The following is a 144,179-nucleotide window of genomic DNA, read 5'->3' as shown; positions in this document are numbered from 1 at the left end:
TCAAAATACTCGTCGACTTTCACTTCACGTTTCTTTCGTTTCTTTTGAGTTGACTTGGTGTGCGCCCTATGTCTACACCGCAGTTACAGGCCTCGTCCGCGTTTCATATCAGCCCACCCCCATTCACACATTCACATTCTAACAAGCTGCAACGATTTTTGGAGATTAGCCCCATCATCGGCTCGCTTTTAACACAGATCGATATTGAAAAATCCCCATGCCCCTGAACTCCCATATGCAATAATCCGATATGAAACACATACTATCCCATACAAAAACCCGTTTTTCCTATATGTCATATGATGTTGTTGGTTATAGGAGTTATGCGGAATACGATTTTCCTTCGTAGGGATGATGTGCTGAATGTGTGAATGGCCTCAAGCGCTGCCGGAAACTGCCGCCTCCGATGTGACGGCCAGAACGGAGAACGCCGTCTCGCGATGGCGCTGACGTGCCCCCAAATGACATCTAACTGCTGTGTTTTCAGGGACGAACTAATTGCGTGCAATTTTTTCAGACTGGCGAACAAACCTCACGAAAAATGAAAAACACCACTTGGCTGCGCTCCTACCCGCTTCACAAAGCAGCGCCCTCAAATAAGCTGATTGAAAGCAACTGCATTGCCTGTCGCAAACACGAAGAGACAGCGCATTACCTTGATAATGGTATGGAAGGAGCACCAACAGCAGGTTTCACGGCTTTTCAGCTGTTCCTTCCTCTATACGTCGCACTTATTATCCGTCTCTCAAGGCCGACTGATCACATCGATAACAAAAGCCCCTTGACAACGCGGCTGAAGCGCCGCTCTGACTACGCACGAAACACGAAAAGCAATGTAATAGGCATAGCATGTTTCAATATCCCGGCTTTGCTCGCACCGCATAGACAGAGTGCGCGCGCAGCTATATTTCGTGCCATAAGCTTGCTTCGGACAAAAGCCAAATTTAAGTGACGGATTTAGTTTTCGTGAGAGTGTATACGTGCAGCAAAAACAGGTTCGTGGCATAAAATCACAGCGAAATGAACAAACCGCGAAGCGACCCACGTGTTGGGAAAAGGCAGAACCGACGCGTTCAGAAAAGTAAGTAACCACTTCTAAATCAGCCGAATTGGCAATCTGGATGCCTGCACAAAAGAGAAACAAAAAAAAAAAACACATCCGATTTCAGTGTGCCCTTACTATCTATGAATTCATAAGCGCCGTTGAACACCAGCTGCTTCGTATTCGAATAAGTCTCCTTCTGCAGCTACACAGTACTGAGTCCGCTTTATCAATCTTCAGTGGCTTTCTTGATGACCGACGCCAGAATTATACGGCAGACATGTAACTGTTATCCTGGCCTTGAATTATACTGACGTCCATCTAGATCATGTAAGCACGATCTTTCACATAACCCCAGCGAAAGAAATCGAATGGAGAGAGGTCAGGTGACCTAGCCGGCCAATTTACAGGCCCGTGCCTTCCAATCTGTTGCGCATGAAAAGTCGCATCCAGCCGGTTTCGTGCTCGTCTGCTGCTGTGTGCTGGTGCTCGATCTTGCTGATGCCACAGAAGTGCAAGACGGGACAGCGGGACTTCGCTGAGAAACTTCTCCACCACTCCTTCAAGGATTTCGTCCACGTGAGGCTGTCCAGTCAGTGTGTGATCGAAGAAGATGGGAGTGATTATAGCACCGGCGTAAATTCGGAACCGCACATTGAACGACCACTGGTACTGGTGCCGACTGTGATTTACCCAGTGTGAATTATAGTCAGTGCGCTTCTGTGAACATTGGCTTCATTTGTGCACATGATGTTGCTCATCGCGGACAAAATGTCATAGAGTACCCACTTCAGTGAGACGATCAAATCCTTATTGTCCGTAACGTCGAGGTGTAAGGTAAATGTGAAGATATTTAAATACATATAAAACAATTTGGCTCACAGGAGGCTGAAAACCGTAAATATTTGAGGAATGGTTACCCTGTGGCATGCGCAGTAGGGCCATTAGTCTAATGGGAATCTTGCCACACGAATCGTTACAAATACTTGTGTGCAAGTACTGCTTATGGGAAAAATGGAAATACCTAACGGCGTCCCGCAGATAACTATACATTTTCCTGTTTACATTAATGACGTCACAAGAAATACCATATTGCCCATGTATCTTTTGCTGCAATAACGAAAAGCATTTTTCCTGTATCATTAAATATCTGCCTCGAATACCTTTCAATACGATTACAGATGGTAGAGCGACTAACCCGGAAAGGCGTTGGTCGCGGGTTCGAATCCCGGACCAGGATGAATTTTTCCTCAACTGCGAATCCTTCTTTCTGAGAAATCCATGTGAGTTTCCTTTGTAGTCTCGCCACCTCATTAGAAATAACAGTTTTCTCTCTCTTTCTCTCTCCTTTGTAGTCTCATGCTACATTCGGGTGAATGACATTTTTTTCCTTTCGTGATACTTCCTCCACCTTGCGGGATTCCACAGAACTGATTTGCCATACACCCTGATAATACACCTAATACTGTATATATATTGGTGTCAATGTTTGTTGTCTTCCTGTGATGCGCTTAAAAAAAATTGGGCCCCTCGGTTAACCCGATTTCTTCTTGTTTATTACATAACGAAGGTCTCGAATCCGGCAACACTGGTGCCTTCAGGCAGCAGGCGTGGGTTTGCCTTCACCCAAAAAGATCACGTACTCGTGACGCCTGCGGTAGAACGGATGTTCAACATCTGCCGCCAAGGTTTGTGAGTGGTGGCGCTGGCTAACACTCCCAGAGTTCTAGTAGGAAACATAAATACCCAGGAAAGTGGATGGGGAAACGGCGCCATGATAGCTCAATTGGTAGAGCATCGCAAGCGTTGTTTTTTCATCCACTTTCATTTCCATTAATTCATCTTTTCTTTAATATGCTTAGTAAGCACAAGTAATTTTTCTTATGTTGTCCTTGGTGTCAGTGTTTGTTGGCTTCCAGTGATATGCTTAATAAAAATCGGGACCCTCGGTTAACCCCCGATCTTCTCCTGTATATGTATTAATCGCATATTGGTGGTTGAATACACGTAAAAAGAAGTGTAGTTCTGTTTAACTACAGAACCAAATGAGGCGGGCCTAGAAGTTATGACGTTTGCGAGGGGCATAACAAATTTTGAATCAACTTGCGGAAATTATATTAGGTGTGAACCCAAAGGAGTACGGCATTACGAATGCGCGCCGAAGCCTTCGCATTTACGCAAAAAGCTTTTTAAAATTTATTTGTCAAGAGCGACGAAAAGTGTGTCGGCGATACATATATAAACAGGGTGAAACCTTCAATACAAAATCATCATCATCATCATCATCATCATCATCATTATCATCATCCTATTTTATGTCCACTGCAGGACGAAGGCCTCACCCCACTATCTCCAATTACCCCTGTCTGGCGCCTACTGATTCCAACTAGCACTCGCAAATTTCCTCATTTCATCTCTCCGCCTAGTCTTCTGTCGTCCTCGATTGCGTTTTCCTTCTCGTAGTACCCATTCTGTAACTATAATGGTCCACCGGTTATCTAACCTACGTATTACATGACCTGCCCAGCTACATTTTTTTCTCTTAATGCAAATGAGAATAACGGGTATACCCGTTTGCTCTCTGATCCAAACCGCTCTCTTTCTGTCTCTTAACGCGATGCCTAGCATTCTTTGTTCAAATCGCTCTTTGCGCAGTGCTTAACTTGTTCTAAAGCTTCTTTGTCGGTCTCCGGGTTTCTGCCCCATATGTCAGCACCGGTGAAATGCACTGATTGTATACCTTCCTTTTCAAAGATAATGGTAAGCTTCCAGTCAGGAGCTGAAAATGTCTGGCGTATGTGCTCCAACCCATATTTATTCTTCTGTGAATTTGCTTCTCATGATCAGCGTTCCCTGTGAGTAATTAACATAACGTACTCCTTCACAGACTCTAGAGGTTGACTGTCGATCCTGAACTCTTGGTGCGTTGCTCGGCTATTTATCATTATCTTTGTCTTGTGCATATAATATTTAACCGTGCTCTTGCACTCTCTTAGTTAAGGTCATTAATCATTTGTTGTAACTCGTCTCCGGTGTTTCTGAACAGGAAAACGTAATCTGAACTGACGGTTGCAGAGATATTCGCCGTTGATCCTTACTCCTAAGCCTTCCCATTAATAGCTTGAATACTTCTTCCAATCACGCAGTGAATAGCATTGAAGAGATTGTGTCTCCTTGCCTGATCCCTTTCCTTATAGGTATCTTCCTATTTTTCTTTTGTAGAATTAAGGCAGCTGTTTGATCTGTGTAGATATTTTCCACGATATTTACGTAAGCGGCCTGTACTCCTTAATTACGTAATGCCTCTAAGACTGCTGGTATCTCTACTGAATCAAATGCCTTTTCGTAATCTATGAAAGCCATATAGAGAAGCTGATTGTACTCTGCGGATTTCTCGATTACCTTAATAATGACTAGGATAGGTGAAGATAAAAATAGAGCTGCAAATGAGGTGCAGGCATTTGAATGAAATGACCGATCCTCTTGCCTTAGAGTCCGTCAATGATCCTGCATTTGTCATTTTGCCGACTTCGGTTCACAATGCACGCAGTGTTATCTGTTTCTTACTGTCAGCATCTGCATTTCCCCTTGAGTAATCAATGGTCTCCCACACGTCAATAGTGTTTTACATTTACATGACTGCGACGCCCCATTTCCTCTGTTAAATTATTTGAAAAGGCATGGACTGATGCAGTCTCCCTGTATGTCATTTTCACCACGACCCTGAAATTACTGAACATTTCTTTTCATTGTCCCGTAGATTTGTGATGCACAGAAAAAGACTTATCTAAACCTCGTCTTTAATTTAAATTTTTTAACTTCGATTTCCTCACTCTACTAGTAATCCTTGCTATCTTGAGGGCCGTGCTGGCTTAGCGGCTGTGGTGTAAGACGGCTAAGTACAAGGTCACGTGATAAAATCGCCCACCGTGGCGGCCAAATTTCGATGGGGGCGAAATGGAAAAACGCCCTTGTCACCAGAAATGAGTGCGCATTAAAGATCTCCAGATGGTCAGAATTAATCCGCGCTCCCCTACTACGGCGTGCCTCATAATCAGATCGTGATTTTGGCGCGCAAAACCAGATAATTTTTATTTCATTTGATACATACGTCGGCACCACGCGGTCGCCGACTCAAAGAATAATAATGCCGCGTAGCGAATATCTCAGCCAATCAAATTAGCGTGTACACGTCTGGAATCTACGGATTCTGTCACGTGAGTACCGTCACCAGATCCTATCCGTGATACAGTCACACGGCTGCTGACCACAAAGTCGGCAGCGGTGCTTTTTTCCCGGTGAAGAAACATACCGCATCAGGTGAGCTACCTGCTGCCGGCACTCTGCTATCAAAACCACTTTCACGCGACGCAGCAAGATATGCCGTCTACCCAGCCACCAGGCTACGCAGTCGCCAGCGGCATAGCTGCGCTTGTTCGCCGATGAACTTCATCGCATCGAGGCGAAACAGCAATGAGCTAAGAAAAGTTCAGCAGAACCCATTTCGCGATTATGTCGACGGAAATGCGTTTACCCGCCGTGGTTGCTCGTGGCTATGGTGTTAGGCTGCTGAGCACGACGTCGCGGGATCGAATCCCGGCCACGGCGGTCGCATTTCGGTGGGGGCGAAATGCGAAAACACCCGTGTACTTAGATTTAGGTGCACGTTAAAGAACCCCAGGTGGTCGAAATTTCCGGAGTCCTTTACTATGGCGTGCCTCATAATAAGAAAGTGGTTTTGGCACGTAAAACCCCATAATTTTTTAAATGCGTTTACCATCGAAGTAATATATGGACGCAGAATATTGCCACCGTCGTAATGCGTTATGTATGAGGCGTATGAGGCGTGCACTACAGCAGGACTCGTCGTGCTTCAGTTCGAACTTCTTCACGGGATACTTACCTGCTCCGAAATCCCCAAGAAGCAAGTCACCAGGGATCCTACTGGCATGCAGCACCCCACAAAATAATCAGGTGAGCTGGGCGCAAGTCGCATCTCCCACTGCCAATGCTAAGCATATACCTACACCAATCACACAAAACCCAGAGTACAAGAAAATAGTAGAAGAAAACAAAATACTTCGAAACAGTTTAGCCGAGCTACGAGCCGAGTTTGAAGCTTTTAAGCGCACGGCAAACAACAGCACATCACAGCAACCCATACAAATTGCGGACCACACTTCCAAATCACCACCACAAACATCACTGCAACAAAGTACCGCCTCCAGCGCTCATTCGTTAACGCTGGGACAGTTAGCACAAAACATGCAACTAATGTTCGCAGAGCTACACAAACCCAAACGAATGGTAGAGAATGTGGAAACAAAAGGCGCAGCCGTCCCCCGAAAGAGGGTCAGTCAAAGTCCGGGAGCTCCTACCAGGACACCGAAAGCTATAGAGCACACTGATAGCGACAGTAATATCCATGGATAATATGGCAAACAACACAAAGACCGGAGACATTGAAATCTGGCAATGGAATTGCTGCACGCTACGCACTAAATTGGCTAATTTCACGCACTACATAGAATCGGCGCCAATCCCTCCCGACGTTATCTGTATTCAGGAAATAGGGAAACAAAATAGGAAATAGGAAAACAAAACACCCGTGTACTTAGACTTAGGTGGACGTTAAAGAACCCCAGGTGATGGAAATTTCCGGAGTCCTCTACTACGGCGTGCCTCATAATAAGAAAGTGGTTTTGGCACGTAAAACCCCATAATTTTTTAAATGCGTTTACCATCGAAGCAATATATGGACACAAAGTATTGCCACCATCGTAATGCGCCATGTATGAGGCGTATGAGGCGTGCACTACAGCAGGACTCGTCGTGCTTCAGTTCGAACTTCTTCACGGGATACTTACCTGCTCCGAAATCCCCAATTGTATGGTATTTCGTATTCCGTCGAAGATCACCAGAGTAGATAGACCTTTCCATGTTCCTGCCTGTCATCGCCAACACTCAAGCGTCCATGGAATACTGAGGCTTTGTAACGGTTATTTTTTTATCATCTCGGTATTTTCATAACATGCTGACATTGTTCATCTCCGAGCTTTGCGTTGTTGTTTCATCAGTTTTACACACTGTCCAACTGCCTTGCTCTCTCTCTGTCTGTGCGGAGGGTGGGGGGGGGGCTAGGGGGTAGGCGGGATCAGGCGAACAAAGCTCGAAACCAAACGTTGGGTCAACTTAGGTCTCTGAGTGTGTGGCCAATGTGTTATGTACTCTTAACGAACCTCTTTCGCGCCACTATGGGTTACTGTAGATGCGGGACTGGGCAGCTGCCGCTGTTCGAAGAAATTATTTATATGTTGCACTTCCTCTACCTTTCGGGATTCCAGAAAACTGATTAGCAATATTGGGATGTATTAGGTATTCGAATCGTTTCTTGCACTTTTTCATGCTCATTCAATTCGCTTCCGGTACTATTAGATTCTTATTGGGTTCGGTCTCAAAAGCTGCTATTACCACACTCCTAACGAAGCGAGTGCTATAAAATGACCTACTCTATTCCACATAGAGCACAGATGACAATGTAGGTGCGAATTATTTTTCTTTCGCATCATTATTTATCCACAAGATATAAACTGGTATTTCCGAAAACAAATTCGAGGGGTTTCTCAACATACACGTAACTGAACTTGCAAGAATTGTACAAAAATATGTTGCATGCATGAGCGAAAAGATGTATAGACTGCATGTATTTACTGTTATTGTAATTCTCGTCAATTTTGTGGATAGATGGATGGATTCTGGTGTTTTACGTGCCATAACCAGGATTTGATCAAGAGGCGCGCCGTAGTGGGGCAGTCCGGATTCATTTGTACGACCAGGGGACCTTAACGCGCCCGCATTGCATGGGACACGTGCGCTTTTGCTTTTCGCCCCCACCGAAATGCGGCCGCCGCTGCCCGGATTTGATACCGCGACCTCGTGCTCAGCAGCGCAAGATCATAGCCGCTAAGCCAGCAGGGCGGGGGCGGTAATTTCGGCCAGGCGCATTTACTTCAATACAGTTAAACTGATACGTCGGTCTGGACTCCACGCAAAGCAGCGCAAGCAGCTCTCCAAGTGGCTCGAATCTCCATCACTCCTCGCCGACACTCGTTTCTCCCTCTCCTGAATTTCCCTCCACGCACACTCGGTTCTTCCCATCTCTGCGTGAATTCACACGCGTGCTCCCACTGAAGCCGCATCGCTCCATATAATAGCTACTACCAGCTGCTCGTATAGCTTGAAGCACTGTCTATGGACGCCCTTAACACGACTTGCGCAGTCCCGCGTTCCGCTGAAAAAAAAAAGAAGAAAAAGAACAAGAACAAGAACAAAAAGACAAGGGTGCAGTTTTGTCCATTCAATGAATGTGACAAAGGGAGGTTGCGCGAATGGACAGCCTGTATTTATATATTTTACAAAAGCGTCGGTGAAGCCGGCACCTGGATGCCGTGATGTTTTGTGGCCGTTGGGCTCACGCAACGCGATGCGTGGCGGTGACGTCGAATTCAGCCGATTTGCAACCAGACTTCTGGAGCCTGGTTGGTTACGCATTAGAGTGTGCGCCAACTGCGACCGCCGCGTCGGCCGTGGCCACGGGAGCGGCCCAGTTGGCCAACGCGACGTTGTCGCGGCAGCATGGCGAGCGCACTCATGGGGGCCATGCCGCAGGTCGGTCCGCACGGAAGGCCCCAGGATGCAGCCGTCAGAACAAACGGACCACACTGAAGACCCCAGAATGTAGCCGGTGGATCCCACGAACCCCACGGTAGGCCCCAAGATGCATCCGTCGGAACCCACATACCGGACGGGGGAACCGAAGATGTAGCCATCGGAACCCAGAGACCACTCGGGAGGCCCCACGGTGCAGGCGTCGGAGCCCATGGATAGCACGGGAGGCCCCAGTTTGCAGCCGTTGCAACCCACGCACCGCACGGGGGGCCCCAGGATGCAGCCATTGAAATGAACGGACCACTCCCGGTTGTGATTGTGGCGGCGCTGTCGTAGTCGAGTGCTTCCTGGTCCACTTCCGGCGTGCGGAGCGCTGGCCAGCTCCAGGCCATCTGTAGCGAAAGCGCCGGTCCTCCTCGACGAACTGGCGATCGGCAAGGCATTCCGTCGCCTCCGCCCGACGTCCTTGCCTCGTCGCTGTCTGCGTTGAGCCGAGGCGACACGCTGGTGTTCCGCGTCGAGCTTGGTCGTTGACCTAACGTTGACATGCTAGCTTTCTTGTGGTTCTGGTTACACAGCGGCTTCGAACGCACGTTCGCAGCGCATGGCGAGATGATGATGATGATCTTTTTTTTATTATGGGCTTATTTGATTATTTACCCTCAGGGCCTTTGGGGCATTACAGGGGATGACTACATGGTTGTACAAGAACAGAATCTAAAGTTGCGGATGAAATCAAGAAAAAAAGAAACAACAAAGAACAAAAGAAAAAACAAGAAATAACTCCCAACGGGGAATTAGACAAGAAGCGGACAATACATATAAAATAATTAAGGCGAAACGAAGAAATACAAGGAAATACAGGTCTGAAGAATAAAAAGAGAAGAGGAATCGTACAGGATTGATTAAAGGTAGGTGAAATAAAACTCTAAATTTGCATTCGAGACTTTCAGAAATGGGAAGAAGGGCAATATTAAATTATCGCGGCACTATTTTTCTGCTACCGATCAAATTGCATATGGCAAGACAAACATCCCTCTAGATGAAGCCCAGAGCTCAGACGGTGAAGTGCTGGCTTGCTTCTTACGTATACCATGGCGCTTACCCACTACAGGGAATTGGCCAAGAAGCCTGCCCTACCGTTTGCAACCCTGGTCGGTACTGACATCTAGGATTGAAAACTGGGATGAACGCTAACAATGTAAGAGAATGTCTGTTTTTTGTATAACGCTCGAACAGATCAATTTTGACAAGATAGGATTATTTGACGTGCACATATATTCAAGTAGACGAGAGTTTTTGTATTTCGTCCGTATAGGCTTGAGGCTGCTTTAGGCGCGAGTCGAACCCCTCATTCATGCTGAGCAGCAAGGGGCCGTAGCGCGTAGCGTCTCCAGTTCCTCGTACCTACTCCTTCATACCTCCTTCCACGTGAAGACGCATCGCTCATCCAACAAGCACAGACTCTCACTCTGCGCGATGCCATCATAATTAATTAGGGGGTTTTACGTGCCAAAACCACTTTCTGATTATGAGGCACGCCGTAGTGGAGGACTCCGGAAATTTCGACCACCTGGGGTTCTTTAACGTGCACCTAAATCTAAGTACACGGGTGTTTTCGCATTTCGCCCCCATCGAAATGCGGCCGCCGTAGCCAGGATTCGATCCCGCGACCTCTTGCTCAGCAGCCTAACACCATAGCCACTGAGCAACCACGGCGGGTTCGACGCCATCATACAAATGTACTTCGTTCATTTGATCTGCATCAAATAGTTTGCAAGCCAACACGTGGAAACTCAATTCTAAATCTAACAACCGAACCGGAAAATATGCTTGTTCACGTCCTTAAATGTATTAGCGACCGCAATGTAGTACACTGTGAATATCTCTTACAAAGTAGTAAACCAGAAAAAGCAAAGAAATCTATTTCCAATTACTCCCGTGCAAATATCGACGCGATTCTTACAGAGCTGTCGTCTTTTTCTGTGTGGTTCTTGGAAACCATTGCTTATCGCAATACATATGATGATAACTGGCTCGCTATCCGGAGAAAGCTTACTGAACTGAAACAAATGCGTGTTCCCAAAATTGTAATCATCTCATCAACACAGAGCACATGGTTCACGCCCCAAGTGAAGAGAGCAATCAATAAAAAGAAACACCTTTACTCTAAAGCTAAGTTGTCCGACTCGGATGGTGATTGGCAGCGATGCCGAGAACAATCAAATAAATGTAAAGCGGAAATTGAAGCATCTAAAGACAAGTTTTTTAGCCGTGAGATCGTCAGCATGTTAATTAACAAGCCCAAAAAGTTTTGGAAAGTAATTAACCCTAAACACTCTTCTCAATTCACTATACCAATCGTTAATAACGGCGTGCTACTCTCAACATCTGAAGCTGCGACTGAATTAAACTAGTTTTTCAGCTCTGTATTCACAAACGAAAACCCAATACCACCTGATCTCACGTTTCCTTCAATTAACTCATCTATGAATGACCTTATGATTACATTGAAGGGAATAGAATCGGCCATCGATCGACTTTCGAATAACTCAGCGCCAGGTCCAGACGGCATCTGCACAAGGATGCCTAAAATGATTAAACCTATAATATCTCCCGTGTTAGCCGCCCTTTTCGAGCAATCAATAGATGCAGGAATTGTAGCAAATGACTGGAAGATCGGTCGTATCACTCCCATTTACAAATCAGGTGACCGATCAGAGCCTTCAAACTATAGACCTATATGCTTGACTAGTATTCTAGGTAAATTACTTGAGCATATCATATCTTCCGCAGTTATGAAATATTTATCTGAACATACCTTTTTTTTCCCTAATAATCCGCATGGATTTCAGCAAGTACGCTCTTGTGAAACACAACTACTTGAACTTATAACTGATCTTCATCAAGCTGTTCACGATTCCATAAAAATCGATGCCATATTTATCGACTTCAAGAAAGCATTCGATAAAGTTCCCCATTCTCGCTTAATGATGAAACTTAGCAGGCTTAACATTCATAATAAAATTGTTAATTGGATCTCAAGTTTTTTAACCATTCTCTACCAATTTGTTTCCGTAAATGATCAGTTTTCCGCTTTAGCACAAGTTAAATCTGGCGTTCCTCAGGGCTCCGTACTTGGACCAAACTTATTCTTAATTTACATTAATGACATCAGTGACAACCTGATCTCAACAGTTCGGTTGTTTGCAGATGACTGCGTTCTTTACCGACAAATTATCACCTCTGAAGATACTAATATTTTACAGGCCGACCTAAACAAAATTTCACTTTGGTGCGAGCAATGGCAAATGGAAATTAATGTTTCTAAAACAAAAACAATGACATTTACCACAGACAGTAACGTTCACTTAAGTTCATGTTTTATGAACAACGTATGCATAGAGAATGTGTCTACATTATAATACTTGGGCGTTCATTTAACTTCAAACCTTACATGGAATGATCACATTGAGGAAATAATATCGAAAGCAATAAAAACACTTGGATTCATCACACGAAATTTGTATTTAGCAAATCACCAAACTAAATTATTAGCTTACACAGCTCTAGTTCGCTCAAAGATTGAATACGCTTCCATAATATGGAATCCAAATCAGACATACCTAATAAACAAGCTTGAATCTTTACAAAATAAAGCAGCACGTTTCATTACTAAAACCTACTCTAGAACATTCAGCATCACGGCTATCAAAGAGGCCCCTCAATTACCCTCTCTAGAAAAACGACGACTGTTAGCACTTCTTTCCCACTTCCACAGATTGTATCATACCCCGTCATCCTTTACAGCATCTTATATCAAACCCCCGCAAAAAATTTTCCCCCGCCTCGACCATCCCTTCAGAGTGCATCCCATGTTTGCACGTACGAATCTCCTTCGACAATCACCGCTCTTTCTTGCTATTTATCACTGGAACAAGCTGCGAAAAGAAATTGCTTCTATACATGATCATGACTTATGTATAAGTCATTTGAAGCGCAGTTTTCCGTATGTTCAGTAAAAAGAGAATTTTGTTAATTTTGTGCTTCTGACTCATTGTAAGTGCATCTACATGCTTTGTACCGAGTGTTTTTTTTTCATCGTGTGTGCATTTCTAAATTTTTTTAAATTTTTTCTTGTTGTTGTGTTCGGTGATCTTTACCACGGTGTTCTATATCGCCTTTCCCCCTAATTGTGTTTGAAATATCTTGTTGTTAGCCTCCCCCCCCTCCCCTCTATGTAATGCCCGTAAGGGCATTTAGGGTATCTGAAAAAAAAAATGAGCCATTGACCACGCCACCACATTTGTCAGATATGCGAGCAGTATTTAGGGGTGTGCGAATATTCCATGCTTTCGAATCACAAAAAGAATATTGGCGTATTTATTTTCTTTAACCGAAAGAAATTGTCGCTATTTATATATACGAACATTTTTCGAATAGCTTTCAGATACTTTTAATCGCCAACCGTAGGAGAAATATAATGCAGTTGCTCATCCATAAACCTTAAGAAGTTGCGTATTCGAACACGCTATTTGTCAAGCAGGGAACCAGAATTTTCATGTTAAAGCGATTTCATCCTCACTTACCAACGAGTCCTGCGTAAGCTAATAAATTGCTTGTTCCCTCTTAATGCTCCATTGGTGCTTTTAATAAACAACGCTGGATACGTGCAATGCATGCCCAGGAACTTGCTAACGTGAAAATATTAGGATGTGAAGATCGGTGGTGAGGACGGCAGTTCATTATTCGAAAACTATTGAAAAGTTAAGCGATATTCCATTCGACTGGCTTCTGGTACTACTCGATTCGTATTCGATTCGGTCCCAAAAATTACTGTTCACGCACCCATAGGCAGCATCTGAACATCGTACACACGTACTGGTAACGTCCCCGCACTCTCTCGTAACCCAATATTATCACGCTCGCCAACACTCCACCACCCACCCTAGCCCAATCCTCCCCATTCACGGAGTACACCTGGGCGAGCTGGGCCGCACCACCCGAAGACCTGCGCCAAACTCTGTGGCGGCTCCTGGTTTGCCCTATCCTCCACATCCAGTCAGCGATGGCACCCGTCGCCAATTCACAACCGAAGAGCGCCACCTTCAAAATTGAGGACGGCTTGGTCTACAGGGTCGCCATACAATAAAGTTCGCTTCTTCTCCATCTACTTACTCCGTGTTTTCTGCGTCATCTTAAAACTGGAAGACATGTGACATATGCTCACGAGCAGCAGTTTCAAGACCAATGGTGCCGCGAAAACGCAGCGTGGGTATGTCATGCGAAATAATGTGGTACAACCTACGTGTGCATGTTCGACCGAAGCAATTTCAAGTTGCGGAGCTGGGTTAATTTTTTTACTGCGATTGCAATCGTATGGACACTCCAGGCGCATTTTTGTCGTCGGCGTCACCGTGATGTTCCGTATAAAGTCCAAGGGCGATAACAGCGTCGCCGCGCGTCGTATGCTGTATGTGCGATTGAACGCACGCGAGGGAAGCCGACGATCGCGGCTCAATCGAACAGAGAGCAAACGCTCCGTTTGCCGTCGCGCGAAAAGACATGGGTTAATGGGATGGTGGGGGGGGGGGGGGGGGCGTTGTGGAGGCGTAGTCGCAGTCGAGGGCTTCCTGGGCTGCTCCCGGCGTCCGGAGGACTGGCCAGTCCCAGGCCAGGTGCAGGGAATACACCGGCCCTCCTCGGCAAACCGGTGGTCGGAAAGGCATTTGATGCTCGGAGGTCGACCTGCCGTAGGCATGCTGACTTGCTTCTTCTTCCGATTCCTCAGCCGCTTGAGAGCACTGTCTCGTGCACTGACTCGCGGCGCGTGAACTGTGACCGCCGCGTCGAGTCTTCGCCATCCTTTATCCTGGTCCATTCCCTACTTTCATAAGGTTTACCACAACCTAAAAAAGTTTGGGCAACGTTCTGAGGTAAATGTTTTTACAGCACCTAACAAACTCTTGAGGTTGAGTGTGTTGAGCTTTCCCATAAGGAAACGAAAGCCTGGTTGCGCTACCGCGCACAAGAATCGTTTTGTTACATGCACTCGCAACGTGGTGTATAAGATTCCACTTTCGTGTGGGAAGTACTACGTGGGCCAGACGGGCAGATGTTTAAATGTGCGTCTGGTGGAGCATAGTAATGAAGGGGAGAACATCGCAATAGATGGGCATCTGGCTGTCCATTGTAGAAAATGTGACGCGAAGGCACCATGCTTCCCTCTCTTAAAGCACACTGTTGTCTATCTCCACAGGAATTAGATTACGAGGGAAATTGTCGAAGCAGCCGAGACAGCCAGAGCAGGTGACGATTGCGTTAGCACGTCGTCTATTCTTTTATCAAGAAAGAGCTTGAATTTTTGGACATAGTAGTCACATGACTGCTTTTCCTCCTTCCCTTCAGTGTGTCTGTTGCAGTGGCGTCCCAGTGAGTATATATATGTTCACCAGCGGCAATAAATCAATTGTTGAAAGTTAGCGCTCGTCCCGTGTTCATGCTTGTCCCTGTGTCATTCTTGCACTATGTATCCTAGTTTGTATGCTTCCGGAGAGGTTGCGCTCGTCCGAACGCGTTGGAATCCGTCGAGTCCCCGCAGTAGGGTTGCCAGGTCTTCGGAAGAAAAAGTAGCCGAAAAATTTTGAAAAGTAGCCAAAAAAGTTCCCAACTAAGGCAAAAGCTTTAATTAGTAGCCAAAAATCTAACCAAGGTGCGACAAACGAACATTTGCCCATTTTTAACGCGAAAATAAAGAACAAACGAGAAAGACATGTAGCTTCCTGCTGCGCTGAGGACAAACAAAAATAACAGAAGAAAACATTAGTTATCACATAATATTGTATCGTAATTTACCATGATGTATGACCAACTGATGTTCTTTGATAATTTCTGCCACACACTTGCGTGCTTTCTCATAGCCGAAGTGGTATCGCCAGTTTCAGTAGAATAAACTTGCTGAACGCAGTCCTTGCACAGATGGTTATATTAACTCTATGCCACTATGACTTCTCTTGAAACGTTCCTGTGCTAACTTTATGACGTCACACACGTTCTCCGCTCCCTGGTACGCAGTCGCATATAGCCACGTAGACATTGGCACCTGTAATGTCATGGCTGCCATGATGTGTTTTTGGTTGTTGCAGTTGTTTCTGACTCGAAGAACCACGGTCTTCGAGATTCTCTATAGAGGTAACCGTCGCTGGGGTGATATTAGGACATCACTTAATTGCTTCCGTCCTTCGAAGGACGCAAAATCATTGCCTATAAGATTGGTTGATTCCTGTTACTCGGAGGGAGCTGCTTGGGCCTGTTCAATTATCCGTCAATGAAAGTCCCGAAATGTCCGAGGCGTTGATTTCAGCCAATGAGCGTTGCACATGAAGCATCTCGGGCAGTCCTGGGCAACCCAGGGTGATAAGGCGAAGAGGCCCAGTGAGCATGTGGTGGCTATATATTTTCAGCTCCTGAATTTGCTTCCAGAGCTTGCAAGACACAAAAGCGTGGTCTTGAAGATCTGAGGTTTGGGGTTGTTGCTTCGAGGGGCCGTCGGGGTGGGGGGGGGGTGATTCGGCCATTATCTATACTGTATCGGACACGTGTAGTGATTATATCAGCACGAATGCGCATCGGTGATGCACAGTGTGTACAGCACGCTGCATCATGTCTTTATACGCCACGATCTCAAAAAACCTGTTTTTTTCCTGCACTGGCTATGCTGCTGTAAGCGTCGTCTCCGTTGGCACGTTACATGGTGTCAGAAGTTGCTCCGCTGCCCGTCGACGCCGGAGGGGAATCGTTTCCGCGAAGTCTGCATTATGGATCTGCTGAAGGCACCACAGCCATTGTGGCTGACTGGTAACGTCACGGGAAACTGGAAGTGTTATAAGCAGAAATTTGAGTTATTTCTGCATGCAACGGCGGCGAAGGACCAGCCGAAAACGGAAGCATCGAAGGCAGCCGTCCTGCTTAGCATGGCGGGTGACGATGCGCTGGACGTCTTCAACAACTTACAGTTCGCGCCGGATGCAGACAAGAACGACTATAGTACCATGGTGAGAAAGTTTGATGCCTATTGCGCCGAAGTGAGCAATGAAGTGCACGAGAGATATATATTCCGTACAAGAAAGCAAGCGGAGGGAGAACCATTTGAAAAATTTGTTCGTGACCTGAAAAAGCAAGCAGCGCAGTGTGATTTTGGCGTTCCGTAAGAATCCATGATAAGGGACCAGATCGTATTTGGCACGCACCATCCTAGACTACGCCAGAAAATGCTTCGTGACAGCCAACTGGCTTTGCAAAAAGCAGAGGAAATGTGCAAATCAGCGGAGACGGCAGCACAGCGAAACGAAGTATGGCGTAGCGGGGAAGACAGAATCGATGCCATGTCGAGGCGCTCGGCGCCACCCTCAAGAGAGCGGAAGCAAGGAAAAGAACAATTTCACTGTCGTAAGTGCAACCGCTGGCATAAACCGAAGCAATGCCCAGCGTTTGGAACGAGGTGTCGTTTGTGCCACAAGCTGAACCACTTTGCAAGTGGTTGCGCGTCAGCGGTAGTAAGCGAAGTAAAAGAACAACAATACATATCGTCGTGATCTCGACATTCTCGAGATCACGACAGCTAGTCACGAAAGGGATTGGACGGTTAAAGCCCAAGTTCGCAATCGCGAGATAAGCTTTAAAGTCGCAGGCAAGCCTGTTTCCCATGTCAATTTAGCGCCAACTGAGGGGAGTTGAAGCCATCGAATTTCGTGCTGAGGGCCTATAACGGTACCATATCGTGCTTTGGAACGTCTACGCAGGAAGTAAGGATTGATATTACTTCTGCTACAATCAATTTGTTGTTGTGAAAAATGGCCGGCAGGCCTTACTTGGACTTAGTGATGCTTTGGGGCTCACTTACTTAGTGAGGCTTTGGCGCTGATCCAGAGTAAAGTAGGTGCCGTAGACAAGACTCCCAACGATGGACTTCTCAAGAACTTCAGGTATGTCTTCGAGGGCCTCGGTTGTTTGCAGCAGGCTTACAGCATGGTCCTGAAACCTGAAGCGGTGCCAGTCGTGTAACCAGCTCGACGGATTTCTTTGGCGCTGGAAGAGCCTCTAAAGAAGGAACTTTAAATAATGGTACGTGCTGGCATAATTGTTAAAGCGAACATGCCTACCAACTGGGCCAGTCCTTCAGTTCTGGCAAAGAATAAAGATGGCACGCTAATGGTGTGCATGGACCCCAGAGTTTACAAGTACATAAAGCGGCAGCATTTCCCGCTTCCGAGGCGGGAGGATTTGGAAGTTTGTTTAACCAATGCAGAGTACTTCAGCTGTCTCGACGCGAACTGCGGCTATCATCAGATATCGCTTGACGAGCGGACATCTAAGATCTGTACTTTCTCTTCACCGTTTGGGAGATATTGTTTTCTGCGTCTGCCCTTCGACATTTCATCCGCACCGGAGGTATTTTAACAAACCATGAGTCAAGCATTCGATGGCCTACCTGGTGTGCAAGTATACAATGACGACATTTTAGTTTGGGGTTCCAGTAAGCAGGAACACGATGAACGGTTGCGTCGTAAGTAACGCTAACAGAATGCTAGGTTACTTACGACGCAACTTTTCCGAGGCACCTTCTTCCTTAAGATTAATCCTCTATAAAACACTAATACGACCTAAACTTGAGTATGCGGCTTCAATCTGGGATCCAGGTCAAATAAACCTAATGCACTCACTGGAAATGGTTCAGAATAACTCAACTCGCTTCATTCTTTCTAACTATAATAGAACCGCGAGTATCAGTGCCATGAAATCTAGCCTTAACCTAACGTCCTTGTCATCACGTCGAAAATTGTTCCGTTTGTGCCTTTTTCATAAATTATTTCATCACCCGCTGCTATGCAACAAACTTATTTCTCCGTCTCCGTATGTATCACCCAGACTAGACCACATTCATAAGGTCGGCATTTCATTTTGCAGATCCAACGCTTTTTTTTCAGTCATTTGTACCACGCACTCCCAATGAGTGGAATCACCTCCCCGCCTCGATAGCCACTATCGCAGATCACCTATTATTCAAGAATGCCCTAGCTAGCACTGTATAACTAGGAACCTTGTTTCATATTGTTCAACCTGTACTCACAAACGACTTAGCTAACATTGTATATCTAGGTGCCATTTGTTAAATAGTTTTGTTTATACATATTTATATACATAATTTTCTGCACTAGTAACTCCTGTTTGTTGAATTTACCCGTTTTGCTTGTAACCACTCCCCTCTATAATGCCGTAATGGCCCTGAGGGTATGATAAATAAATAAATAAACGGTTGACAGAAGTACTTAAACCTGCCGAGAAAGCAGGATTGACTTTCAACGCACAGAAATGCAAGTTCGGTGTGAAATCAAATTCCTTGGTGACGTCATGCGCCGAGCGGGCATATTGCCTGACCCAAAGCTTATCGAAAGTGTGGCGAAAATGGCGACACCAAAGTCCAAGACTGACGTCCAGCGTATGCTGGGAGTGCTTAAAGGCAAGCTGAAAGGTTTTCCAGAAACAATGAGTGAACATCTGTACATAATGGTTTTCAACCCTCCGAATTCGAATATCGTATCGAAATTGAGCGAAAGAAAGCGCAAATGTATTTTATTTCGACGAAAAGTGCAGCAGCGGACACGCCCAGCTCGCGCGTCTCGTTTCCGCCTGTGATTGGTCGGGCGCCTCGTGACGTCAACACTAGTGTTCGTCCGAACCGACCACTGCCGCTACACATGAAGCGCGGTGCCAGGTAGTTTGGTGCTGTTTTTCTGAGACGGTAATGGAAAATTTAGAGAGACTGCGTTTTTCTGAGGAGTTCGGCGTTACTCCCTACATGTACGAGCCGATTGCGAAGAGCCGGCCTCTCGAAGAAGCAAACGATGCTGGTGCGAGCAGTGCTTTCGACGCGAACAAAAGCAAAGTCCTGGGATCTCCTCGTGTTGGAACTGCTCTTTGGTGAGTATGTTTTTTGCAAAGCGATCTAGTGATCACGCCGATCTTTCGCCGATCTAGCGAGCTCGTTTCCGGTCAAACAACTGTAGTGTTGTGTTCCTGCATGCCTCCTCGTGGAACGTAAGCGGGGATGCGATCGTCGGCATTTGTGCGCTGTCCAAAGCTGTCGGCAATCTACAAAGACGGTTTAAACGCATGAAAAGCTTCCCGGCTCATGTAGTACGTGTAGTGACCTTCATCTGTGCGCCATCCGCACACTACTCGTAACCGAAGTCGTAAAGGCGGCGAATTCCGTCGGCTACGTGAGACGGTCGGTTTCTCGCTGTGAGCGAGAGAAGGGGGGAGCGTAGCGTCCTGGCGTGCGCCGGCTTTCCAGCACATGCAAACTCTACATTTGCACTGCGTTATGGTAGCTGCATGCAGGCTGTTTTACAACACACGTGCAAATAGAAAATTCGCGGCGCTTTGCGACGAAACCTGCGTCAAGGGCGGGAGATAAACATGCACCTTCCGTTCAGCGTGCTAACACGAAGGAGCTCGCAGTAAATCAAAATCCAGGTTTGGGCGAGTTCGTGTATTCATAAAGCCTTCCAACACCAGTTATCATCAGTCAGTCCGCACTCGTGCCGTCTTTGTTTTCGTTGCTCCGATCTTTTCGCGCTGCGTTTAGAAAGCCTGCTAGTGGCAAGTAGTCCTCTCTCATTCTGTGGCCATATACAGCAACTGCGCAGGCCGAATTACAGGGCTGGCCGTATACTACCACTCTACATACACGCAGACGCACCAACAAAAGAATGCAGGGTCGATCGAAGCAGATTACGATGGCACGCACGCAGAAACAAGCACGGTCAGGCACGGTCGCGGAGGCTGCGAAGGAACGGAACACTAGTGTTGACGTCACAACACAGCGGTTTCCGGTCTCCGCTCGCATCGTCAGCGTCAGCAGCAGCGCGCGGCATTCGACGGGGGGCGGAGCTACAGCGCAATTTTAACCGACGATAACGTCGCTCCTACTTGAACCCCCCCCCCCCCCCCCCCAAATTTTACTTACATGGTTTATAAGGTTCCCGCATCCGTATGTGAGCGTCTTATTGACTTCGACAGACTCTTCAGCTTCCCTTTAACTATTTCAGTAAATTCGTGCCACGGTTGTCCGAGCGAACGACGCTTTTACGAGAGCTTATCAAGTCGCGCGCAGAGTTCCAATGAACAGCAAACCACGCGCAAGAGTGGAAAATGATAACGGAAGTTTTGACTACCGCCCCCCTGCTTGCAATCTTTGATCCGCAACGAGGAACTAAGATAACGTGCGACGCATCAAAGGAAGGTGTCGGTGCATCATTATTGCAAGGCTACAATGGTGAATGGCGACCATAGCATATGCATCTCGTGTATTAACCCGAGCCGAGAAAAGCTATGCGCAAGTTGAAAAGGAGGCACTCGCAATTTATTTTGGCTGTGAAAGGTTTCACGAGTTTGTGTACGGAAGAAAAGTGCTTATCGAAACAGACCATAAGCCGCTTGTAGCGATCGCGCACAAGGAAATCGCCGACATGCCACCGCAAGTGCAAATATTCTTTTTGCTGCTGCTAAAATACAAATTAGACTTGCAGGACATTCCAGGAAAGCAGCTGGTTCTCGCTAACATGTTGTCACGCTCAACGGCTGACCAGGGCGAATACCAAGTTGGCACCACTTCTGGTACCACAGACGACGTGGAGATCCATGCGGTGCAGGCCTTGGGCTACATGGTCACTCCCCAAACGCAGTGGTTACTGCAGCAAGAAACGTCGCGTGACGTATACCTACAGGCCGTGAGGAAGAGCTTGGCAAGCGGGCAGCCGGTAAAAGGGGAACTCAAGCCATTTGTCAGTCTGTCAGTCGTTAATGGAATAGTGCTGAAGTGCTCGAAAGTTGTAATACCGAAGAGTATGCGACCAAGGATCCTGAAAAGAATACATGCTCGCCACCTCGGGTTCCAAAAGTGCAAATAGAGGGCCCGAACTGTTGTATTTTGGCCGGTCTGAGCGGCGAAATCGCTGCGATTGTAGAAAGCTGCGCAACATGCAGAAAGTTCGCTTACAGCCAACCACATGAACCACTTCTAATGCAGCCAGTTTCAAAATGTGCTTAGTATAGGGTCGGCGTAGACTACTTTTCTTATGCGGCAAATTTGTACATGGTTGCTTACGACGCCTTTTCAAATTTCCCTGAGGTTGAGAAACTTGAAGACACAACTGCAGCAACTACGATCGCAGCCCTTAGCGCCATGTTCACCAGGTACGGCGTAACTGTAGAAGTTTGCGCGGATAACGGACCCCAGTTTTCAAGCCATGAATTTGCCAGATTTCCCAAAACATACGACTTCAACCATGTAACCTCCAGCCCCCGTTAACCGCAGTCGAACGGCTTGGCTGAAAAAGGTGTGCAAATCGTAAAGCGCATCCTGAAAAGGACTCTAGAGGCGAGGGAGGACTTCTGGCTGGGTTTACTAGCCTACCGCTCAACACCACTGGAAGATGGGCATTCTCCGGGTGAGCTTCTGCAAAGAAGGTGACTTCGTTCTAACCTTCCTCACTTCGGCAAGGTGTCCCGGACCCCTGTGAGGAAGCACCACTAAGCCAAAGCTGGGAAACCTTTGCAAATACTGCGCAGAAGCACGAAGGTGAGGCTTCAGGATGCGACTGGGTGGTCCCCAAAAGCGAAGGTCGTTGGTGAAACTGCTCCACGTTTCTATTTCGTACGAACTCGCCGTGTATTTGGCACGAGCTCGCCGTGTATTGGGTACGAATCGCCGTGTGCTGCGGTGCGACCACCGACATCTCCTTAGAACGGGTGAACAGTAAAGCCGTGAAAGTGATAATGACTGCCAGGAAAGTCCACCATGTGGAAACTCCCGTGCGCCGGCGCCTGCTGCACCAGCTGAACCAAGAGCGCAAGCCTCCGAGACGTCATCTCTAGCAACAGCCATAGGATGAATGCTACCAGCAAGTGACAGCGATCCTTCGCCTGGCATCCAACCGATGCACGCTACTAGAAGGTCGATTCGTGCCGACCGGCCTCCCCAAATGTGTATATCTATCTGTCTCTTTTGTTTGTTACCCGAGGGAGGATGTATCCGACAAGTGTAGTGATTATATAAGCGCGAATGCGCATCGGTGATGCGCAGTATGTACAGGGCGCTGCATCATGTCTTTATAAGGCACGCTCTCAAGAAACCTGGGTTCATTTTCCCGTACTGGCTTTCTGCTGTAAGCGCCGTCTCCTTTGGCACGTTACATATACCAATTACCACTTACAAAAGTAGCCATAAAGATAGCAAAGTCGCCTAACGCGATTTTTGGTTTCACCCAAAAAGATCCCGTACTCGTGACGCCTGCTGCAGAAAGGATGTTATACATCCAGCGCCAACGTTTGTGAGTGGTGGCGCTGACTAACAATCCCAGGGTTAGTTCTAGTAGTAACACATAAATACCCCAGAAAGCGTATGTGAGAACGGCTCACATTCGGCTCAATTGGTAGATCATCGCAAGCGTAATGCGAAGACGTGGGATCGTTCCCCACGTGCGGCAAGTTGTTTTTTCATCCACTTTCATTTCGCGTAATTATTCATTTCTTTAATTCAATTAGCAAGTACAAGTAATTTCCATTGTGTTGTCTTTGGTGTCTTTGTTGGCTTCTTATGCTACGAGACAACCATAGTCGCATGACTTCTGCTGCTCCTAAGGAAATTGTAAATTGCGACAAAACAACCCTGTGTCTATATCACACCGAAGACTCCCCAATAGAGGGAATGGCTGGCGAAGTAAGCGATAACTCAAATTGTTGCATTGAAAATCGGCGGCAAGAGAGAAAGAAATGCTCGATAGATTCAGGTACATCACAAAAGTTACATAGAGCGGGCAAAGAGCTAGCAACCTGCTTACGCAAAATTTAACTGCAGTTTTGTAAAGGAAACATCAAATTGTCTTGAGGGGCCTCAGTTATTATTTCATGAAAAACACAGATGATGGAAGTGAGGGGACGATGTTAGAATGCATTTTGCGGAAGGTTGAAATACGGAAAAATTTCTTCATCTAGCCGCGCCTACACAATTCGAAGTTGGCAGAACAGAGATGGGAAGGATATCGCGGATATTGCGAGGGAATCTCCCACTTCATTCAAGCACAAAAGAATGGTGGCCCGGTACCAAAATCAAACGAAATGCCCGTAAGTGCGGACGAATCGCTCCGCATTCTCGCAGAATTCTCAATTCTCGAATTTCAGGATGCAGTAAGTGCTCTGCACAAAGAAAAGGAGCTAGTCACCATGACTGCTAACGAGGCATTTGGGAAAGTTTTAGTAATGCTAAGGCCTCAGAAAGGCTGGTCAACGTTTCGATGGGAGGACCTATCTTCGTCCTGCTGTCGAAAGGTTGGCCAGGCGCTCTGAGGCACCTTATTCCTGCTTCGAACTTTGATGTGTCAGCGTACTACTTCATCTGTCGGCCATCTTCTTGATATTGAATTTAATCGCCAGTAATTCTGCCGGAAGTGTGGGTGTGAAGTCGGGCAGGAGAACAGAGTAAGGCCAATCGAAGAGATTCAGAGACAATTCCCACTCTTGCCTTCTCATTGCATAAAGAAGCGCCAGTAGCTTTATGTCGTCAGTATTCAGCTGGCTTAGGTTGTTTTCTGATATATTAATTAGCAGGCAATGCTTAGCGTGATTTGGAAACACGCCCTCGAGCTTAATTTTGAGGTCTGGTAAGCCATCATTAAAAGCGCGAACTTATCTTATGCACTCATTCAAGGGTGTCAGCTGCTACCTAAGGGCTATTTAATCGGGACCACGATACGTCTAAATATGCGGGCGGTTGAATGATAACTACATATTTTGTAGGTCTCATCAAAAAAAATTATAAGATGTCTGAATCATGAGGATGCGGCATCTGCAATCTTGGGTAGGTATATCAGCTTTCTCATGCAAGACCGTGTTGGCAGACAATATAGGTAGCACATGGTACATGCACAGAGCTTCTCTTCCTAAAAGCGCACGAGATGTAATTTTATAGACGAGGCCCCCGCAGAATAATAAGCAACTGAATTCCAATATGGGCTAAACATACATCCGATGTACTATAATCAGTAAAGTACCCGGGCATACTCCAGAGTGACGGCAACTCTTCCGTCGCACCATATCAACGGCACGCTCTGCTTTAGTTGTAATATATGCAATAGGATTACGCCAGTCGAGCTAGCCTTCTTATGACCTGGATTTGGAGCACTGAAAATGAAGACGCGATACAGTAACAATAATTTACCTTCTTTCCTAAACCAGTCCGAATCTTGACCATTCTCCTGAAGGATGTGCGGTACCATACATCCTTCTAATTCTTCGATGGACGTCCGTCGAACAATTAAAACCAAACGAAACGAAAATTGCATCGCGCTTCTTAACACTTATATTGTCCTTTGCTTCTTAATATAATCTTATTTCAATTTAATTGCACCACCCACTTCTTGACCAATCCTCCGAGGTGGGTATGTGCCATGTGAAGGAAATCATTATCATCAGCTTCATGCGCCACGAGCCTGCGCGAGAGGCGATGCGTTCTAACGAGAGGAATTGATTCAGCGAAGAACACCACCATGTCTGCCTCTCAGCGTCTAAGCTCAGCACGGAACAGCAGCGCTCCTACCGACGTCGAGACTGCCCGGGACAAGGCAATGACGTCGCGCAGAGGCGGCAGGCGCCCTCGTTCGTAGCGGGTGCGAAGAGGAGCACAGTTGGCATCCTAGAACTCGCCAGTCATGCCGACGCCCGGAGCGCACCGGGAAAGCCGTGGCTGCGATTATGTAGCTAAAGAGGCCACCGAGTGCAGTCCGAGGCTTCTGACGGCGGCATTCTCGGAGCAACGGTCTTGGAACTGGTCAATACCCCAGTCGCCGGGAGTGCACCAGGAAGGCCTCAGTTGCGACTACAGCGCTGTAGAGACCACTGCGTGCACACTGAGGCTATTGACAGCTCCATCCTGGGAACTGCGGTCTTCGAACTGGCCAGTCCTCCGGGCGCGGGGAGCACGCTACGACGGCCTCGACTGCGATTACACCGCCGCCGTGACCACCGCATGCAGTCCCGAGCTTCTGACAGCTGAACAATGGGAGCTCCCGTCCTTGAAGTGGCCAGCCCTCCCGACGCCTGAAGCGCGCCAGCAAGGCCTCGGCTACGACTACACCGGTGGAAAGACTGCCGCGTGCAGTCCGCGGCTTCCGTCTTCGAATTGGCCAGTCCTCCCAACGCCTGAAGCGTGCCAGCAAGGCCTCGGCTACGACTACGCCGGTGGAAAGACTGCCGCCTACAGTCCGCGGCTTCCGTCTTCGAACTGGCCAGTCCTCCCAACGCCTGAAGTGCGCCAGCAAGGCTTCGGCTACGACTATGCCGGTGGAAAGACTGCCGCGTGCAGACCATGGCTTCCGTCTTACAACTGGCCAGTCCTCCCGACGCCTGAAGCGCGCCAGGAAGGCCTCGGCGGCGACTACGCCGGTGGAAAGACTGCCGCGTGCAGTTCGCTGCTTCCGTCTTCGAATTGGCCAGTCCTCCCGAGGTCTGAAGCGCGCCTGCAAGACGTCGGCTACGACTACGCCAGTGGAAGGACTGCCGCGTGCAGTCCGCGGCTTCCGTCTTCGAATTGGCCAGCCCTCCCAACGCCTGAAGCGTGCCAGCAAGGCCTCGGCTACGACTACGCCGGTGGAAAGACTGCCGCGTGCAGTTCGCCGCTTCCGTCTTCGAATTGGCCAGTCCTCCCGAGGTCTGAAGCGTGCATGCAAGACCTCGGCTACGACTACGCCGGTGGAAGGACTGCCGCGTGCAGTCCGCAGCTTCCGTCTTCGAATTGGCCAGTCCTCCCAACGCCTGAAGCGTGCCAGCAAGGCTTCGGCTACGACTACGCCGGTGGAAAGACTGCCGCCTACAGTCCGCGGCTTCCGTCTTCGAATTGGCCAGTCCTCCCGACGTCTGAAGCGCGCATGCAAGACCTCGGCTACGACTACGCCGGTGGAAGGACTGCCTCGTGCAGTTCGCAGCTTCCGTCTTCGAATTGGCCAGTCCTCCCAACGCCTGAAGCGTGCCAGCAAGGCCTCGGCTACGACTACGCCGATGGAAAGACTGCCGCCTACAGTCCGCGGCTTCCGTCTTTGAACTGGCCAGTCATCCCAACGCCTGAAGTGCGCCAGCAAGGCTTCGGCTACCACTATGCCGGTGGAAAGACTGCCGCTTGCAGACCATGGCTTCCGTCTTACCACTGGCCAGTCCTCCCGACGCCTAAAGCGCGCCAGGAAGGCCTCGGCGGCGACTACGCCGGTGGAAAGACTGCCGCGTGCAGTTCGCCGCTTCCGTCTTCGAATTGGCCAGTCCTCCCGAGGTCTGAAGCGCGCCTGCAAGACGTCGGCTACGACTACGCCAGTGGAAGGACTGCCGCGTGCAGTCCGCGGCTTCCGTCTTCGAATTGGCCAGCCCTCCCAACGCCTGAAGCGTGCCAGCAAGGCCTCGGCTACGACTACGCCGGTGGAAAGACTGCCGCGTGCAGTTCGCCGCTTCCGTCTTCGAATTGGCCAGTCCTCCCAACGCCTGAAGCGTGCCAGCAAGGCCTCGGCTACGACTACGCCAGTGGAAAGACTGCCGCCTACAGTCCGCGGCTTCCGTCTTCGAATTGGCCAGTCCTCCCGAGGTCTGAAGCGCGCATGCAAGACCTCGGCTACGACTACACCGGTGGAAGGACTGCCTCGTGCAGTTCGCAGCTTCCGTCTCCGAATTGGCCAGTCCTCCCAACGCCTGAAGCGTGCCAGCAAGGCCTCGGCTACGACTACGACGGTGGAAAGACTGTCGCCTACAGTCCTCGGCTTCCGTGTTTGAACTGGCCAGTCCTCCCAACGCCTGAAGCGCGCCAGCAAGGCTTCGGTTACGACTATGCCGGTGGAAAGACTGCCGCGTGCAGACCATGGCTTGCGTCTTACAACTGGCCAGTCCTCCCGACGCCTGAAGCGCGCCAGGAAAGCCTCGGCTGCGACTACGCCGGTGGAAAGACTGCCGCGTGCAGTTCGCCGCTTCCATCTTCGAACTGGCCAGTCCTCCCAACGCCTGAAGCGCGCCAGCAAGGCTTCGGCTACGACTACGCCGGTGGAAAGACGGCCGTGTGTAGACCATGCCTTCCGTCTTGCACCTGGCCAGCCCTCCCAACGCCTGAAGCGTGCCAGCAAGGCCTCGGCTACGACTACGCCGGTGGAAAGACTGCCGCGTGCAGTTCGCCGCTTCCGTCTTCGAATTGGCCAGTCCTCCCGAGGTCTGAAGCGCGCATGCAAGACCTCGGCTACGACTACGCCGGTGGAAGGACTGCCGCGTGCAGTCCGCAGCTTCCGTCTTCGAATTGGCCAGTCCTCCCAACGCCTGAAGCGTGCCAGCAAGGCTTCGGCTACGACTACGCCGGTGGAAAGACTGCCGCCTACAGTCCGCGGCTTCCGTCTTCGAATTGGCCAGTCCTCCCGACGTCTGAAGCGCGCATGCAAGACCTCGGCTACGACTACGCCGGTGGAAGGACTGCCTCGTGCAGTTCGCAGCTTCCGTCTTCGAATTGGCCAGTCCTCCCAGCGCCTGAAGCGTGCCAGCAAGGCCTCGGCTACGACTACGCCGATGGAAAGACTGCCGCCTACAGTCCGCGGCTTTCGTCTTCGAACTGGCCAGTCCTCCCAACGCCTGAAGTGCGCCAGCAAGGCCTCGGCTACGACTACGCCAGTGGAAAGACTGCCGCCTACAGTCCGCGGCTTCCGTCTTCGAATTGGCCAGTCCTCCCGAGGTCTGAAGCGCGCATGCAAGACCTCGGCTACGACTACACCGGTGGAAGGACTGCCTCGTGCAGTTCGCAGCTTCCGTCTCCGAATTGGCCAGTCCTCCCAACGCCTGAAGCGTGCCAGCAAGGCCTCGGCTACGACTACGACGGTGGAAAGACTGCCGCCTACAGTCCTCGGCTTCCGTGTTTGAACTGGCCAGTCCTCCCAACGCCTGAAGCGCGCCAGCAAGGCTTCGGTTACGACTATGCCGGTGGAAAGACTGCCGCGTGCAGACCATGGCTTGCGTCTTACAACTGGCCAGTCCTCCCGACGCCTGAAGCGCGCCAGCAAGGCCGCGTCTACGACTACGCCGGTGTAAAGACTGCCGCGTACAGTCCGCGGCTTCCGTCTTCGAACTAGCCAGTCCTCCCAACGCCTGAAGCGCGCCAGCAAGGCTTCGGCTACGACTACGCCGGTGGAAAGACGGCCGTGCGTAGACCATGCCTTCCGTCTTGCACCTGGCCAGCCCTCCCAACGCCTGAAGCGTGCCAGCAAGGCCTCGGCTACGACTACGCCGGTGGAAAGACTGCCGCGTGCAGTTCGCCGCTTCCGTCTTCGAATTGGCCAGTCCTCCCGAGGTCTGAAGCGCGCATGCAAGACCTCGGCTACGACTACGCCGGTGGAAGGACTGCCGCGTGCAGTCCGCAGCTTCCGTCTTCGAATTGGCCAGTCCACCCAACGCCTGAAGCGTGCCAGCAAGGCTTCAGCTACGACTACGCCGGTGGAAAGACTGCCGCCTACAGTCCGCGGCTTCCGTCTTCGAATTGGCCAGTCCTCCCGACGTCTGAAGCGCGCATGCAAGACCTCGGCTACGACTACGCCGGTGGTAGGACTGCCTCGTGCAGTTCGCAGCTTCCGTCTTCGAATTGGCCAGTCCTCCCAGCGCCTGAAGCGTGCCAGCAAGGCCTCGGCTACGACTACGCCGATGGAAAGACTGCCGCCTACAGTCCGCGGCTTCCGTCTTTGAACTGGCCAGTCCTCCCAACGCCTGAAGTGCGCCAGCAAGGCTTCGGCTACTACTATGCCGGTGGAAAGACTGCCGCCTACAGTCCTCGGCTTCCGTCTTTGAACTGGCCAGTCCTCCCAACGCCTGAAGCGCGCCAGCAAGGCTTCGGCTACGACTATGCCGGTGGAAAGACTGCCGCGTGCAGACCATGGCTTCCGTCTTACAACTGGCCAGTCCTCCCGACGCCTGAAGCGCGCCAGGAAAGCCTCGGCTGCGACTACGCCGGTGGAAAGACAGCCGCGTGCAGTTCGCCGCTTCCGTCTTCGAATTGGGTGGTCCTCCCAACGCCTGAAGCGCGCCAGCAAGGCCGCGTCTACGACTACGCCGGTGTAAAGACTGCCGCGTACAGTCCGCGGCTTCCGTCTTCGAACTGGCCAGTCCTCCCAACGCCTGAAGCGCGCCAGCACGGCCTCGGCTACGACTACACCGGTGGAAAGACTGCCGCCTACAGTTCGCCGCTTTCGTCTTCGAATTGGGTGGTGCTCCCAACGCCTGAAGCGCGCCAGCAAGGCCGCGTCTACGACTACGCTGGTGTAAAGACTGCCGCGTACACTCCGCGGCTTCCGTCGTCGAACTGGCCAGTCCTCCCAACGCCTGAAGCGCGCCAGCAAGGCTTCGGCTACGACTACGCCGGTGGAAAGACTGCCGCGGGCAGTCAGCGGCTTCCATCTTCGAATTGGCCAGTCCTCCCGGGGCCTGAAGCGCGCCAGCAAGACCTCGGCTACGACTACACCAGTGGAAAGACTGCCGCTTGCAGTCCGCGGCTTCCGTCTTCAAATTGGCCAGTCCTCCGAACGCCTGAAGCGCGCCAGCAAGGCTTCGGCTACGGCTATGCCGGTGGAGAGACTGCCGCGTGCAGATCATGGCTTCCGTCTTACAACTGGCCAGTCCTCCCGAGGCCTGAAGTGCGCCTGCAAGACTTCGGCTACGACTACGCCGGTGGAAGGACTGCCGCGTGCAGTCCGCGGCTTCCGGCTTTGAATTGGCCAGTCTTCCCGACGCCTGAAGCGCGCCAGGAAGGCCTCGGCTGTGACTACGCCGGTGGAAAGACTGCCGCGTGCAGTTCGCGGCTTCCGTCTTCAAATTGGCCAGTCCTCCCGCGGCCTGAAGCACGCCGGCAAGGCCTCGGCTACGGATACGCTGGTGGAAAGACTGCCGCGTGCAGTCAGCGGCTTCCGTCTTCGAACTGGCCAGTCCTCCCGACGCCTGAAGCACGCCATGAAGGCCTCGGCTGCGACTACGCCGGTGGAAAGACTGCCGCGTGCAGTTCGCGGCTTCCGTCTTCAAATTGGCCAGTTCTCCCAACGGCTGAAGCATGCCAGCAAGGCCTCCGCTACGACTACGCCGGTGGAAAGACTGCCGCTTACAGTCCGCGGCTTCCATCTTCGAACTGGCCAGTCCTCCCAACGCCTGAAGCGCGCCAACAAGGCTTCGGCTACGACTACGCAGGTGGAAAGACTGCCGCGTGCAGACCATGGCTTCCGTCTTGCAACTGGCCAGTCCTACCGACGCCTGCAGCGCACCAGGAAGGCTTCGGCTGCGACTACGCCGGTGGAAAGACTGCCGCGTGCAGCCCGCGACTTCCGTCTTGGAACTGTCCAGTCCTCCCTACGCCTAAAGCGCCAGCAGGGCCTTTGCCGCGACCGTTCCGCCACAATGACCACCGCATGTAGTTTGTGGCTCCTGACTGCTAGATCCCGAAATCTCCTTTGTGAACCGACGTGTACTTGGTAGGCTCGGAGTCCGCAGGGCTCTGGCCATGATGAGACTACAATTGGGCTATGCCAAACATAACATGTGCCCATGCCCTTGGACAACGCCACGGGCAATCTTCACGGACGCTTAAGTTCTTAACAATGGAGACCTGAGCACTGCGTTTGCGGACCAGCAAGATACAAGACCTCGCCTAAATTGCGACTATTAGGAAACTGTTATAAATATGTCAATATAGGTTGTTCATGTGACTCGGTTGGCCTCGTCTCACTCACCTCCTAATTTTAGAAAATCGGTGTGCGAACGGCCACAAAGGCTCCAAGCCTGGTGCTGTGCCAGGTACCAGGCGAGAGGAAAATCCGGAGACACGCGAAAATGAATTTGATGCGAATTATTTACTTGTTGAAGATTCCGAAAAAAGAAGCCTGCGCAAGCGTCATGCTCTGCGCATCAATAACATCTTCGTTCTCCAGATCTCGCAGGCTTTCTGGAGTTACCTTTGATAGCATTAACTATCAGGAGCAGCAGCAGTGCCAGAGAAGCTCATTTTAACTCTTTCCGTGGTTGGGTCATGCAGTTGACCTGTGGTAAAGGCTGCATTATTCTCCATCAGTAGTAGGGCCACAGCGATACCCTTGAGGCCTTCCAATTGTCCATTCGGGTGCTGACTGTCCTAGCAGCTGAGAAGTCGAACAGGTGTTGAGACGAACGCCATTAAGCAGCACACTCGCTTATGCATCTTTGTTGAGAAGGGAGCGCCAGGCATAACACTGCCAAAGGTTACGTATACGACATTTCAAACTATGGCAGTATACTGGCTTCTTCGCTTAAAAGGCGCGGTTACTCCTCTAAAATTCGAGCGTGGAGCACTGCTCATTGCTCTGGAGGAAGAAGTCCTCGTCTTACCAGAAAACAGTTGAGGTTGCAGACGTTGAGCGCAGCAAGTCCGCGTATGGCGTCATGGGGGTTGAAAACGCGCAGACGATGGGGTGAACCTAAACAAAAATTTAATATGCGGATCCCATCCACTGTGGGAATCGATGCAAAAGCAGCAGTCATGTTGACGGCGAATGTTTAATTTCTTGAACGTTGAGTCCAACACGAGAGTGTCAGTTGATTTTGAACGTTACCTTGCCTGCACCACTGCTCTTTGTTTGCGTATTGCACAGATCACGTGCTGGTGGGCGAGTTGGTTATACATGATTGCAACGAAGGCGCCAAATAAAACAACGGACGAAGGAAGGCGGCACGGGACCGACGTATCCCGTGTTTTCCCCTGGTGTAGCACATCGCACTGTAGGAGAAGTATTAAACATTAATTGAATTATGGTGCTGTACGTGCCTAAGCCTCAATCGGATTATGAGGCAGGCCGTATTGGTGGACTCCGGATTAATTTTTACACCACGATGTTCTTTATTGTGTCTCCAAATCTAAGTTAGGAGCGTTTTTTCTTTCACCCTCGTCGAAATGCGGCTGCTGCGGTCTGTATCACATGCGCGACCTCGAGCAATGCCATAGCCGCAAAGCTACCGCGGCGGGCACAGAAATATTGATTTGGCGAGTGACCACTTCCGTAGTGTTGCCTAGACCCTACAGTGTGCTTTATGCCGCTTTGTTTCCGCTTGCCCTGAGTAAGTTGTCCGCTTAACAAATTTGCGTGGTGTTTATTTTCAGAAATAGCAGAAACGTACCGTACCTTCCCTTGAACTTCAATTTGTCTCGTTTCTTCGCAACCACTGCGTGTCTAGTAGTAGCGTTTCGTTGTCTTGTCACGTCACCCTTCCCCCTTGTATGGAAACTGAGCGAAGAGTGACAAGGCTGGGGAGTTATTCACTCGTTTTCCGATGGTTCTACCCACTCTCTTTGTCCTCTGCCCCCTCTTCTCTAACATTGTATTTAGTTTCCCCCTGGACTTGCACCTTAGTAGCAAGGTAAACGCTGCAGTTTCTGCAATGCTTTTGCTGGGCGGTCACGGATAATTACAACCGTCAAGAGGATATTGTGAGGGCCTTGTGCACATTCGACGTGGTGCAAGGGTTCAAAGGAGGTTCTCGCGTCGTCTTTCGCCTCTGCCGCGCTCCTATCACGTATAAACACGCTCTGAACCACCCCACGACGCGGTGTGCCAGACAGCAGCAGCAGCAGTAGTGGGAAAGTAGAAGGAAGAGGCAAGGAATGCTTTGCTTTGAAAATCATCAGCCACTCCCCTTTGTGAAGGTGGATGACCAGCGAAGCTGTTTAGCACACGACACGGAGGTGACATAGAATTTAGGACAAAGGACGACAAATGAAATTCTACGTTGTAATGATGAGCGCAACGGAGCCAGCTGTGGAAGACGACGATGCTCGAGCCATTGCTGATGATAATAGTTGCTTATTATTATGATTATGATGATGATGATAGTTTCCTCTTGACGATGAATGGCTCATGCCCCCTTAAGCAATGAGCGGCAACGGAGCTAGCTGTGGAAGGAGACGACGACGATGACGAACGCGTGAGCTGTGCCTGCGCGTTCGTGTGGTAACCTGTAACAATAGACACTTTAAATCCCATTTGCAAGATATTTTTTTCGCTATAACTTATTAAAAAATGCTAACGGTTCCTTCACCTCCCGATTAATAGCCGATCCCCCAGAGCTGGTTGCACCATTTCACTAGGGAACAAGAAAAAAAAAAGTTCGTGCGGTTGCGCCGAGGCGCCAACTAGCTAGTTCGCGAGTTGTTCGCGGACGACGGGTGACGGAAATTTCCCAGCCATATGCAGCTTCGCTGTGAAAAATGCTACTGCTTGAGTGGGGAAATGGGAGTCTGTTTTGACATGATAAAAACGAAAGAAGAATGTAAGTCGATATGGTATGGTAGGATGTACATGAAGGCGCCCTAGAATAAATAAAGTAAACGTCGGCATCACGTACCCAGCCTAAACGCCGAGGTAAAGCGCACACCTCAAAGGTGAAGTAGCGTAGTAGAGAAGCCAGAGAATTGTTTTGTGTAGAGTGAAGATCACTTTTTCTTGGAAGAAGCTTTACATATGTAGGCGAAACACATCAGTTCTATATAATGCGAAGCATATTCTTGGCGAATTCAACTCGATTTTCTTCAACTGCTTTTCGTGCAGCCATTTTCGTGATCCGATCTCGAAAATGAGACGGAGACGTCTACACTGAGAGGCACAGACATGTATTTCATGATATCACAGACATATATTTTAATGACGCACTTGTCACAAGCATGGCAGATATTATGACGGAATTTCAAAGATATTCTGCAAAGCTTTCCAGCTCCACTCACACGCCAGATTTGATGTTCTGGCACATTTTGTCTCCCTAGTAAATGCTTTCTCAAAGGATGATTGTTCTCTTATTATTGGACCATTTACCCAGCAAGAAAGGGAACTTGCCATTGATAAGATCAGTTACCGCTTTCCAGAACACCAGGTCCTGATGGAACATCAGGAGTATATTATAGAGCTTCTAAGTCTATATTAAGCCTGATTTTGCTTAAAGTTCTTGCTGCTGGCTTTGATGAAAATTGCTTGAGCATTTACCGAAAGCCATATTATCTTAAAGGTAGTGACAGAAAAGTTACGGCCTGTAGAATGATAGAGATTCATTACACTGATGAATGTAGACGGCGAAATTTATGCAAAATTCTGGTCTATTCGACTAGAGTATGCAATGACATTACTTATTGGACCTTGGACCTCACCGCAAGTGCCGATTGAACGGCTGTTCCATAGAAACCAACTTACGCCTAGTTGGGACAGCTCTTCTGTATTGCTCCTCCCACGATTATTTTAACCAAGAACGGAAGTTTGAACTTCACAGAAGCTGCAGGCATTGGTTTATCCCTATTGAAACAACATGGAATGAGCTTACATTTTACGCGTGAACTGCTTGGGTAATTTATTACAGATTTTAGATCTTAACATAGAGTTTGAACAGATTGGCTACGCTGGGCTTACGCTCATGCTGCAAAGAAAAGGCTTCCGCCATGTGACTCCCCTCATTCAAAAACAAGTAAAAAGAAGAATAGCTTCTCTTTGCCTTGAATCGGCGCTCAAGAAATCATGTATTCACAAGATGAAGTCCAGTTTCGAAAACCAATTGACCAGGCTGACTACAGCTGGGTTCTCTGGTTCGCTTGTGAATGGGGTCGACGAAAGCGAAAATGAAAAGAATTGCAGTGCGAGCTGGGGCAGAGGTCCACCGAGAAGAGGCGAGACCAGTGGCCGTGCCGTATGTGCAGAAGTTAGGCCACAATTTGGAGGAGGCTGCGAGTCGGCCTGGTATATATAGCCTGTCTTCTCAGCCCATAGGAAGCTCGGAGGCCTTTGCTCTCGGATAGAAGAAGAAAAGGAACAACAAAAAGAAAGAGGCTGCGGGACTAAGCATGGGCGACCTTTCACGAGATGTGCCGAAGGGGTAGTTGATGAAATTCCCTTCTCCTGCGGTCATTTCTCTCTCTCTCGTTATATATATATATATATATATAATCAAGAAGAAGAGTACGACGTACGTTCAATAAGCACAGCATATTTGACTGACGTTTCGGCTAGTGGACCAGCCTTAGTCAAAGTAACATGTACATGCATTTGGGCCTCCTTATAAACCCGCGATACATCAGATAAAGTTGTGCGCAATAACAACAAGAAAAACAACATAAATATAGCGATACCGCTGGCGATAGCGATACGACACACGTGGCGCACAGTGCAGATATGAATTGTTCGTTTACTCAATATTACAATGCAAACCACTTGAAATTAACAATAAGTAAAAAAATATAGTACAATAAAAAGAAACATGGAGACAATAAGGCACCGCGCGATAGTACATTCAGGGTGCGGGTGAAGCGCACTGCTCAGTAGTCTTCATAGCGAGCAGGATGAATGACCAGGGCTTTTATTGGCATGCGTACGGTGGAATACAGTGTCGTGTGCGGACTATGGAGATTACGTGACACAGAATTGACGCAACAGCGAAAAAAAGACAATAATAATAGAGGGTTCTTGAAAGAAAGCTGCGTCTCATGGCATATATAAGGCGTCACGGCTAATGTCAAGGATGCTTAGTAGGCACGCTGGTTAGTGTGCCTGTGCTTTCGTTAGTGCCAGATGACAAGGTGTTAAACTTATAGGTAAGACTCGCGGACTTCGCGATCGTGATAGGAATGAAAGGCTGATTCAAGTATAGTGGCCCTGAGTTTTTCGCAAGAATGGCCTGGTAAGCGAATATGTCTTCATACTGGTAGGTTAAGAAGTGTATTAGCATGCGATCTGTGGTTATTAAAGCGAATTCGAAACGAGGTTTCTGTTTGGCCGATATACTGTTTTCTGCAGACTGTGCACGCAAGCATGTATACAACATTCGAGGTATCGCAATTGAAAGATCCGCGAAGTTTTAGGGTGAAGTCTGAGGACGTACTGATCACTCTCTCAGTGGTTTGCATGCGCACACACACCTTGCAACGCGCTTTGTTGCATGGGCCGCAGCCAGACGTCTTATTGTGGTCATTTAATTTTGAGGATACCCGCCGTGGTTGCTCAGTGGCTATGGTGTTGGGCTGCTGAGCACGAGGTCGCGGGATCGAATCCCGGCCACGGCGGCCGCATTTCGCTGGGGGCGAAATGCGAAAACACCCGTGTGCTTAGATTTAGGTGCACGTTAAAGAACCCCAGGTGGTCAAAATTTCCGGAGTCCTCCACTACGGCGTGCCTCATAATCAGAAAGTGGTTTTGGCACGTAAAGCCCCAAATATTATTATTATTATTATTAATTTTGAGGATGTTAACATATCGCCGAGGTTCTTACACCGTCGGTACACGACGCGAGGCGGTTCAGGGAAAAAAAGAGAATATATATATATATATATATATATATATATATATATATATATATATATATATATATATATATAGGACAAACCGGGCGCCATGATGTAAATGACTGGATTAGGGAACACGAACGAAACGTTGCGCAATATAAGGAAGGCCCAAATTTACCCAAGCATATTGGAAACTGTCCCTACGGGTCTTGTGCGCCATACGTTTCTGACGTGCGAATTTTGCCCAGAAGTAAAGACATGAAAGCCAGGGAATTGATGGAAGTATTCTATATCAACAAGAAAGGTAGTTTCTGCGTGAGTGAAACGTTCATATCATTGTATAAGGGCAAGAAATTTTTTTGAACATTCCTTATCATACCGCACTTAATGCTTGAAATGTGTTTATTGCGCAGGCGCTGATTGAGGGTGTATATGCACGTGTTTTTTTATAAAAAACCAGTTCCATGTTGGTGCTCTGTCCTGTTGAGTTTTCTTGTATGCTGTGTATTATTTGGCGCGTTTAAATAGTTATAATCAGTACATATCAAATAGTCCAACAAGTTCTCTCAAGCTGTATTGCCTTACGCATATGATCTTGCCTTTTTCTGCTCACACAAACCGCAAATTGACAGATTTCTGTCACTGAGTGAAAATTTTGGTATGGCTTCTGATGCCCAGATAAATTGTTCAAAAAGCTTGTCTTTGGTTTTGTTTTGGGGGAAGTAAGGGAGGGGTGACTCATATGCTGCTATAGAATGGACAAGCGTACCACGTAAACACATTTGCGTTCCTTTTGATGCACACATTTTGATGCACATTACCGGCGAGTACGTGTACCGGCACTCCCGCACCACGGGGATACTTTTACTCCACACCCGCCTTTCTATACTTGGTAGGGTCGCCGCTTGTAACTTAATCCTAGCTACAAACCTATTTTACGTAGTGCAGATTCTTCATTGTGCAAGGACTTTCATTCAACTTTTTCTCAGAATATTCGCAACTTTTTCATGGTCTTCTACCTATGCGCCTATGAGGCGAGATAATATATTTAGACCCGTATGTGCTTGCGGACTAGGTCACGTGCATCTATTTGTGCGACATACTGTTTGTCGTTTCTTCTTCTTTCGTCACATTTTTCGTGATAGGCGGAAAGGTGGTACCAGTCGACGGCATTCCGTTGTATGAATGAGTGAAAGTAGTAGTTGGAGTTCATGGATTCTCCTACTATCCGACTTTCTGGCTTGGAACCTTCTTGTGGATTCTCATATTACGTTCTTGAAGCAGATTTTTAAGCGTCGGGTCGTCCTATATAGCAAAGATGATCCTGGTTTGGCATTTTATTTGTAACATTCGATACTTCTAAGAACACTTAAAGATAAATCTGCTTACAATATTGACACGTGTACTTATCTTTATCGGGCAACCACGTTTCGCCGCCTAACAAATGTAATCGCACAGCGTGGGACGCTCCTGCATGTATCCGAAGTTTCTGGAAAGTTATCGATGCTTCTATCCGCTGTCTGTTGTCGCCGAACCTTATGTTATCTGATTTCATCACCTGACGCGAATGGTGGAGAACTTTGTGGAAGGCACGCGGGTCCGAACGATTAGACTGGAACATTCGACGACTGCTGTATAAAAGCGGACGCGCTTGACCCGCTGAGCAGATTTTCGACGATCGCCGACCGTGTTCGCCGCTATCGTTGTGCTATAAGTGTAGCCTATTTTTGTGGGCACAGGTTCGCCCAATAAACGTTAGTTTTGTCTTTCACAGTATTACTACTGTGTTCTTCAACGTCACCCCCACGTGACAATATTACAAAATACGTTACATGTAGTGGGTTTTACTTACTGAACACACTTTCGATGTGACGACACGCATGACCGGAACTCTCATAATTTATTTGTTGTTCTTAACGAAGGTGATTAAATGACCTAATTTGGAACATAAAACACTCAACTGATATGCGGAAATGTATTGAAGTTAGCACGTAACACAAGTGAGCCTAATAAAGAAGCAAACAATTAAACAACCTGCCATGATCGTTCCCCACAAACCCGTTACAGCTTCTACACAAATCCAAGTACGTTCTACCCGTGACTTGTGTATGGGCTGTGATATCACAGCACCAAATTACCTCTCTAATAAGCTTAGTATTACATATTCTAGTTGTAAGAGTCGGAAGTAAACTTAGGTTGTAGTAATACCCACCTACCAGGTGTCTCTGAGCGTGAGAGAAATAATAAACTTATTGGACCGAGACGGCAGCATGACCTGCGTGAGGAGAAAGGAGCGATGGGGCCAAAGGCCGTCGCACTATCAAGACCTCGCATGCGAAGTTTCACAGTCCATCGTGAACCAGTGAGAGCCATTTAAGAAACTCACATGATGATGTCCATGAGAAGCGAAGCTTTAAAGAAGTGGTTAATTAAATGCTACACAGCTGAGGCAGGCCGTACAATTGTTTATTTTCATTCTATGCGATGCGCGATCGTGATGCAAACGTCCAATCAGCCGGATGCACAGTGGGAGAGGTAGGCGCAGCCGCGCCACGTGGATAAAGGCGACGTAAGATGCCTGTGAACGGAATAATGCTGAGGAGATGTGTATGGGGGGCTACAGAAACGTACGACAGGTGTCAAACAATATTAAGGCGTAAGCCTTTGGTATGTCATGAGTGTCCGGGCGCAGTCCGTGGTGGACGCAGGAAAGCGGTGATCACCGGCGAGGGGAGCAAGGAGAGGAGGCGCCATGCCAATAGCGCTGTGCAAGCGGGCGCGTGGGGTTGCGTGTTCATCGGCGACAAACCTTGCAGCCATATGGCTGTGATTGCATCCCATGCTAGCGGCCATGGCGGCGTCAGAACAGTTCAGACAGCAGCAACAGAGGCAGTCATAGATAGGCTTTCGCATATTGCAGTTTATCTCAGCAAAGTCCCATAGATTTTTTAGCGATTATTTAATTCTTGTGGAAGCCTTACCTAAGGGCCAACTCCGATTTCATTATTCAAATAAATTTAAAAGGCAGAAATACTTTCATTTTTACAACCAATGAAGTTATTCGTATGAAATTTGTTGCGTTTAAGAGAAAGAAATGGCAAAAGACAACGACAACAATAACAACTTTCGCTTACGAGGTCGAAGGCGGTGGAACACGACGTAGCTTGGAACAGGGACATACAGAGCTCGAGGTACTTCTCCTTTGAAGGAAATAAAACATGGTACTTAACTTAATTAAACCAATAAAAGATGCCCACCTCTCTCTTACACTACCATGGTGATGCACTAGGACAAAAGTTGAAGAGGAATACATTGTTCCGCCAGAAAACAAAATAACCGACCATAGTCCTTAACACAAAGGCGTTTCTTGCCTGGATCGCCCAGAAAATTCGGGTCTATAGCATATAAAAAGTATATGAAGAAAATTAGTTGTTAGTTGAGTCTCCATCCCAGCAAAGTACAGACTTTGGCATCGTTGCCGCCACGCAGACAAGAGTTTCCCGTGAACGATTTCAGCGTGTTCCTCTCTCTTCTAATGTTATGACTATTGATGTCATCCCAAGCAAGTTGCATATGCGCAACAAGGAGTTGACTTTAAAAAGGACGCTATAATAAATAAATAAATAAATAAATAAATAAATAAATAAATAAAAGGTGTTTATTAACGTGCCCAGGAACAACCTCAAAGGTCTGGTGCTGGCGCACTCGGCAAAACAATGCACAGGAAGAACAAGTCAAGCTCACACACACATGCACACATGCACACATACACACATACACACGCGCGCACACATAAAAGAAAAGAATTATAATTTCGCGAATACAGATTTTAACAGAGCATAAAATGTGTACAAGAGGAGAATACAAAGCAAAAATGGAGAAACAGAAGAAAGGACTACGGAATGACGGAACACACGACAGATATGAGAGTTTTTGTTCACTTATTGAATTACCTCTACAACTACTTTCAGGAAAATATTAAATTTAGGCAAGAAGATATCCAGGCACTCTGAATTGGCGTTATATGTCACCTGCACTCTAGATGGTCACAAAATTTTGAAGGCTGAAAGGCGCGCTGTTTCCTCGTGCCTTTCTGCGGAATGTAAAAGCACACATTAGGAAGGAAGCGCGAGCAGCTATGTATTCGGCACCTCTTCAAGTTAGGTTTAGGCCGCTGCCATCAGTCAAAAAGACTGCATACTTTTTTTGAATGACTTGTAAAAAGAAAAAGAAAACATCACGTCGGCACAATATCGCAAATTTGAAGCGGGTACAGAGGGCTGAAGACAACATAAGTGAAGAAGAAGCCCAAGCTGTCCTTGTTAAACATATTTTAAATATACTTTTCGATGGGTACATGGGACCTTGCTAGCATTACAGCTTCGTGCGACTTCTTAACAGGTGAAACGTTTATTTATTTATTTATTTATTTATTTATTTATTTATTTATTTATTTATTTATTTATTTCAACACCTTCAAGGCACAGTGGGACGTTACAGAAAGGAGTGGAAAAGAAAGGATTTAGTAATAATACAGCCAAAAGAAAGCATTATGAAAAACAGCAATTAAAAGCACAAATTTCCGCGAAACGCAAGAACACAACAGGCAACCAGGCAGGTTATTCAAATACATAGTTTTACACAACGGTTTTAAACAAACAAGTGTCAGAAATATCGGCAACAGAGGTGGGCAGGCGGTTACAATCGCTGGCCGTCTTCGGTATAAATGAGTAGAAATACGGATTCGCACGGTAGTATGGAATGTGTACCTTATGGCGATGATCTGTGCGAGGTGATATGAATGATGGCTCAGAAAGAAGAGCACTTTTTAGTTAGTGATTATGGTAATAAGTCTTGTGAAAAAGTAGAAATCGGGACAGTTTTCTACGAAGGGAAAGACTAGGAAGGGTTCAAGGTACTTTTCATTGCACTTACGCTAGCAGTGCGAGTGAAGTCAGAGAATATAAAACGGGCGCTGCGATTCTGTACCGATTCTAATTGATTAATAAGTGTTTCAAGGCCCAGGTCTCGTACCAAGCTTGTGTATCCTAATTTAGATCACACTAGGGTTTTGTAAAGTAGTAGCTTTATTGAAGATGGAGCCATAAAAAAGTTACGGCGCAAGTAACCAAGCATGCGGTTAGCATTGTTAACAATATGATCGACGTGAAGTTGCTATGAAAGATTATCAGTTATGTGAACCCCTAAATATTTATACGTTATTACTTGTTCAAGTATAGAGCCTGGAATACGGTACACACTAAGATTCACGTTAGCAGACCTGTGTGAAACACGCATAAATTTACATTTGTTAGAATTCAGTTTCATCAGCCAAGTGTTACACCATGTTACGTTTCGCCTACGACGCGCGGTTTAGCCGGCGCGACTGCAACTAAGCGGCAGACATTTTGGCCCGTTCGGCGTCGCCGCTACGCTCCCCGCCAAGCGCGTCCAGGCATGTTCCGATGCCACGTGTCTTCATGTGCGTGTGTGAGTGTATGTGCCATTGTGCCCGACCAGAGGCGCTACGAGAGTAGAAGTCACCTTCTCCTCCCAGTCATTGTGCCCGACCAGAGGCGCTACGAGAGTAGAAGTTACCTTCTCCTCCCAGTCATTGTGCCCGACCAGAGGCGCTGCGAGAGTAGAAGTTACCTTCTCCTCCCAGTCATTGTGCCCGACCAGAGGCGCTACGAGAGTAGAAGTTACCTTCTCCTCCCAGTCATTGTGCCCGACCAGAGGCGCTACGAGAGCAGAAGTCACCTTCTCCTTCCAGCCATTGTGCCCGACCAGAGGCGCTACGAGAGTAGAAGTTACCTTCTCCTCCCAGTCTTTGTGCCCGACCAGCGGCGCTACGACAGTATGCGTCACCTTATCCCATTGTACAATCACGTGCTCGTCTATTGAGGGGTTCCTTCTTGCCCTCAACTGCGAGAGTATAAAAACAGCTGCCCCCGGACGCCAAAAGGAGGGCTCCGATTTCTTCTGTTGAGTAAAGTGCTCTCCCGTCTCTCTACTTCGGTCAACCTGACCACCAACTCTTTGCGATGTTAAAATAAACAAGTTGTTTTGTTGTTACCAGTCGACTCATGCTTTGCCGGGACCTTCGGATGCTTCCAGTTGTACCCCAGGCCGCCAGGCCAACGCTACCCTTGGGGCTTGCGACCCAGGTGCAACCACGGGCGTCAGCGCCGAGTTCCCAACCGATCGCACCAGCGGTGCGACCACAACAACTCGCGCCAGCGGTGCGATCCAAACAACTGTCTGCCAGCGGTGAGATCGCGACAACGGAGGCCAGCAGCGAAGAGATGCAGTTGACTGTATGCTGAGCAGCTCAACAACGTTCCGGGAGCAGTGCAACGAGCCCTGTGTGATGACTGGTTGCCTGCAGCGGAACGACTGCGCTGAACTCTTGACTGCGAGGTTTGGTGAGTGCGGGACTTTCTTCTTCTGAGCTTTGCCAGGCTTTTGTTAGTGTTAGAAACAGAGCTGGTAATTGTGGTTGTCGTTGCTGCCGGGTTAGTTTGCGGCAAGACAATAGTAAGCAGTAGAGAAAGCAGCATTCAGAGCAGCCATGGATTTGAAGTCGTTGCGCAAACCGAAATTGTTGGAGCTTGCAAGAGAGTTGAGTCTGGATGTCTCAGACAAACTCAGAAAACCTGAACTGCTAAAGGCTATTCTTGAGTTAGAAGCTGAGGATGACGAGCTGTCGGAATGCCTTGAGACCATTGAGGAAAGGGAGACTGCAAAAAGACAGGAGCGCGAACTTAAAGAACAGAAAGAAAAAGAAGAGCGCGAAAGTAAAGAACAGAAAGAGCGAGAGCAACAAGAGAAAAAAGAAGAGCGTGACCGTCAACACGCTTTGGAAATGAAGCGTCTCGAGATAGAGATGGAACGCGCTCGTAATGGAAGTCAGGCACACGGTGCAGGAGAACGCGTATTGTTCAAAATGACTGACCTGATGCGGCCGTTTAAGCTTGGAGAGGACATTGGTTTGTTCCTGGTTAACTTTGAGCGAACGTGCGAGAAGCAGGGGTTCTCTCGGGAAACGTGGCCACAGCGCTTGCTCACTTTGTTACCCGGCGAGGCGGCCGACGTAGTCGCTCGCTTGGATAGAGAGGAGGCAGAGGATTTCGACAAAGTGAAATCGAGTCTGCTAAAAAAGTACAGGCTGTCAGCGGAGGCGTTCCGTCGGAAGTTTCGGGAAAATGAGAAAGGCAAAAGTGAGTCATATACAGAGTTTGCGTATAGGCTTATGTCAAACATGCAGGAGTGGCTCAAAGAAGAGAAAGCGTTTGGTGACCACGATAAAGTTCTGCAGTGTTTTGGGCTAGAACAGTTTTATAGTCGGTTACCTGAGAACGTGCGGTACTGGGTCTTGGATAGGCCAGACGTTTGTACGGTGGCTAAAGCCGCTGAGCTAGCCGAGGAGTTTGTGACGCGTCGGGCTCGCGGAGCTAAGGACGGTCAAAAGGGTGAATTTGGATCGAAGTTTGAGAGGCCGAAGTTCACACCCATGAGAGCAAAGGGGAACACACGTAGTGCGGATGCGAGTGGAAGCAGTGCGACCGAACCTAAGGAGACGGCGGCAGCCGAAGCCGAACGCAGAAAGCGGTTCGAGATGAGGCAAGCGCGCGTTTGTTATACGTGCCAGAAGCCGGGTCACTTTTCGGCGCAGTGTCCGGAAACAACACCAAAAGTCGTGTTTTTTTCATTATGCAGCACTGACGAGAACATGAAGCTTCTCGAGCCTTACATGCGAGACCTCCTCGTGAACGGGAAAGAGTGCCGAGTACTTCGCGATTCCGCAGCTACGATGGATGTAGTTCACCCGTCTTACGTAGAACCCCATATGTTCACGGGCGAGTGCGCATGGATCAAGCAAGCCGTGGAAGCTCATAGCGTGTGTCTGCCGGTAGCAAAATTGCTTATTGAAGGACCTTTCGGAGCACTTGAAACGGAGGCGGCAGTGTCATCTATGCTGCCCCCCCAGTAGCCGTACCTATTTTCAAACAGGTCCGATCACCTCCTGCGCGAGAAGGGGCTTTTGTTTGGTGAGGCTAGCGTTCAGGCCTTAACCAGGTCGAAGGTTCGGGAGCTCGCTGCAAAGGCGGTAGTTGCGGGGCCGACGTTATCGAACAATGAAAAAGGGTCAGAGGTGCAGGAAGCTGACGAACTGAATAAAATTGAGCCTGTAGCGTTGAAGGCGCCAGATACTGGAGAGGAAACGCCCTACACGGGAAAGTTAGAAGAGCTATCTACTGATTTGCTCATCGCGCCTACGTCAGACGGACTTGATAGGTTGCTAAAAGTCAGCCGGTCGGCTTTGATAGCCGAGCAAAAGAAGGATGGTAGCCTAGAAAACATACGCTGCAATGTCAAGGAAGGTATCGCCAGGAAAAATGCGCGTTTTGTGGAACGAGGTGGAGTCCTGTACCGGAAGTATCTAGACCGCAGAGGAGTGGAGTTCGATCAGCTGATCGTTCCTCAATGCTATCGTCAGGATCTGTTGCGCTTGTCGCACGGTGGTTCGTGGTCCGGACACCTAGGAGTTAAGAAAACTAAGGACCGTCTCTTGCAAGAGTACTATTGGCCAGGGTGTTTTCGGGACGCAGACCACTTCGTGAGGTCATGTGACACCTGTCAGCGGGTCGGCAAACCAGGGGACAAATCAAGGGCGCCGTTGAAATTGGTACCTATCATTACGGAGCCTTTTAGACGGCTCGTTATTGATACAGTGGGACCTCTGCCGGTAACAGCCACGGGGTACAGACACATTTTGACTGTGATCTGCCCAGCGACAAAGTTCCCTGAAGCAGTGCCGCTTAAAGAACTCAGCTCAGTTGAGATAGTTAATGCACTACTGTCCATATTTGCGCGAGTTGGTTTCCCTGCGGAAATCCAATCAGATCAGGGCACAGTGTTTACTAGCGCTTTGACGACAACTTTTCTCGAAAGGTGTGGGGTAAAGCTGTTACACAGCTCAGTGTACCACCCACAGTCGAATTCCGTTGAGAAACTCCACTCCGTCATGAAGCGCGTGTTGAGAGCATTGTGTTTTGAACGTCGAACTGACTGGGAGCTGTGTCTGCCTGGGGTGATGTTTGCATTAAGGACCGCGCCGCATGCAGCTACGGGGTTTTCGCCAGCTGAGCTGGTGTACGGTCGCTCGCTTCGGTCTCCGCTTCGCATGCTTCGAGAATCGTGGGAAGGCAGGGGCGACGACCCAGTCGTGGTGGAGTACGTGCTTAAGCTCCTCGAACCCTTAAGAAGGGCACAGGAAGTTCAGGTGAAGCAATGGCAAAGGCCCAGCAGAGGGCCAAGGTTTATTATGATCGGACAGCCAGGGCCCGTCGTTTTGAGGTGGGCGATGAGGTCATGATATTGCGCACATCGCTAAACAACAAACTAGACGTGCAGTGGGAGGGCCCAGCACGAATTGTTCAGAAACTGTCGGACGTTAACTACGTGGTGAGTCTGCCAGGAAAGCGGAAAGCACAGCAAGTTTACCACTGTAATCTGCTCAAACCCTATAAACAACGCGAAGCAGTGGTGTGCATGATGGTAAACGTTCCTGAAGAGCTTCCGGTCGAGCTTCCGGGACTAGGCTCAGTGACGAACAGGGAAGACACCGGTCAAGACATTAGTGACCTTATCAGTAAAGCACCGCTGTCGCCTGAGCAGAAAACCGAACTACACCAGCTATTACAAGAGTTTCAAGGTCTGTTCTCTGAGAGGCCTGGTAGGACTTCTGTACTTACTCATGATATAGAAATTACCTCCCCAGAGCCAGTACTATCCAAGGCGTACCGGGTGTCACCCCGCCAGAGCGATATTATGGAGGCTGAGGTAAAGAAAATGCTACAGCTCGGTGTTATTGAGGCAGGTGAGAGTGATTATACCTCCCCTTTGATTTTAGTTGAGGTACCGGGCAAGGAACCTCGTCCTTGCGTCGACTACCGCAGGCTTAATTCCATCACTAAGGATCAAATTTATCCGATCCCTAACATCGAGGAGTGCCTTGAGAAAGTTAGTAGCGCTCAGTTTATTTCCACCCTAGATCTTGTCAGGGGTTATTGGCAGGTTCCACTTACAGAAGAGGCTAGTAGGTATGCGGCGTTCATTTCCCCAATGGGAACATTCCGTCCTAAAGTGTTGAGTTTTGGTTTGAAGAACGCGCCATACTGTTTTTCAAGCCTCATGGATAAAGTGTTGCTGGGACAGCAAGAATTCGCTTTACCGTATCTAGACGACGTAGCGATATTCTCCGCATCCTGGTCTGAGCATATGGCACACTTGCGGGCAGTGCTAACCCGCCTGCGCGAAGCGGGCTTGACAGTCAAGGCTCCTAAGTGCCAGTTAGCACAGGCCGAGGTTGTCTACCTCGGTCACGTGATTGGTCAGGGTCGTCGCCGCCCCTCTGAAATAAAGGTGGCCGCTGTGCGAGACTTCCCGCAACCGCGCACGAAGACCGATATTCGGTCGTTCTTAGGTGTCGCCGGCTACTATCAGAGGTACATCCCCAGGTACTCTGATATCGCGGCTCCCCTGACGGATGCTCTAAGAAAGACAGAGCCTCAAACAGTCGTCTGGGACGAGACAAAGGAAAGAGCTTTTAGCGCCCTAAAGAGTGCCCTAACAAGCCAGCCTGTGCTACGATCGCCAGACTATACAAAAGGGTTCATTGTTCAGTGCGATGCTAGTGAGCGAGGCATGGGCGTTGTACTGTGCCAACGGGAAAATGAAGAAGTAGAACACCCCGTCCTGTATGCTAGTCGTAAGCTGACCAGTCGTGAGCAGGCGTATAGCGCCACCGAGAAAGAGTGTGCATGTCTCGTGTGGGCCGTTCAGAAATTGTCATGCTATCTAGCCGGCTCGAGGTTTATCATTGAGACGGATCACTGCCCTCTCCAATGGCTGCAGACCATCTCTCCCAAAAATGGCCGCCTCCTGCGCTGGAGCCTCGCTTTGCAACAATATTCCTTTGAGGTGCGTTACAAAAAGGGGAGTCTCAATGGTAACGCCGATGGCTTAAGTCGAAGCCCCTAACGTAGGAATCAGCCTCAAAATTGTTTGTTACTGATGTTTTTCTTCCTGAGGCAGGATTTTTTTTAACATATTGCTTTTGTTTAGTGTTTCAAAGTGATGATATGCTTTCTAGTGCAATTTTCCAATTTGTGGACGCGTTCTGAGTGATGCTAGACTACTGTAAGGAACTAGGCAGTGGTATAAAAGGGGAAAGAGCCTGGCAGGGCTTAGTGAGGGTTGTGCCGTGCTTGCTGACTGAGCGCTTGAGTTTCAGCGTAATTCTAACGCTTGCCGGGAACGAGAACAAGAATGTGAACTCTCCCGAAGTCACTTTGCAGTGTCCTGTGCGAACCTGAACGAGAGAACGAGGCCTTCTCTGTGCGCTGCGCTCAAGAAACGTCGAGGGACGCCCGACTTCGGTTATGAGCATCATCGAGCGACATCCCTCCGGACAGCGGATGCAGTCCCCTGTCCATCGGGATCTCCTTCCCCCGGCGGGGCGGTCTGTTACGTTTCGCCTACGACGCGCGGTTTAGCCGGCGGGACTGCAACAAAGCGGCAGACATTTTGGCCCGTTCGGCGTCGCCGCTACGCTCCCCGCCAAGCGCGTCCAGGCATGTTCCGATGCCACGTGTCTTCATGTGCGTGTGTGAGTGTATGTGCCATTGTGCCCGACCAGAGGCGCTACGAGAGTAGAAGTCACCTTCTCCTCCCAGTCATTGTGCCCGACCAGAGGCGCTACGAGAGTAGAAGTTACCTTCTCCTCCCAGTCATTGTGCCCGACCAGAGGCGCTACGAGAGTAGAAGTTACCTTCTCCTCCCAGTCATTGTGCCCGACCAGAGGCGCTACGAGAGTAGAAGTTACCTTCTCCTCCCAGTCATTGTGCCCGACCAGAGGCGCTACGAGAGCAGAAGTCACCTTCTCCTTCCAGCCATTGTGCCCGACCAGAGGCGCTACGAGAGTAGAAGTTACCTTCTCCTCCCAGTCTTTGTGCCCGACCAGCGGCGCTACGACAGTATGCGTCACCTTATCCCATTGTACAATCACGTGCTCGTCTATTGAGGGGTTCCTTCTTGCCCTCAACTGCGAGAGTATAAAAACAGCTGCCCCCGGACGCCAAAAGGAGGGCTCCGATTTCTTCTGTTGAGTAAAGTGCTCTCCCGTCTCTCTACTTCGGTCAACCTGACCACCAACTCTTTGCGATGTTAAAATAAACAAGTTGTTTTGTTGTTACCAGTCGACTCATGCTTTGCCGGGACCTTCGGATGCTTCCAGTTGTACCCCAGGCCGCCAGGCCAACGCTACCCTTGGGGCTTGCGACCCAGGTGCAACCACGGGCGTCAGCGCCGAGTTCCCAACCGATCGCACCAGCGGTGCGACCACAACAACTCGCGCCAGCGGTGCGATCCAAACAACCAATTACAAGTCACATTGTGGTATGGACGGGTCTGAAACGGTAGAGATTACGCGGTAAATAACGCAGTAATCGGCAATAAGTCTGATTGTGGAGTTAATAGAGTTTGGTAGATCATTAATATACAGGTTGTCCCACATAACTTGAGCCAAAGGTTTAAAAATGAAAGGCAGTTTTGACGTGAGTTGCACCGAATGCATAATGTTGGCACTGGCATAGAGTTACTTAGGCAATCTTTTTATTTTTCCTTAGCTAACGGATTAATTGTGTTTAATTAATCAACTTTTCTAAGAGTTGGCTGCAGACCCCAAGTGTGATACGCAAATTTGTAGAGCAACTTGAGAGACCTCTCAATAAATTGTTTCCAACACGATATATCTCACGTGGTCCTTTTTTCCGCGTTCCAAAGAAGGCACGCGAAATACGAAAAATATACCACGTGATGGGGCGCTTGCGCACTGTTATTGTGCTGCTCTGAAGCGTGCGATGGATGAACAAGGTCGGCTGCAGTGAGACTGGCCCGCGACAAGGCATTTGCACCGTCATGCGATAAGAGCCGCATGCCCAGATACCTACACCAGGCATAAGAATCACAGCTTCCCGGATCTTGAAAACTTCACAATGACAGGACGGCATTTATGGGATGGAAATTTACCTTGCCGATACGCACGAGCCAGTGGCGTAGCAACAGGGGGGGCCGGGGGGCCGTGGGCCCAGGGTGCAATGGGCCAGTGGGGGGGGGGGTGTTATTTACGCCTGAATGCACCCCTCTTTCCGCCGGCTTGATTGGGCGCAAATTGCAAAGAATGCTCCGGTATCCAGTAGCCCGAGCTCAGGCACCCGATGAGTTGCGCCGCAGAATTGTCGACTGCAGCTCTATCAACACCCTACGAAATAATTGCACGAATGTGCGGGCTAACAAATTTAATTCGCGAAATGGTCGCTAAACTACTCACCGTAGCGGAACGTTTCATGTGGGTGCGCTCGAGCTGTGCGTTCCTGCTGGGAGCAGGAGTCGCGAAACATACAGTGAGGCGTTGTAAGGAGTTGGGGCTCTTGGGTCCCTCTTCCGTTCAGAACGCGCAGCGAAGACGAACAAAGACCAGCAAGAAAGCGTTCAACCAGCACGCCCAGCGCTCGCGTTTACGGCGAAGCGTTCGTTGAGAGCGACGTTGCATAAGTGGGGCCGTCAAAAGTCGCGAATGGGATTCTCTGGATCGTCTTCAGACTCGGTTCGGCCGAAGAGTTTGGCGGCGTATGACTCGACAGGCTGTAGTCGCGGGCCCGCCGCGATGTCCGGCTCGTTTTTTCTGCCCCTCTCCCGCTCTCTCCGAGAAGCCGTTGCGATACCTGCCGTTATGTTTCACGCTTTCCTTCTTACCCTCGAAAGTTTCAGAAAACTGTTGTTGTGTGACTTCATGTCAGAAGTACAGTGTCTGTATCAGCCGCACAGAATTTTATAAAAAAAAGAAAGGTGAATTTTGTAAGGATATTTCCCAATCGAAATTCTATGAAGTTATGTCTTTTTGTGATTACTAGGAACTCGGTAGCGCGAAATATATGGCAGATAAGCAATAACCATATCCTTAATAATCCCGTAATTAGTACTTATAGAAGAAGCACTTCAATTCGAGAACTGAGGACTCAAAGTCATATTATTAACTCAATAAAAACTTCTTAAACAAAATCGTTTTGGTTGTACCTACAGTACTTTGACACTGCGGGCGGCGCCCAGTATGAAACCCGGAAATTGTCGATATCCTCGCCTTCCTCGACTGCATCGGGGGGGGGGGGGGGGTTGACAGAAGACCTATGGGCCCCGGGTGCCAGACGACCGAGCTACGCCACTGGCACGAGCTATAGCCTCGTTTTGTAGCTGAAGGCTCACTGCAGCATTTCACGCACAAACTGTTCTGATTCAGCCCATATCTCGTTTTGCGAGTAAGGTAAGCCGTGAAAAATCAAATTATCGCCTCCTGACCTGTCTTCGAGGTCGTCCAGTCGTCTATGAAGCGTCTCTGCTTCATTCTGCGCAGTCTCGGACACTTCCCGGGCAATGTCGACGGTATTGGGTGCCTGGGAAGCGGCTACTTGTTCTTCGACGGCAACAAGCCTATCGTTCATGCTGGTCATCTGATGCTCAAGCTTTGATTGTGTTTGGTGGAATCGCACTGACAATGTAAAGTGCGGGACCTGTCACTACTCAATAAGTCTGTTCATGCATGTATACAGTTCAACGCCTTCATAGTGCTTCAAGTGCTTAGGGCCTTTGAAATAATTCGGCATACAGACCACTTGGTTGTAAAAGTTGCGCACCACCCAGCTAACAATATAACCGAGACGGAATGATTCCATCGTAATACAGGTCAATTTGTTGTGAAGAATTCGTTGTAGAAGAGATGCGAAAACCACTTTCTGATTATGAAGCACGCCGCAGTGGAGGACTCCGGAAATTTCTACCACCTGGGCTTCTTTAACGTGCACCTAAATTTAAGCACACGGGTGTTTTCGCATTTCGTCCCCATCGCAATGCGGCTGCCGTGGCTGGGATTCGATCCCACGACCTCGTGCTCAGCAGCCCAACACCATAGCCACTGGGCAACCACGGCGGGTACTATTTGTCTTTGTTTTCCAGAAGGCCCACTTCGGCAGAATCATGTATTTAGAGTTAATAACGTTTGTTATCCGGGCCCCATATATAATTCGGCTACACTGTGTGTTTTATTACCATAAATGACAATGCTGACATATACATATACCTGTCTTTTAAGATACAGTACTGAATTATTCATCTCGCTTAAATTTACTTTGGTCGTGATCTTTTCGTATTTTGTTTCCTTATTGCGCACTAATTTAGAAGGCGTGCACTCTGTTTTTGGGCACATTACTAAATAAGTCGATGAAATATAATTTTCCAGTGCAATTCGTTTTCGCTGTTGCCAAAACACTGCTCGACTTTCATTTATCGCTTGTTTCGTTTGAGGTGGCTTGGTGTACACCCTATGTCTGCAAAGCAATTGCAGGCTCCGTCCTCGTTTCATATAAGCGCACCCCCATATACACATTCACATTACACCAAGCTGCGACGCTTTTTAGAGGTTAGACCCATCACCTGCTCGCTTTTAACAGACATGCTACGCTGAATGTCTGTAAAGCCTCAAGCGCTGCCTGGAACGGCCACCTCTGATGTTACGACCACAACGGGGAGCGCCGGGTCTCGTGATGGTGCTGACGGGACTGATAGCGTTGCAATAAGCTGCATTGGAGCGGTTGTTGGTTTTGATGCCAGACGAAAACAGCAACCACAGTTTCTATGCTCAATTCCTGCGACCGTACTTTAAAATGTGGTATACGTCGTGCCTCGTCTAAAGAGTGAAGAAAACTAGGCGGCGTCTCATATGTCCAACCTGTATTTACATAATTTACAAACAGCGTCGCTGTCACCAGTGTTATAATGCCGCGATCATTTGCCGCAATGGGAATCGACGCAACGCGATATGTAACCGCGGCGTCAGATCTGTCGGGGCAGTAGCCACTCAACTGGGGTCCGGTTGGTTACTTGACTTGAGTGTCCGTGCCAAGCGTCCGCACCCACGAATGCTCAGTCAGAGGGCAAGGCCGTCGCTATGCTCGCCGTGGCGCAGTCATTGCCACAGCATGGTCCGTGTCCGAACACCAGGGTTGCGTCGTGCGTTGGTCCGCACGGGAGCTCGAAGGTTTCTGCAGCCGTCGGAACCCCCACATCGCCCGCGGGGGTCGTTGAAGCCGCGTAGTCGCAACCGAGGGCTTCCTGGTCCGCCCCCGGCGTCTGGGAGACAGGCACGCTGCACGACGGCTGCGGTAAGGACGACGCCCCGTCTCCTCGGTGCACCGGCGACGATCGGCGGCCCCCGCCATCTATCCGTGACGTCATCGCCTTATCTCGGACAGTCACGACGGGAGGCGATGCGCAGGTCTTCCACGCTGAGCTGAGAGGCTGTGTTGCAATGGACATGGCTGCTTTATTCTTCTTCTGATTCTGGGTCTTCTTGGAACGCACGGGCACGGGCGCTGCCTCGCGGCGCGTGAAAGGCGACAATGATGACGATGATCACGATGACCTCATACTATTGCTCGTACCCACACCGGAGGATTGGCCGAGAATTGTGTTCTTGAACTTTTACTTAACGTTTTGAAGTAGTCGATTCATATTCGAGTTAAAAAACAATCAAAAAGTTATTAGTTTTGTTGATTGTATGAAACCCCATATGACATCGAAGAGCATGGTGTTCCATGTATCTTTTCGGTGTTGGCAACTATGGTCGGTGCTAACATCTGTGACAGCGAAATTTGACCAACAGTGAAAATGTGCCAGAATACTCACTTCTGTGAGACGATCAAACGCTTAGCGGCCGTAACTTGAATATGTAAAGTAAATGTGAAGATATTTAAATAAATAGAAAACAAGTTGCTCACAGGGGGCTGAAAACCATAAATAATTTAGGAACGGTTACTCTATGGCAAGCGTTGTAAGGCATTAGTCCTGATGGAATCATACCCCACGACCCGTTACAAATAGTTATATGCAAACACTGTGACAAAATGAAAATTCTTCACAGCGCCCCACAGAGAACTATACCTTTTCCTTTTTACATTAATGACATCGCGAAAAATACCATATTGCCCATATATTTCTCGCAGCAACAACGAAATGTAGGTTTCTTGTATCAGCAAATTTGCGCCTCGAATAACTTTCAATACGCTTACTAATGCATCATTTATCGCATAACACAAACAAACGAAGTATTAATAACACATCACTCTCCCATAAAGTAATCTTTGAAGCGACATTGTGACTGAAGCACCCGACGGTCCTTAACGTCCAAAAGTGACAGAAATATCCCTAAGAGACCCCGTAGCGTGTGGACTCTAGTTTGGGTGTAACCTCCCTGTGTTCCTTAACACTCACGTGCGTAGTGGTGTAACCCACAAATTTTGAATACGAAATCATTATATGCCCTATGAGACAGAAAAGCTAGTGTTGTCCGCAATGAGTGATAACAAACACCATCATCATCATCGGGGACGTCATCATGTCTTGTATGATGTCAGTAGTAATACAGATATAAAGTTAGAACATGTCAGGGTAAGCTGACTTAAGGTGAAGTAAAACGAGTTAAGTTGAAATACAGTGAATGAATAAAGTGAATGAATGAAGTGGGGGGAGTGAAGTTAAGATGAATAAAGTGAAAAATGGATTAAGGTGGACTGAAGTTGACTAAGGTGGAGTAAAGCGAATTTAGGTGGACTAAGGTTGGTACAGATTAGAGTAAGGTTGATTAAGATGGATAAAAGCGGGTTAAGATGATTGAAGGTTGATGAAAATTAGAATAGGATGGATTAAGATGCATTAAGGTGGATTAAGGTAGAGTTGCGAAGGACAAGTGGCAATGTGTGACGTCACGTATCATGGACGTAATCAATTAAGTAGAGAAGTCGTTGTACTTTCGCATCCAAAGTAAATAATATTTAAATGACTGTCAATTTCTTTTGCATTCCGCCGAATGAGGCTGCCGTGAACGTAAACGGAAACCCTGGCCTCGCGCTTAGCACCAGAACACCATGGACAGCGTTGCGCGCATCGATATGAGGGAACGAAAAGCGCGAGGGGAACGGGACTCCTCCGTAGAATACGCCTTCTGCCTTCATTACGAGGCGCCGTGCATTGAACTCGCATGGAATAGAAATGTCTAGCGATTGCAGCAGACGATGTAAGTGACGCGACTGCTGCGAAGACGATAAACTGCGCGTGCAGCCAGCTTGATGGCTAAGACAAGAATCAGAAATGAAGTACCAGCGTAAATTCATCCTCGTTCTCTATATAAGATGCGTGCTGAACAATAAAACCAATAGAATAAATTTATAATGCAATATTAAACACTTTAGTGAACTACTTATCACAGGAAATTTAGCGATAGCCTAGATAATATACATCTTATGTAACATTCCGTTTAATCAGGCATAATTGACCTGGCCCGCTCCTTCTCTTTTCTTGGCCTTTCCTGCGGGCTTCTTTCTTCTCTTTCACGAGCGTTACACCGGCCTTTCCACTGTCGTCTGCCTTCCTTGGTTGATACGGTACCACGTTGTTCCCAGACGTCGCCTCAATAACATCTTGCGGTCCACTGTAGCAGATAGTCTTTAAAATGCGTAGCTGATGGGTGGTCTTCACAACCTAATAGTGTTCTGTAAAAGGAGCCTTTGATCCTTGCAGACCCTTCCGAACAAGAACGTAGTCTCCCACTTGTATTTCCGGTGATGTCATTGAATGTCGCTGGCCGTAATTTCTTTTCATGGCGGTATTGTACCTTGCACATTGTTCGTCAGATTTCCTTCGTTCTTGCAGCACCAACGGGTTCGCGATTCCCAGCAGGTGGTCTGTGGGAAGCCGTTCCACTATGCCATGGTATGCGAAGTACGGTGTGCATGCTAAACTAGCCGTGTGTGAATGATTGTGGTGGTCCACAGCCGCTTCAAGGGAACATTTCCAACCGCCTGTAAATCCCGGGTAAAGCGCGACGAACTGTTTGACATCTCGTATCTCTCTCTCGGCTAGTCCATTTGCTTCTGGATCGTACAGTGCAGCGAAACGAAGCTCTATGTTCTTCTCGTCAGCCCACCGTTTCAAGCGATCACTTCTAAAAGCTGGAGCGCTGTCAGCGATTATTACTTTTGTGTGTTTGAGCATATCTCGGTTAAGCAGTGAGATAACGCTGCTGGAATCTTCTTTTCCGGACTTCTCATCAGTGGTTAGTAGAAAAGCTTGCGTAGTTCGTATTCCCTCTCCCTTTTTTTCTGAGCTCAGCGAAGTCAATGTGTATAGTCTAAAATGGCTTTTCTGAGTGTTTTGAGATAACCATGGTGCTTCCACAGAATCTGAACTTAGCTTTGCAGAGCTGGTGTTGATGGCACGTCTTAAAATATTCTGAAACATCCTGTTTCATCGCGCTCCAGTGAAATATCTGTTTAAACTTCGAGTACTTCCTCCAAAGACCGTCGGGACCACCGGATTCCGGAGAATCATAAGACAGTCCTGAAATTTTTTCCACGCTCGTTGTAGGCATGTGCAGCCTACCATTTTTTTGAGAATCATCTTTCAGTGCTGTCCCGCAACATATGTGTGACATATTTGTCATCATCTTGGTTCCTAATTAGACGTCTTGACAAGGCGTCTGCATCTGGCAATTTTTCTCCTAGCCTGTGCGCGACATCGAAGGCAAACTGCTATATTTCGCTCACCCCCTGGCTAGCCACCCTTCAGGTCGCGAGAGATTAAGAATGTATGTCAGTGCTTGGTTGTCGGTGAATTGACTGAAGTGCTCGCCTTCCAGGTACGTCCTGAAATAACGAAAGGCAATTACAACTGCCAATGCCTCCTTTTCCGTCGTTGCGTAGTTAACTTCTGCCTTGGTGAATGTGTATGAGTAATCGCCGATCACTTTGAGCTGTCTCTTCGGATGCTCACTCTCGTCCCACTGATATAGTACAGCGACCGTACCATAATGGCAAGCGTCGGTGTTTAGCTCGAAGGGCTGGGAGGAATCAGGTATTAGATCGAAGCTGTATACCTCTACCATCTAAGGAAATTTTCGTGTCGTTGTGGTAAGGAAAAAACTCCCAATAAGTGGGCCGATCCCGGAGATAGTGCAATGCCGGACCGACCCGCGGTGGAGTTGAAGCAGGCGTTAAGCACTCCCCATACGTAGGCCGATCTCGAAGATAGTGCAATGCCGCTATCTAGTTCGCTATTAAGGGACCCACATACACAGCTTCGCGGGTCATCCTTCGTCACAGAGTGGAAGGGCACTGAGATTTTTTTTTGAGCATAGGGTCAAATGCAGAAGAACTGTATTCAAAGGTCCGACGAGTTATTCGGGGATTGGGCGAATATCCCCGCCTAGGCGTCGGCCACGAGCTCTTGAGCTCTGGCGGCTTTTTCGGCCCGCTGGACGGCCCGAAGTTGGTCTTCGAGGGCGGATCTGAGCAGCGTAGTCTCCCACCGCGTTCGGTTCGAGGCTGCGTCAGCGACCGGAACACACCATTGTTCGCACTCCCATAAAATGTGTTCCAGGGTTGCCCTGGCCTCGCAAAACTTGCATTGGTTTGACGAATAAGGCTCTGGAAACAGAGATTCAAGATCACCGGGCTGAGAAACGTTTCTGTTTGCAGTTGTCGCCAAGCGACCGTTTGCCTCTTATTCGTTTTCTTGTGTGGTGGCGGAAATTTGCACTTCAGTCTGTATTGTTGTGCGATTTTTCTGTAACTCGTCGGGCGAACCTCCCACTCCGACCCCTCGCCAAACGTCGCGGCCGAGGCGGCGGCGGTGGTATAATGACGGTGGCGGCTCGGAGCCCTCAAGCCGCCCCATGCGGCGCCTCGTTTCCGGTGAGCGAGGTGGTATGGGCGTCCATACGATGTAAACTTCCTTGTTCTCGGTTGATATAATTTTTACAAGCTGGTGATACGTCTCTTTGCATTGATTAGTCCACACAAATGAAGTATCTTTTTGTGTCATCAATGTTAGGCATTTGGTCTTTAGCGTAGTCTTTTATAAGAGCCCTAAAATGTCCAGCGGGACCCAGAAACACTCGAAGAGAACGCACATGATACGGTTTGGTTAGCTGGAATATGCGCTTGACGAAGTCTTCTTTTGTGCCTTTTGTTTGTCTGTCAAATACTCTCCCTAAGAAGACCAACGGTGTTCTTAAATAATACACTCGGTTTTAAGTTAATCTTTAGTCCAGCTTCGCTGAGTGCCTCAAGTAACCGGGACAGATGCGAGCAGTGGTCATCACGAGCCTTCGAATAAATGATCATGTCACCCACATACAGGCTGCAGAAAATCCCGGCAAATTCGCTAATCACGCTGTTCATGATCTTCTGAAACCATGCACCGGCATTTTTCAAACTGAAAAGGAGTTGGTTGTATTCGAAAATGTTGAGAGGAGTAACAAACGCCGGGAATTGCTTGTGGTCTTCTTGCAACAGAATCTGCCAATGCCCTTTGCAAAGGTTGATGCGGGAAAACCAGGTACATTCGCCTGTCTCGTCAACGATATCGTCGATTCTTTACATAGGGTATGGGAATAAATCAGTTTAACGGTTTATAAGTCTATAATGAGTGCACATCCTGAAAGTTTCATCACCTTTGGGCACAGTTCTTATCGGAGATGCACAGGTAGATGTTGATGGTCGAATAATTTCAGCACCTACCAATACTTATAACTCTACTTTTAGATACTTTTTTCATAGGACATCCCATAGGGCTTTCTGTTAACAGGTGATATGTCGCTGAGATTGAATGGAACCTCACTTACTTTCGCTGCAGGAGGGTGTACTCCGATGCATATCAGCTTCGGGAACTGTGTCAGTACATCTGAACTCTCTCTGGCCAACTTAACACGTGTTTGAAGGTCTTCACAGCCATTCTACTGGATGTCTCGACCGGAATGTCTACGACGACTTCATCGAGCCATTAGATAGTTATCTGTAATTTCTTCATGTCCGGGCGTGCCAGTATAAAATTAAATGCAGCGTCATGAACGAGTAGTTCTACAGTTGTCATGTTTGTTTGAAGTTCCACACAAACGAGTGCCCACTATCTAACACTTGAGAACTTCCATCGTAACTGCACAGTTTGACAACTTTGCCACTAAGTGTTTGATCCTACGGAATCATTAGAGAATTAACTATGCTAACTGATGCTCTAATGTTAATACTTCAATGACGTTTCCGATGACGCTCACCTGTGCGTACAGTAGGCCTGCCGCAGGCTTCGATAAGTAGACATTTTCTTTTGGTGTCTCCAAAGAGAATGAAAAGTCCGGGCTTACCGGCTCGTTTGCTTGCCCCGGCAGTCGAGTCGTCTCTTTGGTTTAGTGAATGTCAACACTGCTAAGTGCCTGGTCTTCCGGGAATCCAATGGCATAGCTTTAGCTACTGGTGTTGGTCTCTTGCTCATTGGCAAGTAGGAAGTCGTCAAGAACGTCTTTCAGTGACTGTAGGAGTTCATCCAATGTCGCAGATTGTTTTATCGTGATTTGATGCTGATAATCCTTTGTTATTTCAATTATAACCAGTGCCACGATTGATGATTCCCGCAAGTTCCGGTCGGCAGTTTGCAAAAACAAATGTTTCTCGTAGAAGTAGTTGATGACAGATCTTTCTTGGTGCTTGAATACAATGGCCTTTTCCCAGCATTCGATGGGATTCAAAGCGAAGGCTTGAAGAACGCTAGCTGTGAGCCATGTAAAAGCTGTCTTGATCGGTATGCACAACTCGAACCACTTCTTCGCATTACCTAAAAGGAATCGGCGCATAATATAGATACATCTGCAGGCTGCGAGTGACGCCTGACACCGACAAAAGATGCCAAGAGCGAGTTGGGCTATACTAATGCAGATACAACCAAATTAGGAAGCCCACTAAGCTTCAACAAAGACACTCCCTCACCAGATCAGGAATTGGCCTCCCTCGTGCAGTATTCGGCCACTGCCTCCTGAATGATTCCTACAATTAACCCACAGCCCTCAGTCCCCCGCAGCTGCGGAGCATCTGGCCAAGGCGGTGGTAAGCCCTGTAACGCAGCAAAGGGTGCTGAGGACCTCTGGGTCCGGACAGGCAAGCAGTGGAAACTGACCCTGTCAACCTTTAATTGCCGAACTCTTTCGAGGGAGGCTAGCTTAGTCGGTCTCTTTGAGGAGCTATGAGAAATTGTTTGGGATATCGGCTTTAGTGAGATTAGAAGAACTGGTGAGGCTTATACATTGGTGAATAACGGACATGTCCTCTGCTATAGAGGTCTCCCAGATAAAAAGCAATACGGGGTAGGATTCCTTATCCATAAGGGCGTAGCGGGCAACACTGACGAATTAATGAGTGGGTAGCTGTAGTCGTAACCAAACTTAATGAGAGGTATAACTTAAAGGTAGTAAAAGCCTAGGCTCCAACATCCAGTGACGATGATGATGGAGTAGATCAATTTTATGGAGATGTTGAATTAGCATTGATAAAAGTGCCAACTCAGTATACTGTAGTAATGGGCGACTTCAATGTTAAAGTGGGAAAAAAGCAGGCTGGTGAACATGCAATTGGCAACTACGGCGTCGATTATGGAAACGCTAGATAAGAGATGCTGGTAGAATTCGCTGAGAGGAATAAGCTGATAATAATGAACACCTTTTTCAGGAAGCGTAGCTACAGAAAGGGGACCTCGAAAAGCCCTAATGGTGAAACAAGAAATGAAATTGACGTCATACTTTCTGCTGATCCCAGCATAGTGCAGGATGTAGAAGTGATAGGTAGGGTAAAGTGGGCAGTGATCATAGGTTAGTGAGGGCTAGGATTCACCTCAATTTCAAGAGAGAAAGAGTAAAATTTGTCAAGAAGAAAAGGGTCAACCAATAGGCATTAAGGGTAAAAGCAGATAAATTCAAACTGGTACTTGGAAACAAATATACAGCCCCAGAACAGAGACATGAAGATGACATAGAGATAATGAATGAAACCTAACTAGGCTGGCTTCAGAGGCAGCAATTGAAGTGGGGGGCAAGGCACCGAGGCAAGCTCTCGAATACCCTTGTTACACGGGCGACCTAAACCGCAGTTAACGTAACCGCGGTTAGCGCGGTTACACGGCAGGCGAAACTGCGGTTAGGCTGCTAAGCGCGGTTCACTGCCAACCGAGCTTGGTAACCTCGGTTTAGTGTAACCGACGTTTCGGAAATGCGCAAAATTGCGGACGGTACTTCTTCCAAGTGCAGCGCTGGCGCTTCCCAGATCTCTTCCAAAAAGCGTATCATTTGGCCTCACGGGACAACTGAGGCACTGATACGGATTTGTTAAGATAATCAGGCCGCTCTTCGCTCAAGCAATCGAAACGCGCGCCTCTACACAGATATGACGGCTACGCAGAAATTTAAAAATTTAAGGACAGCGCAATCAAATTGAACAAGTGAGACACACACACACGCTGTTTGTTTGTGTGCGTCTCACTTTCTCGTCCAGTTTGATGGCACTGCTTTTAACGTTATAACTTCAATACTTTTAACAGGTACTTTCTTTGCGATAATTTGTGCAATGTGAAACCGCAAAGTACCTACATTAACACCCTAAAGCACTGCCTTTTGTTCCCTCTTTATTCTTTCTTTTGTAGGTGCGAGCGCTTAGTTCCGAAGTGCATTCGCGTAAAGTTGCGCTCCCTTTAATTATGTAACCAATGTTTTTTAGTAGAAAGATTCATTTGTTTATTAGGAATTTTTTTACCTTTTGGTTCAGTGGACTAAACTTTATTTTATATTTACCCATTTGTGACCCTTAATTCTGACTTTCTTATATATTTGTATGCCCACCAAGCATGCTCAAAACTGAGAGTAGGAGTATCAAAACTAAATAACCTACACGTGCAAAACGCAGTCTTACTCATTAAAATTCTCAAATATGACAATTGTTTTGCTGAAAAACAACATATTTATACCACTGTAATCAAATGTCCAAGAAAAGTTATTCAAAATGAAGCCTTTACGCAACAGATCACTTGACGCGTCATCAGACCATTAACCGTGATCGGGGTAGCCCGCGTAACTCTGGCGGACAAGGTTCGCGTTAACCACGGTTGAGCGAGTTAACCACGGTTAAGCTGCCCGTGTAACGAGGGTATAAGTAACAAAGGACCTAATACAGAAACGACAAAGAATTAAAGTGTCCAACTCAAGAGATAAGATAGAATACGTGGAACCGTCAAAACGTTCTGGTAGCTGCATTCGCTGCATTCTCACAATAAACCTTTTCATCAGAAGTTAGCGTGCCCTGCTTTTACTGCTTCACACTATACATTCTTGCAACATTGCCCAAATAACAGATTTTATAAGGTACACAGAAGCATCATAAGGGCCCTTAATGCAACTTGTTACAGTCTAAAAAAATAAAGAATAGCTTGGCTGTAAATAGCAGAAGAGAACAAATAGGACGAACAAGAAAACTGAAATCATTTAACAGCAGAATGTTTAATGTACATGGCGAGTATATGTTGGCTGACAAGCAATAGATCGAACATACACTAAAAGGGGAAGCAAAAATTAGTGTGTTTCCTGACAGGAAATACATCCATCTCTAACGAAGGCCATGCCGACAAGATGTTGCCAGCGTTTTTAGATCTACAGCTTTCATAATTTCTCTAGACAGCCGATCTGCACAGAATGATAGCTCCTTCCTTTACAATGCACGCTCAGAAGTTGAGGATGCATTGTAGAGAAAGAAGCTAGCATTCTGTGCAGATCGGCTGCCTAGATAAATTATGGAAGCTGTAGATGTAATGACACTGGCAGAATCTTGTGTCAGCATGACCTCTGTTACACTTTCAGAGATGGATGCGTTTCCTGTTGGGATCTGTATAGGCACACGTCAGTTCTTGCTTCTCCTTTTTGTGTATCTCTCCTTTTGTATATATAATATCTTGCAGCAGCGCACAATATTAGATATTCGATTCAATTTGATTCGTTTCTTGCACTTTTTGATTCTTATTCGATTCGCATGTGGAACTATTCACTTTGCAGTTGATTCAGTCTCAAAAGGTGTTATGGGAGCACTCCTAAGAAAGTTCTATAAAATGTCATACAGTGTTATGTATAGAGCACGGTGGCAATGTGGCTAAAAATAAATTCTATTTCCCGTTATTATTAACAAAGATAATATGAACTGCCACTTTCGTAAACATGTTTTTGTAACAAATTTGCGTAAACCTAAATTTCCAAGAATTCTAACAAAATTTTGCATACAAATGCAAAAGATATGCGGACTGCAAGTATTTAACTGTTGTTATAATTCTCGGCAATTTTGGCTATGTGCACTTGCTTCAATATCGTTAAGCCGATGTGTGGATCTGTACTCAACTCAACGAAGCGCAAGCATCTCGTCAGGTGGCTCGAATATCCATCCCTCCTCGCCGACACTCGTTTCTCTCTCTCCTGAGGTGCCCTCCATGCACACTGGTTCTTCCAATTTCTGAGCGAATTCACTCGCCCACTCCCACTGAAGCCGCATCACTTTCTATAATAACCCGCCGCGGTTGCTCAGTGGCTATGGTGCTGGGCTGCTGAGCACGAGGTCGCGGGATCGAATCCCGGCCACGGCGGCCGCATTTCGATGGGGGTGGAATGCGAAAACGCCCGTGTGCTTAGATTTAGGTGCACGTTAAAGAACCTCAGGTGGTCAAAATTTCCGGAGTCCTCCACTACGGCGTGCCTCATAATCAGAAAGTGGATTTGGCACGTAAAACCCCAAATATTATTATTATTTCTATAATAGACACGACCGACTGCTTGCATAGATGGAAGCAGTGTCTCGTGACGCCGCTAACACGACTGACGGTGTCCCACGTTCCTTAAGGGGAAAAAAAAGGACTACTAAGTGAATGTGGCAAGGCAACCTTGCGCGAATGTACAGTCTGTGTTTACATATTTTGCAAGAGCGGCGGTGTAGCCGGCACTTGGATGTCGTGACAATATGTGGCCGTGGAGCTCACGCAACGCAGTGCGTGGCGGTGGCGTCGAATTCAGCGGTTCCGCAACCAGACTTCCGGATCTGGTTGGCTACGGATTTGAAGGTTTGCCAACTGCAGCCGCTGCGATGGCCATGGCCACAAGAGTCGCCTAGTTGGCCAAGGCGACATTGTCGCGGCAACGTGGCCAGTGCACTCATGGCGCCGAGGCCACGTCGTACGCCTGTCTGCACGGAAGACCCCAGGATGCAGCTGTCAAAACCAACGGACCACACCGAAGACCCCAGAATGATGCCGTCGGAACCCAGGAACCGCAGCCGTGTCCCGAGGATCTAGCCGTCTGGTCCCACGGACAACACGGGAGGCCCCATGATGCATCCGTCGGGACCCACGTACCACACGGGAGGCTGCAGCATGTAGCCATCGGAACCAATAGGCGACACTGGAGGCACCACGGTGCAGCCATGAAAATCAACGGGCCGTACGGGAGACCCCAGGGTGCAGCCATCGAAACCCACGGACTGCACGCGGTTGTCGTAGTGGCGGCAAAGTCGTAGTCAACGGCTTCCTGGGCCACTTCCGGCGTGCGAAGCGCTGACCAGCTCAATGTCAACAGCAGGAGAAACACCAGTCCTCCTCGACGAACAGGCGATCGGCAAGGTGTTCCGTTGCCTCCGTTAGAGCGCGCGCGCGCGCGAGAGAGAGAGAGAGAGAGAGAGAGAGAGAGAGAGAGAGAGAGAGAGAGAGAGAGAGGCTCTTTATTAGAAAAAGAGTGAATTTTGCCGGCGCCTATATAACCGCTGGCATGCTACTCTGTGTAGGGATGGGGAATGGGATTAAAAGATTCCTGAGGAGAGTGGGAGAAAAAGAGGATAAAAATAAATATACAATGTCCGAGTGGACCTGATACTAATATTTACAGGTGACATGGCGGGTAAATTTAGGCTTTTGTATTTGAAGTGCGCAATCTTTAAAGCTTTCCTATTAGACCAATTTCTGATAGGTATTTGAGCAATAAATCCAAAACCCGTCGCTGTTTTGAAGGGCCGGGCATTGGACTTAAGATGCGCGGTAACGTTAACGGTTCGTGGCAAATCAAGTCCATTTGTTGCTCAAAAAATTGTCTCTCGTCGCGGTACGCGGGACATTTTAGTAATATGTGCTCCATTGTCTCTAAGTTGCGACAGTTATCACAGTACGGGTTAGTGGTGAGCCCTATGCGTTACAGATAATTGTTCGTGTATGCCACGTTCAGTCGAAGACGATGGTACAATGTCTCTAAGTGTCGAGCAAGTGGTCGTGGTATTTTCGGTCTCATTTCTGGGTCAATGTAACGCAGGCAGTTATCTTGGTGAAGCGGCAGATTCCAGATGCGGTCTTTTTCTTGGTAAGCATATATTTTTGCATTGCTTGAAGGGTTGGCGTTTGTAAAAAAATGTTCTTTTGAACTTGCCCTATTGGAGTCCTTTTCTGGCAGCTTCATCCGCTCTTTCATTTCCCGAAATGCCGGCATAGCCAGGTATCCACTGGAACTTTATGCAATGCCCAGCAATCTTAGCCCTGTGGGGAAGAAAAGCAATGTCAAATGCTGCAGGTTGATTATTGCAATTCTTGTGCCTGTTCCACATACTTTGTAGGGCTGCTTTTGAATCCGTGAATATCACCCATGTCTTTGGCGACGGCTGTCGAAGTACATACACAAGGGCCTCCTTAATGCCATATAGCTCCGCTGAAGTAGATGATGTCGCTCGCTCAAGACGAAACGAAAATCGTTGTCCTGTAGAGGGAACAAAAATCCGCTACACGTCCTTGCCTGGTCGCTGGCTGTGTTGAGCCGAGGCTGGTGTTCCGCGTCGAGCTTGGACGATGACCTGCCGTTGACATACTGACTCTCTTCTGGCGGTGGCTTTTCTTGTCTTGTCTGTGTCCCAGACAGTGGCGCATACCTACTATGGGGGATTTACCAAGAAGCAGGCGGTTTTCCGTATGGTTAGAAATAGAGAGAAACTAGATTTGTATCGTGGAGCGTGGGAAGATAGTACTGTAATTTAGAAGTGGCTTGCCATGCGTGAAGCGATGATGATGACGATGATGATGATGAGCTCTTTATCTTTAATATGACATTATACTCACCACGGGTAGTTAGCCAAGAAGTGGGCGGTACACATAAAACAAAATACGATTATAGGAAGAGACAGAAGGTAATACCAGTGTTGAGGAATAAAAATAGGAGACGAATCGAACAGGATTGATTAAACGTCGCAGAAATTAAACTCGGAATTTGGATGAGAAACTTTCCTAAAGAGGAAGAAGGTTAATATTAAATTATCCCACCACTATTTTTCTGTTACTGATGAAATTGCTTATGCGCGGAGCTGAGGTGGGGGAAGTGCTTGCTTGCTTGCCTGCTTGCTTATTACGTATACCACGGCACTTACCCACTAAAGGGCATTGGACAAGAAGCCACCCCTGCCGTTGGCAACCCTGTTTGCTGCTGACATCTAGGACCATGAAGTAAGATGAATGCTGAGATTGTAAGAAAACGTCCGTTCTTGTGTAACATTCGAGCAGATCAATTTGGACAATAAAGGGTTCTTTGATGTGGACATAAGTTTAAGTACACGAGCGTTTATGCATTTCGTCGCCATAGGTATGAGGCTGCTTTAGGCGTGGGTCGAACCCCTCACCTGGTGCTAAGCAGTAAGACACCGCGGCACGCCGCGTCTCGAGTTCCTCCTACCCACTCCTTCATACCTCTTTCCACGTGCAGCCGCATCTCTCATAAGACAAGCACAGTCTCTCACTCTGAGCCGTACCATCATTCATCACAATGAGCGTTGACCACCCCCCCCACATTTGTCAGATCGGCGGGCAGCATTTAGGGATGTGCGAATAGTGGAAGCTTTCCAACAACAAATCGAATATTGCCGTATTCGGGTCTATATCCGAATCGAATAGTCACGTTTCGTAAATAGGAACATTTTTGGAATAGCTTTCAGATACTTTAATCGCCAAGTGTGCGAGAAATTTTATCCCCGCGCTCATAGCAGGGATAAACTCTGAGAAGCTACTAGGGTGGTTGCTTGGGCTAGTTGGTAATTCATGACAAAAAATGACATACAGCGCGAAGGACAAGGACTACGAGAGATGACAGCGCTGTGTATGTCACCTCTCGCAGTCCTTGTCCTTCGCGCTGTCATTTTTTGAGAAGCTACGTATTGGAACACGCTATGTGTCAGCCAGGGAACCAGACATTTCCAGCTAAACCGCTATCATCCTCACTGACCAATGAGTCCTGTACAAGCTAATAAATTGCCAGTTCGCTCCTAATGCTCCATTTGTGCTTTTAACAAACGACGCTTGATAACGTGAAGTGTACATGCACAGAAACTTGCTAACTCAAGTACTATTGCACAACAAAAAAAGACACGGACGTAAGAGAACACACACCAAGCGCAAAATTTCAGCTAAATTTATTGGGCCACTGAATCGGTTTATACATGTGAAGCAGTATAGATTGCGCATGCGCTTACATGAAGAAAACGAACTGCACATTCGTGTAACATAGTTATGAGTCATGTGCTGCCGCTTCCAAGAAACTTAGTTCTTTTTCTGTGAGAGCCCGGGAAGGGAAATTAACCAACTTATCCCCCAAATTTGCAATCATCTGCGCTTCAGTTATTTCACGGATGAGCTGCGTCCTGACACGGGACACAATCGTGCAATCATCCTCGATAGGTTTGCAGCCATGATCGCGACAATGAATCGCCAAGAATCCACTGGTGCAATTTTTTACGTTGTTGCGGTGTTCCAGATCCGATCATTGAGGCAACGCCCTGTTTACCCGATATATTACTTCCCACATGAAAGCGGTAGGTTGTAAACCACCCGGTGGACACACTCGACGAACTTTTTGCGGTGATGCTTAGTGCACTTATCGGATGGGACGGCATTTGGATCCGCCAACTTGCAAAGCTTGCCGAGCTTGTTGGGAGCAGAAAATACGGTTCTTCCATTTGCCCTTTGGGCCATCTTTTTCAAGTTATGGGATATCCAGTGCATGTAAGGTCGAACACTTACTTTAGGCCGTTTGCCGGGAGGGACATCGGCAACTTACGACTGCGTGCTGGAGCGCGCTACTCTTAAAATGCGTTCCGCTACTGACACCTGCACCACCTTAGAATACAAAGCGACCTTGCATGTTAAGTACAACTATTATTTACATTATGTTACTAGAACGTGGCGTAGCCGGCGCTCGAATGCCGTAGAGCTACACGGCCATGGAGCTCGAGCATCGCGATACCTTTCGGCGGGGCCGAATTTTGACGCTCTGTAGGCAGAGTTCCGGAGTGTGGTTGGTCACGTATTTGAGCGTCCGCCAACTACGGCCGCCGCGTCGACCGTGGCCAAGTTGTAGCGGCATTATGGCTCGTGCCCCCTTGTAGCCAGGGCCGCGTCGTAGACTGGTCCGTACGGGAGGTACCAGGATGCAGCCGTCCGGAGGATTGACCAGCAGCAGGCAGGCTGCGGGAAGGAGGCCTTCCCGTCTTCTCGTGTTAGCGAAGACGGGATAAGCGCCCTTCCGGCTCCGCGCGACGTCCTCACCTCGTCCGTGGCCGTCCTGGCCAAAGGTGACGCACCAGTGTGCCGCGTTGAGCAGGCGAAGTCATCTGCCGTCGACAACCTAATTTTCTCCAGCTTCCGATTCGACTGCTCTGATTGCACGGACTGGCCCGCTGGACTGCTGTGAGGGAACTGCCATCGCGGCTTAGAGTATTCGTCTTAAGAGGTCATACGCTATTGCCTCTGGATCATTGTGGAGTATGGAGCTCCTCCTTCCCACCCCTCCCCCATACTCCTCGAGTTGCCGTCTCGTTTCAATAGATCTCACCCTCCCTCCCTCGGACTCAGACATTTGGATGCTTCATGTACATTCTCTACTCTTAAATAGAGAGAGTGTAAGCGTTTTAGAAGAAAACGTGGCCTTGTAACCTTTCAGACATATTATGTTCTGCCATCGATTCTAGGCAAAAAGAAAAAGAGTTCTCGAAGCTCTATTTCAGTAACTTAGACCTGCATTAACCTCCCCAGTTATCCTTTCTATCTAGAACTCGGCTCTGCGATTTTGCCACAGGAACGTTAGCCTTACAACGTGCAATTTCATTTGCAGTACTTGCAGATTGCTCGTTAGTTTGATATTATCCTTCTACTTCTTGGAAATTATCATGCGAATCCCGAGTTTTTTTCTTAGTCGCGTTCAAGTAATCCTGCATGATTTCATTTCTTTTTATTCTTCAACTTTTCGTTGCCTTGTTTTTTATTAATGTAGTCTTATTTACGTTTCAATCACGAACACTATACTTGGCCAATCCCTTTATCTGGCACGATTTAAAATTCATCATCATCATCATTTTCAACAAGATAATTATCATCACCATGTGAATTCGCTTCATCAGTTTTCATTTTCTTACATCCGGTAAGGGAATTAGGGCTACAATAAATTTATATTATAACAATATTGTCAGCGGATAATTAAATTTCCAGAATTTATATCAAGCGTGACGCTATCATATGGTTCTGTAACACCCACAATGAAGAATGCTGTAAGCACATATACGCCTCCTGTGTTTTCAGACAATGTAATAAAAGAAATTAGAAGCTTAATCAGAGGTTATTGTTATGTACACCAAACCAGCAGTGAAAACCGAACTTTACGAAGATATAAGAATCAACGGGATGGTACCATGCCAGAAGGCCGGAATCCATGACGAGCAGCGTACTTGAACCGTTGGCGAATAGTTATCTCTACCAAATTACATGCTGTAAACCCTCATTGTTTTATTCAACGTTAATGTTTTGTCAGTTCGAAGGCCACTTCGATGGCTTCAGCCAGTCAGCAGATATGTATTCCGCACTTATTCATGTTGGCCTTAGGTCCCAGACATCAATTTTTGAAAGACTTCAGATAACAGGCTGCAGTCTGTCAATGAATTGTAAAACATCTTGTGAATGTACTTTTCGATAGGTACACCGGACTTTCCTGGTGTTGCAGTTTCATGTGGGTTCTTAACAGGTGAGATCTGGGAACTGACGCCGTAAAGCGCGGGACTTCTTATTATTGCATAGGCGTGTTCACGGGTATACAATCCAAAATATTAATAAAGAACTTCTTGAGGCCTCTGAGATTATTTGTTATAGAGGTAACTTCGTTTTAAAAGTCACGCACCGCATATCTAACATTCGAAGAAGCAGAGAATTATTCCTTCGTGATACAGGTGACTTCGATGTGAGGCGTTGTTTGCAAGGCGCTCCACTGTATTGCACGCCTGCCTTAGCTTCCCTCTATTTGTCTTTTCTTTAATTATGGAGCTTTAAGTGCCAAATAACGATCTCACCATGAGGCACGCCATAGTGGGGGACTCCATAATAATTAGAACCACCTGAGGTTCTTTAACGTGCACATAAATCAAAGTACGCGGGTGTTTTTGCATTTTGGCTCCATCGAAATCCGGCCGCCGAGGCCGGGATACGGTCCCGCGACGTCGTGCTTAGCAGCCCAAGCCAACGAGCAACCACAGTGGGTGCATTGCTCTTTGATTTCAAGAATGGCGATTTTGGTGGAATCTGGAATTTAGAGTTGATAAGCTTTGTAATCGGGCTTCGTAAATGAGATTGCAACCTATGTTTATTGCCGTGATTGAAAATGAGAATGAAATGAAATTTTCATATAATATACCTGTTTTAAGATAAAGTACTGAATTACTCATCTCTGTTAAACTACTTTCGTCTTGGTCTTCTTACTGTGTTTCTTTCTTAATCATTTTTCACTAAATTAAAAGGTGCCCACGCTGTTTTAGGGCACCTTGCTAAAGAATTCAAACAAAGTTATTTTCCAAGTTCACGTAGTGTTTGCCGTTCGCCAAAACACTCGTCCAGTTTCACTTCACGTTTCTTTCATTTCTTCTGAGGCGACTTAGTGTACGCCCTATGTATACACCACAGTAAGAGGCTTCGACCTAGTTTCATATCGGCGCACCTCGATTTACACATTCACATTCTACCAAGCTGCAACGCTTTTTACAGATTAGCCTCATCATGTGCTCGCTTTTAACACACATCCCTATCCAAAAATTTCTATGCCGTATAACTCGCACATAGAATAATACGATATGGAACATATACACTATTCCGTACAAAACCCCGTTTTTGCCTATATATCATTTGACGCTATTGGCTATAGTAGCTATGGAGAATACGAGTTTTTTTTTCACTAGGGATGCTAGCTGCGGTGAATGTCTGTATCGCCTCAAGCGCCGCCTGAAACGGCCACCTGTGATGTTACGACCAGAACGGAGAGCGCCGTCTCGCGATGGCGCTGACGTGACTGATAGCATGGCAAGCTGCATTGGCGCGGTTGTTGGTTTGAGACTAAAGCAGCAACCGCGGCTTTCATGCGGCCAACTCAGTGCTAATTCCGAACACCGTACTTTGAAATGTGGCATACGGTTTTCCTCGCCTAAAGAGTGAAGAAAACGAGGCGGCGTCTCGTATGTTCAACATATATTTACGTAATTTACAAGGAGAATGGGTGCAGCCGGCGTTATATAGCCGTATCACCGCGATGATCAGCCGCAATGGGAATCAACGGATCGCATTGCGTGACAACGGCGTCACATATGTCGAGGCAGTTGTCACGCAGCTCGAGTGTCAAGGCCAAGCGTCCGCAGCCACCGCGTCGTCCTAGGGCGGGGTCGTGGCCATGCCCGCTGAGGCGCAGTCACTGCCACAGCATGGTCCGTGCCCCAACACCAGGGTTGCGTAGTACGTTGGTCTGCGCGGGAGCTTCGAGCTTTCTGTAGCCGTAGGAACCCGACGTAACCCGGGGGTGTCGCTGCAGCACCGTGGTCGCAACCGAGGGCTTCCTGGTCCGCCCCCGGCTTCTGGAAGACAGGCCTACTCCACGACGGCTGCGGTAAGGAGTTCACCCAGTCTCCTCGGTGCACCGGCGACGATCGGCGGCCGCCGCCCCCTATCCGCGACGATCTCTCCTCATTTCGGACAGTCTCGGCGGGAAGCGACGACCAGGCCTTCCACGCTGAGCTGAGAGGCTGTTCTGCAGTGGGCATGGTCGCGTTGTTCTCCTTCTGAATCTGTGTCTTCTTGGAACGCACGGGTGCTGCCTGGCGGCGCGTGAAAGGCGACGATGATGACGACGATGATGATGGACTCATATTATAGCTCGTACCCACGCTGAGTGATTGTCCAAAAAGATTGTGCTTTAACTTTCGCTTAACGCTTTGAAGTATTACTTATCGGATAAAAAAATGCTTTCAAAAACAACTTCGTTCATTTGATTGTATGAAAGCACAAATGGCATCAAAGAAAGTGGTGCTCCATAATCCTGTTCGGTGTTGGCAACTATAGTCACTGCTGACATCTCGGAAAGCGAAATTCAACCGACGAGGAAATTGTGCGAGAACACTCACTTTTGTGGGGCAATCAAACGCTTAGTGCCGGTAACTTCAATCCGTAAGGTAAATTTGAAGCTATTTAAACAAATAGAAAACAAGTAGCTCGCAGCGGGCTCAAAGCCGTAAATAAATGAGGAACGGTTACCCTGAGGCATGCGCAGAAAGGCATTACCTATCAGCTATACATCTTTCTCTTTACATTAATGACATCGCAATAATACCATATTGCCCGTGTATTTCTCGTTGCGACAACGAAGTGTATTTTTCCTGCATCAGCGAATATTTGTCTCGAATGCATTTCAATACTATTAAATATGCAACATTTATCGCTAAACACAACTATAATGAAGTATTGATGACAAGTGACTCCCCTATCAAGTAATGTGTGACGCGGCATTGCCGAAAACGACCGAAACGGCTCTGAGAGACGCCGTTAGGTGTTGGCTCTAGATTAGCTGAGACCTTTATGTATTCTTTAACTGTATCCTAACTGTATCCTGTATCCTAACTTCTCTACGGCGCAAGATTTTTTATAATTGTGCAATACCTTTTCGCTGACCCAAATCGTTATGGAACCAACAAGAATAACCACGTAAGTTTCCAATACACTTGACCTTGTTTTTACTACCCGACCCGATTTTATTTCTGACATAACATGCCTGCCAGGTATGAGTGATCATTGTATGCCTTCATTTAAAGTTCGCCTCGAGCGACCTAAACCGATTAAAAAGATCATGACATTAAGAAATTATACAAGGCTGACTTTCTTTCAATTAATAATGAACTCGCAGTGTTCGTTGATGAATACCTGCGTGAATCTGAATGCCGTAATGTTCAGTCAAACTGAAGTATCCTTTTTAATAAATGGACTGAATTACCAGATAGGCACATCCCTGTTTACGTTATCCCCTATCATAAAGAAAAGAAACAAAATATAATCGTCTGCTAAATCGCTTGCCTAATAAGAAAAGCGCCTGTTTAAATCAGCTAAACTTAGCCGTGCCAATGCTTGTTGGTCAGCCTACAAACAGAGTCTCGATGAGTACGCACATATCCTAACAGACACCAAAGATAACTTCCTAAACTAACCCTAAACAATTTTGGCGCATGGTTTATATTAAAGACAATAATATAATAGCGCTTAGTGACCCTAATGGTGAGGCTATACCGGCCAACCAGTGTCCCGGAGTACTAAATGAAGTTTTCGCTAAACATTTTTCTTTACCCAGCAATTCCACTCCGCCACACCTAAGATCATATGACCATGATGTAATGTTCCTCTCATTATCAGCTGTGATGGTGTCGCAAGCATCATTAGGTCACTAAAACTATCCTCTGCGCAGGGTAGTGATCAGATTATTCTGAAATTCCTTCAACTCACAGTTTACTACACACCAATCACCTTAACTAAAATTTCCAAGCCATCATTGCACGATGGTTTTCTTCCATCCGAGTGGAAAGTGAGGAAGGTAATTCCAATCCATAAATCAGGCAATAAGCAGTCCCCTCTAAATTACAGACCCAGTTCGCTCGCAAGTATACCTTGTAAGATACTACAGCATATCTTGGCTTCTCACCTAGCTACTTTCTTGGAGTCGCATTCATATTTCGCACCATCGCAGCATAGATTAAACAAATCATACTCGTGTGAAACTCAACTAATACTTTTTGTACACAAACTGATCACCATTCTTGGCAATAGGTCCTTGGCTGACTGCATTTTTCTTGACTTTTCCAAAGCCTTTGACAAAGTGTGTAACAAACTGCTCATTTATAATCTACCACAACTTAAGCTCGATCGCTTCATTTTAATCTGGATTGAAGGTTTTCTTGCTAACCGTTCTCAGTTTTTTTCAGCTAATGGCTCGAATTCGGAAGAATACACAGTCAATTCTGGTGTACCGCAGGGCTCAGACCGCGATCGTCTTTCTTTCCTCATTTATATTCCCGATTTCCCACCTTGCGTTTCCTCATCCATTCAATTGTTTGCCGATGATTGCGTACTATTCCAAGAAATAACAGGTCCGAACGACGCCGCTCCTCTTCAATCTGACATTTACGCAGTCTTTGAGGGGTGTAATACATGGCTTATGGAACTAAACATTAAAAAATACAAATTCATGCGAGTGTCTAGAAAGATTACTAGTTTGTCCATTTATCACTTAAATAATGAACTACTTGACAGCGTATCTTCATATAAGTACCTCGGAGTTCACATCTGTAGCAATCTAATATGGGATGCTCACATCTCTCATGTTGTCTGCAATGCTAATCGCATGCTCGGATATCTTCGTCGTAAATTTGCAAAATAGTCTTCGTCTCTCAAACTAATGCTATTTAAAACAGTCATTCACCCTAAGTTAGAATATGCCGCTTCGGTTTGGGATCCGCATTATAGTAATTTAGTACATTCGCTTGAAATCGTGCAAAATAATTCGCTCCGTTTTATACTTTCTAATTACAATCCAATCGCGAGCATCACGGTAATGAAAGCTAACCTTAATCTACCTACGCTTGCTTCTCGACGGGCGATGCTTCGCTTAAGCTTTCTTCACAAACTGTATCATCATCCCTACCTGCGCGATTTACTGCACTTCCTCCCCATTACATTTCGCACCGTCTGGATCATGCTCATAAAGTTGGCATTCCGTTTTGTAAAACAGAATCATTCCTACAGTCCTACATACCACGCGCCTCAAATTATTGGAGTTGCCTTCCAAAATTGGTAGTAATAATTTCAGATCATGAAAAATTTGTGACTTCATTAACCAATGCTCTGTAGCATCTTGTTGTATTCTGGCTCTTTATAGCTATTATTGTGTAATTAGAAACACTGGACTGCTTCTTTGTATATATAGTTTTTTAACGTGTATTCTGCCTCTTCATAACTATTAGCGCATAATTAGAAACATTGTGCTGCTTCTTGTGGTTAAAAGTTTGTCGTTCTTCTGTATTTTATACCACTCCCCTGTGTAATGTCTATTGACCCTGAGGGCATTATAAATAAATAAATAAATAAATAATTAAATAAATAAATAAAAATAAATAAATAAATAAATAAATGTCGACAGCATAGTGCATATTGTTATGAGGGAAAGTGTTAAGCAATGACAATATCTGTAAGCTTCTTTATGGTATTTCTTCATGAACAACAGTGCCATAAAACGTTTTACCTGTGCAAGTTTCAGAATGCAAAGACTATAAAATTTTTGACGAGATCACAGTAAATTGATAAGGTATAGACAAGTGTGCCTAAGTATATACAAGACCGACTGAAGAAACTTGAGTGGTTTAGTAACCGGTTGCAGTGTGGAACAGCGACCGTAGCTGCTATCTCGAGGTGAGTGCTAAGTTCCACGTGAGTTTCTCCTGCAGCCCATGGACCCGGCAAGCGGCATCGTCATGTGTGATGTCATTGCAGTGCTTGCCCTCGCCTATCTTGTTTTTTTGGATAAGTGGCGGCCAACTGGGCGGGAGCTCAATTTCGTTTGTACATGTATTTAGCATTCGTCTGCATCTTATTAAGCTCACCTTCGTATCATATTCTCATTGTTGTACTTTAAGTGATGTAAGCGTTTTTTTTAATATATTCCACCACAGTCACTTATTCAGCTTAGTGTTGAAATGTGTTAAAAATGGCCACCAAGAAGCAAAATTGCCATCATAGTCAGCACCATCGGCCAAAGTATAATGCAGATCCAATGCACTTGTTGATATCGACATGAGGGCAAGCTTTCACGCAATGTTCAATTAACTTCGATAAAACTAAGTGCAATGTGTACAATTATCTTAATTTTCATGCGATAGAACAAGGACTCCCATGCAATGTTTGCTTGTGCATTATAGTTAGCCAATATGGCATGGAATGTATACATAGCTCGCTAAACTCACGTAAATGTCACCTTACTAAAACTTGGAGCGGCCCGTAAGGCTGAGTTCTTATGAGCCTGGATGAGTACAACTTCGGCGAATATGAGTCGGAGCCAATGCATCTGAGTAGAAATCTGGTGAACATGAGTCGTAATGAATCCTAAAATACAGGGCAATATCCGTAACAGCTTGCTTGCTGTGTGGTTGTTTGTACTTCTTCCTCTCTTTCTTTCTTTCTTTCTTTCTTTCTTTCTTTCTTTCTTTCTTTTGTTTCCTTATTTGTTTCTTTCTTTCTTTCTTTCTTTCTTTCTTTCTTTATTGATACTGCCAGCCCTTTCTTTAGGGCCATTACAGGAGTGGAGAAAAAAAGAAAACTAGCAATGTCAACACATCTGATTCAGGCAGGGCGTACAATATATCTGAATACAGCATACAAAAAAGAAGTTGCAGTGCATGTACGCTGTAATAAAGCAGGCAGAAAAACCAATCAATATCCCTTGAGGCATGTGAAATAAGAACAACATACACAGATAAGAACAAAATAATGAAATGAGATGATTCACCAAGTCAGATGATTAACGCATCGCGCTCTCGGAATAATTAACGGCATGCAAATTACTCAGAAAATAATTGAAATAGCCAGACTGAACGACGAAATCGGTTCTGGAACAAAACAGGGCGACTTCTGGCCTTCAACGGGAGCAGGTGTTTGCTTGACCACAGCTTCTCCTTGCGAGCGTGGCCGCTTGTGAAAATGTAGAAAGGAAGTTGGTCGTATTGCGTTCACTGCCGTGATAAGAAACTATGCGTTTGTGGCATGCAGCGAGTGGCTTCAGATTTAACGCTATCATACCTGACGAACAGTTACCAGTACCCCTGTTCAAAGAAGTGCCCCATGCCGTAAAATAAAGAAAATGAACTTTATGTGGATCATCAGAGTTCAATTTTAGAATGGTGCTCGCTCGTTTGTTTACATACATAACACGGGACATGTATCTTAAAAAGGGCACCAACATTCCGGACGCATTTTATTTTGCAACTACATAGGAAATCGTATAAATACAGGGAAATATCTCGCTTTGAACGACTATGAAAGGGGTTAGAGATGAATACTTTATGCATTAACAATAACATTATAAAAAAAATTATAGCAATTTGAAAACCAGTAATCAAGAAAGAGGACTGTCATAGTAACATAACGTTTGAAGTCGCATTGATTCAAGTTAATGAAAAGAAAAAGAGAAGTGCGTGGTTTGCGTACGAATTTTCTCGGGTTAATTTCACTTATTATAGGTGAATAACCCAACTTGCCCAAGCAGCTGGACCTCCATAGAAAGTAGTAGCTTATTACCCAATTGACTAAAGCACATTCTAGGCTATTCATCTTTCTATTCGGACTTACCTGTTATTAACGTTTAGCTTAGCTGTAAAGTGATTGGCACAAAGGCATCACACGAAGAACCCCGATGCGGCGTAAACATTTTGTTGTGAACGGGAGTGACAGGCAGGTTTTCTGTTTACGCCACATCTGCGTTCTTCGTGTGATGCCTTGTTGTGACAAGCTGCTCGCACATAACAGAGCTCAAAGTGTTGTCTCATGACTCGGCTGACGCTACCGACGGTGTACCACGTTCCGGTGGAAAAAGTAAAAAAAAGATAAGGAACGCTTGACCTGACGTTAGCGTGCTGGCTTCGTTCTGGTTCCGATTCCTCAGCCGCTTGAGAGCACGGTTCCGCGCACTGGCTCGCAGCACGTGAAGGTCGGCGGCCGCGTGGCGTCTTCGCTGTTCTGTTATCCTGCCAGGGGCCCTATAACGTAAAGCTATTCCAATATGTTTTTATTCCAATCTCCTGAGTAGAATTTGTGTAACCGCCGACGCAAGCATCGGGCGGTCGCCCGCACGGTTGTTTGAACAGACCAATCGAACACTCTCCTCGTTCATAGGACGCCATTTTCTTTTGCTTGAAAAACGAATAACATTGTCTTCACTCAGCGGCTTGTCTTATATAATTTGCTGACAAGAGGAGAGCAGCACGCTCAGGTGGAGAGGGATTCGATGGGGCCGAGCCACTGCACTGAAAATCGATAACCTGATCAAGAGGGTGGCTCCGGCGCGTGTGATTGGTCCGCTTTCCCTTACTGAGCTTGCGGTGGCTGGTCGAAAATAGCGGCGGAATGCAACGGAAGCTTCAGAATGACTCTGAAACGAATGCTCAGCAAAGAGTTGGCAAAACGAGGTCGTACACACGCCGAATGTGCTCGAAAACGTTACACGGCCAAGCAAAAAGGTTTATTACACGCAAATAAACCCATGCTCTCCGGCAGGAGCGAGTAGCCAGTGCCTAAGACATCGGCGGCAGCCATCTTTTATTCCTTTCGGAACAGGGCTGCCTGCGGCTATTCAGAAGAAAATTCAGTTTTGTTCGGCATATTAATGCATCTTTAACGCGTGCGCGTCACTTTGATGCGGTGAGTCTTCGCGGTTTTATGACGTCGCGTGACAGGCAGGTGAAGTGGGTGCAGCCCGAAAACTTTTGACCAATAACCGAGGGCTAATGGCGAAAAGGGGTTGGATCAGAAATGACTATTTTTCTTTTGTTTGGTCAAGTCATGCATAATCAGTGTGTACACGTCATATCAGATGGGGAGCTATCGTGGTTTTTGTGACGTCGCGTGACAGACAGGTGAAGTAGGTGTTGTTCAAAACAAGTTTTTGACCAATCGCAGAGGCTAGTTGCAGAATTGGAATAGAAAAGCGTGGAATAGTTTTACGTTATAGCGCCCCTCGACTGCTGGAAGAAATAAAAGTGAGAAGGAAAAAAAATGAAGAAAAAAGAACAAAGGATGAGATTATGGCCTTGGAAATGTGGAAGAAGCCGTGGAACTAAGCTAAATAAACCCTTTTTCCTTCATTTTCTTCAACCTGAGGTCGTAGTCGATGGGCTTGCTGAATTCCTCGCCCTCAACGCTACCCTAGTTGCAGTAGTACGATAAGTGTCTGTCACTCCTGTCGTAAGACGACTAGAAGAGTGGTCCGCGTAGCTGACAGTTCGGAAATGAGTTTCGCTTCTCTGCTTGAGATGGTTAACGTTTCTCTTAATTTGTGGATCGCAGCTTTGACTTCAACATTTTTTGTAATTGATAAATCCAGCAAAACGAACCACTTTGCACCAGTCACGTAAGCGGATCGATGATGGAGTGTTATTGCATTGTTCGTCTATGGTCGAGAAGTGGACGTAGCCATACATTAGTTTCGAGGGGCACTGAATGAAATGTGCTTTTGTTGCTCTCAAACGGCGTATCAACCCTCGTAAGAAGGCACACTACTCTGCAATACACATAGATTGAGCATATGCGCCCAGGAAGCATCTACTTAGCTGTTCAGCATGATTATGCAGGACGTATATCCACGTAATGGATGCCAAAGCCAACGAGATGGTCAGACGTACCTGTTTTAAGTCTTGCGTTTAACGTGCCTGTAAAAAAAGTTGAAAGGGGCCGTGGCACCCTTTCAACTTATCCAAAGCCTAAGTCTTTTCATTTAATTGAAAGAAGTCATGCTCAAAAGACATGTTCTATATTCGCCGTCACTAAAGGAATGATATAATAAAGCAGACCGTAGATCATCACACGCGTCATGCGAAAGATGGTTCGGCGCCAACCGGTGGCAACGTGTCTATTCTTCAACTTTTAGCGATAGTCTGGTAGTTTAGTCTATTATCAGGACGCTAGAACAACACGTTTGTAATATGATAAGGCCGAAATGATCTTGTTCGACTCGTTGGATTCGTTGCTGCCCGCCTTGGCACTTCTTATCTTAAATACCGTAGCCGCAAACATTATCTCTCTGATTACTGCGCTCGTCAGTCAAGCAGCGCCATATTGTAGATGCATCCTACTACCTGCTCGCATCGCAGAGTATATATGGCGCCACGGAATATTTCTGAAACCACATAAGGTTTCTGGACGAAATACGTCCAATGATGCCTCAGAACGGGATGCAGTATCTTGTAATGAACGTGTCGTGACTGGCGACGTTCCATGTTCTGCTGTCAACGTTGCGGCCACATATATTTATACGCATGGCGCACCAAAGCTATGATTTCTTGACTGAATTCCGTCTATCGCAGTTTTTAAAATAGAAAACCTGTTGATTATTTCCTTAGTGAGAGCGACAAGGCGGCTTTGCGCGTACGTACAACCTCTGTTTAAATAATACAAGAGCTTCGCAGTAGCCGGCTCGTCAGCGACGTGACACAGCGAAAGCCCCGTGACCGTACAGCGTTAATAGTTGTGGCACCATCGCTGCTTGCAGACCCATAACCATGGTTCAGGAAGCTGCAGCCGGCGCATCATAGCTGGTCACGGGCGTCACAAGCGTTCCTTGTGGCCCAGTTAGCATGGCCCGTGCCCTCTTGTCGCAAGGGAGACGTAGCACGTCGTACCGCACGGGAGCCCCCAGTATGCAGCCGAAAGAAGCCCCGGATTGCTCACGCTTGCCGTTGTGCTGTTGTAGTCACAGCTGAGGGCCTTCATGGGCCGCTCCCGCCATCCAGAGGACTGGCCAGCACCTTGGAGGCTGCAGGAAGAACGCCCTCTCGCTGGCTCGTCGTTGAGAAGACGAGCTAGATGCCTTGCCACCACCGTGCCACGTCCTCGCCTCATCCGTGACCGTCTTGTCCAAAGCCAGCGCACCTGTGTCCCGCGTCGAGCAGCCGCAGTCTGCTGCCATCAAGGTGACCATGTTTTTCAGTTTTTGAATATTCTGCTCTGATCGCTCGGACTGGAGCGTTGGCCCGGGGGGCACGAAGTATAGTCTTGGCGTCGAGACTTCGGGAGTCGTGATTTTGTTATCCCTTTTAAACGGCCCCTCCCCAAGTTTGGCCATCTTGAGTTGAGAGGCGCAGTGCATACAGTATGCGCTAAGGACCGTGTTTGCTAAGTACTACATCCCTACGTGCCACGGAAATAGCCTAAATTTCAAACCAAACGCCCTTTGCCCTTCTCGTCGAGGACCCCCACTCCCAGCCGGCGAGTCGACGTCACTCGCAGGAGTGCACCTACCTATATGGCAGCGCTGCACGGTATTCACAGTGACACGTGACATAGACAATTATTCAAGACAACAAACCGCCGTGGTTGCTCAGTGGCTATGGTGTTAGACTGCTGAGCACGAGGTCGCGGGATCAAATCCCGGCCACGGCGGCCGCATTTCGATGGGGGCGAAATGCGAAAACACCCGTGTACTTAGATTTAGGTGCACGTTAGAGAACCCCAGGTGGTCAAAATTTCCGGAGTCCCCCACTTCGGCGTGCCTCATAATCAGAAAGTGGTTTTGGCATGTAAAACCCCCTATATTATTATTATTCAAGACAACATCAGTCATTTGCGGGAACTGTGTCTCAAAACACTAAATAAACGTTAAAGAAAAAATAAAACATTGAAATGGAATGTGCGCGTCTTTCTTTTGTTTTTACCTCGTAACGTAGCAAAATAAACGTAGTTCCCTATTTGTGGCCACACTTGCGCGCAAAGAACGAAACTGTGTCATTTGTTTCCTTGTTTCTTCGTTGCGATGATGCTCTTTCATCCTCTCGTGTCTGCCTCAGTGCTCGTGACTGTGGCAATGACTTATACTCAGGTGTTCTGGTGCTGATTGCGCAAGATTATCGACGGTGCGCGACGACACCAACGACACCAACACAACAGCTCGCGCGCGAGACCGTCACCGTAAGTGCGCCAGTCAGCAAAAATGCGATCCTCAGGCTGTGGTAGGGGAGAACGCCGAGAAGGAATTTCGATTGTGGGGGCTAAACGGGGAAAGTGGAGAAAGGGTCTATTTAGGCGGTGACGTTCTCCTACTGACATTGAGTCACGTTCATTGAAAGGCAGTACACACATACTGGCCCTTACGCAGTGACCCAAGTAGGCATCAAAGAAGTTCGTCGAAGATCTGCACAGATCGACCGGTGCTCCAAGTCCTCGTAAAATAGTTTCATTGGACAACGGTACATACCCTGTTCTTTATCTACAGTGGCCCATGTCGACCTGAAAAGAAGTTTGTTTACCAGCGGCACATAGGTACAGCACGTGCCGCTGGGGGATCGGTACGAGAGGCCTTCGTCTTGCAGTGCAAACAAAGATAGACTGATGATGATATGTGAATATTGTCACATACTAAGCCACACAAGCTGGTACGACGGTTGGTTTCGGAGCCTGTCCCCTCAGCACAGCCAACCTGATGCGCTACCCATTCGACCATGGAGTGCGCAGTGACCTATGTAGGCGGAAAAACGGTTCTACACAAACATAGGGAAGCGTGAAAGCTGAAGCCCGCTGGTGTACGCCTCATACGTAACTCATTTCGACAGTGGCAATATGTTCTGTAGTTATATTTTTTGAATGATAACGCATTACCATCGACCAGACGCCCGTCCGATTTGCTGCGCTGTGCAAATGAAAGGTTAACAGGCTGAAAAGAGAGAAAGAAGGGAAGAGGGAGACAGAGCTAGCACCAGCACCAGAGAAGGTAGGGAACGTTCTTCCACTGCCATTGTTTTGACGGCGTTGCTATGAACGGGAGAGCGCGGTCTCGCATGTCGGCACTGCAGCAGACGCCCGGAAAAGGAAGTTGTCGTATATAGGAGTGGGTGGTGATTTGGCATAAGAATGTAGCCTCAACTGCAGGCGCATTATGTGTGGTCGCGCTGCCAGTTGACCGCGCTTCTTTCACTTCTTGTCGTTTAACCTGAACTTTGCTGTCTCCTCGCTCTCATACGACGCCCCATGATGCACCCTCATCTTAGCCTAAGAAATCCTTGGCTAAGAAATTGCGTGCGAGCACCACAGCTTAGTGAATTCCGCCCCTCATCTACTTGGTCATCGACATTGGTTTTGTCTATGATCAGTAACCAATCGGTGGTGGATAAGAAAGAACATAAAAAAGATAATCACCACGCTTGAAAGCAAAACCAGACGAATCGTTTACGCCACTTGGAGGAGCTCTGCCTCAGGGCTGACAAAGAGGGGAGTTATGTATATTGACAGGTGAAACATGACGCGGCGCACAAGGGACATGTCCGAACAAGAGACATCTATAACTTGAGCATTCGAGAGGCAAAGGTCGATGAGGTTGCCAGAGGAATTAGCGATCAAGCTGCTCTGGTGAAGGGAACAGACCACCGGGAAGTCGTATAAAAGGCTCCATTTCTTCTTTATATAATGATTGTAATAAGAATATCTAAGCGTGGTCAAATCAATTCGAGGTGTATAAAAATCACCCAGGAGAATGTCTCTGTGCTGGCTGTGGGAAGATATTCAATAGAAGGGTAGACCTAATCAAACAAAACAGGGGAAATATTGGGCTGTACATAGAAGGGCCCAATGGCAGCGCGCTACGCTGACTTTTAGCCAAGCCGTTTCCTGTACAATTTCTACGTCGCTGCGCAGAACACATCTTAAAGACATTTAGTAGTAGTAGTAGTAGTAGTAGTAGTAGTAGTAGTAGTAGTAGTAGTAGTAGTAGTAGTAGTAGTAGTAGTAGTAGTAGTAGTAGTAGTAGTAGTAGTAGTAGTAGTAGTAGTAGTAGTAGTAGTAGTAGTAGTAGTAGTAGTAGTAGTAGTAGTAGTAGTAGTAGTAGTAGTAGTAGTAGTAGTAGTAGTAGTAGTAGTAGTAGTAGTAGTAGTAGTAGTAGTAGTAGTAGTAGTAGTAGTAGTAGTAGTAGTAGTAGTAGTAGTAGTAGTAGTAGTAGTAGTAGTAGTAGTAGTAGTAGTAGTAGTAGTAGTAGTAGTAGTAGTAGTAGTAGTAGTAGTAGTAGTAGTAGTAGTAGTAGTAGTAGTAGTAGTAGTAGTAGTAGTAGTAGTAGTAGTAGTAGTAGTAGTAGTAGTAGTAGTAGTAGTAGTAGTAGTAGTAGTAGTAGTAGTAGTAGTAGTAGTAGTAGTAGTAGTAGTAGTAGTAGTAGTAGTAGTAGTAGTAGTAGTAGTAGTAGTAGTAGTAGTAGTAGTAGTAGTAGTAGTAGTAGTAGTAGTAGTAGTAGTAGTAGTAGTAGTAGTAGTAGTAGTAGTAGTAGTAGTAGTAGTAGTAGTAGTAGTAGTAGTAGTAGTAGTAGTAGTAGTAGTAGTAGTAGTAGTAGTAGTAGTAGTAGTAGTAGTAGTAGTAGTAGTAGTAGTAGTAGTAGTAGTAGTAGTAGTAGTAGTAGTAGTAGTAGTAGTAGTAGTAGTAGTAGTAGTAGTAGTAGTAGTAGTAGTAGTAGTAGTAGTAGTAGTAGTAGTAGTAGTAGTAGTAGTAGTAGTAGTAGTAGTAGTAGTAGTAGTAGTAGTAGTAGTAGTAGTAGTAGTAGTAGTAGTAGTAGTAGTAGTAGTAGTAGTAGTAGTAGTAGTAGTAGTAGTAGTAGTAGTAGTAGTAGTAGTAGTAGTAGTAGTAGTAGTAGTAGTAGTAGTAGTAGTAGTAGTAGTAGTAGTAGTAGTAGTAGTAGTAGTAGTAGTAGTAGTAGTAGTAGTAGTAGTAGTAGTAGTAGTAGTAGTAGTAGTAGTAGTAGTAGTAGTAGTAGTAGTAGTAGTAGTAGTAGTAGTAGTAGTAGTAGTAGTAGTAGTAGTAGTAGTAGTAGTAGTAGTAGTAGTAGTAGTAGTAGTAGTAGTAGTAGTAGTAGTAGTAGTAGTAGTAGTAGTAGTAGTAGTAGTAGTAGTAGTAGTAGTAGTAGTAGTAGTAGTAGTAGTAGTAGTAGTAGTAGTAGTAGTAGTAGTAGTAGTAGTAGTAGTAGTAGTAGTAGTAGTAGTAGTAGTAGTAGTAGTAGTAGTAGTAGTAGTAGTAGTAGTAGTAGTAGTAGTAGTAGTAGTAGTAGTAGTAGTAGTAGTAGTAGTAGTAGTAGTAGTAGTAGTAGTAGTAGTAGTAGTAGTAGTAGTAGTAGTAGTAGTAGTAGTAGTAGTAGTAGTAGTAGTAGTAGTAGTAGTAGTAGTAGTAGTAGTAGTAGTAGTAGTAGTAGTAGTAGTAGTAGTAGTAGTAGTAGTAGTAGTAGTAGTAGTAGTAGTAGTAGTAGTAGTAGTAGTAGTAGTAGTAGTAGTAGTAGTAGTAGTAGTAGTAGTAGTAGTAGTAGTAGTAGTAGTAGTAGTAGTAGTAGTAGTAGTAGTAGTAGTAGTAGTAGTAGTAGTAGTAGTAGTAGTAGTAGTAGTAGTAGTAGTAGTAGTAGTAGTAGTAGTAGTAGTAGTAGTAGTAGTAGTAGTAGTAGTAGTAGTAGTAGTAGTAGTAGTAGTAGTAGTAGTAGTAGTAGTAGTAGTAGTAGTAGTAGTAGTAGTAGTAGTAGTAGTAGTAGTAGTAGTAGTAGTAGTAGTAGTAGTAGTAGTAGTAGTAGTAGTAGTAGTAGTAGTAGTAGTAGTAGTAGTAGTAGTAGTAGTAGTAGTAGTAGTAGTAGTAGTAGTAGTAGTAGTAGTAGTAGTAGTAGTAGTAGTAGTAGTAGTAGTAGTAGTAGTAGTAGTAGTAGTAGTAGTAGTAGTAGTAGTAGTAGTAGTAGTAGTAGTAGTAGTAGTAGTAGTAGTAGTAGTAGTAGTAGTAGTAGTAGTAGTAGTAGTAGTAGTAGTAGTAGTAGTAGTAGTAGTAGTAGTAGTAGTAGTAGTAGTAGTAGTAGTAGTAGTAGTAGTAGTAGTAGTAGTAGTAGTAGTAGTAGTAGTAGTAGTAGTAGAAGAAGAAGAACGCGCAAAAATGGCCCATGTAAGGGGAAAGCGCCTGTTCCTGAAGTCCGGAGGACAGGCCTCAACAGAGCAAAGATTACTGCTAGCAAGATGAGAAAATTAAAGTGGAAAGCTTTCGAAATGTGGCGCCGTAATCCTGTAAATATAATATACCATCGATGTAGCGCAGACCATTCATCATTCCAAAGGAAGCTCAGATGTCGAAAGTAAAAAAAAAACGATAAAAGTGCGCGCATCGTTAGGCGAAGTAGCAAAATGAAAAATTGTAAGTTTTCATCACCATCATTGTAAGTTTTCTTTCCAGCCAGGACAATGCTGTTGATTTTATGCTGACTACTGTAACCGGATAACAACTCTGCTATATGTATTTTTTTTTTTTTTTTTCCTTTGTTATCTGTATTTCCTGTATTTTCTTTTCTTTTTCGTGTGTGTGAAAAAAAGGAAAAAGGGAAAAAAAAAAGGGAAAGAAAAACAACCACTGTATTGCTGTCAAAGTGGGGGCCCGTGGCCTTGTCAAGCTGTCCAACGGCAGCTTTTACTACGGGTCCCCGCCATCATCTGTACCATGGTGGCAAAATAAAATTTGAATTTGAATTTGAATTTGAATGATGGACGTTAAGACAAGAGGATTTGCCATTTGATTTCAAAACCAGCACTTTATTTGCGCCAGCTATATTCATTCTCTTTGCCTTCCCTGTGGTTACAGTGTCGCCCTGTTTACATATTTCGCGCACCCAGTAAACAAGAAGCGACCAATATATATATATATATCTATATATATATATATATATATATATATATATATATATATATATATATATATATATATATATATATATATATATATATATATACAGGCAATCGCTAAATTTTCTATGAAAAGTAGTTCACAATAGGGTTTAATATTGCATCATACATTTCTTCTACTGATCTTTTTCCTAAGCCCATATCTGGTGTAGAGATGGAGGGTGAAATTGCGTTGCTGAATTATTTTTTATTGGCCTCTTTGCCGTCAAGCTGGCTGCACGCGCAGTTTATTGTCTTCGCAACAGTCGCGATTGGCACTCGCGCGTCCCTTACATCGCACGTTCCAGTCGGTATGCATTTCAATTCCATGCGAGTTAATTTGCACTGCGCCTCTTAAAGAAGTCAGAGGGCGTGTTCTACGCAGCCATCTTGTTGCCCCTCGCGCCTTTTCTTCCCTCATATCGAAACGCCCTACGCTGGCGAAGGTGTCCTAGTGCTAAGCGCTAGGTCACGGGTTCGAATAGCATGCACGGCAGCCTCATTTGGATAGGCGCGGAATGCAAAAATGTTCGTGGGCTCGTGGGCTCCACGCACAAGAAGATTAAGGAAGACAGGGATGGTCTCACTTAACCTAGGGCCAACACGTACCTAACGGCGTCTCTCAGGACCGTTTCTATCGCTTTGGGCAATGTCACCCGCTGCGGTTGCTTAGTGGCTATGGTGTTGGCCTGCTAAGCACGAGGTCGCAGGATCGAATCGCGGCCATGGTGGCCACATGTCGATGGGGGCGAAAACACTCGTGTACTTAGATATAGGCACAAGTGAAAGAACGCCAGGAGCTCCAATTCTAAATACGGCGTGCCTCATAATCAGATCGAAGTTTTGGCACGTAAAACCCCACAATTTACCTTTTTAATTTCTAGGAAATGTCGCTTCACACATTACTTGGTAGGAGAGTCACGTGTCATCAAAACTGCATTACAGTTGTATTTAGCGACAAACATTGCATACGTAATCGTATTAAAAGATACTCGAGACAGATATTCGCTGATACAGGAAAAAATACTCTTCATTGGTGAAACGAGAAATACGTGGGCAATATGGTATTTTTGCGATGTCATTCATGAAAACAGGAAAATATATAGTTATCCGTGGGAAGCAGCGAAGTCCTTTCACTTTATTACGTAGGTTATATTTGCACACAAGTATTAGTAACGATTCGTAGGATATGATTCCGTTAAAGCTAATGCCCTGCCGCGCTTGCTACAGGGTAACCGTTCCACAATTATTTATGGTTTTGAGCCAACTGCGAGGATTTTCTTTCAATTTATTTATATATCTTGACACTTATCTTACAAGTTGAAGTTACAGACGCTAAGCGCTTGAGTGTATCGCAGAAGAAGGTGTTCTCCCAGATTTTGATCGTCGGTCAAACTTCGCTGTCCGAGATGCCAGCAGGGACCATAGTCGCCAACATCGAAGAGGTACATGTGTCACCATGGTCTGTGATGCCGTTTGTGGTTTCATACAATCAACTAAACGAATAAATTTTTGAATGTTCACACTTCTCGGCCAATCCTCCAGTTTGGGTACGAGCCATAGCATGAGGTCATCATCATCATCGTCATCACCGTCGCCTTTCACGCATCGCGTGCCAGGACTCGAGCCGCGCGTTCCAAGATGACCAAGAATCAGAAGGAGAAGAACGCGATCATGTCGACTGCAGCACTGCCTCTACGATCTGCCTTCAAGACCTGCGCATCGCCTCCCGTCGAGACTGTCCGAGATAAGGCGAGATCGTCGCGGATAGCGGGCGGGGGCCGCCGATCGTCGCCTGTGCGCCGAAGAGACGGGATGAAGTCCTTAGCGCAGCCGTCGTGCAGCTGGCCTCTCTACCAGAAGCCGATCGCGGACCAGGAAGCCCTCGGTCACGAATACGCGGCTACAACGAGACCCGCGGGTGATGTCGAGGTTCCGACGGCTGCAGAAACTTCGGACCTCCCGTGCGAGCCAACGTACGGCGCAACCCTGGTGTTTGGGCACCGACCATGCTGTGGCAATGACTGCGCCTCGGCGAGCATGGCCACCACAGCGACCTCCATCAACGCGGTGGCTGAGGACGCTTGGCCCGGACAGTCAAGTCCGTGACCAACTGGACCCCAACTGCCTCGACAGATGTGACGCCACGGTCACTTATCGCGCTATGTTTGTTCCCGTCGCCGCCGATCATCGTGGCGATATGGCGATATGGCGATATAACGCCGGCTGCACCCACGCTCTTTGTAAATTATGTAAATACAGCTTGAAAATACGAGACGCCGCCTCGTTTTCTTTACTCTTTAGGCGAGAAACAACGTATGCCACATGTTAAAGTATGGTGTTCGGAATTGACTGAGTTGGCAGCGTAAAAGCCGCGGTTGCTGCTTTAGTGTGGCATCAAACCAACAAGAGCGCCAGTGCGGCTTGCAGCTCTATAACTCACGTCAGCGCAATCGCGAGACGCCGCTCTCCGTTCTGGTCGTAACATTACAGGTGGCCGTTTCAGGCAGCGCTTGAGGCTATACAGACATTCAGCGCATCATCCCTAGTGAAAAAACACGTTTTCCCCATAACTACTATGTCCAACAGCATAAGATGACATATAGGAAAAATGGGTGTTTGTATGGGATGCTATATATGTTTCATATCGGATTATTGTATATGGGAGTTATTGAGCAGGGGGAGTTTTTCGATAGGGCTGTGTGTTAAAAGCGAGCAGATGATGAGGCTAAGCTGTAAACAGCGTTGCAGCTTGGTAGAATGTGAATGTGTAAATGAGGGTGTGCTCATATGAAACGAGAACAAAACCTGTAACTTCGGTGCATACATAGGGTGTACACCAAGTCACCTTGAATGAAACCAAAGAAGCGAGAAATGAAAGTCGACGAGTGTTTTGGCCAACAGCGAAAACGACCTGTACATGGAAAATTAACTTTCATTGAATTTGTTAGTAAAGTTCCCCAAAACAGTGTGGGCGCCTTTTAATTTTGGGAAGAATAATTAAGAGAGAAATACACAAATAAGATCAAGACGAAAGTACATTTAATAGACATGAGTAATTCAGTACTGTGCCTAAAACAGGTATCATATTGGAGAATGTCCTCATTATCACTATCAATCACGGCAATAAACATACATTGCAATATAATTTATGAAGCCGGACTACAAACGTTATGAACTCTAAATTCTGGATTCCACCAAAATCGCCTTTCTGAAAAAAAAAAGATAAATACAATGGCAGTGGTTGCTTGGTTGCATGGGCTGCTAAGCACGAGGTCGCGGCATTCTTCCTTTGACATCGCCTTCGTCCACGTCGGCTTCTCACACTGTGCATCCAGCTTATTAGACGTTTGTAGTTTGGCATAGTTTCTGAATGGTACTCTGCACAAACATAAACGTTGCATGACATTGATTACACTTTGTATAGGATGAACATAAACACCTTGTACGCATCGTTCTCAGCTGTACAGTACTCATATAACTATTTATTTAAAGCTTCGCTTCTCTTGCATGGATGGATGGATGGATGGATCAACGTTTATTGAAATCAGTAAATATTAGGAGGGTAAAATGCCGCATGAATGTCAACTTGTGAATTTTTTAAGCGTCTCTCTCTGGTTCACAATGGAGTGTGGATCTTCGCATACGAGGTGACGCAAGTACGACGCCCTTTGGCCCCATTGCTCCTCTCTCCTCACGCAGGTAATGCTGCTGTCTCTTTCGAATAAGTTTATTCTCTTTCTCATGCTTCTCTCATAAGAGCGCTTCGTCTCCTTGTTCGTTGTTCCTGGTCCAAGAACGCCACCAACTTCAGGAAGGTTGCCAATAACTTCATTGAACTTAACCTTCCTCTGTGTAATGCCCTATGGCCTGGAGTGTTTCCAAATAAATAAATAAATAAATAAATAAATAAACTGCAATGCCCATACTGCTTCAACAGCCATACAGGCAAGAGAAGGAACCATTCTTATGCAAAAAAGCAGTGCACGCATACAGTCAACCGATAGTTCCCTCTACTTAACTTAGCATTTGAAACACCCACTAATGTGCATACCAACACCTCCGTGTCAGAAGGCCGTTTTCCTGCCCCCGGCAGTTACAAACCCCCACTGCTGCAAACTCATTGAGCGAATTACTCATGTATTTAAATATAGCACCATATGGCAGCCCGTGTGGCGAAAACAATTAGCAGAGTCAACTCCAATTGATATCTACGTAATTCGAAGCAGTCTTGGTTTTCTGGATAGTGGTTCCTACGAACCATATCATTGTTCTGAAGCAAACGGTTAAAGTTTTTGCGATGTGTTGTCAACTGATGCAGACTGCAGCGCATTGTGCTGCTGGTCGTTGTGTTAGCCATTAATTCAAGCGCGAGTGAAAGAATTAACTGAAGAGCTGAACACACTCAGGTGCACATACCCAGTGGCGGAGACGCCAACGACACATACGCAGTGGACACCGTGGCACATCCCCGACTTGGCGTCCAAGAGTTTCATTGACAATCGGAACATAACCAGAGGTCCCAGTGACACGTACTGAGTGGCACATACGGAGTGACACATGCCCAATTTAATGAAGAGCGGATCACACCCAGTGACCTATACTCAGTGACCCATATCAATGTTAAGGGCCCACATATTTAGGCTGTTCTATCTTCGGTATAGGTCCACGAAATCGTCCAGATACCAGTTACAGATAACTGGATCATTTGAACTCGCCAAGAATGCCTCGCTAAAAAATGGAAGCAGACACGAGTCTAGTTGACATCAACGTAATGCGAAGCAGTCTCGGTTTGGTAGAATACAGGTGTAGTGGTTCACGTAACTGTTCTGCAGCGAACAGTTAGTGCTTTTGCGACGAGTTGGGAACTGATGCGAAGTGCAGAGCGTCGTTTTCGTTGTGGCTGTGACATCCAGTGTATCAAGTTGGTGCCAACGATTCGTTGGACAGCGGAACATACTATATAATTTCGGAAAATAGATGCATATATATGATTAGGTGGATAAATACCTTCGGCAAAGGCGCATATCTTTAAAGCAAGGAAAGTTTGCGTCGCGAAGCTTCCTGCGCATTTCCGGACCGTGGTTGCTGGCTGCTACTGCTGCTGTCCTGCCGAACAGTTGGTCGTTGGAAAAAGTTCAATTGCGTGCCCGATGGTGGGCTGTAACCGCGGTCACCCAGCTCAGCGGCCCGTACCTCTCAAGAAAAGGCCACAATAACTTTTCTTTTCTTACATGGTATTTATTACATCATACATAACACTATTTGCGAGAAACGTGCATCACGAGAAAATATAACGAGGACAAATCCCTAACATCTGTACTTGCCGCGATGACGCTATAAAAAAATATGGACGAGATTTTCCTTTGTAAGCCCATATACATAGAAGGTTGCTTATACATATGTCGGAAACGTATTCGGGGAACCTAATGCCTTAATAGAGGTTAGCACTGTACATTCCGCAACGGTACAAAAGTTCAAGAATTTATCCGCAGCAACTTACGACGCGCGCTGCTGAGACGTGCTTCCTTATATCATGCAAAATTTCCGCACAGAAGTAACAGCGAAAAGTACGAGAAGGCTTTAGAGTATTCGCTCGCAGATAACTCAAAAGCACGTAGTGACACCACCTGTAAAGTTAACGCGCATATTTTCATCACGTCAGAACAGTTGTATTTGCGTCCATTCCTTTCTTCTATATGTGCGTTTATTCGTTCTTGCATGTTTCCATTTGTGTTCCTGTGAATTGTATTGCGAGCGTGGCGGTAACAGGGTCGTAAATTCCTTATACACGCCAAGTGTACAAACCATGTCTGACTGATCGCAGACGGCCTTGTTGTAGCTTAAAGCAGGTATAACATTCCTGACTTGCTAGCGTCTAGGTCTGAAGCATTCCCTGTAAGCTAAGGGGCACGTTCCACTATTTCTTTCTTCTCATTAGCTCTGGTATAAGCGCTGTCCAAATCTGTAGAAAGTTCACCTAGGTGCTGTCACCTAGGTGCTCTCACAGTTGCCTGTCTTACGCGCAGCTCCGAACCATATTTCTCTGGCGGCCCGTCTCACCACTTTTAGTATTCGCCCGGGAGGGAAAGTTTCGTTTTATTCGCGAACGAACGGTCAGAAAACAGCCGCAAATAGATGACCAGAGGCAGGCAGGCGCAACAATAAGCGGATGGGTGTATCTCCGCGCATATGCGACTCCGGGCTTCTTGGTAAGCGCTGTAACATTTTTCCTTTGTATTTCTTTTTTCACACGTTTTAAGTGTTCAAATTCGCCGAAAATATATGACAGAAAAATCATTTTCTGAGGATGGCAAGGAAGAATTTCACCTGCTCCAGTGCACTACATCTCCAGGCTTGGAGCGGCCCCAGGCTGCCGCAGAAGATGCCGAGAGCGAGTGGGGCTATTATAACCCATATACAACCAAATTAGGAAGAGCTAATAATCTTCAACAAAAGACGCTCTCTCCCCAGAACAGGAATTGGCCTCCCTGGTGCAGTATTCGGTTATTCCCTCCCATATGACTCATTAGATCAACCAGTTGGCCCTTAGTCCTCAGCAGCTGCGGAGCACATGACCAAGGTGGCGGTCAGACCTGTAACGCCGCAGAGAGTGCTAATAGTGTTTGGACCCGGACAACTAGGCCGCCATTGGAAACTGACCCTGGCAATCTTTAACACTCGAACTCTGTCGATTGAGGCTAGCTTATCAGGACTCTTTGAGGAACTATCAGGCATTGTTTGGGATATCATTGGCCTTAGTGAGATGGTAAGCTGGGGACGGGGAGCGACGCAGATTGGGCGAACGGGAGCGGGAACTGTATGGTGATGGCAAGCAGCTAGTTGCAGTGGCTCGAGCGTTGCTAGGTGTGTCTGCAACCTCGGTGGAGAGTGCAGGTGGGCGAGGATGCACTGGGCAACGGCGGTAGGCGGGAAAACTTGGTCGAGGTTGGGTTGGCCAGGAACTTCGGCAGTGGCGAGAGATGTGGCCCACACGTCCATAATGAAAGCAGATGGGTCAATCATCATGTGTTCGCCGTTCGGCCGGGTTGCGATAGGTCGGATGTGTACCGTATTGGCTCCGGTGAACAGGGGCAGATGCAGCAGACGAAGCGAAGTCCGGATGGTTGGCGGAGCAGATGGACGGAAGACCCACTTTGGCAAATTCTTGGCGAATGACCGACCGACAGGATGAGAGACACGAGCGGCCGCGAATCTTCGAAGCACTGCGTGCCTGGCATGGCAGGAGACGCTGCTTCGATTTCTCGCCGGACGATACGTACGACGTTCTCGGAGTAGGTGGGCTCACGCGGGCGACAAATGTCTTCGCACGTTGACGAAGCTGCGGTATTTGGCAGGCGGGTAAACTGTTGAACTATCCAATGGCTCTTCGCGTCTTCAAAGCGGCAACATACGTTAATGATCTCATTGACAATTGTTATATTGTTGTAATCAAGCAGGTGACTATAATATGTCTGTGAATGTAATGTCATGTCCATATATGTCTGTGCCTCTCAGCGTCAGCGGCTGCCACTCCATTTCGGTATCGGCTCACAAAAACGGCTGCAAGAAAAGCAGTTAAAGAAAACTGGCTTCAATTCGCCAAGAATGCTTAAATGGAACTTACTACGCTTCTTGACCTTTCAGGTGTGTACTTTACCTCGGTGTTTAGACTGCCTGCGCAATGGCGAAGCTCACTTGGTTTATTCTACGCCACCGTCGTGTATGTCCGGCCCACCCCAACCGAACCACTTTCTCCTTTGGTTTTTCCTGTGGCAAAACGGACTCCCTTTCCACACCTATTTGAGATTGACCCCATCGTCTGCTCGATTTTAGCAGCCACAACGTCATACGAGGTGTTCCTGCGCTCAATGTATGAAACCCCAACTGCTTCCTGACTTTATTCCTCCAGGGCTTTGAACCGTGCTGCATGGTCAGATTTTAGCAGAGCTACGGCGCCTTTGAAGCTAAGTAACCAGTAGACTCACTGCCATTGTATAAGATGCCGGATACGTTGTCCTCACTCAACAAAGATGTTTTAGCGAGCGTGCTGCATGAACGGCGTTCGTCTCAATGCCTTTTCGACTTGTGAGCTGGCAAAGAACAGAAGCACTGCAATCAAGATAGTTGCCAGCTTGGCGTGCGGATGATTAATCGTACTCGTGGGAGTGTGATGGCGCTTGGGTGCGTCCATGGAAGGGACGGCTGGTCCACCTTTTCCATTTCATTACAGCTCGCAAAAAATTGACAGGGAGTTACAGAATGGACATCGCAAAGCGCTGACGGCAACCGGTTAATTGACATGCAAAGCGCTTGTAAATATACAGTACGACGCGTAACAGCGTGTAGGAAAACAAAAAAACGCGAAGAAATTCATGAAGCCCTTCCTCGATAGCGGGGAAATGTCTCGTGTGAGTCACAGCCACGCCCCGAATAATAATAAATATCAAATCAGCATACGAATGAACTTTGTCGACCGAGTCACCACTTGAACCTCGGTCCCTGTCAATATTTAGCGCGCTGTGATCAAATAGGCATGCATAACCAACCCACCCACTAGTTCGTCCTGAGTAGTCCGCCTCGATGCGGTGGCTTAAAAACTGATACCATCCCTCTCGAAGGTCAGAGCCCCAGTGCACAACGGTGAGGGTTGAATAAAACCGCTGCGGTCCTAGTACACACGGCGAAGTATGGAGCCCATTCCATAGGACTGCTGTCTGACAGAACCGCTGTGAGAGTTAAACGTAACTTCTCTGGCCCCGCTGCTGGCAATGAATGCTGCGAAAGAACACTCGGGAAAGCCTAGGGGATGTGTGGAACAAAGATTTTATTTATGTAGGGAGCTGGACAATCTCGCGGGCTTTTAACATCGGAATTTTAACGTATAAATAATTCACATAAAAATAATTTCCTCGTCCCTCTGCACAAGCCCTGGAGCCTCTGGAGCGTTTCGGAAACCGATTTTCTAACAGGACAAAGTGAGTGAGGCGTGGCTGCCAAAGTCGGATGAAGAACCTCTATTTACATATCGCATAATAGCGCCGGTGTGGCCGCAACTTTAGTGTTGTGGCGCTGCACGGCTATGGTCCTTGCAAAGCGCGATGAGTGGTCGTGGTGTCGTATCTTGATGGGTCGCAACGGCATTGCTCGGGTCTCCTTGGTTAGGCAATGACGCGATCGTCAAGAGCGGCCATCGCGTACTCCGAGAGCATGGGCGCCTCTCATGTTTGGCATGGCCCAATTGTAACCCCCGTATGGCCCGAACCCTCCGAGCTTCGAGGTAACGCAGTACGTCGGTTCACACGGGAGCTATAGAGATGCAGCCGTGAGGAGCCCCGTGCTACATGCGTTGGTCTTTGTGGCAGCCCTGGCGCAGCCGAGGCCCTCCTGGCACGCTTAGGGAGTGAGAACCGCTGGCAAGTTCCAGGCCATAAGTTCCCAGGATGCAGCCGTCAGAAGCCCCGGACTGCACGCGGAGGTCTTTACAGCGGCGTAATCGCAGCCGAGGCCTTGCTGGGGAATTTCGGGCGTGGGAAGCACCGCCCAGTTCATGACTGGCAGCTTCCATGGCGCAGCCATCAGAAGCTCCGGACTGCAGGCGGTGGTCTATACAGCGGCGTAGTCGCAGCCGAGGCCTTCCTGGGGTATGGCTCCCAAGGCCAGCGGGTTCTTCGAGTTGACATTCTTGCGGTCGAGCTCCTCCGGGCCTTCACTCGGTGCGATGCCGCGGATGACGCCTTTGCACGTAGAGTTGGCCGCTGCTTCGTACGCGTTCACCTCGTGCTGCTGACCGCCAACAGCGATGCACTGGACCCTGACGTAGAGGGTCACATTCTCTCTGCTGGGGGTGCTGATGACCATTATATTTTGTTGGAAATTCGGGCACATCGTGTCCGAGCCCCGCTTCGCCTGGTCGAAACCGACTGCGTTCCATATGGCCTCGGCCACAACTGTAGGCCCCGCCTTGCTGATGTTCAGACCTCCCTTCTGCCTGACGATGATCTTCGCGTCTTCTTTGGGCAGCGGAGGCATCCTTCCACCCCGAATAATTTTGGCTTTAGCGCTGCTGCGGTCTAGGCGACCCTTTGCGGTCACGTTGTGATTTGCCTTAGCGCCGGTATAAATGGCACCAACCTGCTCGACGGGCGCCGATTTGGCTCGGGAGCGCCTTGAAGCAACTGCTTGCCATCCGGGATCTTTGGAAAATTCCTCGCAAGTCAGAAGCTCCCATTCCACTTCACATTCCATGACTGCAGACACTGACGAGAAAAGCTGGCACCGCAGCAGCACTTCGCCGCGCTAACACAAGCGCGGCTAGGGTTAGCGTCGCAGCGGCGTGGTCTGGAGGGAAAAGCTCGAAAAAATCGCAACAAGGCCACCCACCTTCAAGAGTCGGGTGTCTACGGAATCGCCAAAGCTTAGAGTCCGTTGGTACTAAAATAGTCGAACTGGGCTCAATTTAAATCACCGAAATCATTTTCAGAAACGGGAGCCGGTCTTGTCTTGTCTTGTCTAGTGTCCCAGACAGTGGCGCGTACCCACTATGGGGGATTGGCCAAGAAGCAGGCGGTTTTCCGTAAGATTAGAAGTATAGAGAAACTAGATTTGAATAGTGGAGCGTGGGACGATAGAACTGTAATTTAGACTTGCAATGAAAGTATTGGTAAGAATTTTGATAAAATAATTTAACGTAAAGAAATGAAGTAATAGAAACTATGGATAATTGTAGAAAATCTGCAAGGAACTCTTTGTCTCTCTAGAGCCGATCTTCGCCGCTTACTGGCACGTTCGTCGTCGTCGTCTTTCCTCGCTCCCGGTAGTTCCCCTCAAGTTGGTCCAACCTGCTCGAAGGACGTCGTGAGATCTAGACTTCCGAGAAAGCGAGCCCAGCAAACGCATCCACCGCAACGAGATTGTCTCGTCAGCGTTCTTCAGGAAAGCTCTGCCGTCGACTCCACACTATATGGAGTTGCTGCTGCTGCGCGGCCATGCGTATGCGGTAATTTGTTTTCCTTTGAACTCGGTTTAGTGGACAACCGTTAAGTGTATTCTTACGTAGTGTTAATATTGTTATGTAGGAAGACGCAGAAGAAAAGTTATATACAAGTATATTTTCAAGGGAATACGCCGCACTTGGCCAATAGGCAACAGCCTGCGCTAGCCTCCAATCGTCGTCGTCGTCTTCTCACTGGTCGCCTCTTCATCATTGGAAATACTGTTCCGTAGCACTTCCCCCGGCGGCAAAAGCGCTGTCTCAGAGCGACTAAAGGTCGGACTCGGAAACAGTGTAGTAGGCATTGAGCCTACTGACGTGCACGACATCACTAGATATCAGAGTAGGGGACGAGGTTGAGCTCACAGGAGCAATTTCGTACGTCACAGGCGTTACCTGGCACAACACGCGGTAGGTCCCTGTGTATCGCGAAAGGAGCTTTTCTGAAAGTCCGACGTGACGAGAGGGCGACCACAGGAGCACGAGCGCACCAGGCGAAAACTGTAAGATAATACTGTAAGTAAGATAATGTCACGCACGAGAAAGTCCGCGACAGTGGCGCAACTGGTAGGGAGAGCCCACGTGATAGCGTATCGGGTGGCGTAATCAGTTGCGACGGCTACCCATTTGTTCCCAGGGGATGACGTGGGAAAGGGGCCGAGGAGGTATAATCCAACACGAAAGAACGGTTCCACAGGGACGGTGATCGGCTGGAGATGACTGGCAGGTAGCACCTGATGTGTTTTCTGACGCTGGCAGGGATCACAGGCAGCAACATAGCGTCGGACGGAGCGAGTGAGACCAGGCCAATAGAAGCGGCGGCGGACGCGGTCGTACGTGCGGGTTACCCCAAGATGTCCTGCAGTGGGTGCGTCATGCATCTCAAAAAGCACAGTCTGTCGTAGATGTTTTGGCACGACAAGAACAAGAGCAGATCCGTCAGGGAGGATGTTCCATCGGTACAAGATGCCGCCCTGGTGGACATATCGGCGAAGGGATGCGTCGGTAGGTGTAGAGCGCAGACGCTCGATGAGTGCTCGCAGCGATAGGTCTAGGTACTGCTCATCGGCGATGTTAGCGAAGGCAGACACAGGAAAAATGCCGTTGGCGGTACTACTGTCGGCGTCGTCAGGCTCGTCTACCGGGTAGCGAGACAGGCAGTCAGCGTCCTTGTGTAGTCGGCCAGAGTTGCGGATGACAGTATACAAATATTCTTGGAGGCGTAAGGCCTACTGACCAAGTCTTCCTGTAGGATGTTTCAATGAGCATAACCAGCAAAGCGCGTGATGGTCTGTGACAACGCAAAAGGGTCAGCCATATATGTATGGGCGGAGCTTCGCAACCGCCCAAACTAGGGCCAGACACTCACGCTCAATGATGGCATATTTGCGCTCCGAGGGTGAGAGGAGCCTGCTGGCGTAAGCGATAACACGGTCGTGGCCGCGCTGGCGTTGTTCCAGTACTGCGCCAATTCCGTGACCGCTGGCATCCGTACGGACTTCGGTATAGGCGCAGAAGGATCGAAATGGGACAGAACGGCAGGCGTAGTGAGAAGGTCGATTAGGTGCGAGAATGCAGAGGCCGAGTTATCGCCCCACTGGATAGGGGCGTCTTTATTCAAAAGCTCGGTTAGTGGTCGTGCTATGGTGGCGAACTTTTTCATGAAACGGCGGAAGTACGAACAAAGGCCGATGAAGCTGCGCACATCCTTGACACAGTTCGGAACAGGGAATTGCGTAACAGCATAGATCTTCCTTGGGTCCGGTTGCACTCCGTTCGCGTCAACGAGATGTCCAAGGACGGTAATCTGGTGACGACCGAATTGGCACTTCGATGCGTTGAGTTGCAGACCGTCTCGACGAAAAACGCCTGGACTGCTGAGAGGCGGTCGAGGTGCGTAACGAACGTTGGGGAGAATAATATAACGTCGTCCAAGTAGCACAGGCACGTGGACCATTTGAAACCGTGAAGAAGGGAGTCTATCATGCGTTCAAAAGTGGCAGCGGCGTTACATAGACCAAACAGCATCAATTTGAATTGAGAAAGACCGTCGGGTGTTACAAAAGCGGTCTTCTCGCGGTCGAGATCGTCCACGGCAATCTGCCAGTAGCCGGAGCGAAGGTGAATAGAGGAGAAGTAGCGAGCACCGTGGAGGCAGTCAAGGGCGTCATAAATCCGAGGTAGGGGATACACGTCCTTTTTGGTAACCCTGTTAAGGTGCCAATAATCCACGCAAAAGCCATCCTTCTTCTTTACCAGTACAACAACTGACGCCTATGCAATACATGACGGTTTAATGATTTTCTTGGCAAGCAATGGTGGGGCTGTAGTCGAAGGCAGCCGGATAGGCGGCCTCGATCTCACGCCGGACGATCCTGGTAACATCGCCAGTGTTGTTGGGACGAGGAGCGTCGGCACAGGAAGATGTCGCTGAGGTGTTGGGCAGACGGGCAAACTGCTGGTCGATACGTCGGCTTTTAGCGAGTTCCAGGTGGCAGCACTCTTTTATAACTGCATCCACCGTCGCCACGTTGTTGAAAACGAGCAAGTTAAAGGCGTCATTGGCAATGCCTTTGACGATGTGGGAAACTTTGTCTGACTCAATCATGTGTGCGTTAACTTTGCGGTACAGAGCCCAGACGTCCTGAATGTACTTGACATAGGACTCTGTTGACGTCTGCACACGGCCGAAAAGCGCCTTCTGCGCGGCAAGTTGGTGACCGTAGGGGTTGCCGAACAAGTCTCGGAGCTTTTGCTTAAGCGAATCCTAACTGGTGAGCTCATCTTCGTGCGTCCGAAACCAAACTCGAGGTGTGACACCGAGGTAAAATACTACATTGGCGAGCATGACAGTAGGGCCCCACCGGTTATTGCAGCTGACGTGTTCGTACAGGCTGATCCAGTCCTCGACGTCTTCCCCATCTTTGCCCGTGAATACGCCAGGATCACGAGGAGCGGGGAGAGTGATGTAGGTCGTCGAAGTGGCAGCAGGTGTCGGAGGTGGCTGAGTCGAGTTGTCATCGCCGGGAGTCATGAAGGCTTGACGTACCGTCCCCTGCGAAGCTCCATGACGAGGTACAGGGAACGTCCACCTCCACCAGATATGTTACGTAGGAAGACGCAGACGAAAAGCTATATACAAGTATATTTACGATTGAATACGTCGCTCTTGGCCAAGAGGCAACAGCCCGCGCTAGCCTCTAATCGTCGTCGTGGTGTTCTCACTGCTCACCTCTTCATCATTGTAAACACTGTTCCGTAGCGATATTCATCATCATCATCATCATATTCATGTCCACTGCTGGACGGAATCCTCTCCCTGCGATCTCCAATTACCCGTGTCCTGTGACAACTGATTCCAAATAGCGCCCGCAAATTTCCTAATTTCGTCATTCCATCTAGTCTTCTGTCAGCCTCTACTGCGCTTCCCTTCTCTTGGTACCCATTCTATTACCCTAATGGCCCAACGGTTATCTGGTCTGAGCATTACATGACCTGCACAGCGCCATTTTTTTCTCTTAATCTCTATTAGAATATCGTCTATGCCCGTTTGCTCTCTGATCCAAACTGCTCTATTTCTTTCTCTTAAAGTTATGTCTGGCATTCTTCGTTCCATCGCTCTTTGCGCGGTCCTTGTTGTATTTCTTTCGTCGTCATTATTGATGTATATTAAGTGCACGTGTGTTATTGTTCGTGTGTTTTTGTGTTTCGTTTAATTTGTGCATCGTTGTCACTTGATAAATACTTTTTTCTCTCTTTCTCCCGACTCTGACTCCTTCGCTGTGTTCGCTTGAGTACGGAACGACCAACTGGTTTTTATATCCCGTCGACGACAAGATAATGGTGGGGCAAGCGGTTTTAGTCGTTGTCCACGCCGCGCTGAGGTCTGGTTAGGAGGTGCGGTGCTGCCACACGTGGCAAACGTTCAATTAACAACCCTGGTGGTGTTGAGAGATAATAGTACCGTTTGCTGTGTTGCTCAAAGCAGTTAGTGAACAGGCGCTTCTTCGGAAGACTGCTCTAATCATAGCGCTATGAGGACCACTAATAAAAGCTTAGCGATTGGTATAGCTCGACTTACGGCGTCGTACGAGACGTCGTGGTTTTGCATACGCGTAAAAACATTTTTTGCCGTTCTCCATATATACACCCTTCTACTTTGATGTTGTTTTGTGCACTTAAAGCAGCGAATGCTTTAGTGCACAAAACAGTTCAGCGCAACCACGATGGAGAATATACTACAAATTTCCTATTACAAGTTTGTCCCCGAAGGTAATGATCGCGAAATTGATTAATTCATAGTGCCTAATTACGCAAATAAGCAGAAAAAGCTATATATATATATATATATATATGCATGTGTGTATATATATAGTGTGTCTTGCTCCACGCAGCAGCCAACAACATGCACTCAGTCTCGTCCTCGTAGATTACTTTCGCACATTCTCACACTTTAGCAAAATTAGCTGGCAGTCATCCTAGCGGCGAGAAACGCTTCCGCTATGGTAAATGATGTCTGTAAATAAAAACATTTCTATGGCGATAACCTCATCCTTTGTTCTTTTTCGTCTTTCTTTTTTCTTCTCACTTATATTTTTCAGCAGTCCAGGATGCTTTTAACGTGTAAGTGAAACAAAATGGGGGAAATTATAGAAAGGATGTAAAACTCATAAAGTCGATGCGCTGTAAAAAAGAACAAAAAAAAGAACGTTCGATAAACTCCGACTTGTGGGGAAAAAAAATTCATTCTGAAAAACAGCTTCAGATTTTGCATGACTACACAGGGCATAAAAGGAGCAACGGACGGCGGTTGTGGTCAGCTGCTACAACTTCAACATGAACTTTTTCTGTAATACTTTGAATTTTCTTGTAAATATGCAGAATCTAATTTACCCCTACTCTCATGTCGCCGCCGTATCTCTAGTCTTTCTTTATTCCATAAACTATTTCATAGCTTGATGGGTATCCCGCCATACGTGCACACCTCACCGCTGCCTTTTCTACATCATTTTTTCCTCATACAGCTGCTGACTGGAATGGCCTTCGCAACGACATCGCTGTCATCCCTGGCCCATCCACCTTCATAGAAAGCGGCACCAATCACCTTTCACCATAAATTACCCCACGGTTTCTCCTTATTTCTACGTAACCCACTCCTTATATAATACCCGATCATGGGGTCTTTAAGGAATAAAAATGAAGTGAAATGAAATGAAATATGAAATGAAATATGAAATATGAAATGAAGTGAAATGAAATGAAATGAAAACGTCCTGAATATCGGGCCAAGCCTCACGTTCCCTTACTCCTCAACGAACAAAGTGAATTCCACGTCTTCTGACCCGCAGTCGCAACACCCTATAGTTACAGGCAAGGGAACGCGTACAATCGAGAGCAAAAGTTTACGGACCACGGCATCAGCAAAAAAAAAAATGACCTGCTTCTTGCCCAGCCATGCAACATAAAATTGTCCTAATGCATGTCGCTAGTCAAACAGCCACAGGCAGTACCACATGATATTAGCCTTTATCCCTAGGCTGCGAAGACGAAAAAGCATGTGGCGGCACGTCTTGTCCCCAAATTTCTGTTCTCCACAATACGTCATGCCGCCTATTTCTATACGACGCTTTCAGTATATTCAAATAGTTTTTACGCTACATCATTACGGCATGGACGCTCAGAGTGCAGATATCCCACAACAATACATAATCTCAACGTTCGTTTCTGTTCGCTGTCCTAGATGTCAGCAGTGACCACGATAAAAGAACCGCGAAGACGAAGACGCCACGAAGTGGCCGCACTTCACGCGACGCGAGCCAGTGAGCGGGACCGTGCTCTCAAGCGGCTGAGGAATCGGAACCAGAAGCAAGACAGCACGGCTACGTCAGGTCAACGCCCAGGCATGGAGCGGAGCACCAGCGCGTCATCTCGAGCCAAGAGGGCCGGAGAAGAGGAAAACACGTCGTGCGGAGCTGATGGGTGGCCTTGCCGATCGCCGGTCCGCCGAGGAGGGGCGGTGTCTTCCCTGCACCTGGCCTGGGACTGGCCAGTCCTCCGGACGCCGGGAGAGGCCCAGGAAGCCCTCGACTGCGACTACCCCGCCACAACGACCACCGCGAGCGGTACGGTTGCCCTGACGGCTGCATCCTGGGGCCTCCCTCGCGGACCGGCGTGCGATGCGGCCCGGGCGCCATGAGGGCACGGGCCATACTGCTGCCGCAACGTCACCATGGACAACGTGACCAGGCCCGTGCCTACGGTCGACGCGGCAGCCGCTTTTGGACCCCCTCAAATCCGTAACCAACCAGACTCCCGAAGTCTGGTTGCGGACCGGGCAAAGGGGGCCCCAGCGACACTCATCGTACAGCGCGACCTCCATGGCCGCGTATACCACCGCGGCATCCATGTGCCGGCTACACCGACGCTCTTGTAAAATATGTAAATACAGATTGTGCATACGGGCCCGGTCGCCTTGTTTCACTCGTCACTCTCTGTGTCGAACAGTAACCGCCAACCCATAGCGTTCCTTCTTTTTCCTTTTTTTTTTGTTTTTCCAGCAGAGCGGGGGGGGGGGGGGTACACCATTGGTCGCGTCATGAGACAACACTTTAAGTTCTGTTATATGCTAGCAGCTTGTGAAAAATCCCACGCACAACAAAATGTTTACGCTGCATCTGCGTTCTTCGTGTGCTGCCTTTGTGCCAATCACATTACAGCTAAGCTAAACGTTAATAATAGGTAAGTCTGAATAGAAAAATGAATAGTCTAGAATGTGCTTTGGTCAACTGGGTAATAAGCTACTACTTTCAATGGAGGTCCAGCTGCTTGGGGAAGTTGGGTTATTCACCTATCAATAAGTGCAATTAACTCGAGAAAATTCCTACGCAAACCACGCACTTCACTTTTTTTTCATCAACTAGAATCAATGGGACTTCAAACGTTATGTTACTATGACAGTCGTCTTTCTTGATTACTGGTTTTCAAGTTGCATTAATTTCTTTTATAATATTATTGTTAATGCACAAAGTATTCGTCTCTAACCCCTTCAATAGTCTTTCAAAGCGACATATTTCCCTATACTTATAAGCTTTCTTTTGTAGGTCAAATGAAGAGTGCGTTTGGAATGTTGGTGCGTGTGTGAAGATACATGTCCCATATTATATATGTAAACAAGCGAGCGAGCAGCATTCAAAAATTGAACTCTCAAGGACGACATGAAATCTATTTTCCTGGTTTTACTGGGTGTGGCTAATCTTTTACAGGAGTACTGGTAACTGTTTATGAAATATGATAATGTTAGTGTTAAAAGCATTCGGCGTATGCCAAGCATGCATAGTTTATTACTACGGTGTTGAACCTAAAGCGAACAACTTTTTTACTCCATTTTCACAAGAGGCCATGCTCACAAGAAGCAGCGGTCAAGCAAACACCTGCTCCCGTTGAAGGCCAGACGTCGCCCTGTTTTATTCCAGTACAAACAACCACACACAACAAGCTGTTATGGATGGGGCACTGCATTTTCAGATTTGCTACGACTGATATTCACTAAATTTCTACTCAGCCGCATTGGCTCCGACTCATATTCACCAGAATTTTACTCGTCCAGTCTCACAAGAACTCAGCCTCACGCGTTGGTTCAAGTCTTAGCGAGCTGTCGTTCGAGTGAGTTCACTGTGCTATGTATACGTTGCATGGTACTGTAGTTGTGACCTGTGTGATGTGTGAGAAAGCATTCCATAGGAGTCCTTCTTCTATCGCATGAAAATTAGATCAATTGTACACATTGCAGTTAGCTTTGTCGAATATAAGTGAACGTTGCTTGAAAGGTAGCCCTCATGCAGATATTTCAACAAGTGCTTTGGATGAACACTATATTTTTGCCGATGCTGATAACTATCTTGGCCATTTTGCTGCTGTGTGGCTATTTTACCAATTTCAACACTACGCAGAATAAGTGACTGGGGTGCAATAAATAAAAAAAGAACGCTTACATCACATCTAGTAGAACAATGACAACATGATCCGAACGTGCGCCTAAGAAGATGCAGATGAATGCATGTATAACCGGAATCGAACTTTCGCCGGGTTGGACGCCATTTATAGCAAAAAAAGAACAAGAAACATAGGCCAACTTTGAAATGAGACCATACTTGACCATGCCGCTTGCCGGGTCCAAGGGCTGTAGGAGAAAGATACGTGGAGCCTAGCACTCATCTCGAGGTAGCAGCTATAGGGACGCTGTTCTATTCTGCAGCCGGCTACTCATCCACTCAAGTGTGTCCAGTCAGTACTTGTACCTAGGCACACTTGTCCATATCTTCAAATTTATTGTGATCTCGTCAAAAATTTCAGTGTTTGGTTTCTGAAAACTGTACAGTTAAACAGTTTTATTGCATTGTTGTTCATGAAGAAATATCATACAAATGCTTACAGATATTGTCAATGCTTAGCACTTTCCCTCAGAACAATATGCATTATGCTATTGACATTCAAGTAGCTTTTCAACAACCGGAAAAGGAATCAGTCTCCCATGGTATGAGCATTGGGTTAATGCTTGAGTTAAATTATAAAGGATTGGGTTAAATTTAAAAAACAAGCCTACTACCGTTTATGTTTAAGAAACGTGAGTAACGTCGCGAAACAGAGGTTTTCGGTTAATAGATTTTCAAAATTATGCCGCGTTTGCCTCAAAATCTGGCAGCAAGCCACCCTGGGCGTCGCATTGCTTAAATCGCAATCCTGTGAAAGAAGCCCTCTAAAATTGCATTGCGACGCCGGCGACTGCATGCATCGATATGTTTTCGCTCCTGACGCAACACGTGAAACAGCCTTGACACTTCCACCACAGAACACCTGCATAATCATCTTCCACAGCCATTGTTTTGATGCCGGTGCGGGGAACGCGTGAGCGTGATCTCGCTTGTCGGCGCTTTAGTAACACCCGCAAAATAAAGCTGTCAAATATTAGTGCGTAGTGATTTGGCATAAGAATACAGCCTCAACTACAGATGCATTGTGTGATCCTGCTTAAATCTCAAGGCCTCGGCAACCATTCGTAACGCCGTACTCTTTTGGGTTCGCACATAATAAAATCACCGAAAGTTTATTGGGAATTAATTCTGCCCCTCGCAAATCTTGTAACATACAAGTCCGCCTGATTTGGTTCTGAAGTGAAACAGACCTATTCTTTCTTTTACGTGTACCCAATCAGCAATATTCGGCAAACATACATGATTTATGTTATCTAAGCTATAGCTAAATTTCCTTTGAAGGATACTTCACGAAACTGTTTAATATCGCTTTATAAATTGCTTCTACTGAATTTATTGGTCAGCGCGCATCTGGTATATAAAAGGAGGGGGAAATTACGCTTCTGCATAAATTTTGATTGGCCTCTTTAGCGTCAAGCTGGCTACACGCGCAGTTTATCGCCTTCGCAACAGTCGCGATTGGCAGTCGCGCGTCCGTTGCATCGTGCGTTCCTCTCGGTATGCATTTCTATTCAATGCGAGTTCAATGCACGGCGCCGCGTAATGCAGTCAGAGGGCGTGTTCAACACAGCAGTGCCGTTCCCTTCGCGCCTTTCGTTGCCTCGTATCGATACGCGCAACGCTGTCCACGGTGTTCCAGTGCTATGCACAAGGTCACGGGTTCGAATTCCGTGCACGGCGGCCTCATTCGGATAGAAGGGGAATGCGAAGCTTTCGTGGGCTTAAGCTCTACACACACGAACGTTAAAGAACACGGGGAGGTCGCACCTAATCTAGAGCCAACACCTAACGGCGTCTCTCAGGGCCGTTTCTGTAGCTTTGGGATGTAATGCACCTTAGGATGCTCCAGTTGCAATGTGCTTCACACATTAACTGATAGAAGAGTCCCGTGTCATTATTACTTCATTTTAGCTGTTCTCAGCGATAAATTATGCATTTGTAATCGTATTGAAAGCTATTCGAGACAGATATTCGCTGATACAGGAAAAAATACATTTTGTTGTTGCAACGAGAAATACAGGGGCAATATGGTGCTTTTCCGATGTCATCGATTTAAAGAAGAAAATATATAGTTAATACCTAATGCCGTACTGCGCCTGCCTCAGGGTAACCGTTCCTCATTTATTTACGGTTTTGAGCCCACTCTGGAGCAACTTGTTTTCTATTAGTTTAAATATCTTCCCATTTACCTTACGGATAGAAGTTACGCGCACTAAGTCTTCCATCGTCACACAGAAGTGAGTATTCTAGCACATCTTCATCGTCGGTGAAATTTCGCTCTCCGAGATGTCAGTAGTGACTATATAGTCGCCCACATCGAAGAGGATCGTGTAGCACCATGGTCTTCGATGCCGTTTGTGGTTGAATACAACCAACTAAACGAAGTTCCTTTTCAAAGCTTTTTTTTATCCAATATGTAATTTTTTTTTCACTTCACGTTTCTTTCGTTCCATTTGAGGTGACTTGGTGTGCGCCCTGTGTCTACACCGCAGTTACAGGCTTCGTCCGGGTCAGCGCACCTCCCTTTACACATTAACCTTATACCAAGCTGGAACGCTTTTTTACAGATTAGCCCCATCATCTGCTCACTTTTAACACACATCCCCATCGAAGAAGTCCCTATGCTCCATAACTCCCATATACAATAATCGATATGAAACATATATAGTATCCCATACATAAACTCATTTTTTCCAATATGTCATTTTATGTTGGTGGACATAGTAGTTATGGGGAAAACGAGTTTTTTCACTAGGGATGATGCGCTGAATGTCTGTATAGCCTCAAGCGCTGCCTGAAACGGTTACTGTGATGTTACAACCAGAATGGAGAGCGCCATCTCGCGATGGCGCTGATCGGATTGACAGCGGGATTAATCAGCCAATTCCCGCGACCCTACTTTAAAATGTGGCATACGTCGTCCCTCGCCTAAAGAGGGAAGAAAAGGAGGCGGCGGTTCGTATGTACAGCGTATATTTGCGCAATTTACAACGAGAGTGGGTGAAGTCGTTGTTATCACGCCGCAATGATTTGCCGCGTTGGGAATCGACGCAGCGCGATACGTGACCGCGGCATCACATCTGTCGAGGCAGTAGTCACGCTACTGGGGTCCGGTTGGTTACGGACTTGAGGGTCCGTGCCATGCGTCCGCAGCCACCATGTCGTCCGAAGGCACGGTTGTGGTCATGCTCGCCATGGCGCAGTCATTGCCACAGCATGGTCCGTGCCCTGACGACAGGGTTGCGTCGTACGTTGGCCCGCATGGAAGCTCGGAGGTTTCTGCAGCCGTCGGAACCCCCACATCGCCCGCGCGTGTCGCTGAAGCCGCGTAGTCGCAACCGAGGGCTTCCTGGTCCGTCCACGGCGTCTGGGAGACAGGCACGCTGCACGACGGCTGTGGTAAGGACGGCGCCCCGTCTCCGCGGTGCACCGGCGACGATCGGCGGCCCCCGCTCCCTATCCGCGACGATCTCGCCTTATCTCGGACATTCACGGGGCGAGGCGACGGGCAGGTCTTCCACGCTGATCGTAGCGGCTGTGCTGCAGTCGACATGGTCGCGTTGTTCTCCTCCTGATTCCGGGTCTTCTTGGAACGCACCGCTCGAGTGCTGGCTGGCGGCGCGTGAAAGGCGGCGACGATGATGACGATGACGATGACCTCATATTATAGCTCGTAACGACGCTGAGTGATTGGCCGAGAAGTGTATTCTTTAACTTTTGCTTAACGGTTTGAACTGTAACATATTCGATTAAAAAACGTTCAAAAATTTATTCGTTTAGTCGACTGTATGAAACCACAAACGGTATCAAAGACCATGGTGCCGCATGTACCTCTTCGATGTTGGCGACAATGGTCGCTCCTGACATCTCGGACAGCAAAATTTGACGGACGATGAAAATGTGGGTGAATGCCCTCTTCTGCGAGACTCTCAAGCGCTTAACTTCTGTAACTTCAACTTGTAAGATAAGTGTCAAGATATATAAATAAATTGAAAGAAAATGCTCGCAGTTGGCTCAAAACCTTAAATAATTGAGGAGCGGTTACCCTGGGCTTGCGCAGCAAGGCATTAGCTTTAATGAAATCATGCCCACCGAATCGTTACTAATACTTGTGTGCAAATATTGCCTACCGTAATAAAGTGAAAAGACTTCGCTGCTTCCCACGGACAACTATACATTTTCCTGTTTACATGATATGACATCGCAATAATACCATATTGCCCCCGTATTTCTCGTTGCAGCAAAGAAGTGTATTTTTCCTGTATCAGCGAACATCTGTCTAGAATATCTTTCAATACGATTACATGTGCATTATTTATCGCTAAACAAAACTGTAATGTGGTTTTGATGAGACGTGACTCCCCTATCAAGTTATATGTGAACCGACATTGCCCAAAAATTTAAAAGTCAAATTGTGGCGCTTCACTTGCCAAAACCGCGATCTGATTATGAGCCTTGAGGGACTGCGGAAATTTGGACCTCCTGGGGTTCTTTCAATTGCGCCTATATCTAAGTACACGGGTGTTTTCGCATTTCGTCCCCATCGGAATGCGGCCACCGAGGCCGTGATTCGATCCCGCGCCCTCGTGCTTAGCAGCCCTACAGCATAGCCACTAAGCAGCCACGGCGGATGACATTGCCTAAAGCGACAGAAACGGCCCTGTGAGATGCCGTAAGGTGTTGACTCTAGATTAAGTGAGACATCCCTGTGCTCCTTCACCTTCTTGTGCGTGGAGCTGAAGCCCACGGACATTTTTACATTCCGCGCCTATCCGAATGAGCCTGCCGTGCATGCTATTCGAACGCCTGACCTCGCGCTTAGCACCAGGACACCTTCGCCAGCGTAGGGCGTTACGATATGAGGGAAGCAAAGGCACAAGGGGAACGGGACGGCTGCGTAGAACACGCCCTCTGACTTCATTACGAGGCGCAGTGCAAAATAACTCGCATAGAATAGAAATGTATTCCGACTGCAACGTGCGATGTAAGTGACACGCGATTGTCAATCGCGACTGTTGCCATGACGATAAACTGCGCGTGCAGCCAGCTAGACGGCAAAGAGGCCAATCAAAAATAATTCAGCAACGTAATTTCCCCCTCCATCTGTATACCAGATAGGTGCTTAGCAAAAAATCAGTAGAAGAAATTTATGATGCAATATTAAACAATTTTGTGAACTACCTTTCAAAGGAAATTTAGCAATAGCCACGATAATATACATCATATATATTGGTCGCGTATTGCTGATTGGGTGCACGTAAGCGACAGTACAGGTCTATTTCACTTGAGAACCAAATCAGGAGGACGTATAAGATAAAAGATTTCTGAGGGGCAGAATAAATTTGGAATCAACTTGCGGTAAATATATTTTGTGTGCACGAGTGTGGCTTTACGAATGGTCGCCGACGCCTTCAGACTTCAGCAGGAAGTTCTTTTTCTTTCCTTTTCAGTATTTTTGGAATAGTGACGAACAGTGCCGTACGCGACAAATATGTAAACAGGGTGACAGTATAACCACAGGGAAGGCAAAGAGAATCAGTATAGCTGGAACAAATAAGGTGCCGCTTTTGAAATCAAATGACAGATCCTCTTGTCTTAGCGTCCATCGTTGGCGTCGTATTTCTCATTTTGCTACTTCGCCTAGCGATGCGCGCACTTTTATCGGTTTTTTTACTTTCGACATCTGAGCTTCCTTTGGAATACTGAATGGTCGGCCCTACATCGATGGCATATTATATTTACAGGAAGACGGCGCCTCATTTCGAAAGCTATCGACTTTAGTTTCCCCACCTAGCTAGTAATAATCCTTGCTGTTTTCAGGCCTCACCTCTGGACTTCGGCCGCAGGCGTTTCTCCCGTTACGTGTGTCCCTTATTGCGCGCTCTGTTACTGCTACTACTACTCCTACTACTACTACGACTACTGCTGCTGCTAGTGCTGCTGCTGCTCCTCCTCCTCCTCCTCCTCCTCCTACTACTACTACTACTACTACTACTACTACTACTACTACTACTACTTCTACTACTACTACTGCTACTACTACTACTACTACTACTACTACATTAGCACAGCGGAGCAAATCGGACGGGCGTCTGGTCAACTTCCCGGTCTTTCCTTCCCCCTATATGTCTCTCTCGGGGTAGGTTGAAGACAGTGAGAGCTTCATGCGAATAGTATTCATGGGTGGAAATATAACCAGCGTGTGGCTGGCACGCACTGACAATTATTGAGCAGTTGATTCCTTTATTGATCAGACTGATTCCTATTCCGGCTGTTGAAAAGCTACTCTAATGTCAACCGCATAGCACGTATTGTTCTAAGGGAAACGGTGAAGCATTGACGACTTCTTTAAGCTTCTGTATGATATTTCTGCCTGAACAACAGTGCAATAAAACTGTTTACCTGTGCAGGCTTCAGAATCCGAACACTATAAAATTTTTGACGAGATCACATTAAATTTTGAGGTATAGACAAGTGCACAAGTACCGACTGAATACTTGAGTGGTTGAGTAGCTGTCTGCAGGATGGAACAGCGACCGTAGCTGCTAGCTCGAGGTGACTGATAGGCTACGTAAGTTTTTCCTACAGTACATGGACTCGGCGAGCTGCATTGTCATGTGTGATCTCATTGCAGTGTTAGCCGGTGTTTATTTTTTTTAATTTTTTGCGATAAATGGCGGACAGCTCAGCGGAACTACGATTCCGTTAATACATGCATTTAGCATTCGTCTGCATCTTATTAGGCGCGTGTTGGTATCATGTTTTCATTGTTGTACTTGCAGGGATGTAAGCGTTTTTTTAAATATATTGCACCATAGTCATTTATTCAGCTTATTGTTGGAATGTACTAAATGGGCACCCAGCAGAAAAATTCACAATATTGTCAGCAGCATCGACAAAAATGATCACTCAGACTTGGACCGACCAGTGAGGCCGAGTTCTTATGAACAAGGCTGAGTAGAACTTCAGGGAGTGTGAGTCGGAGCAAACGCGGCTGAGCTGAAATTTATTGAATATCAATCGCAACAAATCCGAAAATGCAGTGCCCTATCCATAACAGCTTGTTTGCTGTGTGGTTGTTGGTACTGGCACAAAACCGAGTGACCTCTGGCCTTAAACGGGAGGAGGTGTTTGCTTGACAGCTGCTTCTCCTTGTGAGTGTGGGCGCTTGTGAAAATTGAGAAAGGAAGTTTCTCGTATCAGGTTTAATGCCGCAATAAGAAACTATGCATGCGTGGCACAGGGCGAGTGGCATCAGATTTAACGTTATCATACCTCATGAACAGTTACACGTACTGCTATAAAAGAATTGCCCCATGCAGTAACATAAAGAAAATGAATTTTATGTCGACCATCAGAGTTCTATTGTAGAATGGTGCTTGTGTGTTTGTTTACATAGATAATATGGGGGGACATGAATCTTCACATGGGCACCAACGTTCCGAACGCATTTTATTTTGAAACTACATAGGTAATCGTATAAGTGGAGGGAAATATCTCTTTTTGAGCGACTGTGGAAGGGGTTAGAGATGAATACCTTATGCATTAACAAAAATAATATAAAAGAAATTATAGCAATTTGAAACCAATAAGCAAGAAAGACGACGGTTGTAGTAACATAACGTTTGCAGTCACATCCATACAATTTAAGGAAAGAAAAAACAGAAGTGCGAGGTTAGCGTACGAATTTTCGCGCGTTAAATGCACTTATTATTGGTGAATAAACCAACTTTCCCAAGCAGCTGGACCTCCATGGATGGTGGTAGCTTATTAACCAAAGGGTTAAAGAAGATTCGAGGCTATTCATCTTTCTAGTTGGATTTGCCTATTAATTATTAGCGTTTAGCTTTGCTTTAAAGTGATCGGCACAAAGGCATCACACGAAGAACGCACATAAAGCGTTAACTTTTTTTGTGCGTGAGATTTTCTACCAGCGTCTGGTATATAACATAACATAATAGAACTCAAAGTGTTGTCTCATGACTCTGCTGACGCGACCGACGATATACCACGTTCCGGTGGAAAGAGAAAACAAAAGGAACACTATAGGTTGGCAGTTACTTGTCAATACAGTGAGTAACGAGTGCAGGAAGGCGACCGTGTCCGTATGTACGATTTGAATTTACATATTTTACAAGAGCGTCGGTGTAGCCGGCATTTGGATGCCGTCATAGTGAACGCGGCCATAGAGGTCGCGCTCCACGATGCGTGTCGCTGGGGCCCCCTTTGTCCGGTCCGCAACCAGACTTCCGGAGTTTGGTTGGTTACGGATTTGAGGGCCGCCAAAAGTGGCCGCCGCGTCGTCCGTAGGCACGGGCCGTGTCACGTTATCCACGGTGACGTTGCGGCGGCAGCATGGCCCGTGCCCTCATGGTGCCCGGGCCGCATCGCACGCCGGTCCGCGAGGGAGACCCCAGGATGCAGCCGTCAGAACACCCGTGCCACGCGCGGTGGTCGTTGTGGCAGCGTAGTCGCAGTCGAGGGCTTCCTGGGCCTCTCCCGGCGTCCGGAGGACTGGCCCGTCCCAGGCCAGGTGCAGGGAAGACACCACCCCTCCTCGGAGGACCGGCGATCGGCAAGGCCTCCCGTCACCTCCGCACGACGTGCTTGCCTCGTCGCTGGCCATCTTGACTCGAGGCGCCGCGGTGGTGCTCCGCTCCACGCCTGGGCGTTGACCTGATGTAGCAGTGCTGGCTTCGTTCTGGTTCCGATTCCTTAGCCGCTTGAGAGCACGGTCCCGCGCACTGGCTCGCGGCGCGTGAAGTACGGCCTCCGCGTGGCGTCGTCGTCTTCGCTCTTCTTTTATCCTGGTCACTGCTCACATCTAGGACAGCGAACTGAGACGAGCGTTGAGAATGTGTATTCTTGTGGGATAGCTAAACTCTGAGAGTCAATAACGTGACGATGTAGTTTTCATATAGGATACCTGTTTAAGGATAAAGTACTCAATTACACATCTCTGTTAAACTACTTTTGTCTTAATCTTCTACTGTGTTTCTTTCTTAATCATATTTAACCATATTAGAAGGCACCCACGCTGTTTTGGGGCATCTTGCTAAAGAATTAAATTAAAGTTAATTTTCCATCTTCATGTCGTTTTTGCCGTTCGTCATAACACTCGTCCAGTTTCACATCACGTTTCTTTCATTTCTATTGAGGCGACTTGGTGTACACCCTATGTCTGCACCACAGTAACTGGCTTCGCCCTCGTTTCATATCGGCGCACCTCCATTTACACATTCACATTCTACCAATCTGCAATGCTTTTTAAAGATTAGCCCCATCATGTGCTCGCTTTTAACACACATCCCTATCGAAAAATTCCTATGCCCTATTATCCTCACATATAATAATACGATATGGAACATATATACTATTCCGTACAAAACCGCGTTTTTGCCTATATATCATTTGGTGCTATTGGATATAGGAGTTATGGAGAATACGAGTTTTTTTTTTCACTAGGGATGCTAGCTGCGCTGAATGTCTGTATCGCCTTAAGCGCCGAATGAAACGGCAACCTGTGATGTTACGACCAGAAGTGACAAGGTCGTCTCGCGATGGCGCGGTCGTGAGTACTAGCGTTGCATGCTGTATTGGCGCGTTGTTGGTTTGAGACTGCCAATTGCCAACTCGGTCGATTCCAAACACCGTACTTTGAAATGTGGCATACGTCGTTCCTCGCCTAAAGAGTGAAAAACACGAGGCCACTTCTCGTGTGTTCAACATATATATTTACGTAATTTACAACGTGCGTGGGTGTAGCCGGCGCTATATCGCCGTATGACCGCGATGATCAGCCGCTATGGGAATCGACGGATCGCGATGAGTGACCACGGCGTCACATCTGTCGAGGCAGTTGTCACGCGGCTGGGGTCCGGTTGGTCACGGACTTGACTGTCCGTGCCAAGTGTCCTCAGCCACCGCGTCGATGGAGGTCGCGGTGGTGGCCATACTCGCCGTGGCGCAGTCATTGGCACAGCATAGTCCGTGCCCTAACCACAGGGTTGCACCGTACGTTGGCCCGCACGGGAGGTCCGAGCTTTCTGCAGCCGTCGGAACCCCGACATCGACCGCGGGTCTCGTTGTGTCCGCGTAGTCGCCACCGAGGGCTTCCTGGTCCGCGACCGGCTTCTGGGAGATAGGCACGCTGCACGACGGCCGCGGAAAGGAGTTCACCCCATCTCCTCGGTGCACCGGCGACGATCGGCGGGCCCCGCCCCCTACCCGCGACGATCTCGCCTTATCTCGGACAGTCTCGACGGGAGGCGACGCGCAGGTCTTGCACGCAGATCGTAGAGGCAGTGCTGCATTCGACATAGTCGCGCTGTTGTCCTGATTCTGGACCTTCTTGGAACGCACGGGCACGGGTGCTGGCTCGCGGCGAGTGAAAGGCGACAATGATGACGATGACGATGATGACCTCATACTATGGCTTGTGCCCACGCTCAGTTATTGGCCAAGAAGCTTGTGCATTAACTTTTGCTTAATGCTTTGAATTATTACATATTAGATAAAAAAAGCTTTCAAAAACAACTTAGTTTAGTTAATTGTATGAAAGCACAAATGGCATCAAAGACCGTTGTGCTGCATAATCATGTTTGGTGTTGGCAACTATAGTCACTGCTGGCATCTCGGAGAGCGAAATTCAACCGACGATGAAAATGTGTGAGAATACTCACTTCTGTGAGACAATGCAACCCTTAGTGCCCGCAACTACAATCCGTAAAGTAAATGGGAAGATATTTAAACTAATAGAAAACCAGTTGCTCGGAAGTGGGCTCAAAACAGTAAATAAATGAGGAACGGTTATCCTGAGGCATGCGCAGTAAGGCATTACCTATCATGTATACATTTTTTTCTTTACATTAATGACATCGCAATAATGCCATATTGCCCGTGTATTTCTCGCTGCAACAACGAAGTGTGTATTTCCTGTATGAGCGAATATCTGTCTCGAATACTTTTCAATACGTTTACACATGCAGAATTTATCGCTAAACACAGCTAAAATGAAGTATGAATGATACTTGACTCTCCTATCAAGTAATGTGTGATGGATATCGCAACTGAAGTGTCCTAAGGTGGTTTACATCCCAAAGCAACAGGAATGGCTCTGAGAGGCGCCGTTAGGTGTTGGCTCTAGATGAGGTGAGACCTCCCTGTGTTCTTTAACGTTCCTGTGCGTAGATTCAAACCCCACGATTTTTTCCTTTCCCCCTTCATTCGAATGAGGCCGCCGTGCACGGAATTCGAACCCGTGACCTTGTCCTTAGCACCAGAACACTGCTGACAGCGTTGCGCGTATCGATACGAGGCAACACAAGGCGCGAAGGTAACGGGTCTCCTACGTGGAACCTGCTTTCCGCCTTCTTTACGAGGTGCAGTGCATTGAACTCGCATGGAATGGAAATGTATACCGATTGGAACGTACGATGCAAGGGACGCGCGACTGGCAATCGCGACTGTTGCGAAGACGATAAACTGCGCGTGCAGCCAGCTTGACGACAAAGAGAAAAGTAAGAAATAATGCAGCTGCGGAACTTCATCAACTGTCTCTCTATCGGATGCGTTCTGAGCAATAAAATCAGTAGAAGAAAATTATAATGCCATATTAAATACTTCGTGAACTACCCTTCAAAGGAAATTTAGCGATAGCCTATCCTATTAAGCTTTATTACTATTACTGCTAGCCCATTTGGTAGTCCTCGATAGCAGGAGACGTGGCCATTTTCAGCACTGTATGAGCCTCACCAGTTCTTCTAACCTGACTAAGGCCAATGATATCCCCAAAATATGCCTGACAGTTCCTCAGAGAGTCCTGGTATAGGCTAGCTTTCCGCGAGAGGGATCGGGTGTTAAACTTTGCAAGGGTCAGTTTCCATTGGCGCCCTGTTAGGGTCCTGGGATTCTTAGCACCCTCTGCTGCGTTACAGGTCTTGCCGCTGCCTCGGTCAGTTGCTCCGCAGCTGCTGGGGACTGAGGGCCATTTGGGTAATCAAATGAGTCATTTGGGAATGAGTGGCCGTATACGGCACCATGGAGGCCAATTCCTGTTTTGGTGAAGGAGTGTCTTGTTGAAGCTTAGTGGGTTTTCCGAATTTGGTTGTACCTGTATTAGTATAGCCCCAGTTGCTCTCGCCATTTCTGCTGGTGTCAGGCGTCACTCCAAGCCTGGTAATGTAGTGTACTGGTGGAAGTGATTTCGTGCTTGCCACCTTCAGAAGAAAAAAAAATACGCGAGGATTCTAACTTGCCAACCGAGCATCCAAGCTCGTTCAGTAAGAAAACGCTGCGGGCTGTATGGCCACCTTACGTCGGAGAATTCCGGTCCAGACGATCCTACGTGCCAGAAGAGATGCTGGACTTATGCTTGAATTGTGCTTGGAATTATGTTTGGAAAACATGCTTGGGTTTTGGTGATCGCTAGAGGTGGCACAACATAATAATTCTCAGTGGTTCTAACATCGTGGTTTTGTAGTCTCCCACACGCATGCGGCCATGATCGCGGCTAGCTGCACGATATATTTTCGGCAAAGTTGAACAGCGCTTAAACATATTGTGACATAAATGAAAGAAAGTGAGAAATAGAAAAATACTTTCAGCCCTCACCGGAGATTCACGAGTCGCGTGTGGACGGAGGCACACCAAACAGCAGTCTCGTCTGCCTGCCTCCGGCATCGGAGAAGAGTTTCCGAACGAGACGGACCTGATAGTGGAGCTTCTAATGTGAGATTTCGATAGTCCGACAGCATTAACCTGCATCGCTCCTCCGCCCTACCCCTCCTCTACTTCTTGAGTTGCCGTCTCTTTTCAATAAGTTTCTCTATCTCTCTCTCTCTCTGATTCAGATGCTTGGAATCTGGGTGTAAATACCCTACTTTAAGACTAAGATTTCAAAAGAAAGCGGCGCCTTGTAACCGTTCAAGCATCGTATATTCTGCCGCCGATTCTCACCACAAAGAAAGGGAGTTCTCGAGGCTCTGTTTCAGTAACTTAGACTTCCATTAACCTCCCCAGTTATCCTTTCTATCGAGACCTCGGCTCTGGGCTTTAGCCACATGTATGTTTGCTGTACAACATGCAATTTCATTTGCAGTACTTGTAGATTACTGCTCTAGTTTATATTATGCTTCTACTTCATGGAAATTCTCGTTCAAATCCTCAGTTCTTTCTTATTCGCGTTAAAGCAATCCTGTAAAATTTCCTTTCTTTTTCTTCTCTTTAACTTTTTTGAGTTTGATTTGTTCAAGTAATCTTATTTAAGTTTTAATGAACCATCCTATACTTAGCCAATTCATTTATATCGTCATGATATTGAAATCCTCATCCTAATCATCATCATCCGCATGTGCATACGATTAATCACTTCCCATTTTCTTTGATCTGGTAAGGGCTTTACCGTCACAATTATTTATTTAAGAACAATATTTTCAGCGGAATAATAAACTCTGAGAATTTATGTCAAGCGTGACGCTGACATGAATAGGAGTCTGTAACACCCAATATGAATGGATGGAAGGATGCAAAACATTAATGAAGGTCCTGAGGTACGCGACTCAGCGCGCTGCGGGCCGCTCCCACATTGGGACAGTCATGCAATGCCCGACCGCAGCATCGTGGGCCCCCTGGACAGCCCATATTTGCGCCCCGGCATCGGGGCTCTTTATAGCAGAGAGCCACTTGTTCTCATTGATTTGTTCTGTGCCTCGTAACAAGGGGCAACGCCAGAGCATATGGTCTAGGCTAGCGAAGTCATTGCGGTGCCTGCAAGAACTAGTGGCATAAGTGACGCCATGCCAGAAGGCCAAAAGGCACAAAAGGAACAGCGTACTTCAACGATTGGCGAGTAGTTCCCTCTACCAAATTATATGCTTGGAATCCCCACTGTCTTTCCCATTGTTATAGTTTTGTCGGTACGAAGGCCACTTTGATGGCCTCAGCTAGTCAGCAGATAGTAATTACGCACTTCTTAAAATTAGGCCTAGGTCACAGTCGTCAGTTTCTGAAAGACTGCAGTCAACAAACTGCCGAATTTTAGTGACTTACAAAGGATTTTGTAAATATACTTTTCCGTGGGTACATGGGACCTTCCTGGTATTACAGTTTCATGTGGCTTCTTAGCAGGTCAGATCATTGTACTGACGACGTAGAGTACGGCACCTATTATTCTTGCAAAAGTGTATTTGGGAGCTCGGTTGACGGAGGCAAGAAATACACATTTTGGCAGCTTGAGAACGGAGAGTCGGCTGGCTCTGTTAAATTGTAAAAACAGGTTTGACGAGTGGCAGTTGTTACGCAGCAGTCGGGCAGCCACCTCGGTTTCAGGAAAGAGCAGTGAGCAATGACCCCCACGGCGAGGCGAACTGGATTTCCGATAAGCGGGGACAGAGAAACGACGGACTGTCGCTACCGTGTGTTCACGGCTATACAGTCCAACGCCTTCAAACGAAGGGGTGTTGGGCTGCTGAGCACGACGTCGCGGGATCGAATCCCGGCCACGGCGGCCGCATTTCGATGGGGGCGAAATGCGAAAACACCCGTGTGCTTAGATTTAGGTGCACGTTAAAGAACCCCAGGTGGTCAAAATTTCCGGAGTCCTCCACTACGGCGTGCCTCATAATCAGAAAGTGGTTTTGGCACGTAAAACCCCAAATAATAATAATAAAATATCAAACGAAGGGATTGGGGCCTCTGAAATTGTTCGCTATACATGTAACTTCGTTGTAAAGGTCCAGCACTGCGTAGCTAACACTAGAACGAGGATATAATTATTCCTACGTAATAGAGGTGATTTCGATGGGAGGTTTTTTTTTCAAGCTATGTCTTCCACTGTACTGAATGTCTACCTTAGCTTCAGTTTTATTTACCTTTGTTCTTCAGAAAGATGATTTCGGCGAAATCTAGTGTTCGAGTTCAAATGGTTTGTAATCGGGCCTCTATAATCAGACCGTAGAGTATATTCGTTGCCGAGATTGATAATGAGAATTCCGGCATATTCATATGTCATACCTGTTTTAAAGTACAGTACTGATAATACTAATCTCTGCTACATGTAATTTGGTCTTGATCTTCTTTTTGTTGTTTACCTTCACCAAATTAAAAGGCGCCCTCGCTATTTTATTGGAAGTTGCTAAAGAATTCAATAAAAGTTAATTTTCCTAGTACAGGTTGTTTTCCGTGTTAGCCAAAACACTTGTAGATTCTCACTTCGCGTTTTTTTCGTTTCATTTAAGGTGACTTAGTGTTCGCCCTAAGTCTACACCGCAGTTACAGGCTTCGTCTCGCTTCATATCAGCGCACCTCCACATTCACATTCTACCAAGCACGAACTCTTTTTACAGATTAGCCCCATCATCTGCTCGCTTTAAACACACATCCCTATTGAAAAATTCCTATGCCCCATGTCTGGCACATAGAATAATCCTATATGTCATTTCGTCCTTTTGGATATAGGAGTTATGGAGAATACGAGTTTGTTTTTCACTCAGGATGCTTCGCTGAATGTCTGTATCGCTTGAAGCGCCGCCTGAAACGACAACCTGTGATGTTAAGACCAGAACGGACAACGTCGTCTCGCGATGGCGCGGATGTGACTGATAGCGTTGCAAGCTTCATTGGCGCGTTGTTGGTTTGAGACTAAAGCAGCAACCACGCCTTTTATGCTGCCATCTCGGTCAATTCCAAACAGCGTACTTTGAAATGCGGCATATGTTGTTCCTCGCCTAAAGAGTGAAGAAAACGAGGCGGTGTTTCGTTTGTTCAACATATATATTTACGTAATCTACAACGAGCGTGGGTGCAGCCGGCGTTATATCACCGTATCGCTGCGATCATCAGCCGCAATGTGAATCGACGCAGCAATATGCGGGACCGCAGCGTCACAACTGTCGAGGCAGTTGTCACGCGGCTCGAGTGTCCGTGCCAAGCGTCCGGGGCCACCGCGTCGTCCTAGGGCGGGGTCGTGGACATGCTCGCCGTGGCGCAGCCATCGTCACAGCATGGTCCGTGAACTGACACCAGGGTTGCGTCGTACGTTGGTCCGCGCGGGAGCTCTGAGGTTTCTGTAGCCGTAGGAACCCCGACATCACCCGGGGGTGTCGCTGCAGCACCGTGGTCGCAACCGAGGACTTCCTGGTCCGCCGCCGGCTTCTTGGAGACAGGCCTACTCCACGACGGCTGCGGTAAGCAGTTCACCCCGTCTTCTCGGTGCACCGGCGACGATCCGCGGCCCCCGCCCCCTATCCGCGACGATCTCGCCTCATTTCGGACAGTCTCGGCGGGAAGCGACGAGCAGGCCTTCCACGCTGAGCTGAGAGGCTGTTCTGCAGTGGGCATGGTCGTCTTGTTCTCCTTCTGAATCTGTGTCTTCTTGGAACGCACGGGCACGGGTGCTGGCTCGCGGCGCGTGAAAGCCGACGATGATGAAGACGATGACGATGGCCTCATATTATAGCTCGTACTCACGCTGAGTGATCGTCCAAAAAGTTTGTGATTTAACTTTTGGTTAACGCTTTGAAGTATTACATATTGGATAAAATAATGCTTTCAAAAACAACTTCGTTCACTTGATTGTATGAAAGCACATACGGCATCAAAGACCGTGGTGCTGCATAATCCTCTTCGGTGTTGGCAAATATAGTCACTGCTGACATCTCGGATAGCGAAATTTAATCGGCGATGAAAATGTGCGAGAACACTCACTTTTGTGAGACAATGAAGCGCTTAGTGCCGGTAACTTCAATCCGTAAGGTAAATGTGAAGGTATTTAAACAAATAGAAAACAAGTTGCTCACAGTGGGCACAAAGCCGTAAATAAATGGGGAACGGTTACCCTGAGGCATGCACAGAAAGGCATTACCTATCAGCTATACATCTTTCTCTTTACATTAATGACATCGCAATAATACCATATTGCCCGTGTATTTCTCGCTGCAACAACGAAGTGTATCTTTCCTGTATCAGCGAATATCTGTCTCGAATGCATTTCAATACTATTACATATGCAGCATTTATGGCTAAACACAACTATAATGAAGTATTGATGACAAGTGACTTCCCTATCATGTAATGTGTGACGCGGCATTGCCGAAAACGACCAAAACAGCCCTGAGAGACACCGTTAGGTGTTGGCTCTAGATTAGCTGAGACTTCCCTGTTTTCTTTAACTGTATCCTAACTGTATCCTGTATCCTAACTTCTCTATGGCGAAAGATTTCTTAGAATTGTGCAATACCTTTTCGCTGACCCAAATCGTTATGGAACCAACAAGAATACCCACGTATGTTTTCAATACGCTTGGCCTTGTTTTTACTAACCGACCCGATTTATTTCTGACTTAACATGCCTGCCTGGTATCAGTGATCATTGCATGCCTTCATTTAAAGTTTGCCTCGAGCGGCCTAAACCGATTAAAAAGATCATGATATTAAGAAATTATAGAAGGATGGCTTTCTTTCAATTAATAATGAACTCGCAGTGTCCCTTGATGAATACCCGCGTGAATCTGAATGCCGTAATGTTCAGTCAAACTGAAGTATCTTTGTTAATAAAGGTACTCATTTACCCGATAGGCACATCCCTGTTTACGCGATCTTCTATAATTAAAAAAAAGAAACAAAGTATAATCGTCTGCTAAAACGCTTGCCTAATAAAAAAAGCGCCTGTTTAAATCAGCGAAACTAAGGCGTACCAATGCTTGTTGGCCAGCCTACAAACAGAGTGTCGATGAGTACGCACAGGCCCTAACAGGGCCTAACAGAAACCAAAGATAAATCCTCAGCAGCCCATTACCTTCTATAATTGAAACTAACCCTAAAAAATTTTGGCGCATTGTTAATTTTGAATGCAATAATATCATAGCGCCCAGTGACCTTAATGGTGACGCTATACCGGCCAAACAGTGTCCCGGAGTACTAAATGAAGTTTGCGCTAAACATTTTTTTTACCCAGCAATTCCACTCCACCACACCTACGATCATATGACCATGATGTAATGTTCCTCTCATTATCAGCTGTGATGGTGTCGCAAGCATCATTAGGTCACTAAAACCATCCTCTGCGCAGGACAGTGATCAGATTAATCTGAAATTCCTTCAACTCACAGTTTGCTACACACCAATCACCTTAACTAAAATTTTCCAGCCATCATTGCACTATGGTTTTCTTCCATCCGAGTGGAAAGTCGGGAAGGTAATTCCAATCCATAAATCAGCCAATAAGCAGTCCCCTCTAAATTACAGACCGATTTCGCTCGCAAGTATACCTTGTAAGATACTAGAGCATAGCTTGGCTTCTCATCTAGCTACATTTTGGAATCGCATTCATTTTTCGCACCATCACAGCATAGATTAAGCAAATCATACTCGTGTGAAACTCTACTTATACTTTTTGTACACAAATTGAACACCATTCTTGACAATAGGTCCTTGGCTGATTGCATTTTTCTTGACTTTTCTAAAGCCTTTGACAAAGTGTGTAACAAACTGCTCATTTATAATTTACGAGTACTTAAGCGCGATCCCTTCATTTTAATCCGGATTGAAGGTTTTCTTGCTAACCGTTCTCAGTTTGTTTCAGCTAACTGAGAATTCGGAAGTATGCACAGTCCATTCTGGTGTACCGTAGGGCTCAGTCTTCGGTCCTCTTCTTTTCCTCATTTATATTAACGATTTACCATCTTGTGTTTCCTCATCCGTTCAATTGTTTGCGGATGATTTCGTAATATTCCGAGAAATAACAGGTCCAAACGACGCCGCTCGTCTTCAAGCTGACATTTACGCAGTCTTTGAGTGGTGCAATACATGGCTTATGGAACTAAACATTAAAAAAAGGCAAATTCATGCGAGTGTCTAGAAAGATTACTAGTTTACCCATTTATCACTTAAATAATGAACTAAGCGATAGCGTATCTTCATATAAGTACCTCGGAATTCACATCAGTAGCAATCAAATATGGGATGCTCACATCTCTCATGTTGTCTGCAACGCTAATCGCATGCTCGGATATCTTCGTCCTAACTTTGCAAAATAGCCTTCGTCTCCCAAGCTAATGCTATATAAAACAGTCATTCGCCCTAAGTTGGAATGTGCCGCTTCGGTTTATGATTCGCATTATAATAATTTGGTACATTCGCTTAAAATGGTGCAATATAATTGGGTCCGTTTTATACTTTCTAATTACAATCGAATCGTGAGCATCACGGTAATGAAAGCTAACCTTAATCTACCTACTCTTGCTTCTCGACGTGCGATGCTTCGCTTAAGCTTCCTTCACAAACTGTATCATCATCCCTACCTGCGCGATTTACTACTACTTCCCCCCCATTACGTTTCGCACCATCTGAGTCATGCTCATAAAGTTGGCATTCCGTTGTGTAAAACAGAATCATTCCTAAAGTCCTACATACCACGCACATCAAATTATTGAAGTTGCCTTCCAAAATTGGTAGTCATAATTTCAGATCACGAAAAATTTGTGACTTCATTAACCAATGCTCTGTAGAACCTTGTTGTATTATGCCTCTTTATGGCTATTATTGTATAATTATAAACACTGGACAGCTTCTTTGTATATATATAATTTTTTTAACATGTATTCTGCCTTTTCATAACTATTATCGCATAATTAGAAACATTGTGCTTTTTCTTGTAGTTAAAATTTCGTTGTTTTTCTGTATTTTATGCCACTCCCATCTTTAATGTCTGTTGACCCAGAGAGTATCATAACTAAATAAATAAATAAATAAATAAATAGATGTCAAGAGCATAGTGCATATTGTTCTTAGGGAAAGTGTTAAGCTTTGACAATAGCTGTAAGCTTCCTTATGATATTTCTTCGTGAACAGCAGTGAAATAAAACGTTTTACCTTTGCAACTTTGAGAATCCAAGCACAAAAATTTTTGACGAGATCACATTAAATTTTTAAGGTATAGACCAGTCTGCCTATGTAAAGTGCCGATTCAACACACTTCAGTGGTTGAGTTGCCAGCTGCAGAATTCGAAAAGCGTCCGTAGCTGCTACCTCTAGCTGAGTGCTAGGTTCCACGTAAATTTCTCCTACAGCCCATGGACTCGGCAAGCGGCATCGTCATGTGTGATGTCATTGCAGTGCTTGCCTGCACGTATTTTGTTTTTTTCGATAAGTGGCGGCCAACTGGGCAGGAGCTCGATCTCGTTTGTACATGTATTTAGCATTCGTCTGGCTCTTATTAGGCGCACGTTCTTATCATGTTTTCATTGTTGTAATTGCAGTGATGTAAGCGTGTTTTTTTAATATATTCCACCACAGTCACTTATTCAGCTCAGTGTTGAAGTGTGCTAAATGGCCACTCAGCAGCCGAATTGCCAACATATTCAGCAGGATCTTGTAAGGTATAATGCAGATCCAATGCATTTGTTGAAATCGACATGAGGGCAACCTTTCACGCAACGTTCACTTAAATTCGACAAAGCTGACTGCGATGCATACAATTACCTTAATTTTCATCCGATACAACAAGAACTCCTATGCAAAGATTTCTCGCGAAATATTATTAGCTAATATGCCATGGAATGTATACATAGCCCGCTTAACTCACTTAAACGGCAGCTTGCTAAGACTAGGATGGACCCGTGAGGCTGAGTTCTTATGAGCCTGGCTGAGCATAACTTCGGCGAATATGAGTCAGAGCCAATGCGCCTGAGTAGAAATTTAGTGAATATTAGTCGTAACGTATCCGAAAATGCAGTGCAAAATCCATAACAGCTTGCTTGCTGTGTGGTTGTTTGTACTTCTTTCCTTCTTGCCTTCTTTCTTTCCTTCCTTCTTTCTTTCTTTCTTTCTTTCTGTATTTATTTATTTCTTTCTATATTTCTTTCTTTCTTTCTTTCTTTCTTTCTTTCTTGATACTGTCAGCCCTTTCATTAGGGCCATTACAGGAGTGGAGAAAAAAAATAAAACTAGCAATGTCAACTCATCTGATTGAGCAAGGCGTACAATACATCTGAATACAGCGTACAAAAAAGAAATTGCAGTGCATATACACTGTAATAAAGCAGGCAGAGAAACCAATCAATATCCCTTGAGGCATGTACAGCGCAGATACACAGATAAGAACATACACAGATAAGAACAAAATAATAAAATCAGATGATTCACCAAGTCAGATGATTAACGCATCACGCTCTCGGAATAAATAACGGCATGCAAATTACTCAGAAAATTATTGAAATAGGCTGACTGAACTACGAAATCGGTACTGGAACAAAACAGGGCGACTTCTGGCCTTCAACGGGAGCAGGTGTTTACTTGACCACAGCTTCTCGTTGTGAGCGTGGCTGCTTGTGAAAATGTAGAAAGGAAGTTGGTCGTATTGGGTTCAATGCCGTAATAAGAAACTATGCGTGTATGGCATGCAGCGGGTGGCTTCAGATTTAATGTTATCATACCTCACGAACAGTTACCAGTACCCCTGTTCAAAGAAGTGCCCCATGCAGTAAAATAAAGAAAATGAACTTTATGTGGATCATCAGAGTTCAATTTTAGAATGGTGCTCGCTCGTTTGTTTACATACATAATACGGGACATGTATCTTGAAAACGGCACCAACATTCCGAACGCATTTTATTTTGCAACTACATAGGAAATCGTATAAATACAGGGAAATGTCTCGCTTTGAACGACTATGAAAGGGGTTAGAGATGAATACTTTATGCATTAACAATAATATTATAAAAGAAATTATAGCAATTTGAAAACCAATTAGCAAGAAAGACGATGGTTGTAGTAACATAACGTTTGCAGTCGCATCTATACAAGTTAACGAGAAAAAAAACAGGAATGCTTGGTTTGCGTACGAATTTTCTCGGTTTAATTGCACTTATTGAGAGGTGAATAAGCCAACTTTCCCAAGCAGCTGGACCTCCATGGAGAGTAGTAGCCGAATGCCCAATTCTCTAAAGGAGATTTTAGGCTATTCATCTTTCTATTCGGAATTAGCAATTAAGTATTAACGTTTCGCTTTACTGTAAAGTGATTGGCACAAAGGCCTCACACGAAGAACGCACATATGGCGTAAACATTTTGTTGTGCGTAAAATCTTCTACTAGCTACTAGCATATAACAGAGCTCAAAGTGTTGTCTCATGACTCCGCTGACGCGACCGAAGGTGTACCACGTTCCGGTGGAAAAAGAAAAAAAAAGCAGGAACGCTATAGGTTGTCAGTTACTTGTCGACACAGAGTGACGAATGAAGCAAGACGAACGGGCACGTATGTACGATCTGTATTTACATATTTTACAAGAGCGTCGGTGTAGCCGGCAATTGGATGTCGTCATGGTGTGCGCGGCCATGGAGTTCGCGCTGCTCGATGCGTCGCTGGGGTCGCCTTTGTCCGGTCCGCAACTAGAGTTCGGCAGTCTGGTTGGTTACGGATTTGATGGCCGCCAAAAGCTGGCGCCGCGTCGTCGTGGGCACTCGCCTTGTCAAGTCGTTCACGTTGACGTTGCGGTGGCATAATGGCCCGTGCCCTCATGGTGCCCGGGCCGCATCGCACGCCGATCCGCGAGGGAGGTCGCAGGATGCAGCCGTCAGAACACCCGTACCGTACGCGGTGTTTCTTGTGGCGGCGTAGTCGCAGTCGAGGGCTTCCTGGGCACCTCCCGGCGTTCAGAGGACTAGCCAGTCCCAGGCCAGGTGCAGGGAAGACACCACCCCTCCTCGGCGGACCGGCGATCGGCAAGGCCACCCGTCAGCTCCGCACGACGTGCTTGCCTCGTCGCTGGCCATCTTGGCTCGAGGCGCCGTGCTGGTGCTCCGCTCCATGCCTGGGCGTTGACCTGACGTAGCCGTGCTGGCTTGCTTCTGGTTCCGATTCCTCAGCCGCTAGAGAGCACGGTCCCGCGCACTGGCTCGCGTCGCGTGAAGTGCGGCCGCCTCGTGGCGTCTTCGCTGTTCTTGCTGAAAGAAATAAAAGTGAGAAGGAAAAAAAACGAAGAAAAAAGAACAAAGGATGAGATTATAGGCATGGAAATGCGGAAGAAGCCGTGTAACTAAGCTAAATAAACCTTTTCTCCTTCATTTTCTACAACCTGACGTCGCAGTCGATGGGCTTGGTGAATTCCACGCCCTGAACGCTATTATAGCTAGAGCAGTATGATAAGTGTCTGTCACTCCCGTTGGTAAGACGACTTGAAGAGTGGTCCGCGTAGCTGACAGTTCGGAAATGAGTTTCGCTTCTCTGCTTGAGTTTGTTAATGTTTCTGTTAATGTGTGGATCGCAGCTTTGACTTCAACATTTTTTGTAATTGTAGTTCAGCTCTTCAACTATTTCTTTCACTCCCGCTTGGATTAATGCCTAACACAACGACCAGCAGCACAATGCGCTGTAGTCTGCATTAGTTGACAACACATCGCAATAACTTTAACCATTTGCTTCAGAACAATCATATGGTTCGTAGCAACCATTATCTAGAAAACTAAGAGTGCTTCGCATTACGTAGGTACGTACAGGAGTTGACTCTGCTAATTGCTTTTACCACAGGGGCTGTCGTACGCTATTATACTTAAATGAGTCCCTAGTTCACCTTAGTTTGGCAGCAGCGGTGGTTTGTAGCTGTCGGGACGCAGCAAAATGGCCTTCTGGCAGAGCGGGGTCGTTGTGCACATCAGTGGAAGTTTCAATCGCATAATCCAGTAGAGGGAACTATTAGGTGAATGCAAAGGTGCACTGCTTTTTTGCATAAAAAAGCTTCCTTCTCTTGCCTGTATCGCTGTTCATCCAGTATGAGAGTTACACACGGGTTATTTATTTATTTATTTATTTATTTATTTATTTATTTATTTATTTATTTATTTATTTATTTACCGGGAAGCACTCAAGGCCGTCAAGTTGGTGGTGTTCTTGGGCGAGAAACGACGAACAAGGAGATGAAGGGCTCTTGTCAGAGAAGCCTGAGAGAAAGAATAAATTGTTCAAAAGAGACATCAACATGACCTACGTGAGGAGAGAGCGGCAACGGCACCAAAGGCCATCGCACTTTCGCCACCTCGCATGCGAAGATCCACAGTCCACTGTGAACCAGAGAGAGACGCTTCAAAAATTCACATGGAGACATGCATGAGGCATTTTACCCTAATAATATTAACTGAATTCAGTAAGCCTTTATCCATCCATCCATCCATCCATGCATCCATCCATCCATCCATCCATCCATCCATCCATCCATCCATCCATCCATCCATCCATCCATCCATCCATCCATCCAACCATCCATCCATCCATCGATGAGAAGCACAGTTTCAAATAAATGGTTAATTAAATACTATTCAGCTCAATGCGTATAATTTTGTTTATTTTCGTCCTATACAATTTGTAATCTCGTGCATTGTTCATATTCAGCCCAAGCCACCAAGCAACCACGGCGGGTGTATTTCTCATTGTTTTCCAGAAAGGCGATTTCGGTGGAATCTAGAATTTAGAGTTCATAACGTTTGTAATCCGGCTTTGCAAATTAGAGTGCATAGTATGTTTATTGCTGTGATTGATAATGAGAATGATGACATCTCCAAATATGATACCTGTATTAAGGTACATTACTCAATTACTCATCTCTGTTAAATGTACCTTCGCTTTGATCTTCTTACTGTGTGTTTTTCTTAATTATTCTTCACCAAATTAAAAGGCGCCCACGCTGTTTTAGGGAACCTTACTAAAGAATTCAATGAAAGCCAATTTTCCAAGTACAGGTTGTTTTCCCTGTTGGTCAAAACACTCGTCGACTTTCACTTCACGTTTCTTTAGTTTCATTCGAGGTGACTTAGTGTGCGCTCTATGTCTACACCGCAGTTATAGGCTTCGTCCTGGTTTCGTATCAGCGCACCTCTATTTACACATTAACTTTATACCAAGCTGCAACGCTTTTTTACAGATTAGCCCCATGATCTGCTCGCTTTTAACTTACATCGCTATCGAAGGAGTCCCTATGCTCCATAACTCCCATATGCAATAATCCGATATGAAACATATATAGTATCCCATAAAAAAAGCCATTTTTCCTATATGTCATTTTATGTTGTTGGACATAGTAGTTATGGGGAAAACAAGTTTTTTCACTAGGGATAATGCGCTGATTGTCTGTGTCGCCTCAAGCGCCGCCTGAAACGGCCACCTGTGATGTTACTACCAGAACGGAGAGCGCCGTCTCGCGATGGCGCTGATGTGACTGATAGCATGGCAAGCTGCATTGGCGCGGTTGTTGGTTTGAGACCAAAGCAGCAACCGCGGCTTTTATGTTGCCAACTCAATCAATTCCGAACACCGTACTTTGAAATGTGGCATACGTTGTTCCTCGACCAAAGGGTGAAGAAAACGAGGCGGCGTCTCTTATGTTCAACCTGTATTCACGTAATTTACAAAGAGAGTGGGTGCAGCTGGTGTTACATCGCTGCGATGATCAGCCGCATTCGGAATCCACGCAGCGCGATAAGTGACCGTGGCGTCAGCTCAGTCGGGGCAGTAGTCACGCTACTGGGGTCAGGTTGGTTACGGACTTGAGGGTCCGTGCCAAACGTCCTCAGCCACCGCTTCGATGGAGGTCGCGGTTGTGGCCATGCTCGCCGTGGCGCAGCCATTGCCACAGCATGGTCCGTGCCCAAACACCAGCGTTGCGCCGTACGTTGGCCAACACGGGAGGTCCGAAGTTTCTGCAGCCGTGGGAACCACGACATAGACCGCGGGTCTCGTTGTAGCCGCGTAGTCGCCACCGAGGGCTTCCTGGTCCGCGAGCGGATTCTGCGACAGAGGCCTGTTGCACGATGGCTGCAGTAAGGACGCCGTCCCGTCTCCTCGTTGCACCCTCGACGATCGGCGGCCCCCGCCCCCTATCCGTGACGTCCTCACCTTATCTCGGACAGTCTCGGCGGGAAACGGTGAGCAGGCCTTCCACGCTGAGCTGAGAGGTTTTTCTGCAGTGGACATGGTCGCGTTCTTTTCCTTCTCATCCTGGGTCATCTTGAAACGCACGGCTAGAGTGCTGGCTCGCGGCGCCTGAAAGGCGGCGACGATGCCGACGATGACGATGGCCTCATATTATAGCTCGTGCTCACGCTGAGTGATTGGCCGAGAAGTGTATTCTTTAACTTTTACTTAACGTTTTGAACTGTAACATATTCGATTAAAAAACATTCAAAAATTTATTCGTTTAGTCGATTGTATGAAACCACAAACGGTATCAAAGACCATGGTGCCGCATGTAGCTCTTCGATGTTGGCGACCATGGTCCCTGCTGACATCTCGGACAGCGAAATTTGACGGACGATGAAAATGTGAGTGAATGCCCTCTTCTGCGAGACTCTCAAGCACTTAGCTTCTGTAACTTCAACTTGTAAGGTAAGTGTCAAGATATATAAATAAATTGAAAGAAAATGCTCACAGTTGTCTCAAAACCATTAATAATTGAGGAACGGTTACCCTGGGCTTGCGCAGCAAGGCATTAGCTTTAATGAAATCATACCCACCGAATCGTTACTAATACTTGAGTGGAAATATTGCCTACCGTAATAAAGTGAAAAGACTTTGCTACTTACCACGGACAACTATACATTTTCATGTTTACATGAATGACATCGCAGTAATACCATATTGCCCCCGTATTTCTCGTTGCAGCAAAGAAGTGTATTTTTCCTGTATCAGCGAACATCTGTCTAGAATATCTTTCAATACGATTACATGTGCATTATTTATCGCTAAACAAAACTGTAGTGTAGTTTTAATGACACGTGACTCCCCTATCAAGTTATGTGTGAACCGGCATTGCCCAAAAATTTTAAAGTTAAATTGTGACGCTTCACTTGCCAAAACCGCGATCTGATTATGAGGCACGCCGTCTTGGGGGACTGCGGAAATTTGGACCTCCTGGGGTTCTTTCACTTGCGCCTATATCTAAGTACACGGGTGTTTTCGCCTCCATTGGAATGCGGCCACCGAGGCCGTGATTCGATCCCGCGTCCTCGTGCTTAGCATCCCTACACCATTGCCACTAAGCAGCCACGGCGGGTGACATTGCCTAAAGCGACGGAAACGGCCCTATGAGATGCCGTAAGGTGTTGAGTCTTGATTAAGTGAGACATCCCTGTGCTCCTTCACCTTCTTGTGCGTGGAGCTAAAGCCCACGGACATTTTTACATTCCGCGCCTATCCGAATGAGGCTGCCGTGCAAGCTATTCGAACCCGTGACCTCGCGCTTAGCACCAGGACACCTTCGCCAGCGTAGGGCGTTTCGATATGAGGGAAGCAAAGGCGCAAGGGGAATGGGACGGCTGCGTAGAAGACGCCCTCAGACTTCATGACGAGGCGCAGTGCATCGATTTCGCATGGAATAGAAATGCATACCGACTGGAACGTGCAATGCAAGGGACGCGCGACTGCCAATCGCGACTGTTGCGAAGACGATAAACTGCGCGTGCAGCCCGCTTGACGGCCAAGAGGCCAATCAAAAATAATGTCGCAGCGTAATTTCCCGCTCCATTTGTATACCAGATACAGCTTCGCAAAAATATCAGTAAAATAAATTTATCATGCAATAATAAACCCTTTTATGAACCACCTTTCAAAGGAAATTTAGCAATAGCCAAGATAATATACATCATATGTCATCATCATCAGCCTGGTTACGCCCACTGCAGGGCAAAGGCCTCTCCCATACTTCTCCAACAACCCCGGTCATGTATTAATTGTGGCCATGCCATGCCTGCAAACTTCTTAATCTCATCCGCCCACCTAACTTTCTGCCGCCCCCTGCTACGCTTCCCTTCCCTTGGGATCCAGTCCGTAACCCTTAATGACCATCGGTTATCTTCCCTCCTCATTACATGTCCTGCCCATGTCCATTTCTTTTTCTTGATTTCAACTAAGATGTCATTAACTCGCGTTTGTTCCCTCACCCAATCTGCTCTTTTCTTATCCCTTAACGTTACACCTATCATTCTTCTTTACATAGCTCGTTGCGTCGTCCTCAATTCGAGTAGAACCCTTTTAGTAAGCCTCCAGGTTTCTGCCCCGTAGGTGAGTACGGGTAAGACACAGCTATTATATACTTTTCTCTTGAGGGATAATGGCAACCTGCCGTTCATGATCTGAGGATGCCTGCCAAACGCACCGCAGCCCATTTTTATTCCGATTATTTCCGTCTCATGATCCGGATCCGCCGGCACTACCTGCCCTAAGTAGATGTATTCCCTTACGACTTGCAGTGCCTCGCTGCCTATTGTAAATTGCTGTTCTCTTCCGAGACTGTTAAGCATTACTTTAGTTTTCTGCAGATTAATTTTTAGACCCACTCTTCTGCTTTGCCTCTCCAGGTCAGTGAGCATGCATTGCAATTGGTCCCCTGAGTTACTAAGCAAGGCAATATCATCAGCGAATCGCAAGTTACTAAGGTATTCTCCATTAACTTTTATCCCCAATTCTTCCCAATCCAGGTCTCTGAATACCTCCTGTAAACACGCTGTGAATAGCATTGGAGATATCGTATCTCCCTGCCTGACGCCTTTCTTTATTGGGATTTTGTTGGTTGCTTTATGGAGGACTACGGTGGATGTGGAGCCGCTATAGATATCTTTCAGTATTTTTACATACGGCTCGTCTACACCCTGATTCCGTAATGCCTCTATGACTGCTGAGGTTTCGACAGAATCAAACGCTTTCTCGTAATCAATGAAAGCTATATATAAGGGTTGGTCATATTCCGCACATTTCTCTATCACCCGATTGATAGTGTGAATATGATCTATTGTTGAGTAGCCTTTACGGAATCCTGCCTGGTCCTTTGCTTGACAGAAGTCTAAGGTGTTCCTGATTTTATTTGCGATTACCTTAGTAAACAGTTTGTAGGCAACGGACAGTAAGCTGATCGGTCTATAATTTTTCAAGTCTTTGGCGTCCCCTTTCTTATGGATTAGGATTATGTTAGCGTTCTTCCAAGATTCCGGTACGCTCGAGGTCATGGGGCATTGCGTATATAGGGTGGCCAGTTTCTCTAGAACAATCTGTCCACCATCCTTCAACAAATCTGTTGTTACCTGATCCTCCCCAGCTGCCTTCCCCCTTTGCATATCTCCCAAGGCTTTCTTTACTTCTTCCGGCGTTACCTTTGGGATTTCGAATTCCTCTGGACTAATTTCTCTTCCATTATCGTCGAGGGTGCCACTGGTACTGTATAAATATCTATAGAACTCCTCAGCCACTTGAACTATCTCATCCATATTAGTAATGATATTGCCGGCTTTGTCTCTTAACGCATACATCTGATTCTTGCCAATTCCTAGTTTCTTCTTCACTGTTTTTAGGCTTCCTCCGTTCCTGAGAGCATGTTCAATTCTATCCATATTATACTTCCTTATGTCAGCTGTCTTACGCTTGTTGATTAACTTCGGAAGTTCTGCCAGTTCTATTCTAGCTGTAGGGTTGGTTGCTTTCATACATTCGCGTTTCTTGATCAGATCTTTCGTATCCTGCGATAGTTTGCTGGTATCCTGCCTAACGGAGTTACCACCGACTTCCATTGCACAATCCTTAATGATGCCCACAAGATTGTCGTTCATTGCTTCAACACTAAGGTCCTCTTCCGGAGTTAAAGCCAAATACCTGTTCTCTAGCGTGATATGGAATTCCTCTATTTTCCCTCTTACCGCTAGCTCATTAATCGGCTTCTTATGTACCAGTTTCTAGGCTAGGCTAGGTCTAGGCTAATTCGAGTTCTTACCATCCTGTGGTCACTGCAGCACACCTTGCCGAGCACGTCCACATCTTGTATGACGCCAGGGTTAGCGCAGAGTATGAAGTCTATTTCATTTCTAGTCTCGCCGTTCGGGCTCCTTCAGGTCCACTTTCGGCTGTCCCGCGTGCGGAAGAAGGTATTCATTATCCTCATATTATTCTGTTCCGCAAACTCTACTAATAACTCTCCCCTGCTATTCCTAGTGCCTATGCCATATTCCCCCACTGCCTTGTCTCCAGCCTGCTTCTTGCCTACCTTGGCATTAAAGTCGCCCAGTAGTATAGTGTATTTAGTTTTCACTCTACCCATCGCCGATTCCACGTCTTCATAGAAGCTTTCGACTTCCTGGTCATCGTGACTGGATGTAGGGGCGTAGACCTGTACAATCTTCATTTTTGTACCTCTTATTAAGTTTCACAACAAGACCTGCCACCCTCTCGTTAATGCTATAGAATTCCTGTATGTTACCAGCTATATTCTTATTAATCAGGAATCCGACTCCTAGTTCTCTTCTCTCCGCTAAGCCCCGGTAGCACAGGACGTGCCCGCTTTTTAGCACTGTATAGGCTTCTTTCGGCCTCCTAACTTCACTGAGCCCTATTATATCCCATTTACTGCGCTCTAATTCCTCGAATAGCACTGCTAGACTCGCCTCACTAGATAACGTTCTAGCGCTAAACGTTGCCAGGTTCATATTCCAATGGCGGCCTGTCCGGAGCCAGTGATTCTTAGCACCCTCTGCTGCGTCGCAGGTCTGACCGCCGCCGTGGTCAGTTGCTTCGCAGCTGCTGGGGACTGAGGGCCGGGGTTTGATTGTTGTGTTCATATAGGAGGTTGTGGCCAAGTACTGCACCAGGGTGGCCAATCCTGCTCTGGTGAGGGAGTGCGTTACCGGTTCTGGTCACCGAGATCGGGCCACAATCCAGGCCTGTTTGTGCAATTTTATCAACATGGGGATTTTTTAAAAAAATCTGGTGGAAAATTGCCGGCACCGGGATTCGAACCACGGACCTCTTGCACGCGAGGCGGGTGTTCTACCTCTACGCCACCGCTGCAGACTACATATGTATTGGTCGCATATTGCTGATTGGGTGCATGTAATAGGCAGTGCAGGTCTATTTCACTTGATAACCAAATCAGGAGGACGTATAAGATTAAATATTTCTGAGGGGCAGAATAAATTTCGAAGCAACTTGCCGTAAATATATTTTGTGTGCACTAGTGCGGCTTTACGAATGGTCACCGATGCCTTCAGACTTCAGCAGGAAGTTCCTTTTCTTTCTTTTTCAGTATTTCTGGAATAGTGACGAACAGTGCCGTAGGCGACAAATATGTAAACAGGGTGACAGTATAACCACAGGGAAGACAAAGAGAATCAATATAGCTGGAGCAAATAAGGTGCCGCTTTTGAAATCAAATGGCAGATCTTGTCTTAGCGTCCATCGTTGGCGCTGTAGTTCTCATTTTGCTACTTCGCTTTACGATGCGCGCACTTTTATTGGTTTTTTTACTTTCGACATCTGAGCTTCCTTTGGAATACTGAATGGTCGGCCCTACATCGATGGGATGATTTATTTAGAGGATTACGGCGCCACATTTCGAAAGCTTTCCACTTTAATTTCCTTATCTTGCTAGTAAAAATCTTTTCTCTGTTGAGGCCTCTCCTCTGGACTACAGCAACAGGCGCTTTCCCCTTTACATGTGCCATTTTTGCGCGTTCTACTACTACTACTACTACTACTACTACTACTACTACTACTACTACTACTACTACTACTACTACTACTACTACTACTACTACTACTACTACTAAAATGTCTTCCGTAGTGAGCGGGACTTCAGTGGATCTAAACAAAAAGGTGGTGTCGTACTGATTGCTGTTGACATTTCGGTAAGATGTGTTCTTCGCAACGACGCAGAAATTCTACAGGAAACGGCTTGGCGAAAAGTCAGCGTAGCTCGCTGTCATTGGGCAGTTCTATGTACAGCCGAATATTTCCCCTGTTTTGTTTGATGAGGTCACCCCTTCTATTGAATATCTTCCCACAGCCAGCGCAGAGGAATCCTCCTTGGTGATTTTTATACACCTGAAATTGATTTTAGCACGCGTAGATATTCTCAATACAATCGTTAAATGAAGAAGACATGGAGCCGTTTATACGACTTCCCGGTGGTCTGTCCCCTTCACCAGAACAGCTTTATCGCTAATTGCTGTGGCAACCTCATCGACCTTTGCCTCTCGAATGCTCAAGTTATAGATGTCTCTTGTTCGGACATGTCCCTTGTGCGCCGCGACAAGTTTCACTTGTCAATACACATAACTCCCCTCTTTGTCAGCCCTGAGGCAGAACTCCTCCAAGTGGCGTAAACGATTCGTCTGGCTTTGCTTTCAAGTGTGGTGATTATCTAGGTTTATGTTATTTCTTATCCACCACCGATCGGTCACTGGTCATAGACAAAATGAATGTCGGTGACCAAGTAGATGAGGGGCGGAATTCACTAAGCTGCGGTGCTCGCACGCAGTTTCTTAGCCAAGAATTTCTTAGGCTAAGATGAGGGTGCATGACGGGGCGTCGTATGAGAGCTAGGAGACAGCAAAGTTCAGGTTAAACGACAAGAAGTGAAAGAAGCACGGTCAACTGGTAGCGCGACCACACATAATGCACCTGCAGTTGTGGCATTTTTCTTATGCCAAATCACTACCCACTCCTATATACGACAACTTCCTTTCCCGGGCGTCTGCTACAGCGCCGACATGCGAGACCGCGCTCTCCCGTTCACCACACCGCCGTCAAAACAATGGCAGTGGAAGAACGTTCCCTACGTTCTCTGCGACCGTTTCTAGACTTGGTTTGCTTGTGCTAGCTCTGTCTCCCTCTTCCCTTCTTTCTCTCGTTCAGCCTGTTAACCCTTCATTAGCACAGCGGAGCAAATCGGAAGGGCGTCTGATCAACTTCCCTGCCTTTCCTTCCCCCTATCTGTCTCTCTCGGGGTAGGTTGGAGACAGTGAGATCATCATGGGGATAGTATTCGTGGGTGGAAACATAACCAGCGTGTGCGTGAAACTGACATTTATTGAGCAGTTGCTTCCTTTATTGAGCAGACTGATTCCTTTTCTGGCTATTGAAAAGCAACTTGAATGTCAAGAGCATAGCATATATTGTTCTATGGAAACTGTGAAGCACTGACGACATCTCTAAGCATCTGTGTGATATTTCTTCGTGAACAACAGTGCAATAAAACTGTTTACCTGTGCAAGTTTCAAAATGCCAACACTATAAAATTTTTGACGAGATCACACTAAATTTTAAGGTATAGACAAGTGTACACGTACCGACTGAACACACTTGAGTTGTCTGCAGAATGGAACAGCAACCGTAGCTGGTACCGGGAGGTGACTGCTATGTTCCACGTACGTTTCTCCTACGGTACATGGACTTGGCAAGCTGCATTGTGATGTGTGATCTCATTGCAGTGTTAGCCGGTGCTTATTCTTTTTCTTTTTTGCGATAAATGGCGGAGAGCCCAGCGGAACTGCGATTCCGTTTGTACATATATTTAGCATTGGTCTGCATCTTATTTGGCCCATGTTCGTATCAAGTATCCATTGTTGTACTTGCAGTGATGTAAGCGTTTTTCAAAAATATATTGCACCAAACTAACTTCATTTCATTTCATTTCATTTCATTTCATTTTTATTCCTTAAAGACCCCGTAACGGGGTATAACATAATACATTACATATTACATGTAATATTACATATTACATATTACTTATTCAGCTTATTGTTTTAATGTACTAAATCGCGACCCAGCAGAAACATGGCCAATATAGTCAGCAGCATGGACAAAATGCTCACTAAGACTTGGACAGACCCGTGAGGTTGAGTTCTTATGAGCCAGGCTGAGTAGAACTTCAGGGAGTATGAGTCGGAGCAAACACGGCTGAGCAGAAATTTATTGAATATCAATCGCAACAAATCCGAAAATGCAGTGCCCTATCCATAACAGCTTGTTTGCTGTGTGGTTGTTGGTACTGGCACAAAACCGAGTGACCTCTGGCCTTAAACGGGAGCAGGTGTTTGCTTGACAGCTGCTTCTCCTTGTGAGTGTGGGCGTGGCCGCTTGTGAAGATGGAGAAAGGCAGTTGCTCGTATTAGGTTCAATGCCGGAATAAGAAACTATGCATGCGTGGCACAGGGCGAGTGGCTTCAGAGTTAACGTTATCATACCTCATAAACAGTTACACGTACTGCTATAAAAGAATTGCCCCATGCAGTAACATAAAGAAAATGAATTTTATGTCGACCATCAGAGTTCTATTGTAGAATGGTGCTTGTGTGTTTGTTTACATAGATAATATGGGGGGACATGAATCTTCACATGGGCACCAACGTTCCGAACGCATTTTATTTTGAAACTACATAGGTAATCGTATAAGTGGAGGGAAATATCTCTTTTTGAGCGACTGTGGAAGGGGTTAGAGATGAATACCTTATGCATTAACAAAAATAATATAAAAGAAATTATAGCAATTTGAAACCAATAAGCAAGAAAGACGACGGTTGTAGTAACATAACGTTTGCAGTCACATCCATACAATTTAAGGAAAGAAAAAACAGAAGTGCGAGGTTAGCGTACGAATTTTCGCGCGTTAAATGCACTTATTATTGGTGAATAAACCAACTTTCCCAAGCAGCTGGACCTCCATGGATGGTGGTAGCTTATTAACCAAAGGGTTAAAGAAGATTCGAGGCTATTCATCTTTCTAGTTGGATTTGCCTATTAATTATTCGCGTTTAGCTTTGCTTTAAAGTGATCAGCACAAAGGCATCACACGAAGAACGCACATAAAGCGTTAACTTTTTTTGTGCGTGAGATTTTCTACCAGCGTCTGGTATATAACAGAACTCAAAGTGTTGTCTCATGACGCGACCGGCGATATACCACGTTCCGGTGGAAAGCGAAAACAAAAGGAACACTATAGGTTGGCAGTTACTTGTCAATACAGTGAGTAACGAGTGCAGGAAGGCGACCGTGTCCGTATTTACGATTTGTATGTACATATTTTACAAGAGTGTCGGTGTAGCCGGCACTTTGATGCCGTCATAGTGAACGTGGCCATGGAGGTCGCGCTCCACGATGCGTGTCGCTGGGGCCCCCTTTGTCCGGTCCGCAACCAGACTTCGGGAGTTTGGTTGGTTACGGATTTGAGGGCCCCCAAAATGGCCCGTGCCCTCATGGCGCCCGGGCCGCATCGCACGCCGGTCCGGGAGGGAGGCCCCAGGATGCAGCCGTCAGGACAACCGTACCGCACGCGGTGGTCGTTGGGGCAGCGTAGTCGCAGTCGAGGGCTTCCTGGGCCTCTCCCGGCGTCCGGAGGACTGGCCCGTCCCAGGCCAGGTACAGGGAAGACAACACCCCTCCTCGGCGGACCAGCGATCGGCAAGGCCACCCATCAGCTACGCACGACATGTTTTCCTCGTCTCCGGCCCTCTTGACTCGAGATGACGCGCTGGTGCTCCGCTCCATGGCTGGCGGTTGACCTGATGTAGCCGTGCTGGCTTCGTTCTGGTTCCGATTCCTCAGCCGCTTGAGAGCACGGTCCCGCGCACTGGCTCGCGGCGCGTGAAGTACGGCCTCCGCGTGGCGTCTTCGTCTTCGCTGTTCTTTTATCCTGGTCACTGCTCACATCTAGGACAGCGAACTGAGACGAGCGTTGAGAATATGTGTTCTTGTGGGATAGCTAAACTCTGAGAGTCAATAACGTGACGATGTAGGGTAAAAACTACTTGAATATATAGAAAGCGTCGTATACGCATAGGCGGCCTGACGTATTGCCGAGAGCAAAAGTTTGGGGACCAGAGATGGAGCAAAATTTTTCTTCTTTTCATGTAGTACCGCTTACATGTGGCTTTTTGACTTGCATCATGCATTTCGACAATTTCACGTTCCACGGCTAGGGCTAGAAGAAGGTGACTTTTTTTTTTGCTGATGCCCTGGTCCCTAAACATTTGCCCTCGATTGGAGGTGTTCTCTTGTTTGTTACTATAGGGCTAGGCGTTTAGGAAGCCTATACTTTCTTTTTTTGCGAAATTGGAGGTTGTTTTACGGAATGAGTTTTGTTTTTTCGCACATATCGGAGCTGATGGAAAGTTTTCTTTCCTTTTCTTTCTTTCTTTTTTACAGCGCATCGAATTTCTGAGTTTTACGTCCTTTCTAGCATCCCCCCCCTCCTCTTCTTTCTCTTACAGCTTAAAAGCGTCGTGGACTGCTGAAGAAAATAAAAGTGAGAAGGTCAAAGAAAGAAGAAAGCACATAGGAAGAGATTATAGCCAGAGATATGTTTTTATTTACAGTTATCATTTACAACAATGGAAGTAATTCTAGCCGTTAGAATGACTGCCAGTCAATATAGCCAGGGTATCACAATACGCGAAAACCATGTAGGAGGAAGAGAGTGGGTGCATGTTGTTGGCTGCTGTGTGGAACAAGACAGACTATTTTTTTGCTTTCTGTTTACTTGCGTATTCAGTCAATATTATTACCCAATTTCGCAAGTATTAACTTTTGAGAAGAACTTCCAATGCGAATGTTGTACATTCTTCATCACGTTTGCGCTGAACTCCATGCAGCATTTGCTGCTTTAAGTACACGAAACAGTATCGAAGTAGAACTGTGCATATATGGAGAACGGCCGAAAAGGCTTTTAAACGTATGCCAAACTAGGACGTCTCGTAAGACGCCGTAATTCGCGCTATACCAATTCCTAAGCTCTTGTTAGTGGTCCTCTTAGCGCTATGATTAGAGCAGTCGTCCGAAGAAAAGCCTGTTCACGAGGTGCTTTGAGCAAGAAAGCAAACGGTACGATAAGGGTCGAACGCTCCAGTTCGTGAGACGACTTGAAGAGCGGTCAGCGGAGCTGACTGTTTGAAGGAGAGTTGCGCTTGTCAGGTTCAGTTGGGTAACCTTTCTGTTAACTTGTAGATCGGAACTTCGACTGCGACATCTTCGTAATTTCGAAATGCTGCAACATAGATCTATTTGCACCAATCATAGAAGTGGATCGGTAACGAGCGTTATTGTATTGTTCGTCTATTGGCGAGAAGTGCACGCAGCCATAGATGGTGTCGAGGGCCAGTGAATGAAATGCGTTTTTGCTGTTGTCAAACGGCGCATCAACCCTTGCAAGAAGGTGCGACAGTTGTTACAGGAGTGATGAGCACGACGATCTGCATGGGGTATACGGCGACTCAGCCACGCTACACTGCAATACACACAGAATTAGCGTATCTCGCTGGATGCATGTATTTTAGCGGCTCAGCGTGATTATGCCGGACGTGTCTCAACGTAATGGATGCCAAAGCCAACGAAATGAGCCGACGTACCTGTAATATACGTCTAACGTCTAACGTGCCTGTAAAAGAAGTTGAAAGGGGGCGTCGGACGTACCTTGATTAGTATTTTGATTTAATCGAAAACCGTCGCTCTAAAAAGAAATGTTTTGTATTCGTCGTCAGTAAAGGAATGACATACAACAGGGGACCGTAGATCATCACACGGGCTATGCGAAAGATGTTGGTTCGGCGCCTTCCTCTGGCAAGGTGTCTATTCTTCAGTTTAGTCAATTATCAGGACGCCGGAACCAAATATTTCAAGTATAATAATGCCGGAACGATCTTGTTGGACTTCAAGAACAGGCAAACGCTTTTCTGTTGTATATCCCGGAAACAACATTTTCGTATTGAGATTCGTTGGTGTCCGCGTTGGCAGTTCTTATCTTAAATACCGTAGCCGGAAAGCTTATCTCTCTCGTTAAGGCTCTCGGTAGCCAAAGCAGCACCATTTTCAAGATTCATCCTACTACGTGCTCGCATTTTACACTATTTATTTATTTATTTATTTATTTATTTATTTAAGCATCATAGAGGGGAGGGGGTCAATCATTCAACATAATTAGTTATTTGCACGTACACAATTGAAAATTTCAAAAATTTGAAAGAATGTAATTTCTAATAACAACGACATTTCACACAATCAAGCAAGGCTTCTACAATAATTACGGCAAGAAAATGCTATTGCAGCCGATTAAGACACTAAAAGATGAAGTTTGCAACCGACATAGAGAACGTTTACACAGGTTTACATACTTGGCGCCACGTAACATTTCTGAAGCTACGTTAGGTCTCAGGACGAAATGAGTCCGATAATGCCTCAGAATGGGATGCAGTATCTTGTAATGGCGGTGACGTGACTTGCGACATTCCATGTTCTGTTGCCTACATTGCGGCCACATATATTTATGGGCATGGCGCACCAAAGCTACGATTTCTTAGCTACGATTCAATGCTACGATTTCAAAGCTACGATTCGAAAACTACATCCGCAACTTACGACTGCGTGCTGGAGCGCGCTACTCTAAAAATGCGTTCCGCGACAGATACCTGCACCACCCTAGGATAGAAAGCGACCTCGCATGTAAGTACAACTATTACATACAACATGTTACTAGAACATGGGCTTAGCCAGCGCTCGAATGCCATAGAGCTACAC

General features: G+C 46.9%; 1 protein-coding gene across 1 annotated transcript; it reads left to right on the top strand.

The window, feature by feature from the left end:
- Nucleotides 1-84,532: 84,532 nt before the first annotated feature.
- LOC142566197 (uncharacterized) lies at nt 84,533-88,119 on the top strand (the record flags this gene model as incomplete). Its single annotated transcript, XM_075677043.1, has 3 exons — nt 84,533-84,718; nt 85,298-85,349; nt 88,115-88,119. Coding segments are annotated over 3 exons (243 nt in total), but the record flags the coding sequence as incomplete, so codon positions are not given.
- Between the last annotated feature and the right edge of the window lie 56,060 nt (nt 88,120-144,179).

Source organism: Dermacentor variabilis, unplaced genomic scaffold, assembly GCF_050947875.1.
Source record: "Dermacentor variabilis isolate Ectoservices unplaced genomic scaffold, ASM5094787v1 scaffold_12, whole genome shotgun sequence".
NCBI classification, from domain to species: Eukaryota; Metazoa; Arthropoda; class Arachnida; order Ixodida; family Ixodidae; genus Dermacentor; species Dermacentor variabilis.
Note: the sequence above shows the minus strand (reverse complement) of the source record. Positions and strands in the feature narration are given on the sequence as shown.